The sequence below is a fragment of the Eretmochelys imbricata genome, chromosome 1, assembly GCF_965152235.1.
Source record: "Eretmochelys imbricata isolate rEreImb1 chromosome 1, rEreImb1.hap1, whole genome shotgun sequence".
NCBI lineage: Eukaryota > Metazoa > Chordata > Testudines > Cheloniidae > Eretmochelys > Eretmochelys imbricata.
Window position 1 is genome coordinate 277,071,606 of NC_135572.1, and position 102,925 is coordinate 277,174,530.

Here is a 102,925-nt window from a genome sequence, read left to right on the forward strand (position 1 = left end):
CTGGGAGTGAGCCTAGAGGGGTGTTGGGTGTGAGTTGTACAGATTGGGGGGCAGGGCGGGAGTTCAGGGTGCTGACTGGAGCCACCGGGTCCCTTTTTGAGTGGCCGTTCTGGTCAACAACTAGACCCCTGACAACCCTACAAGTCAGAGGTGGGCAGGACTGACTAATGGCTACCCAGAGCAGCCCCTCTCCCCGCGTCACTAAGGGGCTGTGCCGGGAGGGATGGCCACTGCTCTCTGCCCTGGGTTCCTCAAAGCAAGCGGCGCCCCACAGCCCCGCCCCCTGTTCATGGGGTTTCCCGGCCGCCGGGGACCGCGCCGGGCCCAGCTCTCCCCACCCTCCCGCCTGCAGAACCACACGTGCCGGGGACAGGCCCCGCCCAACGACCGCCCGTGGCTCCCGGGGCCTCGCCCCCTCCACTGGTCTCCTCGCCCCGCCCACTCTGGCCTCTTCCCGCTCCCTCCCACCGGCGTCCCCGCGCTGCGCGCTCCGCACGCGCCCCTCCCAGCGGGCTCGCTGTGTGCGCAGGCGCGAGTCGGGGACAGGCGCAAGGAGGGCGGAGCGCCGCGCGGAGCGGAGGGGCGGGGTCACGAACTCTGACCTCCCGAAGCCGGAGCCGCCACCGACAAATAACCCCCCAGGAGAGGCCGCCAGGAGCTGGGCCCGCCAGGTGAGAGCGGCCGGGCTGGCCTGCAGCCGCTTTCCTCCCCCGGGCTCGGCAGCGGCTCATGCGGGGCCTGGCCTAGAGGCGCTGCGCCGGCTGGGGGCGGCTCTCACCCCTCCCCTCCCCAGCCCGCGCCGCGTCCCGCAGGAGCCGGGGAAGCGGCCCCATCCGTCTGTCCCGGGGCGGGCGGCTCCGTCCTGGCTTTCCCGGGCGGGCGGCGGCTCCGCGCTCTCCTGACCTTTCACCTAACAGGAAAAGCTTGTGTCTCCCCTCCCCGGATCCCGGCCGCGCCCCGGGGCCCGCTCCGACCGACCGACCGCCCGCCCGGCAGTGGGGATGGGGGGCGGCTCCTGTGCCGGGCTCCCCGCGCTGCGGCTTTGGCTCCTCTGCCCGCCCGAGGGAGTGTCTGAGCTTCCCCCTTCCCCGCCGGGCGGGAGCCCCCAGGGGACGCTGGGGAGGGCGGAGGCAGGGAGCGGGTCTGGCCCGTTAGGTTGCGGGGCGTTAGCGCCCGGGTGTCCCCTTCCCCGTGAGCTCACAGGCGCCCGCAGCAGCCATTTTGTGTGGGGCCGAGCGTCCCGTGCGGGTTTGACCGCAGCCGCTCGGGCAGAGGAGGCGGCTGGGCCTTGCCTCGGTCCCCCCGCTCGGTAGGGAACTGTCTAGCTGCAGGCCGGCCCCAAGGGCGCCTCCGACCCGAGCTGCACGGGCCCCGTACTCCGCCCCGGGGTAGAGGCTTGTCTGACGCCACCTTTCAAGTGACAGCAGTAAAGGCCGCGCCAGCCACTTTCCCTACTGGGGTGTGTGTGGGGAGGTGTCAGGCGAAAGCTGTCCCCGCCTCGCCTTTTGTCTCCTTCATCACAGAGAAAAAAGCTACCCGCATGGGTGGGCTGTGAAATGTGCTGGCTGAATATCAACTTTCTAATGGAAATAGAGAACAAGTTCATTCCTGGTAGCAGCCATTTTACTAGAAAGCGGCAGCGACTGCCCAGGTGTATGACTGTGCAACCAAGACTCCTTCAACTTAGAGACCTGTCAGAATGAAGGCAGTGTTTTAAGGCTTACATGGTACACAGGAAAGTTTTTTGTTTTCTCTCCGCCCACGTTCGCCCCCCTCCCCCACGAACTTATTAACCTGGTGTTTGTCTGACAACCCTACAGACTGAAAAGTTCTCTAAGTACAGTATAGGCCATTCACTGGCAATATTCTTCCCTATTTTATCCCATCACTGTATTAAACCTGATTTGAAAGCTCCTCGTGGGTGCTGTGGCAAGTTTCCTCAGTAGACACTCCCACTCAGTGTTTTGGTTGATACAGTCAGGCTGCAAATTGATGCGGACGCTAGTGTGAGCTGGACAGACTATCCACTCACTCCAGCTAAGACACTAGATGTTAAAGCTGGGTTGGTTGATGAAAATTGTTGGTTCAGATCTGTTCCAGACAAAATAGTAACCAAGATTTGGAGGGGGCAAGGCTTCATTCCATTGACAGTCCCCTGACTGTCCACGTTTAGTGAAAATATTGCCTCACTCACTTTGTCTCTGTATGATCCTGAAAGCAACAAGCTACAACTACACTGCATGCAGGTTTAGTGAAGACTGATATTTTTCTTTTTTAATACAGTATGAAGGTAGAATCATAGGACTGGAAGGATCCTTGAGAGGTCATCTAGTCCAGTCCCCTGCATTCATGGCAGGACTAAGTATTATCTAGACCATTCTTGTCAGGTGTTTGTCTAACCGGCTCTTGTCGAATCTAATGATGGAGATTCCACAACCTCCCGAGGCAATTTATTCTGGTGCTTAACCACTCTGATGGTTAGGAAGTTTTTCCTAATGTCCAACCTATACCTTCTGTGCTGCAATTTAAGCCCATTGTTTCTTGTCCTATCCTCAGAAGTTAAGAAAAACAATTTTCCCCCTCCTCCTTGTAGCAATCTTTTACATATTTGAAAACTTTTATCATGACCCCTCTGTCTTCTCTTTTCCAGACTAAACAAACCCAGTTTTTTCAATCTTTCCTCATAGGTCATGTTTTCTAGACCTTTAATCATTTTTGTTGCTTTTCTCTGGAGTCTGTCCAATTTGTCCACATCATTCCTGAAATTGAACACAATACTCCAGTTGAGGTTTAATCATGCAGAGCAGAAGAATTACTTCTCGTGTCTTGCTTACAATACTCCTGCTAATGCATCCCAGAATGATGTTTGCTTTTTTTGCATGGAAATTGCCTTACAAATTCTGACCGGCTGCTATATAATTGATATGGCACACTTACTCGTTTTGCCCTAGTGGTTTTTTTTTTATTATTATGATTAGTTGTCCCCATTAGTGCCCAAAATGTGCTAGGTACTGGTCAAATGCAAAAGGCACAGTCTGTACCCTGTAAAACACATATGTATTTTGTAATAACTGTTTCATTTTTGCCAAAATACATTTGTTGAAGTGGACATTGACTTTAGTACAGGGTAAGGCTAGCCAGACTTCTTGCCAAACACTGAGATACTCATTGACTGCATATTAAATCATGTGTTTGTAACTGGTAGTGGCTACTCTTGAAAGGAGATATGTGTGCTAATATTGTAGGCACTGGCACTATTCTTATTTATTTGTATTATTGAAGCAAGTAGGAGCCCTAGTTCTGGATCTGGACCCCATCATGCTAATGTTTGTTTATTTTAAAAAAATTATAGCTCAACATTTTAGTCAGTTGGAACTGGGCAGTTCTTCCACAGAAAACGTTGTTAAAAATGAAATGTGGAACCACTGCAGAGTCAGAAGAAATGACCTTGTTCTGTGTTGTTTTTCTGTTTACACTTTTCTTTGTAGTTTTTCTGTTTTGGGGAAAATTAATTTGGCCATTCCCTGTTGCTCTTGCCACATCCTATAATTTGAAATGGCTTTCTGGAGGCGGTTTTCCTGTCTGAAAAGAGTTGTTGTGTATAATTCTTAGACTATTGGAAAGAGACATCATCTTAAATAGGCATAGGCATCTGTCACCTTAGTATCTGAATGTCTCGGGGAGAACAAAAATCACTGTAGGCCAATGATCTAACTATCCTCTGTTTTTTCCCAGGACTCCTGGGGCTATCTCTTAACAGATTTATTTCTCTTCCTCCTTTTCTCATTCTTTACTGTTTTTACTTGTAGCTGTGAGAAAGCTAAATCAAATACATATGTTTTATTTTTCATTCTGAAGGCAGTGCGTTTTGTGGGCATTTTTATCTTCTCTAATGAGTTCCATAGCTTTGGTCCTGGTGCCAAAAAAGCTGTTGCCTGCTCTTATAAGCTTCACCCTTGAGGTTGAACATCATGGTTTCTACAGAATAGAGCTTTGATGGATGATTCCAACTCCTCTATCTTCGGTTAACTCTAAATTTTTCTTTAGATTACTGAAAAGGAGCTCTTTTAACTGATGGCTCAATAATAATGGGACTGTAGTTGCTATTGACAAAGTTTCTGTCAGTATTGCTCGGATGTGAAATGTATTTACAGAGTATTTAGATTCAAAGTTATCTGTTTTGTTAATATCGATTTCCCTATGTAACATAAGATTGAAAGTATTTATAGTGACCAAATGTTGAATATTACATTGCTTAAATTTTGTATGTTGATATATGTATTTTTAGTTGTTTTACTTACTAGTTTACTGTGCATGAATTGTATTGGTTAATGTGTAATAAACATACAGTTTCTCCATCTAATAAAGTTGCTGTAGTTTTACCACAGTTTGTGAAGCAAAGTTGTCACATGGGAGAAAAGATAAGCTATGGTCTCTATATTGATTATTTGATTCTGAAAAAGTAAGACCAATTTCCAAATACCGGGGACTCATCTCTGTGTCAAGATTCTAAAATACTGTCAAATATGTGCTTATTCTCCTGGTTTCTGAGCCACAAGTAGTTGAGGTTTTGTCATCTTGATTCTGCAAAGCTGAAAACAAATACTGTAGGATTTCACAGCATCTTGAAAAAGAAAAGGAGGACTTGTGGCACCTTAGAGACTCTAAGTACTCCTTTTCTTTTTGCGAATACAGACTAACAGGGCTGCTACTCTGAAACAGCATCTTGTGTATATTTGGTGAGAAAATGGTGTTGGCTCTCTCATGAGAGAGAATGAAAACTACAGCTAGTAAATGTGAGAAAAAGAACACTTTGTACACTTAGTGTATAGAATATTAGCCTAAGGAAAACTATAAATTGTCACTGTTCTTAGCCATGATACTCCATATATACACCTCTACCCCGATATAACGCTGTCCTTGGGAGCCAAAAAAATCTTACCGTGTTATAGGTGAAACCGCGTTATATTGAACTTTCTTTGATCCACTGGAGCGTGCAGCACACCCCCCCGCCCCTCCCAAAGGAGTGCTGCTTTACTGCGTTATATCTGAATTCATGTTATATTGGGTTGCATTATATCGGGGTAGAGGTGAAGTTTTAGATGTCTTCATTTAATCCTAGAATCCTGTTCCAACATGTTTACAAAGATTATGGGGGCATTCCACTGTCTGCTAAAAATAGTAGTGATAGATGGGAGGGCATGGCTTGGGCAAGTAGAGAGCCATGTATGGTATGTACTCGCACACATACCTCCACCCTTCAGGTGTGTCTACACTATACTTGCCTAAACAGTGCCTCAGTGATTATACTGCTGTTTATACCCATGCTAGGGGCTCTCGGCTGTCAGCCCTGCCTGGGGTGGCCGGGCTGCAGGCTGTCAGACCCGCACTTACATCGCCTGTAGCACTTACGTTGCCCCACGGTGACAGCTTGGGCTTTCAAAGGCAGCAACAGGGGATGTAAGCATAAATAAATAAAAAGATTTTGCAGTCCCTTCAAAAGTGTCTGGCGGTCCGGATTTTGCCTGCAGTCCGCCTGTTGACTACCACATTGTAAAGTATACAAGGACCTCTATTTTGTATCTTCTGCTTTGCATTAGAAATTCAGGTCTAGTCTATGTGGTTGGTTTTTTTTAGCTCCATGGACAGCTAAAGATCTAGTAAACTTGACATTAGACACAAGTGAAACCTGATTGAGGGGGAAATTATTTTTATTCAGTCTGTTTAAATCTTTTTCATTTCCCATTTAACCTGGGAATTACAGGCAAAAATATCTTTTAAACATTAAAAATGCTTGCTCCTTCAATCAAAGGTTGCAAGACCTCAAAATTCAGAGGATAACTGAAAAGATCACATTGTAAGCTCTTTGGGACAAGTTACGTGTCTTCCTTAATTTTTGTGTACTACATTGTGGGCACCACTATAAATACCTACTATTTGTAAGGGAAAGACAAGCAGATTTTTTTTTTTTTTTTAGAAAAATCAAGTTTTTTTTAATGCATAGGAAGCAAAAAAAAAGTATGCCCATCATTAGCAGTATATTTTCAAACTAAAAAGAAATTCCTGTACAAATGGAATTAGTGAAAATCTGTATGGAAGATTTACTTTTTTTACACTGTTTAGAAAGGGGAAGGATGTCACTATGGAATATAGGACTTTGAATGCAGCAGGGAATAAGATATAATAGGTTAGTTCCACTAGCCTGGCAAAATACCATATTTTAATTCAGTGCTTCTAAATTTTTTTTCCAGAGGTGGATTCTTTCATCGATCACCTTTCCTAGCAGTCCTGTTCCCTTATCTTTCCTCCAACTGCAGTGTTTAATACGAAAAATTAATATCAGGGTAGCATTAAAGTTATGAGGAAAAGATGCTTTAATGTGACTGGTGCAGATGTAAGCCTGGTTGCTTCTTCCTCCACATTTTATGCTTACAAGTATCAAATCTCCCCTTATTTGCTTGTAGACTCATCTATTTTAAATTTCCTTGGTTATTGCTGTTGTCTGTCTTTCAGTTTGTCTGACTCTCGTAAATGTTGATGTGTGCAAATACAATCATATAGAAACGATATACAAAAACATGAAGCACCGAAGAGGGGTGTGCGTAGTTGCTTAAGTAATTTTTGTTAGACAAAAAACCCCAATCCTCTGGTACTCTTCAGAGTCCTGGATTGGGCTGCTGCTCATAGGAAATATTACTGTTCAAAGACTCCTTTGCCATTGTGAGAAATGTGGCTCTTTGGACTACAATTTGAGAACTGCTGGTTTAGATTTTTGTGCTGCTTGAACTTCCTAGTATTAAACTACTGAACTAAGTTTTGTAACTTTTTCAAGGAATGCTTCTGAGGCCACTGGTAAAGGAGACCAATTCTGCAGTGCTTTATAAATAATAAAAATGAAGCAAAAAATGTAAAATATATACAGTAAGGTTAAGTTGCATGGAAACACAATCAGGACGATGATACAAGTGGTAAGAGAGGCCACCAGTGAACTGACAAATGCTGAAGAAGTGCTGGAAGGAGCATTCTGACAAAGTGCTGAACTCTGTAGTTCATCCAGATGCAAGCATTCTATGTACGCTGGATGAACAGGGCAGCTTGCAAGGCAGAATAGATATTAGCACTGAATCACCATCAGAAAAAGAAATAGAGCAGTGAAGCAGTTAAAACAATGGGAAAGCTGCGGGCATAGATAATATAATAGTTGAGCAGCTAAAACCTCATGGGACAAGTGCTATCAAAGCATTAGGAGAAATACTTTAAAAGGTTTGGGAGCATGAGGGAGGTACTGGATGACGGGCTGAAGGTAATAGTTGTATCAGTGCTGAAGAAAAGCAGTCCTCCCAATCCAAATAATTATAGATGTACAGGCTTATTATTAGTTCCAGGAAGAATGATGAAAATAATTATTAACGAATTAAGGGTCAGTTTTCGAGGATGTAGCAGGCGAAGAACAGTGCAGCTTTAGACCAGGTCAAAGTTGCATTGTTCAGATATACCCACTCTGACAGTTATTTGGGGGAGGGTAAGAATGGGAATTGAAGATGTTTGTTGTTTTCATTGACTTCACTAAGGCGTTTGCTTTGGAAGGATGCATTATGGAAAGGAGTAAAAACCTATGGAGTTCCACATAGGATAACTGCAGTTATAAAAGTTATGTATGGAAACTCCCAGAGTGCCATAAGAATTGGTGGTAAATTAAGCAGCTGTTTCAAGTCAAAGTTTGGTATAAAATAAGGGGGCCTGAAATCACCATGGCCTTTCATCATGTTCTTAAATTGGATATTAAGAATGGTAGATGAGTTGGAGGGCATGACATTGGGTGATCTAGAGTTAAGCTCTTCAGCTGATGCGGATGACATCCTACAACTGTCAGACACATTTGAATTGATGATGGTACTCTTTCCTACATTGGAAATGGGTGTAGTTGACTTGGACTTACAATTACTTTCTTGTCTTGGCACTTATTGTACCTTGGAAAAGGGACAATATGTAGAAATGCAGCAGTGGTAAAGTCATAGAACAAATAATACCTTATGTGCACTTAGGAAGCTTCATCTGTACTGATGGTTCCAGCAAAAATGAGGTTAAAAGGAGATGTACATTGGCTACAAGTGCTGCTCAGAAGTTGACGAAATTATGCACTGATAAAAATGTGTTTGGTACGAAAGTGAAAAATTATCAAACCAATATAACAATGGTATTGTTTTATGGTCTGGAAGCAGCACCATTAAATGAAACAAACATCAGAAGGCTGGAGACAATAGAGATAAGAGTTTTTTGGAAGATGGCAGGTATAAAGTGGAATGATTTTAAGACACTTGAAGTTAGGAGGAGAGTAGGATGTGAAACTAAGTACGGGATTGGCTGCAGTCAAAAGATTACAGTGGTGGGGATGCTGTACAAGACAAACAGATGATAGGCTCTCACAGAAAATAACGCAAACACAACCAACATCAGTCAGACCTAGAGGCCAACCACCGATTAGATGGCAGGACATTGCGCTCAGGGATTTGACCAGGCTGGGTTTAATGGAGGAACAAACCATGGACAGAAGTGAATTGTGATGCTGTACTGCTTGCTCCCTGTGTCTGCAAAGATGCTTCTGGGGAAGGGGAGAGGAGGAGGAGAAGAAACATGCTGCTTAAAAACAGCTTAGAAAAATAAGTACTTAAATCTCTACTTATCTCTAGTTAGCACATTTAATCATAGAGGATCTTAAAGTTCTTGACAAACTATGATGTCTATTTATATATAATCAGCAAATTCGGAGTAAATTATGCCACCCTTCTAATGAGCACATAGTAACACTGGGCCCTAATTTAGGAATGAAAATGAAGAGCAGTGTTTCCGTTTTCAACTGAATAGGGGATTTAGGCAGAATGATCCATGTTAGAATAGCAAAAAATGTTGGAATTTATACCAGCTAGAAGTTGGAAGCTTTGTTTAACATCTCTCATGAAAGAGGGCAACATCCCATATTGGGCAATTGTTTCATTACTGATTCAGAGGAAAGCAACCATCTACGAATTGTCATCAGTTGCTGTAGTCCCCATGAGTTTTCCTTGGAGGTCTCTCATTTAAAGAATTAGCTCCATCACAGTTGGTTTCTGAGACCTAATGAAGTCTCATTGTGAGGTGTTATGACTGTCCAGGGAAACGAAACAGTCTTTTCACCAAACTTCCCATAATATTAACTTTTTGTTGAGTGGGTGATAAGCTTTTCTACAATGGTTTACAGATGTCTGAGGGATACACAGGAGATTTTTCCAATAATACCTGGAATAGTTATACTGGTATAAACTTATTCCACAGTAAGGGTCATTTTTGTAGCTTAGCTTAAATCACTTCTAATACAACATAAGCTAAACCAGAAAAAGGTACTCTTATAGTGGAATATGAGTGCCCAGACCGGGAGTTACACTGGTATAACTGTAACAGTTTAAATTCACACCCTGCCTTATACCAGTATAACTTCCTGTGCCAGAAGTCCTAGTTGAAGTACAGGTGTACATACAGTAATATGATTATTATGTATTATTTACACATCCTTGTAAGTATGTTCCCAAATATAGTAAAACTTGGGCTGTTGTTTAAAGCTTTTAATGTAAAATGAATAGCTACAGAATGCTACAGATTTCAGGTGACAATCTGACATAATCTGATGAAGTTTTGTGCAGACTTTGATTCCATATAACAAATTAGAATTAAGAAAATATATTAATATAAAAAATTAGGTATAAAGACCCATCTCTATGTGCACGGCTTACATTAGTATAAATAGGAATTGAGGGCTTGGTGTTTAGTTTTCTACGGTGTGTTTCCCCCATGTGGTGGTAAATTTTCATTTACATTGCCTATAATGGAGCATTGTAATGGAAATTATCATTAAACATAAGCATGCATGAGTGTGTGAATTGTTTTTGAGTTTACTGGTGAATCTTATCATTTCTGTCATAATTTTAGAAGTTGGTGTCCGTTGAATGAATAGTTTAAGAAACAAACTCCTGACATACAAGTATCAGCATAAAGAAGGACATGAGAGAATAAGTTTCAGAGTAATAGCTGTGTTAGTCTGTACTCGCAAAAAGAAAAGGAGTACTTGTGGCACCTTAGAGACTAACCAATTTATTTGAGCATAAGCTTTCGTGAGCTACAGCTCACTTCATCGGATGCATACTGTGGAAACTGCAGAAGACATTATATACACAGAGACCATGAAACAATACCTCCTCCCACCCCACTCTCCTGCTGATAATAGCTTATCTAAAGTGATCACTCTTACAATGTGTATGATAATCAAGCTGGCCCATTTCCAGCACAAATCCAGGTTTTCTCACCCCCTGCCCCCCCCGCCACAAACTCACTCTCCCGCTGGTAATAGCCCATCCAAAGTGACCACTCTCTTTACAATGTGTATGATAATCAAGGTGGGCCATTTCCAGCACAAATCCAGGTTTTCTCACCTCCCCCCCCCGCCTTTCAAAAAACCACACACACAAACTCACTCTCTGCTGGTAATAGCTTATCCAAAGTGACCACTCTCCTTACAATGTGTATGAAAATCAAGGTGGGCCATTTCCAGCTTGTGCCACACGCTCTCAAAGAAACTGCGGAATCACCTGATCAACATCCTCTACAGCAAACAGGGAAAGATTAAGAATGAGCTCTCAAAAATGGATACTCTCATAAAAAACCAACCTTCCACACAAACTTCCTCGTGGCTGGAATTTACTAAAACTAGACAAGCCATTTACAACACACACTTTGCTTCTCTACAAAAGAAAAAGGACATTAAACTTTCTAAACTACTACATGCTACAAGGCGCCACAGCAATGGTTCCCTCAACCCACCCAGCAATATTGTTAACCTATCCAACTATGCTGGTGCCCAGCAGAAGCAGCTGTCCTATCTCGGGGCCTCTCCTTCTGCCCCTCCACCCCCACGAACATGATACAGTTCTGTGGTGACCTAGAATCCTATTTTCGATGTCTCCGACTCAAGGAATATTTCCAAAATACCTCTGAACAACATACTAATCCACAGAGGCCTCCCTACCAACATTACAAAAAGAAGGATTCTAGGTGGACTCCTCCTGAAGTTCGAAACAGCAGAGTGGACTTCTACATAGAGTGCTTCCACCGACGTGCACGGGCTGAAATTGTGGAAAAGCGGCATCACTTGCCCCATAATCTCAGTCGTGCAGAACACAATGCCATCCACAGCCTCAGAAACAACTCTGACATCATAATCAAAAAGGCTGACAAAGGAGGTGCTGTTGTCATCATGAATAGGTCGGAATATGAACAAGAGGCTGCTCAGCAGCTCTCCAACACCACTTTCTACAAGCCATTACCCTATGATCCCACTGAGAGTTACCAAAAGCAACTACAGCATTTGGTCAAGAGACTTCCTGAAAAAGCACAAGATAAAATCCGCACAGACACACCCCTGGAACCCAGACCTGGGATATTCTATCTACTACCCAAGATCCATAAACCTGGAAATCCTGGGTGCCCCATCATCTCTGGCATTGGCACCCTGACAGCAGAATTGTCTGGCTGTGTAGACTCCCTCCTCAGGCCCTACGCTACCAGCACTCCCAGCTACCTTCGAGACACCACTGACTTCCTGAGGAAACTACAATCCATCGGTGATCTTCCTGATGACACCATCCTGGCCACTATGGATGTGGAAGCCCTCTACACCAACATTCCACACAAAGATGGACTACAAGCCGTCAAAAACACTATCCCCGATAATGTCACGGCTAACCTGGTGGCTGAACTTGGTGACTTTGTCCTTACCCATAACTATTTTACATTTGGGGACAATGTATACCTTCAGATCAGCGGCACTGCTATGGGTACCCGCATGGCCCCACAGTATGCCAACATTTTTATGGCTGATTTAGAACAATGCTTCCTCAACTCTCGTCCCCTAATGCCCCTACTCTACTTGCGCTATATTGATGACATCTTCATCATCTGGACCCATGGAAAAGAAGCCCTTGAGGAATTCCACCATGATTTCAACAATTTCCATCCACCATCAACCTCAGCCTGGTCCAGTCCACACAAGAGATCCACTTCCTGGACACTACAGTGCTAATAAACAATGGTCACATAAACACCACCCTATACCGGAAACCTACTGACCGCTATTCCTACCTACATGCCTCCAGCTTTCACCCTGACCACACCACACAATCCATCGTCTACAGCCAAGCTCTGCGATACAACTGCATTTGCTCCAACCCCTCAGACAGAGACAAACACCGACAAGATCTCTATCAAGCATTCTTACAACTACAATACCCACCTGCGGAAGTGAAGAAACAGATTGATAGAGCCAGAAGAGTTCCCAGAAGTCACCTACTATAGGACAGGCCTAACAAAGAAAATAACAGAACGCCACTAGCCGTCACCTTCAGCCCCCAACTAAAACCCCTCCAATGCATTATTAAGGATCTACAACCTATCCTGAAGGATGACCCAACACTCTCACAAATCTTGGGAGACAGGCCGGTCCTTGCCTACAGACAGCCCCCCAACCTGAAGCAAATACTCACCAACAACCACATACCACACAACAGAACCACTAACCCAGGAACCTATCCTTGCAACAAAGCTCGTTGCCAACTGTGCCCACATATCTATTCAGGGGACACCATCACAGGGCCTAATAACATCAGCCACGCTATCAGAGGCTCGTTCACCTGCACATCCACCAATGTGATATATGCCATCATGTGCCAGCAATGCCCCTCTGCCATGTACATTGGTCAAACTGGACAATCTCTACGTAAAAGAATAAATGGACACAAATCAGATGTCAAGAATTCTAACATTCATAAACCAGTCGGAGAACACTTCAATCTCTCTGGTCACGCAATCACAGACATGAAGGTCGCTATCTTACAACAAAAAAACTTCAAATCCAGACTCCAGCAAGAAACTGCTGACTTGGAATTCATTTGCAAATTGGATACTATTAATTTAGGCTTAAATAGAGACTGGGAGTGGCTAAGTCATTATGCAAGGTAGCCTATTTCCCCTTGTTTTTTTCTACCCTCCCCCCCCCCCCCCCCCGACGTTCTGGTTAAACTTGGATTTATGCTGGAAATGGCCCAACTTGATTATCATGCACATTGTAAGGAGAGTGGTCAGTTTGGATGAGCTATTGCCAGCAGGAGAGTGAGTTTGTGTGTGTGTGTGTGGGGGTGATAAAACCTGGATTTGTGCTGGAAATGGCCCACCTTGATTATCATACACATTGTAAAGAGAGTGGTCACTTTGGATGGGCTATTACCAGCAGGAGAGTGAGTTTGTGTGTGTGTGTGGTGGGGGGGGGGAGGGGGCGGAGGGTGAGAAAACCTGGATTTGTGCTGGAAATGGGCTACCTTGATTATCATACACATTGTAAGGAGAGTGATCACTTTAGATAAGCTGTTACTAGCAGGAGAGTTGGGTGGGAGGAGATATTGTTTCATGGTCTCTATATATAATGTCTTCTGCAGTTTTCACAGTATGCATCTGATGAAGTGAGCTGTAGCTCACGAAAGCTTATGCTCAAATAAATTGGTTAGTCTCTAAGGTGCCACAAGTACTCCTTTTCTTTATGAGAGAATAAGGATGCTTCTTAGAAAGATAGTTTGCGTTTCAAAAGTCAGACCATCATATAGTAAAAACAAGTGACCATGCTTGTTTCTTTTAAGGTAATAGTTCTTTTTAGGTCCTTGCTATATGGCATCGACTGATTTGTAAAGATAGAGAGCCATTGATTTGAATTTTGCTCTTCAACAGCAGAATAAAGGCCTTGTCTGCTCTGACAAATTACACAATTTTAACTACATTGAGATAGCTAAAGGGGTACAACCCCCCCCCAGTTGTGAATACAGTGGTACTGGTATAAATGTGTTTGTACTGATATAGCTTGTTTGTATAGAGGAAGGGAAACAATCTATAATGGTATAACTGCATCAATACTAGGGGTTGTACCAGTATAACTATATTGGTTTACAAAAAAGAATGATTCCTGAACTAACGTAGAATTCTGTGCCAGACATGAATTCTGCGTGGTCGCAGTGATGCATAATTCGCCCAGGAGTAAGTGCACCAGTGGCCTAACTTCTCAAGTTTTTTGTGGACATCCTTGCAGAGGAGAGTTTTATGGAGGGATTAGAAGGAGGATAAAAAGGAGATATGGGGATGTTTACGGGGAATTCTTTGCAATTGCGAGGTCGGCATGGGAAAAAGTATGAAGGAGCTTGTTTGAAAATGTAATAAATGGACAACGGAAGCTGACATCACTATGTTTATCTGTGGCATTGCTTTAAAAGCAATATGCACATTCTGGAGCAAGAAACAATCAGCTATCACTAAAGTTTTTATTATTAATATAGAAAACAAAATATGTATAAGGTGTGCTCTTCAGAGCAGGAAGTATGCCTTAGAAAGCACTTAGCATGTTGTGGGCATGCCTGGAATTAAATAATAGGAATAGGAATAAGAATATTACTGAAAACAAGGAAATTCAGAGTTTAGGCTGAAACTCCTTAAGGAGTACATTCAAGTATTTAAGCCCAAAATTCAGACTCTGAAATATTCATATTTTGTAATTATTTCCCTTCAAAATCCACTAAATTAATTATTAAAAATATTTCTCTATCATGAAATTAAAATAACTATTGCTTATTCTCATTTCTTGAGTATTTAAAATACTGCTTTCTTACAATGTCAACTGCTTACAGGTGCAGTAGCAAAAAGCACAGATTCTTTGGGGGAGGGAAGGTGGATGAGGGACAAAAATATTTGAATGATCTAGAAATCTGTCTGAGCAACAGGGTTTTACTCCTCAGTGTAGTGAGAACTCTTCAAGAGAGAGGTAGAAAGATTCATTCATGTGAAAGAAAGTGGTGCTTACTGTACCTGCAGGAGTCATAAGGTTAGCAATAAAGCAGAATATATTTTCCAATTATCAGGGTTTATGTAAGAGGCCAGAATCTATAGAAAATGTATGAGATTATGTAAAGTTGCGTGATTTAAATAAGGGGAAAAAGTGGATCACGATACACTTGGTAGGGCACCAAAGCTTTGCTGTTGAAAAGCATTTCTATGTTTGTTAGTTTCTCAGGAGTCTTGGGCTTTGCTGGCTGGCTGTTGCTGCCATTGGTGTTATAGTTCATGTGCTTGTGGGAAAACTTGACATGAGTTCAATAGCTGGATGGCTTCCAAGCTGAAGTAGGGATCTTCCATTAAGTATTGATCCACTATTGGCCTAATGCTCAGATTAGTCTATTATTTTCTGCATCAGTAGAGCAGCTGGCCCAACAGTACATGTGAAGAAAGTAAAATGCTTTGGAGTGGCCTTTCCTATCTCATGTGAAATGTAACACTCAGGCTTTGTCTACATTGTGCAGCTTTTAGCGACACGGCTGTGCTGCTAAAAGGCATGCAGTGTAGCTGCTGTTTGTAGGCAGGAGAGAGCTCTCCCGCCGACAAAAAACTTTCACTCCCAACGAGCGGCGGTAGCTTTTTCGGCAGGAGAGTACTCTTGCTGACAAAGCACTGTTCACACTGGTGCTTTTTGTCGACAAAACTTAACACGTTTGAATGACAAAAGTTTTGTCATTCGGTTGCCAGTGTAGACAAAGCCTCAACGTTTTGAGAACAGTATTTCCCATTTTCAGATAGAAGCTCTTAATTCTAGTTCAGAATTCATTCACATTGAAAAAATATTGAATTATTCATTAAAAAATCAGCATTTTTACCAGTCTAATTCATGGATAAGAGTTTAAAAATGCAAGATTATTATGCTAAATCTGTAAACCTGTATAATAACATCTACAAAACTGAAATGGTGTATCTTTTGTTTAATTCAGCACAGGAGTCTCCACAGAGTGATTATGCATACGAGGTGTGAAGTGTAATCTAGGTACCATAGGTAAGTTAAAGGTGAACTACAACACTTTGTACATATGTATCCCAAATTTTTTTCTTTATTTACTTTCTCAATACTTCATTCAGGTTTCCATGTTTGCTCTGTAAGATCTGGTAGCTTCAAAATTGTCTGAAATATTGCTCAGTGTTGCTTCAGGTGATGTTGATGTCACCAGTTGTTATAGGGTAAATGTGGAACACTGAACTCAAGACTAAGGCTACAAGAAAGGTTTACCAGTTATACTGTTATAACCCTTGTATAGACACTTTTACTTTGGCATAAGGATGGGTTTTTTTTGTTTCGCTTAAGCTCCTTTCCAAGTGACATAAGCTAAACTGAAGAAACTCACTCTAAGGCTATGTCTACACAACAACTTTTGTCGGTCAAAGGTGTGAGCAACATAAGTTTCAGAGACAGAAGCGCTGGTGGGGACAGTGCTATGTTGGTGGGAGATGCTCTCCTGCCAACATAGCTATCTCCACTTGTTGGGGGTCGTTTAATTATGCGAACGGGAGAGCTCTCCCATCGGCATAGAGCAGCTACACTGGAGACCTTAAAACAGCACAGCTGCAGCAGTACAGCTGTGCCACTGTAAGGTCTGCAGTGTAGACATAGTCTTGTACTGAAATAAGAGTCTCTATGTGGGAGATTATACTGGTGTAATTACATTGATTTAAATTTGTATCTTCGGCTATACTGAAATTTTTCCTATGTAGTTAATGCCTAAAGCACCGACCCTGTAAATGCTGACACACATGTATAACTTTATGTACAGCAAGTAGTCCTGTTGATTACGATGATACTATTCACAATGAGTAAAGTTAAACACACGTAAGTCTTTGTTTTATTTGAACCATAGCAGGTGAGTAAACAAGGAATGAGTTTTAATAATTTTTATTTTAGAATATAGTTGAGTTTGTTTCACATCTATATATTTTAGAGGCACTGGAGTCCCATTGGAGTCAATGGAACTAGAGTTATTCAGCATCTTTTGAAAATAAGGCCACTCATTTTTAAACTGTAGTTTTATTTAAATTCATAAAATCTCAAATCTTCACCTTTTTAAGAATAGTGTTTCAGGTTTAACTCTGACTTTACTGATTTTGAGCCACATTGTCATATAATTTACACATAAAATGTACTCACCTTAAAATTGTTTTCATCTATCTGGGAATTTTTTAAGTTAATTTAAAATTTACTGTTTAGTCACAAAACAGTAACAGCCACTTGTGCAATATATGCACAGTACCCTTTGATGCACTTCTGTTGGTTTGTACAGAAGAAGCTGCTAAAATTGACTTGTGAACAAGAATAAAGATAGGCTGGTGTGATTTTTAAAATGTTTTCTTTGATGTATAAAGATGGCCTATGGGTGTGGGGTTTGTTTTGTTTTATTTTTAAAAAGTTCAACTTGTTTTTTACATTAAAAATGCAGGTCTTCTCTGCTTTGTTTTTTCTGGATGGCAGAAGAATTAGTAGGGTTAAGACGTCATTTACCAAGAAGGATTACACTTACACAGCTGAGGCCTTGTCTACACAAGTTCCTGGTTTAAGTTAAATTAGCATAACATCACAACTTTAGTAATATAAATATAACTTTGTAGACTGGGCCTAACTAAAATCAGATTGAAAATGATTTTGTTAAACCAGTGCAAACCTGTTTAAAATTGGCTAAGAGCAGGTTAGTTTTGTGTCGACACTCAGAAATTTAACTGAATGCGTGATGTTGTGCCAGTTTAGTTAAATGAGTGCAATTTTGTGTATAGAAAAGACATACATTTACTTGTAAATGTAAACTAAACCAATTTAAATCAGTTTTCAACTAATGGCTGTACAGGGTTCTAGTATTTAAAACTTCCAGCGCCTGTTTAATTTAGACAGCTGGGAGAACGGATTTTTGTTCAACATTTCATGTCCTCACTCCTTCAGATAAGGGAAAAGAAAGCTTTAATCTTATTCTGTGGTTCGCCAAGGAGAACAAAAAACAAGGAACAACATGACTTGATATTCCTCATATTGTTAAGGATTTTTTTCTAAACAAGTATTAAAAAAACCTTTTTGAAGAAAGGGACAACTTTTCAGACGTTTGTTATGAATCTGAAAATAGCATAAAAAGGGATGGATGGCATGAACAAGCTCTTTTTCCTTAGTTCACATAAATAATGTTGATACACTCACTAATAAGGAAATAAACAAATAAATTTCAATCTGTCAGATAGATGGCCGGGGTTGCGGCTGTAGAAATGTGTCAGTGTTTGCCAACACATGAACAATAACCAGAAGGAAAAGCAATTTTATTTTTAAGCTTCTGAGAGAGTGTATTGAAGTGATAATGAAAACAAAGTATTAAAAGTTTATCAATTCCCATTCCCACCCCCCAAAGTACTTCTGTTTAGGCATGAGACTTTTAATTTTATTTTCACACCTTTTATTTTCCAGCATTGAAGAGAAGCTAATATAGTCTTTTTTTCTTAAGGTCAATTTTTTTTAACCCCATTGAGCTTTGTCAGTAAATGCCACATCTAAAGAGAGGCAGCTAGCTGCTGTATTCTAAAACGTTCATGAAAATGCTGAAGAGCTGACTGTAATCAGACGGTCCTCAATATGTGCCTACATTTCCTCCCTCTTATATGAGACAAAACGGTAAGGGCCCTGAGGGACAATATTGTCCATCATGTTATATAGAAACCCCCAGGCTGGAGCGCATTCCCATTCCTTATGCACAGAGGCCTTAAAAGTATGGATCTGGTGCATAAAACACAACATCAGTATGACAGCAGCATACCTCCTGGGTTGACTGACCATAATGGCAGACACATTAAGCAGACAGTTTTCCCAAGAGCATGAATGGGAACTGAATGGCGAAATAACACATCATATTTTACACATGAGGGGATCTGCACATATAGACCTATTTGTTACGCCCACTCTACGTTCACCTGAAGTGGAGCACCGACGGGGACAGCACTCGAAGAAGAGAAGATTATTCACCTTGTGCAGTAATTGAAGTTCTTCGAGATGTGTGTCCCTGTAGGTATTCCACTACCCACCCTCCTCCCCTCTACTTCGGAGTACGAGCTAAACACTCCACGTTAGAGAAGGAACTGAAGGGATCGGTACGTGCACGTGCTAGATGGGGCGCCAGCGTCACCATAAGACTGCTACTGTGCACGCGCGCACGCAACCAGACGCTGCTACCGAAAATCTCTGATCGATGGCACTGGGACGTACCGACACCTGAAGTGGAGCACCCACAGGGACACGCATCTCAAAGAACCCGAGTTACTGCACAAGGTGAGTTATCTTCTCTTCTTTTTTGTTAGGTGCTCTTCTGGCATTGTCATCTTCAAGTCAGCAGATTTGTCTCCTTGTTTGGGAACCACATGCATTTCTTGAAGTATCCTTTTCTTTCCCTCCATTCCCATAATATTTGTGGGACCTAGCGCCTTATCACTGCAGACCAGTGAGTGCTGGAATTTATAGGTGGGGTACTCCATCCAATTCCAGATGTTCCCCACTCCTTCTCCATCCCTATTTAAGGACTATTCTCATGACAACATGCTGCATCAAGAGGGGAAGTCACTTTTAAGTCTTGGAGCTGTGGAAGAAGTGCCTCAAGGGGGTTTTACTCACATCACTTTCTAATACCCAATTTAAAAGGGGGGGTTGGTGTCCACTTCTCCACTGGAAACAACTGAATACCTTCATTTGCATGTTCAAGTTCAGAATGGTAACCCTGGTCTCTAATTTCCTTCCTGGATCCACAGGTCTGATGTGTAGTTCTCAGCCTTCAGAACATCTACTTTCATATAACTAGTCCTCTTGCCCACAGGAAGTATCTAAAGTTTCAGGTGGGCAATTCCCTTTCCCAATACAGGGTTCTGCCTTTCAGTCTATAAGTAGCACTGAGAGTATTTACCAAATGCCCGGCAGTAGTGGCACCACCTCAGCAAAAGCTGATCTACCTAAGGACAAACTTGGCATTGTAGTAGACGTGGTCGTTCAGCTACCGGTCCAACCTCTGGCTTCAGTAAGAAGCATGTGTCTGACTTCTAGGACACATGACCTCCTGTTTATACATAACTGAGAGTGCCAGACTTCACTTTTGATGCATGCAAGAGTGATTGAAGTCTGTAAATTGGCCCACTGGTCATCATCTGGAGATGAAGATGCAGGTCCCACAGGAGTCCTGTCACCATTAAACTGGTTGAAGGATCCTCTAAAAGTAAGTAAGGAAGTACCCTTCTCTCCACCATGACCATCAGAGACACTGATGTCAAGTGTCTTCACTTTAGGATGGGGAGTTCACCTACACCATCTTGTACACCAAGGTCTCTGGGTGGCTCAGGAAGCTCACTAATGCAAATGTCCTAAACAAGGCTATTCATCAGGCTTGCACAGTATTGCTTCCAGTACTGAAAGGGTTAACTGTTCAGATTATGGCAGACAAAACCACATCAATGTTTCATATAAACAAGGAAGGCAGAGCAAGATCCAACCCACCCCAATATATACATGCACACCTTTGTTGAGAAGCTGAGAATCTGTATAGAATTATGGCATATGACACAATTACTCCAGTAGCTCTTCATCACATACCAGGCTTGCAAAATGTTCTGGCAGACCTTAGCAGGAAGCACACAAGCAATCACAATGACAGGCCCCATCGTACAGGAAATATTCACCACGGTGGGGTCAGTATTCTATCAAGGTGGATTGATTTAAATTAATGCAATTTAAATACCTGATTTTAATAATGATTTAAATCAACAAGCTGGAAACATTGATTTAAATAATTGAGTTTGATCATGTTTTTCATTGGTACATAGTTATTTTCCTAACGAGAAGTTGGTTCTCAGTGGTTGATAACAAGTAAAATGTGTATTTGCAACTAAATATAGCCTTTACACTCTACTTGTACACATTTATTTAAGTAATTACATAGTTTAATTTCCATGTATTCCGATTCCTAATTCTTCCTACTTTATTTATGCAACAAATGGGGAATGATGTGTTTCTTATTTAGTATGGATGGAAATTCACATTCAGTTACAAATGCACAAACAGCATTTTAAGATTGATTTTTACTAGTTAAATAAAACTACCTTAAATGTGCTGGATACATCAGAAAGAAATTAGCAAAACATGTTTTGTATTTAACTGATTTATTAAACGAAAAATAGTCTTATCTATTGTTAGTGAATTGAACTGATTGTTCAGTAATCTGCTTCAGGATTTTAGAACTAGGAGATCTCATCTTCTCACTCCTAATTCTTTTATTCATAGGTTGGAAAAGGAAACCAAGCTTTTCTGCTTTTTCAACTCCCAATCAATTTCTTAATTCTGAATTAACTAATCACTAAACTGAATTAGTTCAATAAATGGAAGTGAAGAAAATAGTCTCTCTGCAGAAGAGGCTAATGCTTTCAAAAGCCGGTTTAGCACTTTAGCAAACTCTGATTCAATATACTTTGTCAGCGACATCCACCAATTCAGTGGGTTGACTTTTTTAAACCTCATCAGCAAGCATTGGCTGCTTAATATTATTTTTGTTTTATTTAAACAATTTTAATATAGTAAGTTTAGGCCTGAACACACATTGTCATTATTTCAGTTTTAGTTTTAAATATTTTTTTTTTATTTTAACTTTTTAAAAACATGTCAGTTTTTATCCGCTCTGGCCTCCATAGACCTGTTTGCAATGAAAGAGAACAAGAAATGTCTCCGCTTTTGCTCCAGAGGCCACCAGTATTAGGGTTCTCTGCCAGATGCATTCCTGATCCCTTCGGTTCTAGAACTCTTTTATGCTTACCTGCCTATTCCACTGATTCCCAGAGTCATCAGGAAACTCCGATAAGACTCAGCCAAGATGATCATTTAGCTCTTCCCGGGCCAATGCAGTTCATTTTTCTCAGACCTAATCAATCTCTCTGTTAGATATCCAGTCCAATTATCTCCCAACACAGATGTAATTTCCCAAAGAGAGGATCCAGCTTCCCTGTCCTTATAAGCATTAATGTTGGCTGGTTAACAGCACTGGAGAGCAGCTGCTCTTCAGAGGTCCAGAATATACTTATACACAGTACAAAAGGACTCCACTAGGCTTACATCATCTTCCAAGTGCAAGAGATCTTCTGTCTGGTACCAAGGACATCACTTATCTCCATACCTGACTAGACTACCTCTTGTCCTTAAAGAATTAATGACTTTCTACAAGCACCTCCTTTTGGTCACTTACAAGGCTACTTTGAGAGAATCTCACCAACATGGTTTAAGGCTCTGTCCAAGCATTGCTGCTGTCATGGGGACTTCAGACATGTTCTTGGTATGCACACCCTCTGTCTTGCACCTTCCCCTGCGAACTACGACGATATGACCCACTGCCCCGCCTCCTGGAATCAGTGCCTACCCCTCAGACTCTTCCAAGGCTTAAATAAACACGCTCCCAGAACTCCATCTGTGTAGGTGTTCCAGGCCCACAGGTTAACTTCCTGGGCATATGGCAGGTGTAACTCATGAAACACACATACGCTTTGTACAGGTTTCTAACATCATTGCTCTGCTTAATTGCATGAGAAATACACAGATCTATACAGAACTAATAAACCGTGCACACATTTCCCTGTCTCAGTTTTTTCACAACTCCAGAGCATTCTTTGGGTTGGGTTCAGAATTCTCTGGGGCTAGCCAGAGTCCTTCTGCTACAGTGCATGGCTTATATTCTGAAATATGGAGCCTTCTCTTAGCTTGGCTGGTTCATCCAATTGCCTTCTTGTACCCAAAGGTTCCTGTGTGGCACTGAGAGTTTTCCCCTCCATAGTTTTTAAAGGTTAACAGCAACACCTTGCTATCTGTCCTGCATCTGGGAATTTTTCGTCCTCCAAATACCGGCCCCTTGTTGCGGGAGGTTGGAGAGAACTGATTTCCCCTAGAATGCAGTTATTCTTTTGTTCTCAGAAAGGAAGACCTATTCAGGTGCATATAGTCCTTACTGGTTAGCTGTTGTTCCTGATCTGGGTGAGACATGCTTAAAGGCTTGTCAGCAATGATGGATACACAGGCCTAGAGGCATTCCCTGATACAGCAGTTTTCATCAAACCAATTTCGTAATATCAACCAGAATTCGTAAGTTGTACAGATAGACTCCCCCAAAAGCTCTCTCACCCATTTCAGCAAACCATCCCTCCCATTCAGGGTCACTCAGTATTCTCACACCCTACAGTAGATAGATTCCTGAAATGGCTTATGTGTGTGTATTGTTGAAACAGGGACCTCGTCCTCTTCCTTGGGATCTCAACCTAGTGCTGATAGAGTTTGAGTTGTCACCCTTGCATATGTCTTCTCTTTTCTACCTATCCATCAAAGCAGCTTTTCTAGTAGCAGTATAATCTGCTAGAAGGGTCAGAGAAATACAAAGCATTCGTGGTGGGACATCCATACACTGCATTTTGTAAGGACCGTATGACCTTGAAGCCTCACCCAAAGTTTTTTTGCCAAAGATCGTCTCTGACTTCCATCTTAACCAAGTAATATACCTTCTTGTTGTCTTTCCCAAGGGGAATCTAAACTTTGCATATTGGATATGCTTAAGGTGCTATCTGTCTGTCTAGTTAGGACTGAGCTTTTTATGGTGGCCACTAGGTTATTTGTAGCTTGTGCAGATAGGGTAAAAAGTCAGTCAATATCGACATAGAGACTATCTAACTGTATTCTGTCAGTATTAAATTATGCTACAAAATAGCTATTTTACAGCCAACTCCACTAGGACTCAAGCAGCTTCTTTGAGAAGTGTTCAATCTTGGAAATTTGTAGGGCAGTAACATGTGGTTTCAGTACATACTCTATCCAACATTACTCTGTAGTGGAAACATCAAGATTTGATGCTAATTTTGGCAGAGTTGTCTTACAATCATTGTTTAGGTAGATTCCAAGCACCCACCTCTAGTCACTTAAGTCATTCCTTCTGAGTCGTCAAGAATGGAATATTTGTAGACAAGAACTGAAAGAAGAAACAAGTTACTTACGTTGAAGAATCAGCTACTGTAAAGTATGTTTACCATATATATTCCATAACCCTTCTTGCTAATATGGAGTCATATAACACCTGGTTTCTGCATTGGTGAAGGAATTGATGGTCACTGGGGGTCGCCCTTCCCTTTATGCCTATGGATGGGAGGCACAAAGTCACTCAGAGTACAGGTGCAGCCCCAAAGGACACTGCTGGCCAAAAGATTCTGAACATGAGCACATGAGCATGTGCACCAAGAGTGGAATATAAATGGACAACACATCTCAAAGAAGCACACTTGCTGTACGAGACAACCGTTTCTTCTAGTGCATAAATACACGTTTTGTTCAATACATCAAGAATGAATACTTGTAACGTGAGTTGGCAGTCATTCTGTAAAAAATTGAGAGGTGCATGAAAAATCAAATGAAGCCTTAAAGAGACTATGTCAGCTTAAACTCGTATTGTTATACATTTATTTACCTGTGTGTTTCTAACAACATTTTAGGTTATTCAAAGGAGGGGTGGAAGGGATTGAAAAAGTAAAAATTTATTTTTCCCCATTTATATGCTGTTCAGTTCTTGGATTTTGCTGAGACACTAAAACCTCATCCAGTTTCATTTGTAAGTGTTGAAACATTGAGGTTATGTCTACACTAGAGAGCTTACAGCGGCACAGCTGTACAGATGCAGCTGCACTGCTGTAATATCTCTGGTGTAGTCACTCTATGCCAACTGGAGAGATCTCTCCCATCAACATAATTAAACTGCCCCCAATGATCGGCAGTAGCTATGTCAGTGGGAGAAGCTCTTCCGCCGACAAAGTGCTGTGCGTACTACCACTTATACCAGCATAATTTATGTCAGTTGGGGTGTATTTTTTCACACCCCTGAGTGACTTAAGTTTGTAGTGTAGACATGGTCTGAGTTGTGATCAGTGCAGGTCAATTTGCATTTGTTTAAAAACTGTTCTTACTATTTTCTTTCCTTTTTAAGAAATCATAAACTTTTTTGATGGTGTTAAGTTTTATAGAAACTTGTTTTTTTAAAAAATTTAACTTTTGGGCCAGTTTTGAATAAACATTATCCTTCTAAGTTGTTAGAGAATTTATGGACTTACTGACTGACTCCATGTATCTGTGACATGAAGTATGCAAACATAAACTGTTTTTCCCCTCAACCAACTGAAACAGTACCCAAGGATATGGAAATAAATGTAAGTGAAGTGTATGAGACGTTTCTGATAGAACTGCATCTGCAAAATAGTAGGGGCAAAAATTGTGTTGTAGTGTCAGGCTACTACTAATCATCTTATGTAGCACCATAAACTTATCTAGAACTTTGCAAAAGAGAGTAAGGCCTGCCCTTAATGTCTTCTTATCTGCATAACATAGATTTAAAAATAATTACTAAATAGGGGGACAAAATTTTAGATTGGGAAGGATGTGGAGTGAGTAGATATGAGGAAACCCTTTTTTTGAAGACGTCTAGAGTGCTCAATATGAGAGGAGGAGCAAAGTTGAAGACAGGTTGTAGATGAACAGAGCAGTGAATTAAAAGCAGAGGAAGGAAGAGCAAAAGTTGAATAAAATGAAAGTAGAACTTTTAAGATGGGGACAAGGAGAACAAATATGATGTGATAAGCTATTTGCGGGAAATTAAGGACGGGGGCACTATAGCTGTAGCAATGGGAGAGGATAACTTGCAAAAAGAGTAAAACAAATAATAGCTACCAAATATGGCTGGGAAATGGTTTGATATTAAAGAACTCCGGTCTGTATACAGCCAAACTGTGAAATATAACATTGAAATTGATTTTATGGAAATTGACAATTCAGTATGCTAAGGAAGTGAAAATCTAACTCCTTTTATGTAGTGCATTGTGAAAGTTAATTGTGGTAAATCTCAGATGCCAATTTATTATGACCTTTTTGATAATGAGACTAACATGTTATTACTGAACTGTGTTATTTTTTGGAACATAATTAGTCTTTTTGCAATCTGTAAACTGTTAAACTATTTTGTATTAATACTAAATTTTGTTAATATACACGAATCAATTTTATATAGAGATGAGCGTGTGGTGAGCTCCTTGAGTACAAATGGTTGATACAGTTGCCATGACTGCTTTATATTTTCCATTTAGATTCACTGTTTTTGAAGAAACAAACCTGAGACATTAGGTGTTACAGTCTTTTGTCTGTGAAGTCCTGAATTAAGAATATGTTAGGTTCAAAATGATGTCATTTTATAGTTTTTACATCACTCATCACACACAGCTTAGAGTGAGAATTCTAAATATGTTCTGGCCGTGCACATTAGTAAGAAATTTTCATTGTATATTTAGAACTATATTTCACAACACCACCAATATATTCATCATTCTCATCTGAAGTCTGCAAGTCAAATAATGTTTAAATAGCAGGGTTTCATTTAGTAATGTAGTTTATTTCAAACTTCACACAAAATTATTTTACATATTTATACTCCAGAAATATAGGACTTATCCAGAGCACTTGAATTTTATGTCATGTGCAAGTTTAGTATTTGACCATAAGCCTTTGCAAAGACAAAAGAAGAACTGTCCACTTCCTTCTCATTGCATTACATTGCTTGAGAGCAAGTGCTGCTGGGTTGATGGAGGGTAATTAGCAATTAGTATTCAGTATTTGCATCAGAATGTGCCAGTACTGCAGGCCAAAACATCAAAAGGTTTGGAAGAGAGCTATAAAATGAAGAAAGTTAGAGCAACTATAGTGTCTGTTTCTAAATAAGACTGATACGATTGTTATCCTGCAGGCTTCACTGTGGAAAGAATGTAGTCTTTCTGATGGAGGAATAATGACCTTGGCTTACTCTAGATTTCTTTAGGAATAAGAATGAGGAAGATGTGATAGCTGGTAACCATGACATGGAAAATGTTGATCACTAAATAAAAAGTTTAGCTTTCAGGAAAAATGTATTCTCCACTTAATTTTACTAGACTAGTTATTATTGATGGGTAAAAATTGCCTGAACTATTCAGTATGAACTTTTCTAGTATGCTGTTTTTTAAACTAGAAACACAGTGGAATAAAACTCTCATTTAAAATTATGTGCAATCTCTTGTTCACATAAACTCTGCCCACTTGATAATATTTATGTAATAGGTATAGCATGCTAAAAAAATGTTTTTCAGATATTTAAAGTGGAACAGTTAATTTGAAAATCATATTTCTTTTAAAATTTTGTGCATTTGTACAAGTAGCACCTGAGACGGTGGATTTTAGTGTGTTTACTCTGCATCTGACAGCAATTTGTGTAAAGTAAGTTTCAGATTTTTCCCTGTATAGTCAGTTTCTCCCTTGAAGAAGATATCCTCAGCCATGAAGAAAAGAGAAGGAAATAAAAGCTATTTTTTTAGGAAGGATTTTTAAAAATCAAGACAAACTGTATAAAAGTGCATTATGGAAGCTTGAATTTTTTGATATTATTCAATTATTTTAAAAAATTCTAGTTGAATTTTTATATCTTCAGATAGGATTTTATCTACATTTTTTGAAAGATTTTCCTCTTGTGCTATGGTTCTAATGTAATGCCATTTATTTAAGGGCAAAAACTTGACTTTAAAATTGCAGTCTTATGGGAGTATTTTTCAGATTCTTAATAATATGTCATTCCTCAGAATATTATATACATACATTATCTATCAGGAAAGATCCAAAAAGATTTACAGATTATGGGTGTGGTTCAGGCACCAGAGCCCTTTATAACAATTCCATTAACTTCAGTGGGAATTCATGCAAAAAAACGTATTCGATTAGGCTCTTCTATATAAAGGACTCACTTTTTACACTGAAGTCTAGCCAAAGATGGGATGGCAAATTTGACTAATTTAAAAAAGAATCCAGTTTCTGATTGCCTTTTTAATAGTATGTTCTAATTTTTTTAAATTAAAATCATAAGGGTTTTCCAGCAGGGAAGAAGCTGACTGAAAAAGTGCAGTCAAATGCACAGTAAACAAACAGAATTTTTGCTAATTTCTGTTATAGTAATTTTAGGTGTTGTAAGTCTAGATACAAAATTCAGACAAATGTGATTTTTAAATTGGTGGTGTCTCAGGACACAACGCTATTAAATTATATTTAAAATGATGAGAATGTCAAGTCTTACCTGAAAAATTGCATCTCCTGCTGAATATAGTTCTCTAATCTCAATCCGGTGCATTGGTTTTTATTTATGGAATCAGTTACAAAACTTCTGGCAGCCCATATGCTATTCCATTATGGAGAATATTTTATTTAAAACAGAAAACGGCGATGTTTATATAAGACCTAACTTGAAAAACACTGAATTTTGTGATCCAGTTTCACTGTGTGTGTAATGTGGATAACATAGTTGTCCTACAGAGGAGTTGAGACAAGCTACTAATGTTTGTAAAGTGAGATTATATTTTTTAAATACACACCTGAAGAAGTTTGGATTAGTCTTTACTCTTCCCTCATTTGTACCTAGTAAATTTGCTGGTGGTTTAGAAGTGCTCTGCAAAGTGAAAACATGTTTCCATTTTCTTTCTTCCTCTCTGTCAGCAGAGCTAGATATGCTACAGTGCGCGCTGGTGGGGGCTGAGGTTCTCTCACTGTTCAAAAAGGAACAGTCTGTTTAACTTCAGGCGTAGAGTTGACTCCAAAATGAATCTTTGGCTAGTAGTTTGGTCATGATACAGTGCCTCTGGGACAGGGGATATGATGTGGTGAGATTGCAGCAAGGATATAGGGGAAGTGAGAAGAAATGGCCTACGTATCTTAAGCTTAGTCTACATTCAGTTTTAGTACTGGTATGATTATTTGGTATGAGGTGTGATTTATTTATCTATTTAAACCAAAATATTAAACCGATACAAATTCCTTGTATGGTTGCAATTATACCAGTATAAAAGTACCTAATACCAGTGGTTCTTAACAAGGGGTATGCTTACCCTTGGGGGTGCACAGAGGTCTTCCAGTTGGGGTACATCAGCTCATCTAGATATTTGCCTAGTTTTACAACAGGCTACCTATAATGCATTAGCGAAGTCAGTCCAAACTAAAATTTCACACAATGACTTGTTTATACTGCTCTATAAGTTATACACTGAAATGTAAGTACAATATTTTTATTCCAATTGATTTATTTTATAATTATGTGGTAAAAATGAGAAAGTAAAGCAATTTTTCAATAATAGGGTGCTGTGACACATTTGTACATTTATATCTGATTTTGTAAGCAAGTAGTTTTTAAATGAGGTGAAACTTGGGGGTACGCAAGACAAATCAGACTCCTGAAAGGGATACCGTAGCCTGGAAAAGTTGAGAGCCACTGCCTTATACTCTGTATGTGCAGCTTATTTACTCTTCCTGTACAGGAATAGCTATAATGGTGTAAAACACCTTGATATCAGGGCAACTGTATCCACACTAGGGAGGTTATAATGTTTAACTATACTAGTATAGTTAAAGCAGTACAACTTTTGAGTGTAGACGAGGCCTCAGTATAAGTGTATTGGCTTGGTATATAAAGCAGATTCAATTTCAAGTGCTCAATCGACTTTAATTTAGGTTTTGACATTAATTTAAACAAGTGGTTGCAATGCTTCACAACTCTTATGCACCGCACCCTTCTTACATATTGGCTAATGTAAAGATGTAGATATGTGACCAAAACCACCCTTACATATGAACATTTAATATTACATAACAGTGGTTTACACCGTGTAATGATCACAGTTTTGTCACTGGGACTACTTCGCACACTTCACACGGATGAGGGAGCAGACTTGAATCTCAACCAATTTTCTGCTTTTTAAAGCATACTGTGGCCACTAAAGTGAATATGATATTGGCATCATCTTGTTCCACAGATCTGTTTTCACGTAAGAAATGTCTTCTTTTAATGACAAATATACATTTTTAATTACTCCTGTTAGTGCTGCTAAACCAGTACAACTTCAGCAGAGCAAGCTGTACAAGTTGACTGGTACAGCAATGGAAACATTGGCTTAGTTCTAACTGAGTAAGTTTTTAATTAGACCTTCAGTGGATCAGAATTGATGGTAATGATGTAAAAGCCAAAGAGAACTCATTAATACTTTGAAAACTTGCTGTGAGTTGTAGTTCTGCTGGAACAAAAAACCAAAAGTAACCTAAGAAACAGCAAAATTGTATGAAAGCCCTTGAAACACAAACATGGATCTATATGATGCCATTTCTACAGAGTCCTGTTTAGAGCATAACCACACTTTAAATTAGTTGCTGGGCTCACTTCAGTAACTGTGGCTATAATTTATTTATGTAAATAATATTTTCTCCCAGATATTTTCATCTTTAAGGTTCTAGATGTTAAGAATCTTCTTCTTTCTTTGACAGGAAATTCTGGTGATTAAAGATCATGGCAACCATAGAGGAACTGGCCCATCAAATTATTGAACAACAAATGGGAGAGGTACATATACATATATCTATATATTTAGTCCTATTTGAGACAAGTTGGACAATAAAGCATAATACTGATATGTAAAGATCAAAGCCACAAGAGAGAATGGTCTCTAGTGGGCCCAAAGCTCCAGAAGACCCTCCCATAGAAGATTAGCAGGAACCCTGTTCTTGCTATCTTCACGTCATGATGCAAAACTTGAATCTTTGTCAAAGCATTCCCCAAAGAAACTGAGCTTAAAAAAAAGTAGCAGTATTTTCAAAGGTAGAAATCATTGACTAAATCAGTGGTTGTCTTCATAGAGCTGTTTAGTCATATGAGGCAAGCTTTCCTCTCTTCTAGCATCAAAATTGCATTCTGGATACAGTGCCTGAATATTACAGTAATAGGTGCTTTTAGAAATGTATGAATAGATAGTAAAAATTAGTGTTGTCAGGATGTGTGTGTGTATAAATATAAAACACTTAAGGATTCATTACTATATGTTCTGTTCAAAATCAGTACAAGTGTGGTTATAAGAAAAATATATAAAAATGGCACCTGTTTACTGGAAATTTCTGCTCTTAGTTAATTTAGATTTGTCTTACTTTACAGTCAAGTTAAGTATTCCAGGTGATTTCAAGTTCAATTCATATCAGTTTTAACGTTGACTAGAAAGGTTTCCCCCTTGGATTGCTAATTTTATATATGTTCTTATGCTACTCTCATAATTAAGTGGCATGACTGACATCTGTCATGTGTGGTTTATCCTTTCTCTCATCCTCTTCCCAGAGGGAGGGGGGTTGGTGTGTGTTTAGGAGATTTTGAGCGGGGTTGGCTTAGTTTTGTTTGAAGGTACACCCTGGGTACATGTTTATGTTAGAAAAGGCAGGTTGAAGAAATACATTGCACTTTGGAGCAGAAGGTGGTGAGGTTTGATCTTAGCAACTGTGGGAGTTTGTTCCACAGTCTTGGACCAGCCCCTGAGAATGCTCTGTCTCCTGAACAAACAGGCTTTATATGGTAGCAAGTTCTCTTGTGTCTGAGGGATGGAGATGTTGACCTAGTCTTCATACAGGAGCTTTAGTCAATCTTTTAGATATCCTGGGCCCAGGCCATTGAGTGCCATGAACTTAAGGACTGAGACTTTGAATTTGACTCCAGAATTCAGTCAGTCTGTGAATTTTTAATATATTTTTTTTAATCTCTCCTCCCTGAATCATCCTTTTCACTGTAGTAATAAAGTTTATATCCAATTCAAAAAGAGCAACAAAAGTCAAACTCATACTCAACAGATGGGGAGAGAGAAAGCCAGCCACGCTGCTTGTCTCTCTCCTTTTCTTCTTCAGTGGAGAGGCCACTTTAATTAGAATAACAGGCCCTATTTGCTCTTCCTGACAGAGACCTGGCCTGCTATTCTATGTCAGTTCTTGTATTTTAGTTTGTTTAGTAAGAGCACACCTGTCTTCCTTTATCCCACAGTTAAAGTAGAGGAAGGGAAGCAATTGAGCTGTTTGCACCACTGCTAGTAACCTCTTTTCTTAAACTTGTGTGCGTTTGATTGCTTTGGTGTGCGAAATAGGTGGAGCTTGTTTTTGACTTCTGACGTATTACCAGTAGGTCCAAACAGGCTTGTACGTTGCTGCTACAGCTTGCTTACTATGCTAGAAGTCTGTCTTTACAAAGGCAAGTGGTGCTGAAAACATTACTCTCTAGAGGATTTCCAGATACTAATAGCTTAACCTTTTATTGTCCAGTTTTTAACTACCACTGTTAGATAAGGTTAGTGAGAAAGTGGTATTGGTGCCAATATAAAAGAGCCTAGATCTATTGAAGAAACTTTCAGTTATGTCTTGATCTTGTAGGTGTATCTTACTAGTCTGGTGTCTGATGTGACTAGTACGGAGACTGTGCTGTTATCTATGGCTGACTACCTATTGATGGAAAGGATATTCTGTGGATTGTTTCTCTGAGCGATCTCAAAGAGTAGCTGAGTATTTGCTTTTCCTCCTTAGGGTCACTTGCATATGAGGCTCTATCTTGTTACCTTTCCTGTTCAATGTGTATTTATGGTGGCTAAGGGAAATAGTGAGACTGTTCATCCTGGTACAGATGACACTTGTATATTTTCCTTTTGTTATATCCAGATGCAGCGATATCTGTTGTTTTTTCCAATGTCTGAAAGAAATGAAGTAAATGGGAACAAACTGGCCTCAGAGTCAGTGCTAACAGGTGGAGGGAAATATCTTGACAAATGAACTGCGTGCCGAGTGCAGATTCTATTTTTGTGTGCACTCACCTTTGCCAATATAGTTTGGAATTTGGGAATTATGTAGAATCCAATGTTGTTCTTGGGTTTTCAGGTAGCAGCCTTTTTCATCTATAGTTTACCTACAGGATGCAGCTATTCTTCTCTCTGGTTATACTCATGCTGGATGCAAGCTTGTGACTTGCCCTTGGAAACCATATTTGAAGCTGCTTAGAAGTTGAGTCAGTATTTCTAATAGCACTTGTAATTCACCTGAACATTAATTTTCACTGAATTCATAAGCAAAATCAAGTTTGGGGTATACGTGCGCAGAGACCTTTTTTCCCTACCTTTTAAGAAAACTGAGGATATTCACATACCTGATGTTTCATTAAGATATCGGAGTCACTAATAGCAGTTAGGGTAGAAACTAGATAGTAACTAGATCAGAGGTGGGCAAACTATGGCCCGCGGGCCACATCCGGCCCGTGGGACCGTCCTGCCCAGTCCTTGAGCTCCCGGCCTTGGAGGCTAGCCCCTGGCCCCTCCTCTGCAGTCCCCCCTCCCCTGCAGCCTCAGCTCGCCATGCCGCCAGCGCTCTGGGCGGCGGGGCTGTGAGCACCTGCTGAGCAGCATGGTGGTGTGGCTGACTCCAACCAAGCCGCGCAGCTGCCAGTCCTGCTGCTCTGAACGGCATGGTAAGGGAGCAGGGGGTGGTTGGATGGGGTGGAGGTTCGGGGGGGCCGGTCAGGGAACGGGGAATAGTGGGGGTTGGATAGGCATGGGTGTCCCGCGCCTGTCAGGGCTCGGGGCAGTCAGGGGACAGGGAGCAGGGGGAGTTGGATCGGGGGGGGGGGGTCCCGGGGGGCAGTTAGGGGCGGGGCTCCCGTTAGGGGGCGGTCAGGGAACAAAGAACTCGGGGGGGGTTGGATGGGTCAGGAGTTCTGAGGGGGGGCAGTCAGGGGGCGGGAAGTGGGAGGGGGCGGAGAGGGGGCAGGGGCCAGGCTGTTTGGGGGGCACAGCCTTCCCTACCCGGCTCTCCATACAGTTTTGGAACCCCAATGTGGCACTCAAGCCAAAAAGTTTGTCCACCCCTGAACTTAATTATTGTTCATAGACCATTTTAGAAATGACAAACCTGTTAAGAGCATGATCTTTGGAATAGATTGCAATGATGTATTTTGCAAAACCTCTTAAATATATGCAGATTAGAAGCAAAAGAAAGTTATTTATTTTTAAAAAAATTCTGAGTTACTATTTAAGATTACCTATATGAAGCATTACATAGAGTACATCGTCTCATAAATCTTTTGCCCGACACTATCCACTTCCTACCAGGAATGGGGTAGTTCTTATTCCCAAAGCATGGTCAGGCATTTCTGCCAGTCAAGAACTTGTAATAACTGTCTCTCATAATTTGTGGAGCTGTAAAGTAATTACATAGTAGTTTATCCATTTCCTCATTTGCTGCCAAATTCCAGTTCACATCTGTGTAAGCAAATAAGTATCCACCACAAATATGTAAAACTTGATATTTAACAAATACACTGGTTACACTGTGACAAATAGTATTGAATGTTTTTGTTAATGTATCCATGAACAATATCAAGTTTCTTTCAAAGGTTTAAAGTCACACTGCTGCATGTCAATAATTAGCAGTTTCATCTTCTGTAAAGTGTATCTTTGAGAGCTTTAAATAAACAACTGTAATTCAGTCCTGGAATAAATAAGTAATTCTGTAGCTACAGTTTAGGAACCATCATTGCCAGTATAAGAGAACATATGAAGAAGGACCACAGAACACTAAAAAGAAAAGTCTAGAGTAAGAAACGTCTATACAAGGTATCAGGAAAGCATCATCTGCCTGTAAATTACCACCAGTACAGGTCATTTGGAGGATATTTCAGAAAATTTTGCCTTAAAGGGGTCTTTTCTTTGCAATTATTATATAAGTCTAAAATATTATGTATTTGTACTCTATTATAATATCAATAATGAATCCTCTCATTTCTGCTTGAAATTTCTTCATTATAATCTTTAGCCAAAAAAGTATTTTGGGAAGCCTGAAATTAGAGAAAGTGTTTAATTTATTAGAGGCTGTAAAGGGGTTTTACTTTTGTAAAGTCTGATTTTTTTTGTAATGCAGTATTGCAAAAATGAGTTGGTTTAGAAACTTAATTTTTTATATATTCAGTAATCCTAGGAGAAATCTAGTGAATAGAGACATTTTTATTAGACGAGTTCAAATCTTGGGCATTGCTATTAACTATAGAAATATGAACATCCGAGAGCTCTTGGCAGAGTTTATAGACCCATTGATCAGTTTTATGGAGTTTACAAGCTCTGCAGACAAACAACAGAATTTGTAAACTGTATAATCAAAATAATTCCAGTATGAAGAGTTTGGAAATCAACAGAGATTGTAAATCCCTTAAGACAAATAGTTGTATGCAGCGGTGTTGTGGTCATGTTAGTTTTAGGATATTAGAGAGACAAGGCAGGTGAGGTGATATCTTTTATTGGACCAACTTCTGTTGGTGAGAGAGACAAGCTTTCAAGCTATACACAGCTTGATTGGTCCCTTAGAATTTGTACTAACTACTTCTGCTAAACTATCTGTGTGTTCTTGTATTTAGCTGTGACACTCTTAGTACCTTTCTCAGACCTGAAGAAGAGTTCTGTGTAGCTCGAAAGCCTCTCTCTCTCACCAACAGAAGTCGGTTCAATGAAAGATGTTACCTCACTCACCTTGTCTCTTTAAGTAAATAGTTCAAGTTTAAGGAACTTGGAAACTCTAGAGACACAAGCTTCCTCTATTCCACTGTAAACTAAAAAGTCCAATCTACCCTGACCATCCTCACTACAGAGATGAGATATAGCACTGTAATTACTAACCTCCTTGATGTGCAGAACGTTAAATAAAACCAAGTAACCAGCTTGATCTGAATTAGACAACTAATGACCTTCTCTATTCCTCAGAAAGGACAGAGAGTTGACATGAATACTATGTTATGTTTCATTGTTTAGAATTTCAAAATTTTTAAAAGTAGTTGAAATACCTACCATAGTTGCATGTGTATGTTATATAGATTAATGGTGATGTGTAGCAAGGTTGTTTGCAGAGATGACCCTTGCCTGCTGATAGTGGGGGCAGGGAGCAGAGTAAGGGCAGCCAGCTTCAGCAGTGTTACTGAGCATGCTCAGTAGAAGCTAAGCAGCAAATCTTGGGGGACATGTGACCCTGCATGCTCCCCCATGTGTTGCCTCTGGTTGTTTGGTAACCTTAATTCATAATTTCTTGATTTAAAAAATAGTTTTTTGTTCTACAGTATTTTAGTTAGATTTTCTTCTCCAAGAAGTAAAAGTGTGTATGTGTTTATAAACTATGTGTGCTGTACAGTTACATGAGCCATGTAATGCATTTTATTTATATTATAAACTGCAGAATAATGTGATAAATTTATAAGTCACCTTTGGCTACTTAACCTGTAAACTGTCCTCCAATTCAGATCTACCAGGTCTACTTTCTCTAGTACAGACCTCTGAGCAGATTCAAATAGCCATTGTTGCTGGATTTTTTCTTTGTTTTTTTCTGAAACAACTTGTGAAAAATGTGTCTTCTCTCTCACCTGAATATGGCATGTATCTTCCCCAAAATTACCCTTACCTGAACGACAGGACGGGGGTATTCAGCTGTAGAGCGGTGACAGGTTTAGGTCTGCCAGCTTGCAATTCTTTAGGGCTAGTTTTAGGAACTTTTATACTTCTGGGAAGAGAAAATTGCCAGTGGAATCCAGCACTTGTTTTGAGCTATAATTTATTTTTAAAACTGTTATTGCCTTTGAATAAAGGTGTATTTTATCTTCCATCCTATCTTTTCTCCCTTTTAATTTTTTGCCAAACTTAATGATTTCTGACCTTCACTTAGAAAACCACTCATAGCTAGGGTCACTAGAGTTTGCAATGGCTCCACTGCATGAAGGCAGGGTATACAATTCCTCTACTGATGACAGTAATGTTGGAGTTTTCAGTTACGGAGATTTACTCCTCCAGTCTTAGAAGTCCTTGTTTCAAATAAAGTGCATACATCTGTTTGAGGATCTTGAGGAAATTTTACGCTGTGAATTCTGTTTTGATGATGATTCTTGGGCATAAAAATGAGAAGATACACTTTAAAAATTTGCTATTTTACTGTATTTTCAGTGATGTGCACGGTCAAAGTTATTGGATACATGATTTGAAGCACTCTAATGCGCATTTAAAAAAAAAAGTCTACATTCATATTCTAAGAAATTGAACAGTGACCAAATCCAAAGGGGAAATGTGTGGTGAGATTTTCTAGTCCAGGGGTCTCCAAACTTTATGAGATGAGAGCCATATTAGATTTTTGAAGGGGCTTCACGGGCCAAAGCAACTATGAAAGAAATTAAATACATGCAAAATATATGCAAAATCGTTAAAAAAATGACACTACTCTACTCTGTGTCAGTGTTGCATTAAATTCTAAATCAGGTATAAAAGTTAATTGAGGTAGGTACTGTGAAATCACACAAAATATTTGTCAATACATTAAAAATCATTTCACATTATTTTTTTATTTCTAAAAACTCACACATTTGTATCCTACAAATACACATATTAAAAAATAAAGAAATATTTTAGAATTAGTGAGAAGTATGGTACTGATGTTTTTCTGACAAAATTCCATTTAGTTGTGGTTCAAAATTAGTGTTCCCTATCATCAAAATTGATTGTAAATGTTCATCAGACAAGGTCGATCTGTAGTTGGATTTCACATATTTCGTCATAGAAAATGTTTTTTCACACACATAAGTAGTGCCAAACACTGACATTAATCCACGGACAAAGTTTTTTACATGAGCATATTGATCACTTGGCAGGCATTTATAGAACTACCAGATTTCCTTCCTTATATTTGTCCTTCAACACGTCATTCGATTGCAGGTCAATTCAGGTGTCAGTTTTTCGAGATCGCATTCAAATGCGTTTTGGAAGATCCGTATTCCTTCTGCATTTCACATCAAGGTCACTTCACTCATCTGCAGCCTGCCTGTTTGCTTCTCCTTGTACTTGCTCGGGTGCACCAGCAACTCTCCACTAAGTTGGCTCCCCTTTTGTGGGGGACACTGGTTCCGGGGGGCGCGCACAGCTCAGCTGAGCTACCCCTTCCCCCGCAAGCTGCTGCCGGCAGCCCCCTGCCTGCTTGGCATGCCTACTCAGCTGCAGCCTGTCTGCTTTGTGCTGATGGGTATCTATGCCTGCCTGTTTGCTTCTCCTGCTCGGCTGCAGCGACTCTCCCCTAAGTTGGCTCCCCTTTTGGGGGGACACTGGCTCCCAGAGGCACTCATCCCTCCGCACAGCTCAGCTATGCTGCCGCCCCGTGTGAGCTGCTGCCGGTGGCCCCTCCCCCTGCCTGCTCGCATGCCTACTTAGCTGTTTGCCGCCTCTCCCCTGTTGGTTGGAGGGCCGGACAAATGGAAACCCCGGGCTGGGTCCGGCCCGCAGGCCGTAGTTTGGAGACCCCTGTTCTAGTCCGTTGCTCATTGACAGCAGTGATGCCACTGACCTTAGCAGGGCATTCAGAAGTCTATTATTTCTTTATGTATTCTGAGACAGCCAAAAAAGACTTCCATTTATTCTCAGTGGATGAGACACCATCTCACTGTTGTTGCTGATGAGAGGCTTTTTTTTTTATGCCTCTCTGCATCATAGTGTCCTGTCTTTGAGAATACGTAGATAAGTAGATGTCTTTTTGCAACAGATAATAGTCATACTTAATCAATGTTAGTTATTATTTTGCTGGAACAAATTATCTAAATTGTGACTAAAATTCTTAAATTCTAGGATTATAAATAATTATTTCTGGCTCAGATTGGCTTGGTAGATTTAGTTATAGATAGATTTCTAGAGGGGCAACTTGCTGCAGTCCTGATTCTTTATTGAGAGCTATATATATATGCAACAATGTAGTTTGCAGTAGGATTTATATTTTAATAGCTCAAATGGATCATAATTAGGGCTGTCGATTAGTCGCAGTTAACTCATGCGATTAACTCAAAAAAATTAATTACAATTAATCGCACTGTTAAACAATAGAATACCAATTGAAATTTATTAAATATTTTTGGATGTTTTTCTACATTTTCAAATACATTGATTTCTATTACAACACAGAATACAAAGTATACAGTGCTCACAAATTGATTACAAATATTTACACTGTAAAAATGATAAAAGAAATAGTATTTTTCATTTCACCTCATACAAGTACTGTAGTGCTATCTCTTTATTGTGAAAGTGTAACTTACAAATGTAGATTTTTTTTGTTACATAACTGCACTCAAAAACAAAACAATGTAAAACTTTAGAGCCTGCAAGTCCACTTAGCCCTACTTCTTGTTCAGCCAATCGCTAAGACTAACAAGTTTGTTTACATTTATGGAAGATACTGCTGACTGCTTCTTATTTACAATGGCACCTAAAAGTGAGAACAGGCGTTCACATGGCACTTTTGTAGTCAGCGTTGCAAGGTATTTATGTGCCAGATGTGCTAAACATTCATATGCCCCTTCATGCTTCGGCCACCATTTCAGAAGACATGCTTCCATGCTGATGATGCTCATTTAAAAAAATACTGTGTTAATTAAATTTGTGACTGAACTCCTTGGGGGAGAATTGTATGTCTCTTGTTCTGTTTTAACTGGATTCTGTCATATATTTCATGTTATAGCAGTCTCAGATGATGACTCGGCACATGTTCATTTTAAAAAACACTTTCACAGCAGATTTGACAAAACGCAAAGAAGGTACCAATGTGAGATTTCTAAAATTAGCTACAGGACACTCAACCTAAGGTTTAAGAATCTGAAGTGCCTTCCAAAATCTGATCAGGACGGGGTGTGGAGCATGCTTTCAGAAGTTTTAAAAGAGCAACACTCCGATGAGGAAATTACAGAACCCAAACCACCAAAAAAAAGAAAATCAACTGCTGGTTGCATCTGATTCAGATGATGAAAATGAACATATGTCGGTCCGCTCTGCTTTGGATCGTGATTGAGCAAAACCCATCATCAGCATGGACACATGTCCTGTGGAATGGTGGCTGAAGCATGAAGGGACATACGAATCTTTAGCACATGTGGCATATAAATATCTTGTGATGCCGGCTACAACAGTGCCATGCAAACTCCTGTTCTCACTTTCAGATGACATTGTAAACAAGAAGCGGGCAATATCTCCGGCAAATTGTAACCAGACTTGTTTGTCTGAGCGATTGGCTGAAGTAGGAGTGAGTGGACTTGTAGGCTCTAAAGTTTTACATTGTTTTACTTTTGAATGCAGTTTTTTTGTAGATTTTTTTCATGTAGTTCTACATTTGTAAGTTCGATTTTCATGATAAAGAGATTTCACTACAGTACCTGTATTAGATGAATTGAAAAATACTATTTCTTTTGTTTTTTACTGTGAAAATATTTGTAATAAAAAATAAATATAAAGTGAACACTGTACACATTGTATTCTGTATTGTAATTGAAATCAATATATTTGAAAATGTAGAAAACATCCACAAGTATTTAAATAAATGGTATTCTATTGTTTAAGAGCACGATTAATCGTGATTAATTTTTTTAATCGCTTGACAGCCCTCATCGTAATTGAATTGTGCCAAATAATTGATTAAACCATCAAAAGTACTAGAAATAGTCAAAGCTCTGTGTTGTGTACATTATACTTGACCTAACGTATGTGGAACTTTCACCGGTCTAGTTAGTATTATGTTTGTTTGTTTTTTACTTTAAATTCAAATAATTTTGCATTGCCTCCAAATTTTAAATTTAATGTGCTGCAGATTTTTATACTAAAACGAGTAAATGACTGGTAGAATTTGTCAGGGGAAAGCTCAGGATTATAACAGCTGAGTAGAGAACAGTTGGCCCCAAGGAGATGTGCGAGGTGGCTTTGATTTTTTTATTTCTGGGAAGCAGTTGAGGAAAATGGTATTGGAGAAGGGATGCATCTCCTCTTTCTCTACTACTTTTGAGCAGAGGCAGGCGATTTAAAATTTTGAGGGGAGGAGCTGAGTTTCCATTTCTTAACTTCTTGAATTTTGGAAGTAAAGAAACAGCAAATCTGGAGACCAACATGATATAGAGTGCACACATGAAGTAGGATATCAAAATTAAGATGGAGAAAGGTAAAATACCATTATTTTTTTCCCCTCTCTCTTTTCTCTTCTTGTGGTGTCTCTCAATATCCTTCTCTTTTGTTCTTTCTTGTTGTTTCTTCTTTTCACTGCTTTAGCTGACAGCTGAACAGAAATGGACTAACACTGTGCTTCTGCACATAAGTGCTTCCATCAGTTCTACTGAGCCCTTAATTTAAAGGTGCTTCCATGCCAAAGCATGTCCCTACTATAAAATCATAGAATCGTAGGACTGGAGGGGACTTTGAGAGGTCATCTAGTCCAGTCCCCTGCACTCACGGCAGGACTAAATATTATTCTATGTCAGGGATGGTCTAGATGAATATAAACAAATAACACAAGTATGGAGGGACAAAATTAGAAAGGCCAAGGCACAAAACAAGATTAAACTAGCTAGAGACATAAATGGTAACAAGAAAACATTCTATAAATACATTAGAAGCAAGAGGAAGACCAAGGACAGGGTAGGCCCGTTACTTAATGAGGGGGAGAAAACAGTAACAGAAAATGTGGAAATGGCAGAAGTGCTAAATGACTATGATTCATTTATATCTGTCCATTCTTGCAGATACAAGCTGGAGCAAACAGGAAAATAAGCAGCTTGATTAAAGTGTATTCTGTATTTGTTGATCAACAATTAATTTCCCCCAGTCATGTTTTGCCATAAATATATTTCTGACCTTTGGATCCAAAATTGTGAAACGGCTTTAAAAGTGTGGAACCAGTAGAGCTTTCTAATGTACAAAAGCTAGCTAGTAAAATTAGGTTTCATGCTGCTACATTCCCAATACAGTACCAGTGTCTCACTTTGAATAATATTTTGCTGACACATCTGAAGCTGGTCAAACCTTAATTAATGTGGTACAGCAGTATTTTCACATAGCTGTCATTCCAATTATTTATTTGTTTGTTTCTAGATTGCGCATTCCCAAGGAACTGTTACTCAAACACTAATGGATGGGACAGCACAAAGAATACAAATTGTCCCAGCGGATTCAGGTCTCTCTTTACCACAACGCATACAAGTATGTTTAAACTAAAATATTTTGAAAGAATCTGTGAACTACTTTACTCTGCCTGTTTTTGTGCACCCTTCCTTTTGTGAACGCTTAATAATCTTTTCTAAAATGTGAAAATTTTACCTTGGAGGCAGAGACTCCTCCTTTGTCTAGTGGAGCTGTAGGACAATAGGGGTGGGGCTTCACATTGTTTCTTGCTTTCTGAGATGAAGACCTGCATAAGAAGCACTTACACAGTGCCTTGTGTGTCACTCATAGTCTCCTTCAGCCAGTAACTGAAATGATATGGTTGGAGTCAAAGCTGGCTACGAGGTCTATTCTGTGTTTTTAAAAAAAAGAAAAAAAGGTACCCAGTTTCTACTCCAAGAGTTTACCTGTTGAACACCAAAGAGGTGGTTCAGGCTGTTACAAGGCATAATGTAGTAACACTGTTAAAAGGCTGAGTTATTTTTACATTTGGTAATTCAGCATATACGTTTGAAAGGCTTTGTGGTGTATCTTTGGAAAATACTTGTAGATCATAGCAAGAAATATATTTTTCTTTATATTATCAGTACACCATGAAAATGTGTTGTTGGCCCACTTGTTAAAGCATATTGGTAGGGAATTTTTTTGTTGGTTACACTGAGAAAAATCCTCCACCCCAGTAGAATACCTGATAGTGTGTCCATATGACATGGTCCCCCCCCGCCAGAATTGAGGCTCCATTCAGGGTTAGCAGGCCACGCTCACCGGCTGCTGCTGGGGCAGTCTCCCCCCACCCCAGCAGCAGGAGTTTTGGCGGGGGCCTTCAAGGCTAGGGATTGGGGTGAGGGGCGGTGCTTACCTGAGTGGGAGGCTCCCCTCCCTCAGCTCCTAGTTGCACGTGCTGCCTCTGCTGGCAGGCACCACCCCCGCAGCTTCCACTGGCTGCGGTTCCCAGCCAATGGGAGCTGCAGAACCGGGGCTTGGGGTAGAGCAGAGGCTGCACGTGTTGCTCAGGAGCCAGGTAGGGAGCCTGCCCCAGCCTCATCAGCCCACCCCCCCTCCCCCCCCCCCGAGCACCCATGGCGCTCACCCCAGCTGTGTCCCTCCCAGCACCTGTGGTGCATCCCCGAGCCACCCCTCCCCTCCCCCCAAGTTTTAGTCAGGGGTGTATAGTAAAAGTCATGGACAGGTCATGGGCTGTGAAGTTTTGTTTACTGCCCGTGACCTGTCTGTGATGTTTACTAAAAATACCCATGTGTAAAACGTAGCCTTAACTAGAGAGGACCGGAGAGCCACACTTTGTAGGAATGAGTTATGCCTCCAATAAATCAGTCAGCCAGTAGAAGCTTGGTTGCGTGTCATGTTGGGGGCTTGCCGGGGTTGGCGGGGGGAGAGGAGGGTTGTGTTTAAAAAAGTTAAGTATTTTCTGGAACCTTCAAATTATATAGTAGCTATCTAGTGTAGCTGGGTGATGTTCTTTTTCTGTCTCCGTCACCGCTTCCTTTCTCTGGTTTGTCACTCTCACTTGTTGCATCTTATCTCTAATTAGACTGTAAACTCTTTGGAGCAAGGACTGTCTCTGCTATATGTTTGTAAAGTACCTAGCATGCTGGAGTCTCTAGGCATTACAGCAGTATAAACAATAATCAGTAATAAATAATTGGAGCTGGTTGAAAGTAGTTTTTTTTCCGTTGAGAAATGAAGTTTTGTTGAAATTGTCATGTTCTGCAGGAAAGTGTCAAATTTTGATAAAATCAACAGGCAAAAGTTCAAATGTTTTGTTTTGACTTTTTCGGTTTGATTTGTTTCGGTTTTACTTTTATATTATATATATTTTATATGAAATAATTTAATACAATATAAAAATCTAAATAATGTTTTTACACCCTGGAAACACTATGGAAATGAAATGTTTTGATTGTCCCAAACTGAAATGTTTCAAAATGTTCATTTTGTGAGAAACTTCAGAAATTTTTTTTTTTAATTGTCAGAATTTCCTGTGGTTCCCAACCAGCTCTGTAAATATTATGTCAAAATAAAATAAATTGTATTGAAATAATCCTTTACATTTGAACACATTATTTCCTAAAACAGGCACGTTGAATGACTGATGTATGTCACTAGTTTTTTCATAGGGCAGTTTCACAGATAGGTTCAATTACTGTCCAAATGGAATCCAAGGTCTCCAAAGAGAAAATATTGTTAAAAAGCAGCTTGAGGATATAAAAAGCAGCCAAGAGAAATTTAGCCTGGAATACCAGAGATGTGTAAATTAAACATTACATGAGAAAACATATATTTTAAACATAAAACAATGAATAATTTCCATATTTAATCAAATAAATACAATGGCAAAGTTCAGTTTCAAATAATTAAGAAATATGTTGTTATTGAACTCTAACAAATTAACGTTAGAGGACTAGTGTGTTAAGGCTTTATTCTGGTTACTAGATGTTCAGGTCATGATACTGCATATTGTTCTGCCAGGATGGTCCCCTGCACCGAAGCAGAGCATCATTGACTTCACTCGAGTTCTATGCAGTTGCAAGGATCCCACATAGAATAAGTTGTGGGAATGGCACTTTTCATTATTAAAATTGTCCTTTTGTATAATGCATTTTTCATTTCAAGGAGTAGGGTTTGCGGAGGGGAGCTTTTTTGTAGACTTAGTGTTCTTGTGTAGACATTAAAGTAACATGGTAGAACTCTATTAAAGTACTGATCATGCAGTGAGATCTGTCTGGGAGCCCTATTGAAGAATTGGGGCCATATTCACAATAAAAAGTAATTTGTGAGTTAGCAAGTTGGTAACAAAAATAGAGGAAAAAAGCAAACATGCATCATAAAATGCACTTCTGTTCGTTTATTTGTCAACTGTAATTCTTTATGATGATGCTTTTATAGGATACTAATAAATGTACTTAGTAGTGTAAAGTGCCTGCCACACTTTTGCGCACTGCAGAAATAATGCTGTAGTATATTTTACAACAATAATAAAATCCTAGCAATATTAAGGCAGCTTTTGTAAATTTTAAGTTGTTTATTACTGTGTAAGAATTGAGGAACATTGCAGATTTTGATAACAAAATGAAAACTTCCCCATTACCTACCACACCCCTTACGCCACCAGACACACTTGCACCTATTAAAAGTATGGAAATAAACTATGAAGGTAAGGTAGGTAAATATTCAAATACACTCAATCTCTTAAATTAACATGATATACATATTTGAAAAACAACGTTAATCCTGCCCAGATTTGCAAATTAGTGTTTTGAATTTAGTGGGTTGTTGAATTAGCTTTTTCTTTAGAATTCAGTGGTATTTTACTGTATCTAAAGTTTTAAAGGTTTACAGTCAAGCTGTATTTAGCTAGCTGTGTCTATGCATAGCCTTCATGTACAAGGCTATAGATCAGGGAGCCCATGTTGTTCTTCTCTACTCCTGTGCACTCTGCTCAATATTACATGGCACAGGTGGATGTCCCCCAGCATCACATAGCCTTGTGGAGAGTGAAAAATGGGGATGTTTAAAAGTGTAAAATTTGTATTTATATATATAAAATGAAGAAAGGGTATTACCAAGTTTGTCAGAAGATGATAAACTATGCAGTTTAGCTAAGGGCAAGTCAGTGAGGCTGTACTACAGTCTTTATTTAAAAATAGGAAAGAAATGTCGTAATGATGCTGTTGATCTGTTCTTGATTGTCAAATGAAGAATAAAGCAAAAGAAGTTGTTTTTGTTTGTCAAACAAAGAAAAAAAGGTGGCAAAGAGAAGGGTTAGTGTTCTGTTCTCCTGCTTCAGTTTAATTTTTCTGTTTGTGGTTGTAAAAGTATTAAACTAATATATTCAATTGAAATAAAATAGTTCCTTGCCCTTATTATTCTAAATTAATAAAGTCAGCACTGAAGTGTACAACCTGGGATTAGGCAATGAAGGTAACTCATTAAGGACCTAAACCTGTGAGGTGCTGAGTATCACTTTGTGGCATGCTGTGTTCTCAGCTCCCATTGAATTAGGAGGGAGCTCAGCACTTCAGAGAACTAGGGATTGAGCCTCAACATTTATATCCATATTTTGAACACTTCATAATTCATAGCTGTTAGGATCTGAGGTTTTTGTTTGGCCCTCTGTAAAAATATGGGCCACTTGCAAAATTTGAATGTGTATTCAGGTTCAGAGTTCAAACACTGTTACAGTTTGGGGTTTTTTAGATTCAGGGTTTTTGCTTGAATTTAACTCATTAAGAGGCCCAGTCCTGCAACCACAGAAGTCAAAGGCAAAACTCCCATTGACTATGATGGTGCAAGAAGGGGTGCTAAAAAAACATGATCTTGAAAGACCATAACAATTTGAGATAAATGTATTATCAGATTGTCACAGATCAGCAGACGGGCCAGAAGATTCAGATTGTTACTGCACTTGATCAGAGCACAGCAGGCAAGCAGTTCATCTTAACAAATCATGATGGCTCTACCCCAAGCAAGGTGATCCTTGCCAGACAAGATTCCACTCCAGGAAAGGTTTTCCTAACAACTCCAGATGCTGCAGGTGTCAACCAACTGTTTTTTGCATCCCCCGATTTATCTGCACAACACATCCAGGTAGAGGATCCACTTTATTTCATAATATTAATTCAGATGGGATAGAAAGAGATGTTTTTCTTTCCAAATATTTTCTGTGCTGGTTCTATATTTTCAGTATTCTTGCTGTTTACATTTCCCTGATAGCAAGACTTGGAGTTGTTGTTTAGAAACAATGAAGAAAATGATTTGTTCCTTGAAAGTTATTATTTTTGAATTTGTATTTCATGAGCCAGGATATAAAAAAATATAAATGCGTAGTTTTATTTGTAATGTTCAAGCCAGAACCTTCTTGTCACAGCTCTTGGGATAGCCTTTTTGTATTTCTGCCTCATTGACTCTCCATCTGTTTTAAAATATCATTTGAATACCATTTTCTCCCTTGCCTTTACTACTTAATATTTCATTCCTCTTGCTTCCATTTTTATTTGCCATTGTAACTATTTTTTAACTGAGTAAATAATTGTTAACTTAGACAACATGTAGACAAAGGAGGTGGGAAGGGTAGGAGAGAGTGTTATTGAGATTATGTGGTGAACTTCAGCGTGTGTTTTGCTGTCATTTTTTGTATTTTTTTTTTTTAAAGTAAACCTCAACAAGGGTAAGTGTCAGTTAGATAAGGTTTAAAGTGATTCCAGCATGAAACAGTTTGAGAAGGGATTTCAGTGGCATAGCTACAGTGGTATAAGTGGTGCAGTCACAGCCAGACCCACGAGGTTATGGGGGTTCAACCAGACAAGTGATGCTCCCACACTTTAGCTGATGCACAGGTTTGCAATGCCACTCACTCAAATTTGGCTATGCCAACCTTCCATCTGATGGAAGGGCAACAAGGCCAAATCTGATTAGCGTTGCAGTGTAATACATGGGGATGCAGCGCGACTCAGGTTTGGTCTGGCCGCCCCTCCTTCATGACAAAGGGGTGGCCAGGCCACATTTGAGTGGCGCTGCTACCCTGTGTACCAGGTCGTAATGTCACTCATTGCTCAAATTTGGCCTATGCCATGTGAATGCAGGGTGGGCAATGGGAGCCAGCAGAGCTAATGGGCGGCTAGGATCGGGAGTAGCCTGGGATGGAAACAGAGCACAGAGCTGGGGGTGGGCAGTGGGTGCTGGTGAGTGGCCAGGAAGGTCACTGGGGTGAGGGGCTGGGGGGGCTTTGGGTGAGTGGGGAGTGTAAAGGGGCTGCAGGGGGAAGGGTTGGGGGTGAGTGGGGATGTTGGTGGTAGTAGGTTGAGTTGTGGGAGGCACTAGAGTAGGTTGAGGGTAAGAAAAATTTCCGATTTTAGAATCTGGAAGGGGGCCCCATTACTATTCTTGCACCAGGGCCTTGCTTTGTTACACCACAGTGGGATTGAAAAGATAAGAAGGTGGAGGAATGTCAGACTGGATTAGGGAACATGATCTAGTTGTATGGGTAGTATGGAAAGGGGACATAAAGATGGGATCTAATTGTGTGGCTTATACAGACCAAAAGAATTGGGGAGGCAGTGGAAAGAATATTTTATAATTTTAATGCTTTCACAAGCAAACATGTAAGGCCTATGGAGTATATGCATTTCTCTGTCATTTTCTGTTAGGGCTGGTCTACACTGTACATTAGTGCATACCAACTGGGGTATAAATTCTAGTGGGCATCAGTGTGTCACACACTGACGGACCCATGTGGACCCTGCTGGCACACATTAGAAGTTCCCTAGTGTGAGCTGATGTGGTTCTGTTTCAAATAATACTGCATTCGTGCACGCTATGGAATTTTTAGTGCATACCAGTAGGGTCCATGTGCGCCAATTACTGTGCGACAAGCTGTGCACAGTATAATTTACATCCCAGCTGGTGCATACTAATGCATCATATAGACAAGCCCTTAGTGAAATGTGCAGTAACTACCTTTTAATGGGAAGCTAGCTTTTAATTTTCCATTCACTGGACATGGGGCTTTCATTTAATTCTAGATACTCGTCATGTTCTCTCATATCTTTTCTAACTGCTCCTCCCGTTTGCAGTTTTGCACAGTTGTTATTTTACACCTTCATTTGAAGCAGGCTTCCATTTCCTGTGCGCACGCACACTGTTCCTCTTTCAAATCCTTCCTTTAAATCCACATATTGTGGAACGCCTTCCTTGATTAATTGTTTCATCAGTAGTGGCTCTGCATCTTCTTGAATGGCAACTCTTGTTCTGAGTGTCATGTTTGTCCAAGGAAAATTTTCAGCTCTTTTGAGCAGGGACTTTCCCTCCTCTTGGGCCAAATTCTGGAGTCCTTTTCGTAATCAAAACTCTTTATGACATCAGTGCAGATTTTGTCTACAGAAGGACTTAAGGAATTTCTTTTATGTTATGTATAATTCCATGCACAATTATAGCTCTAAATAATAATAACAGATGAGGTGAAATGAGAAATTAATAAACCAGTGATGTTTTGTCATTGAGCCAACTTTTTCTTGAAGAATGTTGTTGTTAAATTAAAAGAAACTTCAGTGATGTGTAATAGCAGTAAAAGATTAGAGGTAATATCTTAGATGCTGTTGCTAAATAAACATTTACTTATGGGGAGTCTGAGAGGGAGAGAATTTTCAAAGCACTTTTTAGAAATTCTTTTAACATTTTCATTATTTCTCTTCATAGAATAGGACTATCACCTTCCTCAGTAGAGCTTTTCTTAATTATATTTATCTTCAGAGCCCCTGTTTTGATTATGTGAAGCAGGACTAAAAGAATCAACATTCTTATCAGGAAATGGGAAGTTTCAAAAGTGCTTCTAATTTCCAGTGCTTTTAATGGGAATATCAATTCTTTCATTCCTGCTTTGCATTGTGAGATTGTTAAAATGATTCCTAGTTGTGCAATCATATTGTCCTTTTTAATTGCAAGCAGTGCTTTATTATTATTTATAACTTTTACAATATCTCAGCGCGAAAGATCTTTTAAAGAAGAAATAGAAAGGTATGATTCCTACCCTGAAGTGTTATTGCTATGAGTCTAATTTTAGACGTGATATAGTGAATGAGGGTAACAAATATCAGATGGGGTTGGGGTGAAGCAAGACAAGTTACAGTAATAACATCACAGTTACTCAGTTTAGAGGCATTAGTGCCTCTTGGTAATGAGTAATTCAATTAAATATATTGTGTTTTCAAAATACTTAATCATTGGTTCACTCTTGTGAGCACAGTGAAAGAAAAAAATGCTAAGGAAAGATTGGAATGCCTGTATGACCAGAAGGCTTGACAAATGTAGTTTTCAAAAATATAAGTGCTTTCTTCAAAAATCTTCTCTGGGTAAGATTTGTTTTAATACTTTTAAAAAAGATTTTGATAGTTAAGTTTAGGACCCATCCTGAATAGGGATCTGCATTGGTGCAGCAGGCAATAACATGCAGTCAACTCTTCGGGCCATAAATGGTAATTGAGGGGACTTGGTGCTTCACAGGATTGGGCCCTTAGTTTAGAGAGAGGCATTTTAAGGGAGGGATTGGCTTTTATTTTTCATATTTTTAGGGTAGAGAGAGAAAAGTGAAATAATTTTGTACTTTCTTCCAGATTTTAACTGACAACACTTCCACTGAACAGACCCTAAATAAAGTATTTGATCTCTGTGTCGTATGTGGAGACAAAGCATCAGGTAAATTCTTCAGCAGGACCACTTTTTAAAAGCAGTTTCAAGCTATTCATTCTTCAGAAACAACGTAATTTTTTAAATACACACTTTTTTCACTGGTTAGTTACTTTTAAATAAAAAGTGGATACAGTATAAAGACATACCTAATGTAGTTGGACTGTGTGTAGATGGGATTTATTAATTTTAGCTTTAATAATTTGCATTTGTTTAAACAGTCCACTTAAAGCAATTTTCATATGTAGTTTAAGCCTATCCAGGTCAGTATTATATTTTTATACAACTACAGACACTGACCAATCAAATTACTTGATTGGCTGCAAATGCATTCTTAATTGACTGGCCATTCTGGCATTTTTGTAAAAGAAATGTTGTACAGTGGACTTGTCCATTGTTACTTTTAAGTGAATTTTTATTATTATTCATTTTAAACTTAAGATATCTGTGAAAAACTGTGCTAGCTGTTTATAATACAAAACAGACGCAATCAGGGAAGATCATAAAAACGTATTATAAAGTGCTCTTATGAGTTTTTTGTGCTAAGCAGTTTGAGTCATCATTTTTGGAATTGCCCAAACGCTAAGGACACTTTATAATTCCACTAAGGTAGGGTGTGTGGGTGTTATCAAAATGGAATGTTAAGATAAAAGGGGAAAAGCCAAAAAAATGCCCTTTGAAACGGTATTGGGGACTGAAGAGATGGAAGGGGGTAATGAAAGTAGGGAACCAAATGCCAAGTGTGCATTGGGGGCCAGGGAGTCTGTGGAGAGCTGTGCTGCCTATCCCAATCCTGTGCCAACTCTCTCTTCTCCCTATCCTTGCTTCCCTCTGATTCTCTGGGATGTGTTAAGCCTAGCAGCATGTTTTCCAGGGTTTGTCAGAGTTGGACTGCGCTCAGGCATACCTCCAAAGGCTCACTAAAGGGAGAAGCTTCTCTTTAGTAGAGATGCAAGCCCTGTTTCTCAAGTATGGTTTGACTGCAAATTTCCCCCCTCTCTCTCTCTGCACCCTGGAAGGGGACATGGAAAGGGAAGATTTTAGCCTAACTTCTGTGAGAATTGGCTAGAATTAGCTAGAATTAGCTCCACTAGGGAAGCCATTTCTCCGTCTGGCAGTCTGTCTGATTTGTCAGAGCAGGGGAGGCTAAAGGAGAATTGATAAGGATGCGGCGGGCAGGGGGGTGTCAGAGAGGCAGCTAGAGTTAAGAGGCTGCTCAGGTCCTTAGCTTGGGAACCAGGGAGAGAGCGACAAGGCAGAATGTCTCGAGCAGGGGTGGGCAAACTTTTTGGCCTGAGGGCCACATCGGGTTTCCAAAATTGTACGGAGGGCTGGTTAGGGGAGGCTGTGCCTCCTCAAACAGCCACGCGTGGCCCGGCCCCCAAGCCCAATCCGACCCCCCCCTGCTTCTTGCCCCCTGACATTCCCCCTGGACTCCTACTCCATCCAACCCCCCCGTCCCCTGACGGTTCCTGTCCCCGGAACTCCTGCTGCATCCACCACCCCCTGTCCCCTGACCGCCCCCGGAGCCTCCCCACCCCTGACTGCCCCCCGCCGCCCCATCCAACCCTTCCTCTCATTCCTGATTGCTCCCCCAGGACCCCTGCCCTATCCAGCCACCCCTTCTCCCTGTCCCCGGAACTCCTGCCCCCCGCCGCCTCCCCATCCAACCCCCCCTCTCCTTCCTGACTGCCCCCCCAGGACCCCCACCCACATTCAATCCTCCCTGTTCCCCGCCCTCTGACCACCCCAACCCCTATGCACACCCTCGCCCCCTGACCACCACCCTGAACTCCCCTGCCCTCTATCCAACCCCCCCTGCTCCCTGCCCCCTTACTGCACTGCCTGGAGCACCGATGGCTGGCGGCAGTACAGCCACGTCCCCAAGAGCACCGGGTCAGGCCGCGGCTCTGCAGCTGCGCTGCCCGGCCGCCCAGAGCATTGTGCCAGCGGCGCAGTGAGCTGAGGCTGCGGCAGAGAGGGAACAGCAGGGGAGGGGCCGGGGGCTAGCCTCCTGGGCCAGAAGCTCAGGGGCCAGGCAGGACGGTCGCACAGGCTGGATGTGGCCCGCAGGCTGTAGTTTGCCCACCTCTGGTCTAGAGACTCAGAGAGGCTGTATCAAAGAGTGGAAATACTCTGCAAAAAAACAAAACTGTCACCCTCCAAAATAAAAAATAGAACTAGTATGATAAACCATTTTATTTATAAGTATTTATTTTTAAAACTACCTTATTTGTAGTGTGAAACTCTGTATGAAATGTCATGTGTGTGAGAGACATTTGAGATGGTTATGTTAGAGGGATCTGAAAAAAAGTTAGAATCTCTGGAAATCTCGTCTAGACATCTGAATGGAAGTCTCTAAAGAATGAGTAAAGTACCTATAAAATTAAAGTTTATCCTTGAATTAGTCCACATTTGAAATTGATTTCTGTGAATTGTCCTTCTTAATTAAAGGCGCAGCCATAATACCTTCATAATATGTATTTTTGAACATTTCTGTGTGGCCTTGCTTTTTAGATTTTAGTTCTGGATTATAAAATTAACAGTATGTATAGTAGCTGTGTCTAAATGACCAAGAGTGCCTTAATCTGTAAATGTAGTATTCTTGTTTTTATTTTTTTCAGCTAAGCAGGTTTTAAATAATGATTTTAAAAGAAAAATCTGAATTTTAGGAACAGAATAGCACAATGAGAAAAGCTGTGGAAATGTTGAATTTTTGATTGATTTAGCAAATGTTTTGTTTACTTGCATCACTGAATACTTTCATTATAAAAGAGAATTATGGTTTTATCTTTAACACAATTCAAAAAAACAAAAATCGATAGTTTTGAAATAGTAACAGATATTGTCATCAGATGCTTAAATACATACTGTCTCCTCTTTACATATGCAGTCTTTCTGTCATCTTTAAATCGTGCAATTATGCTGCTAAATTCTATGATAGACAATAAAAGAACTTGATTTGAGGGTCACTGAGAAAAATTAGTAAAGTATGTGTAATTCAAGAAACTAAAGTAGCTCATCCTAATGCTCTTGGGGAGGGGGAAGCCAGTTTTTGGGCTTGTCTGCTATTGCTAGCAACAAAGACACTGGAGTCAAGGAGTTGTTAAACTATCACTGGCCCATTTGGAAATGGTCATCTTGCGTGAGTTGTTTAAACCAGAGATTTGGTTAGTTTGCTTGTCTGTTTTGATTCTCTGGCCACTTGGCAGTATCTTCATATCTGTAACTCATTTAAAAAAGTCAATGTAAAGTCATACATACTCTCTGAGTTGTCTAAATATAATTTCTTTTTAAAAGAGGGAAAATGTTGTTAACACTGTAAAATTAATGTCCTGACTTATGCTGTTCTTCAACTAGGACGTCATTATGGAGCAGTAACATGTGAGGGATGCAAGGGATTCTTTAAAAGAAGCATACGAAAGAATTTAGTTTATTCATGCCGAGGGGCAAAAGACTGTGTCATTAACAAACATCATCGAAACCGATGTCAGTACTGTAGACTGCAGAGATGCATCGCATTTGGAATGAAACAGGACTGTAAGTATAAATTAAGATCTATAAAACTGGTAGGGTATATATCTCAGGCATATAAAATATAGCAGGCATTCATGAAAAGGTTTGTGCTATGGAGAATATACTGTTACTTATGCATGCAAATCGGGCTTTACCTTCATTACTGTTATGAAATATTTAGATCAGCTTCTCCTTAAAGAATTGTAAAAGTCCAGTGTGACTCAAACTCTGAATTTTGGTAGTTTGTCAAAGATTGAAATAACCTTAAAAACACACAGCACAGAGTAAATAAGGATAAAGTGTTGTTCCTAGACAGCAGGCATCCCTGTGATAATTGTCTGGTTATAATTTAACAGCTGAAGAAATTTTTAATAACTCCACCTTCCCGTCAGTTTATCCATCAGTCATGGTAGCAGCAGTTTCTGCACCCTGCCTAGTTTGCCCAGTAGAGGGAGGTATCTCCCAGGCAGAGATTAGCAGGCACATATAATTTAATTCTTGCAGATCTAAGTTCTTTTTTGAAATTTCCTTGTCCTGGCAGATTTTAAACATGTACATGCCCGAAGACAATGTAATTTTAAAAGTTATGGATTAATGTGATCATGTTTATTTTTTAATCCTTCCTTTTTGAGACTTTTATGGTCTCACTACCTTAAAACGACAGGTTTCAGAGTAGCAGCCATGTTAGTCTGTATCCGCAAAAAGAAAAGGAGGACTTGTGGCACCTTAGAGACTAACAAATTTATTTGAGCATAAGCTTTCGTGAGCTACAGCTCACTTCATCGGAATGCAGTCCTTTTCCTTTTACCTTAAAATAGTCCCACAAATGGAATCCCAAACTTGTATTAAACATTACGTACTTATATGTAGCATGTAATGCTGTAGGCCCTAGGGGTAAAAATGGCTTTAACGTGGCCAGGTGCATTTGAGCCTATTTTAATTATGCATTGGGTTAAACCTACAGTTTACTGGTCTCGGTCACCACGCTCTTCCATTGTGTAACTCCATTGAAGTAAATGGAATTGCACCATCTTAAAATTCATGTAACAGAGTGGAGAATAAGACCTTACATATTTTAAGGAGTTCCATCTCGTAAACATTTTTAGTACGTGTTTTGGTTTTACAGTGACAAAACTAAATTTGTTGTAAGTATATAAGTAGTTATTTCCTCATAAGGAGAAGTTCTCCCTTTGAGTTCTTAAAATGAAGTTGTGTAAGTAAGTTTCCAGTTGGCTTTGTTGTTTGGAGTCAGATTTCCCCATGTGGTAGAATATTTTCCAGTTTATTTTAATGATGCCATATTTGTTGGCATGGAACCAAGAAGTTGAGTAGTTGTGGATTAAATTTCCAGAGGGAGCATGAAAAGGAGACACTGTGACCCCTTCCCAAACAGGGAGGGGGCATGTGGGCTTAGCAGACAAAAGGAGATAGACTGCGACAATATGAAGCAAACAAGCCTCCCTATGAGGATCCAGACAGGTGAAAACTCCCGAGGGGGCACTTTTAATTTCTTCATAAATTTAAAATTATTGGCCTTTATATGTTTGATCTTCAGTCTTTGACTCCTTCACCATTTCAGTAACTATAAAAACAAATGTGTTTATCCAGAGTTAGAGCTAATGATTTTTATGCACTTTTGTTGTTCAATATAGCTTCTATATAAAATCACAAATATATAAACTGCAAGCTTTTCCAGCAGTAATTGGAAAAACAGGACACAATTTCTTAAACGCTCTTGTTTGTGATATCTCCATCTGACTGTTCGTGAATTTTGGGTTGTCACCTAATAGTTACACATCATTTTGTTAGCTGTTCAGTGCGAGAGGAAACCAATTGAAGTATCACGAGAAAAATCTTCAAACTGTGCGGCTTCTACAGAAAAGATCTACATCCGAAAAGATCTGCGGAGCCCACTTGCTGCAACTCCAACTTTTGTAACGGACAATGAAACAGCAAGGTATGTAAATAGTGCTCCAGACTAATAGTTTCTTGATTTCAGAAACATCAGAAGACTAAAATTTGTACTTTTTTTCCCCCTTCAGATCAACAGGACTGCTAGAGTCAGGAATGTTTGTAAATATTCATCAGTCCGGAATAAAAAGTGAGCCTACTGTGCTTATGACACCAGATAAGGTATGTGATGACATGAATAAAAGACTACAGCTACATCTACCATACAAGCTAGAGGTGTGATTCCCCAGCTTGCATAGACATATTTCGTACACACGTGTTCTTGGATGGCGTTTCTGAATCATGCATTTTTAATTACATTTCTGCATTCACGTGCTGATTATTTGAAAATATAAATAAGGTTGGGTGACCATACCGAGGTAGCTATGGCTCTATCTGAATGCATTTCAGAAATACCTTTAGTAGTAGTATTCTTCCTGATCCATGTATACTCTCACAAAACTAAGTACTGTTTCAGAATTCACAACATAGTCATTGGGGTGGAAAAAGAAATATCGTTTCTTAAATTCGTCCAGAGATGTTGACAGCACTGGACAATGTTTGGGTCTTGTAGTTAATGTGCCTCTTCAGTGTTGTGTGAAAGGCAGGTGCAGTACCTTTGGACTGGCAAACCGGGGTGGTGGTCCTGAAAGGAAGCCAGAGGGTGTGTTCCAGCTATAGGGGGATCACACTCCTCTGCCTCCCTTGCAAAGCCTATGCCAGGGTGTTGGAGAGGAGATAACACCTGTTAGTTGAACCTCAGATTCAGGAGGAACAATGTGGATTCTGTCCCAGTCGTGAAACAACAGACCAGCTTGTTGCTCTCTCGCAGATATTCGAGGGGTTGTGGTAGTTTGCTAATCCGGTCTATTTTTGTTTTGTAGACGTGGAGAAGGCATATAACTGCGTTCCCCAAGATGTGTTGTGGGAAATGCTGTGGGAGTATGAGGTGCCAATGCTGCTTTTGCATGCTATCCAGTCCCTCTATTCTCAGAGTGAGAGTTGTGATCGTATTCTTGGCATTAAGGCGAGTTTGTTCAAGGGGGGCATTGGACTCCACCAAGGGTGCATCTTGTCCCCACTCCTGTTCATGATTTTCATGGACAGGATGTCAAGGCACAGCTGAGCTGTGGAGTGTATCCACTACAGGTGGCATCTCTGCTGTTTGCAGATGATGTCCTTCTTGCTTCTTCAGACTGTGATTTCCAATGCGCACTCGAACGTTTTGCTGCTGGGTGTGAAACGGTTGGGATGAGAATCAGCACTCTCCAGGTGAGGGGGGAGTAGCTGCCCTTAATGGAACAGTTCAAGTATCTAGGAGTTTTGTTCACGAGTGATGGTAAGCAGGAGCGTGAGATGAACCAGTGGACTGATGTTGCGGCCACAGTGATGCGGACACTATACCAATCTGTGGTGGCACAGCGAGAGCTGAGTTCTTGGACAAAGCTCTCTGTTTACAGGTTGATCTACGTCCCCATCCTCACCTACAGTCAATAACTTTGGGTAATGACTGAAAGGAGGAGATCGCGGGCATAAGCGGCAGAAATTAGGTTTCTCCACAGGGAGGCTGGGCTTACTCTCCGAAACAGGCTGGTGGGATCAGCTATTTGGGAGAGCCTCGGAGTAAAGCCGCTACTTCTCCAGATCAAGAGGAGCTAGCTGAGGCAGTTCAGGCACCTGATAAGGATGCCCTCTGGGAAGCTTCCTTTGGAATTCTACAGGGCATGTCCCACGGGGAGGAGGCTCCGAGGCTGACCCAGGTCACACTGGAGGAATTATATCTCCTGACTGGCCTGGAAACTTCTCGGGAGGAGCTGGAACCTGTTGTAGAGAAAAGGGAGGTCTGGTCTTCCCTACTCTCCATGCCACCGCCATGACCCTCACCAAGAAAAGCAGCATAAAGGAAAAAGAAGAAGTTGTTTCTTAAACTTAAACAAAAGACAGGTCAGGCAGCAATTCAAACCCTTTACTCACTCAGTTAATAAGAGATAACTAAACAACATGCTTATTCCTCATGGATTTTTTCAGGCAGATTTTTACCTGTTCCCACTTTCATCTGAGTTCTGTTGGTTTCTTCATTTACTCTAACACCTTTTTCTTTCTTCAACTGATGTCCAATTTCCTTATTCTGTTCTCATGCACTTTACTCTGCTTGCTGCATCTGGCAAAGGTCTAGTCAAAAGACGTTTCTTCCCTTAACAGACAGATCAGTGAAAATGAGAGTATTAATAAGTAATTAAATAAAACGTGGCATACTTGAGAGGGCAGCTTTGTTGTTGCCTGCAGGTAAGCATGCTCTTTTTCTTAAAGTGATTTTTAATGAGGAAAAGGTTGCTTTCTGGCCGGCTACTGGCTACCTTGTGGGCTATTTAGCAGCAAAATCAAGAAGTGAAAAGAAAGTATACCTTGTTGTAGTGGTATGGCTTCCCTGCATGCCTAGGCTGACATGACTTCTCATCCATTCCCTCTTCATAAACATCCTCCATCTACTTCTGATTGGCTTACAAAACTGCAGAACATACCAGGGAAGTTTTACAAATGAAATGCTGAAAAGATCATATTCAATTACATAGCCCAAGTGCCAATGGGTATTTGAACAGTGACTCATGGTGGTAGAGACAATAATTGTTATTTATTAGCTACACTTTTACAATTAATCTGTAATTTATCTCGAGGATCACAGTGATGGGCACAATACAAACATATTTTATGACACGTGTTCACCCACGGGTGATACGAGGGTTCTTTGCTTTTCTCATTTTTCTGTGTGAGCTCATTTGAGAGCATAGCAATTGTCTCATTCTTCTTCAAGTGATGGTCTCTATTGTATTCCACTGATGATTTACACACGCTCACCATGTATCTGGAGCCGGAGAATTTAAAAGTGGTAGTGTCTATTGGTCCGCGCATGCACCCTTGCCTCACCTTAGGGTTTCGGTTGAGCTGATAAATGGCAGGGATGTGCTGACCACATCTCCAGTTCTTCTCACTGCCTTGTGGTCCAGGTCAGAACTATTCGTGTTCTCTTGCATATGACACACCTTTAAAAAGAGTATAGTTATATATAGTTAAATTTTTTTAGTATTTAGCCATTTTACTGTTTTTGCATAGTTTTTAGTCATTTTAGTAGTTATTTAAAGTTGATTTGGGACTTTTGAGGGAATCTGTTTACTTGTAAACACCTACGCACACACAGGTACTGGACAATGCCAAAGACCCCAATCTTTAAAATCTGCAACTCCTGCCTGTGTTCCTTCTTGATCAGTGATGAATATCAACGCTGCCTCTACTGCTTGGGAGAAGTCCACATTTCATCCAGGTGCAGTGTCTGCCAGTCCTTCCCAAGCCATACCCAAGAAATCCAGGGTGTCTGCCTCAAGAAGCATCTCATGGAAGTCGCTGTGAGACCTCAATCAGACCCAGGCCGGAGAATCCCCCTTGTATGTCGGCCTGAGACATCCAGGAGTGCATCTCCAGCTACAGAGATTGAGTTCAGCTCTGGCGGTACCACCACTGTGGACTCTGTGCCGGGGCCGGGAGGTCAGGAATCATGCACATAAGCATGGCAGTAAGTCTTTTTCTAAACCAAAGAAAGGGGACGCTCCTTCCACGAGTTCCAGCCACAGGGAAGCAGTGTGCTCCAAGATCCATAAATGTGACAAGAAACCGCACAAACTGGCAGATTTGCCGCTACCAGGTACCACGCCCCACACACAGTCAAAGTCTGCCTCCTTTAAGGTATGGACCTGTTGGCCCTGGGAAAGTCCACTGCTCCAGCACCAGTTTCAGCTGTGGAGAGGGTACCATTAATGCCACAGAGGTCAGAGAAAATGCCAGAGCCCCAGGAATTGTTTGCCCTCAAAGAACCAAGATCTCCACGCCTTCTACTGCCTTCCACCTTTAGAGGCCAAATCTCCCACCCAAGACATATCGCATTCAAGGCACCCTTCACCACCTCCTCCAGTGGCCTACACACTTCCACCAGCTCTGACATTAGTGCCAATGGAACCGGGATCCGAGTTTTCAACCTCGGAGGATTCAGTTGAAGCATGGGGGCTCTCCATCCCTTACCGCCGCTATGAATACCCAAAGAGGCCATCTATAGCATGGCAGTATCCTCCTCACCAACTGCAGAGGAGACTGGTTCCCCACACCCTGGTGCTGCCACAGCACCCTCCAGATCTGTCATGCTGGCCTTACTGGGGATCCTGGCCCCAATACCCACCCATTCTGTGTGGGAGACTTCACCTCTCCCTCATCTAGAACACCCTCAAGTAGGTACTCTGAACTGATCATGTAAGAAGACCTGCTCAGTCGGGTTCCCACAGTACTGCTGAAGCAGAAGCACTTTCTGTCTTTCTCCCAAGATACTGCAGTGACTTTGGCTTTCTCCTTGCCCCCAGATGACTTTTGTTAATTCCAAGATCTCCTGTGTAGGATGGCGGGTGAACTTCACATCCCCCTGGAGGAAGTACAGGACACACAACAACAGCTCCTGGACATCCTTCACTCATCAGTACTAGGTAGGGTTGCCCTGCCAATCAACAATGCCATCCTCCAGCCAGCTCAAACAGTTTGGCATATTCTGGCCATGTGCACGCCTACCCCCAAGGGTACTGGCTAAGGAGACTGAGTACTGGCTAATGAGATTGAGTTTCTTTTCTCACACCCCACTCAATTCCCTTGTAATTCAGGCTGGAATGGTCCAGATAGCAACACCCATGCTCCACTCCGGCTGATAAGGAGGGCAAATGGTTGTGACACAAGGTCTTCTCAGCAAGCCTCCAGTTCAGGATTTCAAACTATCAAGCATTGCTTGCCAAATAGGACTTCTTAAACTATAGCAAACTGGAGGATTTTGCTGAGAAACTGTCACAACAAGATCGGGCCTGGTTCCAATCGATCTTGGAGGAAGGGGAACTGGTGGTAAGGAGAGTGCTTCAATCAGCTGTAGAAGCAGCGGGCATAGGTGCCAACTCCGGGGGTGCTCCAGGGCTGGAGCACCCACAGAAAAAAAATGGTGGGTGCTCAGCACCCACTGGCAGCCCCATGGATCAGCGCCGCCCGCCAATCAGATTCTCCCCCTCCCTCCCAGCGCTTCCCACCCACTGAGAATCAGCTGTTCAGTGGCGTTCAGGAGGTGCTGTGGGGGGGTGTGGAGGGGACAGGAAGAGGTGGGGTGGGGGCAGGGCCTTGGGGGGAGCAGAGGTCGAGCACCCCCTGAGATCTGAGTAAGTCGGTGCCTATGGCGGCAGACACTTCCTCCCGCTCAGTGGCTACAAGCATTGTCATGCAAAGAGAATTGTAGCTTCATTCCTCTGACTTCCCCAGGGAGATACAAAATACCACTGAGGACCTCCCTTTCAATGAATTTCACCTTTTTAATCAGAAAACAGACGATTCCCTCCACATCCTCAAAGAGTCAAGAACCACACTTCACTTGCTGATATCTACCCACCAGCACCCAAGCATAAATTCTACTTCCCACCATCCACATCCAGTTTTTCCGCAGGAGGCTGTACAAACCACCGAGAGACCCAACGATCTCTCCCTCCAGGTCCACCTTCACAGCCTTCCTCCTCACACATGCAAATCTCTCAGAAAAGATATTTCTGAGGAACCATCAACCACACCATCCCCTTTGGCAGTTGTCTAGCACTCTTTCTACCAGCTTGGAGTGCAATAACAATGGACAAGTGGATGCTAACTGTCACCCATTATAGTTATATGATCAAATTCATCACTACCTCATACACAACCCCCTCCCCAATTGCTCCTCAAGGACCAATTTCATGACAGCATCATTGCCCTAGAAGTGGACTCCTTACTACAAAGAAGGGCGATAAAGTAGGTTCCTCCAGACTGTCAAGGGACAGGGTTCTATTCAGCTTACTTCCTGATTCCCAAAAAGAAGGGCATGTGGAGGCCAATCCTGGATCTCCATCATCTCGGTCGCTCCATCCATACACCCAAGTTTTGTATGGTCACCTTAGCAGCCATCATCCCATTGTTAGAAAAAGGCATCTGGTTTATGCCTCTCGATATGCAGGATGCCTGTTTTCACATATACATCTATCCGGCCCACAGACGATAACTGAGGTTCATGGTAGGCTATCAGCATTTTCAGTATAGGGTCCTGCCATTTGGACTCTCAATTGCTCCAAGGGTCTTCATCAAAGTTATTTCTGACATGGTGGTCTACCTCAGGCATTATGGGATCCTTATATTCCCCTATATCAACGACTGGCTACTAGCAGCACAATCCAGAGATGAAGCTCGAGTCTCGACCTCCATGTTCTTGAGACTCCTTTCCTTCCTCGGAGTCAGCGTCAATGTTGAAAAATAAACTTTGTTTCCCACACAGTCCCTAGACTTCAGGAGTCCTCCATCAGCTCAATCACAGCACGAACTTACCTACCAAGGGTCAGATTCCGACTCTGCAAGAACTTGTCGCCCAAGAAGTCAACAGTCCGTTGGTCCCAGCCAGGACTTGCCTGTCCCTCCTTGGCCACATGACATAATGCACATATGTCACTGTCTTCACTCACTTTCACCTTCACAGCCTCCAGATGTAGCTCCAAAAGAGTTTATTCACCCATGTGACATACCAGGGACCTTATGCTGACATTTCCCCCTGAGGTACTCTCATCCCTCCAGTGGTGGATGGACCCATGACAGGTCTGTGTGGGGATCCCCTTTTTCCCATCCTCCCTGGATGGGACAGTCATCACCGATGCGTCCCTCGTAGGGTGGGGAGCGCACGAGAGATCACATGACACAAGGAACATGGATTCCTTGGGAATCCAGGATGCACATCAACGTTCTGAAACTCCGGGCTGTAAGGAAGGCATGCCAAACATTTCTCCCATCCATCTGCTCCGATCACATTCTCATCATGTCGGACAACACTATCACTGTTTATTACGTCAACAAAGAAGGGGACAGGAAGTCAACCACTCTGTGTGTGGAGGTAGTCAATCTGTGGAATTGGCACATCACCCACAAGATCCTGCTCTCTGCAGCCCATCTTCTGGGGACTCAGAATGTGATTGCAGACTCTCTCAGCAGCAGATTTGTGTCTGATCATGAGTGGAAACTCCACAACACCGTAGTAAGTGACATCTTGGTTCCTACCAAGTCAAATAGAACCGCTTCACCTCCTGGGCCCAACAGAAACTGCTTTCCCCAGAGGAAGTGGAGATTTCCCTTCTTTTGGATTACCTCCTATCCTTAAAAACATTGAGGCTCACCCTCAAAACCCACCTAGCAGCGATTAGCACCTTCCAGCCCACCCCTCTCCATGGAAGGGCACTGTGTATTTACATACTCATTGACTGCTAGGTATTGAAAAGATCTCATCTGAACTTTCCCACATGCACAACCTATCACTCCCCAGTGGGACCTCAACCTCGTTCTATCAGCACTAATGAAACAACCCTTTGAGCCACTGGGTTTGCTTTATGTCCCTCTTTTCAATCTCAAGTTTGTACCAAAAGTTGTATCCCAGTTTCATCTGAATTAACCCATCCACTTACCTGCTTTCTTTCTGAAGCCTCATGCCTCGGAACAGGAACAATAACATCACTCACTCAACCTCCATCAGGCTTTGACCTTCTAACTGCAGAGGACAAGACTGATCAGGAAATCTCCTAGATTGTTTATCACAGTAATGGAGAGAGTTAAGGGGCATGCAGTCTCTACACAGAGAATTTCCAGTGGATTTTGGGGTGCATTACACTATGTTATGAGTTGTCAGGACTGCCTCCACCCCTGGGGGTGAGGGCCCATTCCACAAGAGCCCCAGGTTCAACCATGGCCACTCTCCATGAAGTGCCGCTTTGAGACATATGTAGAGTGGTCACGTGGAGTTCACCACATACCTTCGCTTCGCATTACACTTTGGTGCAGAACTCTGCGACGGATGCCTCATTTGGTGCGGCTGTCCTGCACTAAACCGTTCCATCCTCCTCTTTGCACCCTCCTCCAGTTTAGGTACTGCAGTGGTTCTCAAACTTTTGTATTGGTGACCCCTTTCACATAGGAAGCCTCTGAGTGTGACACCCCCTAATAAATTACAAACACTTTTAAATATATTTAACACCATTATAAATGCTGGAGGCAAAGCAGGGTTTGGGGTGGAGGCCGACCCCCAGTTTGAGAACCCCTGAGGTACTGTTTGTTAATCACTCTCAGTGGAATACAATAGGGACCATCACTCAAAGAAGAAAAGGAGGTTACTTACCTGTAATTAGAGATTCTTTGTGCAGTCCTTATCTGGATTCCACTTCCCGCCCTCCTTCCCCTCTGCTGCGGATCTCTTGGATTTGCGGTGGAGAAGGAACTGGAGACATGGTCGGTATGCCCCCCCTTTATCACCTCAGATGAAGCCATAAGGTGAGGCAAGGGTGCATGCGCAGAACAACGGACGCTACTACTTTCAAATTCTCTGGCTCGGGTCACATGGTGCTCATGCATAAACCCTCAATGGAATACAGATAGAGACCACCCATCTTGAAGAACCTCCAGTTACAAGTAAGTAACCTCCTCTTTCACCCATATAGTTGTTGTTCAGGTATTTAGTGCACGAGATGAGGGATACCACACACATTGTGATAGGCATATATAGGACCCATGGATCTTGTAAGGAGTGTTGTGGGAAGTATTGATTATCGTAGCAGTGTAGCTATGTGTGGAGGTTTTGCATCTGTTGCTCTGGTGGGGTCTGGTGCCGCTTTGAATGTGTTTGTCCTCGTCTGTTGGGAGCTTGCTTCTGATGAGCTTGGTGACATTTGGGAATTGTTTGAAGGCCAGAAGAGGGGGTTCAAGAAACCATTGAGTTATTGTTTAATGAAATCCTGTATGGGTTCCAGTGTTGGGAGGCAGGTGACAACTAGGGGTGTGTGGTCAGTGGGTGTCCCCCCACCAGCTATTGAAGCAGATTCTCTTGGGGTATCTAATATCCCTAATATCCTAGGACCAACATGGCTGCCACAGCACTGCAAACAAACCAAAAGGCAAGTCTCAACAAAGCTTTCTGCAGTTGTGCTGAAAAATTTGGCCGTAGTGTACACTATGAAAATTGAAATGCTGTTCAAAATGAACGAAGTTTAAACAAAAATTGTGAGAGAAACAAATGGGATTTATAAAGCTGAGAAATCCTAGTCACTGTGCAGTTCAACAGTGTAAAATACCAATAATTTTGCCGAGTGAAGCAAGGTCTTACACTCAACTGGATGTTTGCTGTGTTGCTGTAGCTGCGTTGGTCCCAAGATATACTTTCTCACTCAGCTTGATGGCATTTCTCTGTTTGGGTGCAATGCAGTAACTTTTGAATGTCGCATCCAGTCATTTCAGGGAATGTTCTAGGCATCAATGAACAAAATCCTATTGATTTTGGTGAAAATCGAAAAACTAGAAGAGGGAAATGGGGGAAATGTAGAGCCCCTTGCATCTTGTTAGCAGATGCAGCAGCTTTACCATCCGATGAAGTGAGCTGTAGCTCTCGAAAGCTTATGCTCAAATAAATTGGTTAGTCTCTAAGGTGCCACAAGTACTCCTTTTCTTTTTGCGAATACAGACTAACACGGCTGTTACTCTGAAATTTACCACCTCTGTAATTGTCAAGAGATCAAAGAACCGGTTGATGGCAGCCATTAACACCTTCCAGCATAACAATTCCCGCATCTCAGCTCTGCCAATCCTCCCAATACAGTTTAACATGTTGACACCCTTAATGACTTTTCTCCCAGACAGAAAGAAATTTTATAATAATGGTGGGAGTCATAGGGGGGCGTCCAGAGACCCTGGCCGGGGGCGGGGGAATGGGGGACCCTAGCATACGGGTGGTTGCAGGGACTTCCAGAAATAGGGGGAGATGGGAGGATGGAACACAGGGAGCTTGTGGGGGGAACTGAAGGGATGCAAGGAGCTCCTGATGCATGCAATGAACTTGGCCTACAGAAACTAGTGAGTGTGCATGTCCCCCATCCCCTCCCTGCCACAATTAAGAATAATTTAAAAGCAGCGGGTCTTTCCATAATTGTTGTTGCTTTTTGGAGTACTGTTCCCATAAAAATATGTCAACTACTGGTAAAAGTTCATTTTTGAAAAAATTGTTTCAAAATTAACATGTGCAACCTCTAATTTCTTCATTTTAATTAATCTGTTCCTGAAAGTCACTTACTTTTCATGGGTTCTGTTTGCAATCCCATGTCTTTATTTGTTAGTGTGAAAGCTGAATTTTTTCCTTTACAAAGTCAGGTTCTGTCAGTGTGAAAGGATTAAAGCTATCCTTTTTTTCCCCTAGGTTGAGGCATGTCAGGGGGATTTAAGCACACTGGCAAATGTGGTAACATCATTAGCAAATCTCAGTAAGTCCAAAGACATGTCTCAAAGTAGTGCTGAGCTGTCTATGATTGAAAGTTTAAGCAACGGAGATACATCATTGTCTGAACTTCATCAAGAAGAGCAAGCAAGTAGTGATGTTACCAGGTAAGGCACACTACAATATTTACATTTTTTAAATATAATTATTTTTGGTAATCTCACTCAAAGCTTACACAATCAAACAATGCAGACAGTTCTTCAGTAAAAATCATTACATTAACATACAGAACTTGTGATGAAGAATAACCATACAGAAGACGCTAATTGAGTTCTGAGTAAAATTTTGCAGTGAAAAGTTCCATTTAGAAATAAATATGAGTAAATTATATTTGTGTTTGGAAAGAATTTAAATGTAACCTTGGTGGCTGATTTATATTCCCATGATCATCATCAGTAGTAGGCCTTGGTCCACATATTATATACTGTATACTCTTTTAGTACTTTGTTCCACATAGGAAAATTTATTGTTCATGAGTCCCATCTACACAGGCAGCTGAACACTGACAACTCCATTTCAGTCCCTTGGAATGCACATAAAATACTTTCTGTGCATAGAGAAGTGCTTCATAGATCCTTTCAGTATTATTACAGTGGCATTCACTCATTACATTTTACAAATCCTTTGCTTGCATTGATTTTAATATGAACCTTTTCAGTGCTAGTGTAGGTAGGATAAGCGGGTAGTACAGCAGTGCTGGTCCAGTTAATCCTTCCAGCAGAATCTTGCCAACCCTTCAGCTCAAGCATTTACCCAACAGCAGCCAAGGTAGTAGTAATTCACTACATACTATCCATCCTGTACGCTCAGAGCCAAAAATTACTGTATTACACCAATGTAAATTTGGAGTAAATCCATTGGATAAACTAGTCTAGCTCCAATTAATACAGCTGATGATCTGGCCCCTAGGCTTTAGTTTGCTTTATTCTGTATTGACTCTGTTATTGCAAGCAGAATTTATGTACACCTACCTCTTTCAGTATCTTAATCTAATTCCCATTGAAGTCGGTGTGTCTCTTTCCATTGACATCAATAGGAACCTCATAGAGCCCTCAATCTGTATACCATATGAGACAGGAGTTTGGAGAATATAATAGTTTATGATGATGTGCTTGAAGACTGTAATGTACAAATGCACAAGGGGATAGAAGTAAGATGGCACAGGCAACCTTCACATTTCCTTACACTTTTCAGTGCCTAACTTTGTACCCTTTAGTGTTCTTGTACATATTTTTTTTTTAAATTGCATTCTATATAGTGTATATTAATGAGCAAGATGGGAGAGCTTTGACCTTACTTAATACATCGTCCCTTCTCATAAGTCATCAAAGGGAGTTTCCCTTCAGATAATGCATATTAGAGGAAAAATAGTTTCAAATGTAAAATTGAAACTTTGATCGAAGGCCATGTCTACACTAGAAAGCTTTACTGGTAGCATTTCTGCTGGCATACAGCTGCCAACGTGGCAATTTCAATAGAGCACTTGCGCACATGACTGCCTTTAACGGTGCAGTACATCCTCATGGCGAGAGATTGTATCAGCAAAAGGTGCTTTGCATTGTGGGTTGGCATCTGAGTGTGTCCCATGCTACCATCAGCACACTGCCTTCTGGGATATTTTGGAAGAGTGTTGTGGAATACCAGTACTCTAAAGGAATTGTGGGAGCTCGAGGCCAAGTTTCCACAATTCCTTCTGATCCATCCCATAGTTTTCTTGTTCTGTGCCATTTTAAAAATACTTTCAGTTCCTCATGCTGGTTTTCAGACTTTCTGCCATCTTGCTGGCAGAAGCATGGATGCTGCACAGATCAGTAGAGTTCTCATGTCTATTTTAGTGACAGACGCCTGACTCTTCTGTGATCTTCAACAACTACCACAGCAGCTAGGTGTGCAGCTATAAAATTGAGAAAACTGAGGGGAGGATGATGCAGACAGTGAATGAAAATGTGTTTGCTGAAGGTATTTACTAACCAGCTGCACATGGTGAAGTGATGCTTCTGGGCCCATGAAATGAACACCAAGTGGTGGGATTGGATTGTCATGCAAATCTGGGACAATCCACAGTAGCTGCAGAGCTTTTGGATGCAGAAGGCCACATTCCTGGAGTTGTGTGTCAAGCTCATCCCAGCTTTGCAGCACAGAGACACCAAATGAGAGCTGCTTTAACAGTGGAAAAAACGGGGGCTGTGACGCTATGGAAGCTTGCAACCCCAGATTGCTATCAGTTGGTGGGGCTAGGTGTTTACTGCAGGAAAGTCTGTGGTGGGGGCTGTCATCTTCCAGGTGTATAAGGCCATTAAGCATGTTCTGATGCACAGGATTATGACTATGGGCAATATACTGGAAATAACAGATGGGTTCAGTACAATGGGCTTCTCAAACTGGTGAGGCAGTAATAGACAGGACACACATCCTGATTCTGGGAACCCTGCCCTTACTTCTGAATACATAAACGGAAAGGGATATTTTCCCCTGGTTATAGAAGCACTAGTGGTTCACTGGGAATGTTTTACTGACATTAACATAGGATGGTTAGGGAAGGTGCACAATCCTCACATTTTTAGGAATATAGATAGTCCTTTTTGAAAAAGCTACCTTTTCCTGGACTAGCACATTCATGTTGGTGGGGTTGAAATGTCAACTATGACTCTCAGAGACCTACCCTCCTCTTTGCTTCCCTGGCTCGTGAAGACATATACCGGGAACCTGGACCGCAGCAAGGAAAGATTTAACTGTTGTCTGAGCTGGTGCAGGATGTGCATTTGGTAGATTGACAGGATGCTGGAGATGCCTTATGACTAGATTGCATGTTGTGTTTTTCACAGTATTTGTGAAGCAAAGAGAAACATTATTAGTGGGGTGGAGGAGGGGAAGGTGGAAAGACTGCTGATATTGAACAGCTGGACAATTACAAGAGCCCATCAAGGTCTTGTATGGCTAAGGGAGGTCTTAAAAGCGTATTTTAACTGTGCAACCCATAGTCTGAGTGTGGTGGTTTGTGTTAATTTGTCACTTCATGATTAAAGTGTACTTGACTTATATATTAATTTTAGATTAATTCTGAATGCATTTTATGAATCCAGTGATCGAGGTCACAAAGCTTATTTGCAAGACAACATAAATCTTGATTTTCGCAAAACAAAATTTTGAACAGTAATAAACAACAAAAATGGTTCTAAGAACATTTAAAACCATTTAAAAAGAAAGTGCAAGCTGCTGAACTTCTTGTATGAATCACAGGCCAGCGTACATACAGTCATAGAAATACTGCTTATTTTCCACTGGGGTTGAGAGCAAGGGATTACTGTGACATACTATGCTGACACCTTGATGAGGGACGAATTTATAGGCCAAGCTGTGGAAACAGAATTGTCCATGTAGTGCAGTGGCTGGTGGGGGGTAAGTCTTTATTGCTTAATGCTTTATAGCATCTTCCTTTGCTATCCCAGGAGCTGCATAATGTCTTGGTGGACTTACCTATGCAGCTCCTCATACTTGTGCCTTTCCTCCAGCATGCACTCCTTCCACTTTCTTTCTTGCGGTCCACAGACTCTGAGCTCCTGAGGAGATCTGAGCATGTTCTCCCCTGTCCTTCTGATCAAGGTCAGTCTTTTAGCAGGTGTGAAGGGGGCCCCTCTCAATGATACCCCAGCTGAAGCTGCTGATAAACAAGACACTCAGATATTGTTAGAGTTAAAGGGTTAGCAGGTAGGAAATAACTGAGAAAATTGCCTAAAATGTTGCCATAACAATATTCATGGAAGTATGACATGGGTCAGACTTGCTTTAGGACAGTTTAGCAGCATGGTGAGTATATTGAGGCACTTTTCAAAACCTGTAGCCATGAAGAGTTGTGGGGGGTGGTCTGCCCTATGTCCTGGGTAATACGTTTAGGGATAGTGCAGTAAATATTGCTAAACTTATTACAGGCAGTGGTGATTCTGGCTGATGTATCACTCATGCGGGTACCAAAGGCCCGGAGGAGGCAACTGCTCAAGTTCCATTTGCTGCCATCCTCTTCACACCAACACTGCTGCAGGAGCTTGTTATGGGGTGGCATGGAAAAGTTTCCTATCATGGTGGAAGAAACAAAGCATCCCTCCTGAGAAATGTTCAAGCAAAATTTAAATCCTACAGTATTTGAAAACTTTATTGAGATTGTGCCAAATGATAAAAGAGATTTGTTCCAAGATCAACCAAAAACTTCAAAAGAGGAGAGGGTAGTCGCTGCTGCCTAGCTGTGCAAAGTCAATTCAAAGCCACACCCCCTAAGCTAGAAATAAACCATCTCTCCCTCTTTCTACCCCTGAATTCAAGCACTGCATGCAAATAATTGTTTTTTTATTTGAACTCTTAAGATTGGAAAACTACAGTACTGCATTTTTCATGTTTTATATTATCTGTTAACCATCCAGTTTTAGTCAGAAAAAAAATCATATAGTCGGAATAAATATTTACTGGATTGCTTCTAAGGATTATTTTAAATTTTCTGTGTATTTGAATTGAATGCTCAAGTGTTGGTTTCACTACTTTTTTTTTTTTTTTTCCTGCTTGCAGTGCATCGATTTATATTACTAAAAATTCTATCTGTCCACCCTGGCAAAAGGATACATGTGGGAATGTTTTTGTGTTGCTTATTTTATAGTGTTCTCTTATTTTTTTGCCTGTGACTGCCAGTTCATGTTGTTCAAATAAACTGTTTACTTCAAAAGGTTTCCTTTGTTTTTCGCCCACATATGTTCAGCCACCAGTTTTAGAGGTGGGGATGAAGGAGGAGAGTTCCAAAACCTATGAATAAAGTTTTTTTTAAAAGTGCAGTACACCTACCTGAGGTCTTTGCCCCTTTTTCAATGGGTTCCTCTTCTGGGCAAGTCAGAGTTATGTTTAGCAGGCTCTTGAAGAGCTCCTTGGTCTGTTCAGGGATTGCATCTTCCACATCCCCCTCCACTGTGAACTTTTCATTGCTGTCTATTGCTGGGGTTCTTTCTTCTGGATCTTATGAGGTGTCCACTGTCACTCGCAGGGTTATATGCCCAGTATGGCATCCAGTGCCACATAGTTGCAGCCGGTGTGGGAGGGAGCTCCAGATTTTCTGTTGGCCTCCTTTGCCTATTGGTAGGACTGCTGCAGTTCCTTCTCCTTTGCCCACCATTGCTGCTTTTCCCTGTCATATCCCAGCTTTTGCATCCCTTCTGCAATGTCTGAATAATCTTTATTCCTGCAGCAATTCCACAGTTGGGTTTGCACTGCATTCTCTCTCCATAGGTTGAGGAAGTCCAGAACTTCTTCCTTAGAACAGGCTGCAGTGCAAGCGTGCCTGATTCCCTGCCCCCACGCTCCTGTTAGCTGCAGTTTTACCTCATGCCTTACCTGTGTGTGTGAAGGCAGAAAAGGTGGGCCAGTAGGAAGAGAAGCATTTCCAAAACATGCTGAGGATTTTAAAAGGGGGTGGACTTTGATCACTGTGACCTTCAGGCAGCAGAGTTCAAAATCGGGACCAGAACAGTGACTGGGAAAGGGTCATTGTGGGATTGTTTCTGGAGGATTGTTTGTACTGGTATAGGTAATGCAGCATCCACACGGGCGTTATACCCATAGAACTGTGCTCATACAGGATTTATGTTGTTTTGTGGGACGTGATTTAACTTGACTGACAGAAAGCCAGGGTTTTACTGACTGGACTCAGAATTGCGCATGAATGCACCCAAACTTGAGTTAACATAATGCAACCTTTACTGGTGAAACTTAGTAGTGTAGATCAGACCTAAATCTCACATAACTTCCTCCAAATATTACACAAACTTATTCTAAGAGACTCATAAAAGTATTTGCTAAAGAAAGTGAGGTTGAGGCCTTTCAAGAAGGCGCACTGATTTTCTAGTCATTTTTCTTTCTGTATCTTCTGTTGGGTGTGGTACTCACAGACCCAAAATAAAACCTTTACTTTCCTACAATAAATTTAAGCCACACTTTAAATGGCCTGTGTCTAAGTCCCTTTATGTTGCAATTTAGTCTATTGCTTTTGTTTCCTAGCTGGATAACAGCCTAATTGTACATAATCATTCTTCCCTACTGCTTGATTAGATCTGTATAGCCATCAGTGAGTGAGGGAGATGGAAAGGACCTGAAATTACTCAGAATAAAGGAAATCCATACTATGCGTAAACTACTCAGAACACACCTTGTCTTATTTAATGAGTTATGATTTCATTTTTTTTGTCCACACTAGAAATTTATTCTAGACATTCCTTTCTTTGAAACTTTATCTTGCAATCTTTACTCATGCTAGTAAATGTTGGAGATAATGGGACTTCCTGCATGAACAAGGGCTACAGGACTGGGCCCTTCGGGCAGGGGTTGTCAAACTGGGGGTCATGACTGCTCAGGGGGTTGCAAGGTTATTACATGGGAGAAGGGGGTCACAAGCTGTTAGCCTCCATCCGAAACCATGCTTCACCTCCAGGATTTATAATAGTGTTAAATATTTTTAAAGTGTTTTTAATTTATAAGGGGGGTTGCACTTAGAGGCTTGTTGTGTGAAAAGGGGTCACCAATACAAAAGTTTGAGAACCACTGCCTTAGGGTATGTCTACACTGTGATTAGACACCCTCAGCTGACCTGTGCCAGCTGACTCAGGGTTCAGGGGTGTATAATTGCAGTGTAGACATCCAGGCTCAGGCTGGAGCCTGGCCTCTAGGACCTTGTGAAGTAGGAGGGTCCCAGAGCTCAAGCTGGAACGTCTACACCACAATTAAACAGCCCCACAGCTTGAGCACTGGGATCCTAGTCAGCTGGCATGAGCAGAGTAGACACACCCTTAGGGAGCAAGGTTTGTAAAACTTGGCTTATTGTTGCAGAAGGAGTTGCGGTGTAGAAGGGAAAAGGATTTCCTTGGAGATAAACATTTAATGTTTGAGTATTGAAGCCTTATTTCCTTTCCTAAAGAAGGGATGATGGGTGCACACATTTCACCACTACACGGCCCAAACTGAAGTGGGTAGGAGAGTTGAGGCAGATCAGAGAGCCCCCGGGACTGCTTTGGCTTGCTCTCCCTGACACCATCTCTGGCAGCAGTAGTGTTATTTAGCCCCTCTATATAAACAGATGTTTTGATAGGGCTCTGTCTCTGCCTTAACTCTCCTCTTTGTGACAGCTGCTCCCTTACCTGCTAAGTATTTTGGTGGAGAGATGATGGCTGATTATTGTTGTGTTAGCTGCAAGGAGCCCTGAAAAGGCTCCCAATGATGGCAGCCACTGGGCTACTGTTCCTGGCGGTGCCTCTCTCCCCCGCCCATTGCTGCTAGGAGGAAGCCCCAGGGATCTGCTCCTTAGATGTTATAGCAGGAGGCAAAGCTTACTTCTGCCTTGGGGACAGGGATTCCCAATGATTCTGTGCCACACAACCTTCTCCTCCACCCCCCAATCTTTGTTTTTAAAATAATGCTTGTAGCAGCAAAGTAAGGTGTTGGGATAGAGCAGTGCTTTAGGGATTTTCAAATTATCACACTGGGGAGCAAAATGGAATATATTTGGAAGTACAAGCCTATACAGATTCTGTCTAGACTGAAGCCTACACAGCCAAGATATTACATTTTCCTTGCTTTTGCTGTATAATTTGACTGAACTCATAGATAACAATGTCTTCTGATAGGGCATTTGATACTCTTGCGAAAGCACTAAACCCAGGAGAGAGTGCAGCATGTCAGAGCTCTGCAGAGACTGTTGAAGCCAATGTACATCTGATTGGTGGAGAAACAAGCATGAATATCGTTGAAATAGAGGGGCCGCTTCTCAGCGATGCACATGTCGCTTTCAGGGTATTTTATATGTATTTAATGTTTTTGACTTATCAACATTAAAACTAATTTCTTAGCCATTTTAAAAGTTCAAGAATTTGGTATGTACTTTATTTGTTTAAATTTCTTAAGGAATAACCAGGTGTACTTAAATATTGTCATTCATGTTCTGAGGAATGCACTGCTTTTGTTCAATGGTTAACTAGTTCTTGTTCAGGAAAATTAACATCCCTCCTGAGTGTTTTTGCAGCACGGTTTATTATATAAACAGCACTCTTCACTGCGATCTTCTCTGTAGCTTATTTCCCTCAAAATCAGTCTGTAATCCATGCTACTGGATCTATAGCACTATGTAGTTACAAAAAAACAGAGATTCATAAGTATTACAATGTGCCATATATACAAACTCTTGACATATGAGCCAAGCATGCAGGATTTAGAACTGAGGCTCTGGACCTCATTTGTGTCAGGACTTCTCCTTTGCTTACCTATCTCACTGCTTTAGGATATTAATTGACTTTAACCATTGTGGTTCTCTTGCCATTTTCCACAACCTTTTTTGGGAGAGGAGCCAAATACTTCATATTTTTATTTCCACTTTATGAACCTATGGAATTTCCTCCATCTTTTTCCTCTTCAACTCATAGCTACCACTTGAGCAAATAAAAAGACTGCATATATGAACATTTCAGTACAGAGCATTGCATTGGGCTTTGTCCTCTCCAACCAGCCCACTCTTTGGTCACCCTTGTAAATATAAATCTAATCCTAGAACACAGTTTCTACATTTTAAAATAGTTATCTTAGTCAAAACTATTTTAATTCTATTAATTTTATATATATAGCCAATTATTAATCTCTGGGAATAGAACTACTGTGTCATAATTAAATATCCATTTTGGATCAAATCCTGCTGCCCTTACTCATGCAATAAACCTGTTTGACTTCAATGGAACTGTGTGTGTGAGTCAGTTGGAAGGTTTGGCCATTTATGTTTAATGTGAGCAGTGCTAGGATATCAGGCAGTTTATATATGCTGAATATCAGGTGTAGCATGTTAACATACTAGAATAGTATATTTATTTATGAAATATTAATTTTAAAAACTACAAACCAAAGAATTTTTGTAAATATTTTCCCCCCTAAAACTAATAGTTTTGGCAATTCCACTAATTTTTCAGGCCATTTATTCCACTCCTCTGGGGCAAGCTATGGAAAGGTATGATACCTCCCAATTTGTATTTTTTTTTTTTATATCTATAGCTGTAAGTGTAAGCAGTTGCATCAAAATAATCCCACTGACAGTGTTTCTTCTAAGGTATCAGTCTTCTCAAAATGTCTCAAAGGATTGCAATGTAATTTACTTGGGATGCTCATAGCTAATTTTTTCAAATATATGATCATCTATATAAAGTGTGGAATTCAAATAAATTTGCCCTGTTTCTTCACTGCTCTGTAATTCTATACAAGTTTAACAATTGTGACTAATGAACAAAGGCAGTCATGCAATTTATTTCAAGGCTTTATCTAATTCATGTTATTTTTTAAAATACACTACTTTCCTTTTTTCCTTGCAAGACATTACGTCAAAGACTTTTTTTTGTAATTACAATTTTTAACAAGCAATAAAATAACTAATTTTACAATTCCTTTTTGCATCAGCTCACCATGCCTTCTCCGATGCCTGAATACCTGAATGTTCATTACATCTGTGAATCAGCCTCCAGACTACTCTTTTTGTCCATGCACTGGGCACGCTCCATTCCTTCCTTCCAAGCTCTAGGGTGAGTGTTCAAACATTCTTTGATATAATCAATGGACTAAATAGACCATTTGTCCTGGAATATACTCTTATATCAAGGGAACACTGGAAAACATAATCCCAACTGTACATACAAAATGATGGCGTCTAAATCAGCTGTTACCACGCAAGAAAGAGGTCTTGGATTCATCGTGGCTAGGTCTCTGAAAACATCTACTCAATGTGCAGCAGCAGTCAAAAAAGCGAACAGAATGTTAGGAACCATTAGGAAGGGGATAGATAATAAGATAGAAGATCTCATGCCACTGTATAAATTTGTGGTACACACATACCTAGAATACTACATGCAGTTCCAGTCTCCCCGTCTCAAAAAAGATATACTAGAATTGGAAAAAGTTCAGAGAAGGGCAACAAAACTGATTAGTAGTATGAAACAGTTTTCATAATGAGGAGAAATTAAAAAGACTTATGTCAGAAAAGAAACGACCCGGGCGGGGGAGGCTGGCTATGAAAGTGGTCTATAAAATCATGTGGAGAAAGTGAATAAGGAAGTATTGTTTACCCCTTCACATAACAGAAGAACCCGTGGTCGCTGAATGAAATTAATAGGTAATAGGTTTAAAACAAACAAAAGGAAGTACTTCTTCATATAAAGCACAGTCAACCTGTGGAATTCATTGCTGGGGATGTTGTGAAGGCCAGGGTTCAAAAAAGAATTAGCTAAGTTCATGGATAATAGGTCCATCAATGGCTATTAGCAAACATAGTCAGGGATGCAACATCATGCTCTGGGTGTCCATAACCCTATGACTGCTAGAAGTCGGGACTGGACGACGAGATGGATCACTGGATAAATTGCCCTGTTCTGTTCATTCCCTCTGAAGCATCTGATACTGATCACCTTGTCAGAGGACAAGATACTGGGCTAGATGGACCATTGGTCTGACCCCGTATGGTCATTCTTACGATCTTGAATTAGGTTTGGATTATCGTAAACTTGTACTTTTGAAAAATCACTTTCATATTGCTTTTTAAAAAACATCCCCAACAATACATCTAAACAATTAAATGAATTTGTTAGAATTGCTGAGTACTCTTCATTATAAACATGAAGTGTAAAGTAGGCCTGTCAATGAATCGCAGTTAACTCACGTGATTAACTCAAAAAAATTAATCGCGATTAATCGCAGTTTTAATTGCACTGTTAAACAATAGAATACCAATTGAAATTTATTAAATATTTTGGATGTTTTCCTACATTTTCATATATACTGTATTCTGTGTTGTAATTGAAGTCAAAGTGTATATTATTTTTGATTACAAATACTTGCATTGTAAAAATGATAAACAAAGAAATAGTATTTTTCAATTCACCTCATACAAGTACTGTAGTGCAATCTTTTTGTCGTGAAAGTGCAACTTACAAATGTAGATTTTTTTTTGTTGTTGCATAACTGCACTCAAAAACAAAATAATGTAAAACTTCAGACCCTATAAGTCCACTCAGTCCTACTTCTTGTTCAGCCAATCACTAAGACAAACAAGTTTGTTTACGTTTACAGGAGATAATGCTGCACTCTTCTTATTTACAATGTCACCAGAAAGTGAGAACAGGCATTTGCATGGAACTTTTGTTGCTGGCATTGCAAGGTATTTACGTGCCAGATACGCTGAACATTCTGTATGCCCCTTCGTGCTTTGGCCACCATTCCAGAGGACATGCTGATGATACTCGTTAAAAAATGTGTTAATTAAATTTGTGACTGAACTTCTTGGGGGAGAATTGTATATCCCCTGCTCTGTTTTACCCACATTCTGCCATCTGTTTCATGTTATAGCAGTCTTGGATGATGACCCAACACATGTTGTTCATTTTAAGAAAACTTTTGCTGCAGATTTCACAAAACGCAAAGAAGGTACCAATGTGAGATTTCTAAAGATAGCTATGGCACTTGACCCAAGATTTAAGAATCTGAAGTGCCTTCCAAAATCTGAGAGCGACAAGGTGTGGAGCATGCTTTCAGAAGTCTTAAAAGAGCAACACTCCAATGCAGAAACTACAGAATCTGAACCACCAAAAAAGAAAATCAACCTCCTGCTGATGGCATCTGACTCGGATAATGAAAATGAAAATGCATCGGTCCAAACTGCTTTGGACTGTTATCAAGCAGAACCCATCATCAGCATGAACACATGTCCCCTAGAATGGTGGCTGAAGCATGAAGGGACATATGAATCTTTAGCACAGCTGGCATGTAATATCTTGCGACACTGGCTACAACAGTGCCATGAGAACACCTGTTCTCACCTTCAGATGACATTGTAAACAAGAAGCGGGCAGTATTATCTCCTGCAAATGTAAACAAACTCGTTTGTCTGAACAAGAAGTAGGAGTGAGTGGAATTGCAGGCTCTAAAATTTTACATTTATTTTTGAATGCAGTTTTTTTTTAACATAATTCTACATTTGTAAGTTCAACTTTCACGATAAAGAGATTGCACTACAGTACTTGTATTAGGTGACTTGAAAAATTCTATTTCTTTTGTTTTTTTACAGTCCAAATAGTTGTAATAAAAAATAAATGTAAAATGAGCACTGTACACTTTGTATTCTGTGTTGTAATTGAAATCAATATATTTGAAAATGTAGAAAAAATCAAAAATATTTAAATGTATTCTATTATTGTTTAATTGCACAATTAATCATAATTAATTTTTTTAATTGCGCGATTAATCGCAAATAATTTTTTTAATTGCTTGACAGCCCTAATATAAAGTGAAGATTATTGCATTACATTAGAAAATGAAAACCTATGTTTGGTTGTTGGCAGAGAGCTGAACTTGTCTATGCATACCATCATTTCTTGAATTAGTCATTTTAACCTTTTAACATCTCATGATTTCCTGTGGTACATGAGTTGCAAGTGGTGAGATCGGACTCAGCCTGTATTTGCAACTAGCGTGCGATGGTGATGAAAATCACCAAAGAAAGGTAGAGAGAGGCTGATACACAGCTACCTGTGTGCCTTGGGCATCAGATGTTGTTCTCCTTTTGCAAATCAATTACTGGTAGTCACTGTACCATTATTAACGTATTCTGGAAAATAGTGAGAAGTATTAGTAACCTTTGTCAGACATTGAGAGGTGGGGGGTTTTTTATTGTAGAGCATGCCAGTTACCAGAAATAAATTGCCTCTTGCAGCTAAAACCAGTTTTTATCATTCTCTTTATATTTTCTTAAGAGCTTGCACTCTGTGCAGCAAAATCCATTAGCTCTCTTAAATTTCTTAGCTCTGATATAGTTCATGTAGTTCTGCATGACATGAGGAAGTGCATTTAATTCCAAGACAAAGAGAAACATCTTGTGTGTACTCTGTAACTTTCCTGTCAGGTGTCATTTTATGAGACAGAGTAATTTCAGAACATACTCTTAAAAAAAAAAAATCAAATGGTTAAAAATACTATAGCAACTATGAGAAAAAATGGAGAAAATGCAAGTTAACCTTCATCCATACATAAGTCATATTGGTCTCTGCACACGTCTAAAATGCCTTGGATAAATTTTTTGTGATTATCTTGCATAATGTCTCCATTTCCCCTTTGTGACTAAATCAAATACTGAAACAACTGTTGACTTTCAACTAAATTTATTTAAAAACATAATCCAACAACATGCCAGCTTTACGGTTTTTTTTTAAAAAGGCCTTCAGCCTGCCATTCAGCATCCTCAACACAGGAGCCATCTGAACTTCCGCCACTGCATGTAAATATTGTTTAAAAACTAGTGTAAACCCTGAGCAAATTAATGTGATAGGACATGCATTGAAAATGTAACTAATGATGTCTACCAGCTTGCTTGTGCTAGGGAGGTGTAGAGAGACAAGGTGGGTGAGGTAATATCTTTCATTGGACCAACTGACACCGAGCTTTTCTTCATGTCTGGGAAATATACTCGGAGCATCATAGCTAAATATAAGGTGGAGCAGATTGTTTAGCATAAGTAGTTAAAATACATTTCAAGGTGAAGTGGACTGTTAACACCCTTCCAGTCACAGAGGGAAAAAGAATGAGAGGAGACCTCAGGGGCAGTTGTTAGTGATTTATAGATTGTTGCAATAAGCCATAAATCCAGTGTGTGTATTCAGTAGATGATTTTTAGTGTCTAGCAAAGTTATGAATTTAAGCTCCCAGGCTCATCTTGAAAGTGTTGTGCAGGTTTTCTTTGAGGAGGAGGACCAATAGGTCAGGTATAGTGTGATCACTTTGTGAAAAGTGTTCACCCAAAGGTGATACAATGTTTTTTCTTTTATCATTTTCCTGCATGAGTTCATTCAAGAGTGTAGTGATTGTCTGGTTTCACCCACAGAGTTGTAATTGGAGCATTTAGTGCACTGGTTCAGGTACACCACATGTGATAGGCACGTGTAGGACCCATGGATTTAGAAAGGTGTGTGAGGGTGGGCGTTGATCATTGTTGCAGTGGAGACCACTGGCTTAGCCAGGTGGAAAAAACAGGGGGAGCGGAGATAAAAAAAGGCACCACCGGCTAGTACTCACCCGGCGGCGCTCCGGGTCTTCGGCGGCGGGTCAGGCGGCGCTCCGGGTCTTCAGTGGCACTTCGGCGTCGGGTCCTTCACTCGCTCCGGTCTTCGGCGGCACTGAAGACACCCCCCCCCACACACACACACACACACCACCAAAATGCCGCCGAAGACCGGAGCGAGTGAAGGACCTGACGCCGAAGTGCCACTGAAGACCCGGAGCACCGCGTGACCCGCCGCCGAAGACCCGGAGTGCTGCTGGGTGAGTAAAAATTACAAAGGCACCAAAAAATTAAAAAGGTGCCACTTCTACTCCATGGGAGAGCGACCGCTGCCCCGCTCCCCTCCTAGCTATGCTCCTGGTGGAGACACGTTGGCAGGTTTTGCATCTGTTCTGGCAGGGTCTGGTACTACTTCGAGTTGGTGTGTCCTCTCCTGTCTTTGCTGCTGCTGCTGAGCTTGGAGAGTTGGTGGGTTGTTTGAAGGCCGGAAGAGGGGTTCAGGAAAGATTTCTTTTAGAATGGGGGTCCCCATCGAGTATGGATTGTAGTTGTTTGATGATACCCCTTAAGGGTTCTTGTGTGGGGAGGTGGGTGAGAACTACACAATTGGTGTGCAATTGGAGGATGTTTTATTTCTGTATTGAAGCAAATTCTCTCTATTTGGGTGGCCTGTTCTGTGATTCAGACTATTAATTTTTAGTTCTTTAAAAACAAACCAACTTCTATACAAATGCTACTTTTAACATAAACGTGGGAATTTTAATTCTAACATGCAAATACAAATATTTTTGATCTGGGTCTTGATTTGTTGAAAGTGGTAGTAATGGCTAAACTAGATTAATGGTTACTATTTGTATTGTGCGCTGCAGATGTGAAGCACTCTTTAATTGCAAGTAAACAATTTCATTGACCGAATTTTTTTGTTCCTTTAAATAGGCAAGATAACAGCATATCATTAGTAAAAGCCTGCTGGAATGAACTTTTTACACTTGGTCTTGCACAGTGTTCACAAGTGATGAATGTAGCAACTATATTAACTGCATTTGTTAATCACCTGCATGGTAGCTTACAGCAAGGTAAGATGCATCCTGCTATTTTTCAGGGTGTAGATGGGGAGTTAATTAACAGCATGAGTTAAATGTCAGTGCATAATTTTTATACTGTGCAGAAGTTTATTAGTTGTTTGCAAATTGTTAATGGAAATTTATTGTGTACACAGTTGAATGGCCACTATTGAAATAATAATATAAAGTCCGTGAAAAATGTGGAAAATTTTGTAAATCTACAGAAGTCAGTCACATTTAATAATAATAAAAACTGTATTTTAATGTGTCCCCTTCCTTTTCATTTTCCCTCCCCCTCCCAGAAAATTTATATACAAATAATTGTTCTAATTAAAAATGCAAAGTTCAATAGGACATGCTGAACAACCTCAAGGAAAATATTGCAGTCAAAATTGACTTGCATCCTGCACTCAGTCATCAGTCTCTATAAAATTGTATTGGAAGTCTTGCTGTTTTGTATGGTATAAAGCAAGACTAAATTCTGAGTTTCTCTAGAATTGAGATTTCACAAGCTTAGTGGGCAGCGTGGAGCTTATGTATTTTGAAAGAGTAATAAGTTGCAAGTTTTTAGCAGTGAGGGCAATTAATCATTGGAACAACTTACGAAGGGTTGTGGTTGATTCTCCATCACTGGACATTTTTAAATCAAGATTGGATGTTTTTCTAAAAGATACATACTCTAATTCAAGCGCAGCTACTGTTGGTTTAAAGAAGGAATTAATACAGGGGTGGCCAACCTGTGGCTCCGGAGCCTCATGTGGCTCTTCAGAAGTTAATATGCGGCTCCTTGTCTAGGCGCCGACTCCGGGGCTGGAGCTACAGGCGCCAACTTTCCAGTGTGCTGGGGGGTGCTCACTGCTCAACCCCTGGCTCTGCCCCAGGCCCTGCCTCCCCTCCACCCCTTCCCACCCCCTCCCCTGAGCCTGCAGTGCCCTCGATCCTCCCCGTCCCCTCCCAGAGCCTCCTGCACACCACAAAACAGCTGATCAAGAGGTGTGTGGAGGGAGGGGGAGGCGCTGATGGGCGGGAGGCGCTGGGAGCCGGGCAGGGGGGAAGCTGATGGGGGGCTGCTGACGTATTACTGCAGCTCTTTGGCAATGTACATTGGTAAATTCTGGCTCCTTCTCAGGCTCAGGTTGGCCACCGCTGAATTAATACATGGATATTCTATAATTTGTGTTATGTAGAAGGTCAGACTAGACAATCACAATGGTCCCTTCTGGCCTTAAAATCTATTACTGTACAAGATCCATTATGGCAAATCATGTAAAATATGTTCCTAAAACTAGAAGCAGATTATAGCGTAAGAAACTTTTAGAGTATTATTTTGATTCTCCATGTTCCTGGAGACTTAAGTATTTTTTCTTTAGTTGCTTCTTTTCAGTCCTAACTTTAAAATGTACTTGAATTTGTCTGAAATTTATTATGGAGAAGGGAAAGGTTACAATATTTTTTTCTCCTTCATGAAGTGAGCCTGTAGATTCCAATTGTAGGTATCATGACACAACTCATGATCCATGGAGCTATGCTAGTCAGGGTTCTATTCATAACTGCCACATAATTGTACCTGAGAATTTGTTTTAACACACACACCCTCCAAAAAACGACGACAACAATCGTTGTGCTAGTGAGGGGGGGAAAAAATCCTTCTGAATGTGAACTGGATGCAAACTGATTCAATGATAGCTGCCAGAGGGTACAGTTAACTGTAAGGGTAGTTAAGCACTGGGGCAAATTACCTAGGGAGGTTTGTGGAGGTCTTTAAGAACAGGTTAGACAAACACCTGTTAGGGATGGTCTAGATCAGTGTTTCTCAACGACAGGTCCATGGACCGGTTCCGGTCCCTGAGATTTCCCTGATGCAGTTTAGGAAGCCAGCAAGCTGGTCCCTGGTATCAAAAAGATTTAGAAACACTGGTCTAGGTAATACCTAGTCCTGTCTCAGGGCAGGAGCCTGGACTAGAAGATTTATTAGGGTCCCTTCCAGTCTTACATTTCTATGATTCTGTGGTAATTATGTAACTGCTGATACCTTTAGCAGAAATATCAAGCTAATTGTAATTTTGGGGCACATTAGTAGATATTGGGGTGGTGTGCAATGAGGCTGGTAGTTGCAGTCATGGTTTTCTGGGAGTGGAAAATGAGAAATTCAAAACACTCCTTTCCCCACATTTTAAGTCACTTCTGCCCCTGCCCAAGATAAGATAAATCCATCTCTGCAATACAAAAAGCCTTATCTGTCTCCTAGATATTACAATCAGCTCTCACGTTTTGCAGCGTTCTGAAAACTGTGTCCCCCGTTCAGCTTCCAAAACCTCTAGCTTTCCCAGGACAGCTTCTACAGCATAGTTACTCATTGTCAGTACAGAAATCTCCTATTCCAATGGTTTCTACGCTGGTGCCACCCCCTCTCATCACTTGTAAACTTTTTTTACGCCATCTCGTTCATACTGAGTCCTAGAGTTTTTTTGCTTGACCCAGTTCTTACCTGGATCTGGTTTCCCCCATCCCAGTCAAGAGGTTTGGAGGTTCCTGTTTCTTTTCAAGGCTCTTGCAGCCGTGAACTATTCAGCTGATCCTAGCTGATTTAAAGTTGCAGGTTTAATGTGCAAATCTCAACAACTTTCACAGCCATGTTACCACCTCATCTTACTCCTATCTGATACTGAGTCTTTGAAGAAAAATTGCTTGTTCCTTGGACTACACCTGTTGTTTGGGGTTAACCCTATGATAGCTCATCTCATAGGGCTTGTACAGTGTGTCTAGAGTGACAACAGACCCAGTCCAGCAAACTCACCATTCACCAAGGCATTGTTTACACTGAGAATTTTAGGAAAGTACCTTCCATTGCTTGGATACAGTGGTAAAAATGCCATTGGCCGGTCTACATCAGTGCCCCCACAGTTACTAGCACTAGTGGGGCTGCACTGATGCTAGAGCAATGGTGGAGGATTTCCCTACAATTCTGTTTTTTGATGTGGTTTCATCCCTGTTTGAAGCTGTACGCATACATGGGTGACTGGTGCAGTCTTTTCAAAAGGCAGTTCAAGCCCTGAAAACAGCTGCTTGACTGGGTCTGTCAGTATGGAAAGATCTGTGATGAGACAGTCAGATCTAACATTTAAAAGAGCTACTTTAGACTCTATGAGAAGAAGAGCAATTCTTAAGAACATTTCAGTCTTTTCTTGTTCTGGGAGGTTGGAGGTGACCTTGGGCCTTTAGGTGAGTTGCAGTAACAACAACAACAAAAGAATAAGGTAAAGAAAATGAAACCTGAGTTGACTGAATTATTTAATGAGTGGAGGTCTCTGGAATGAAGCAAAGCACATCCTCTTCATCTTGCTCCATGGAAGATTACAGCAGGAAAAAGGGAAATTCTTAAGGCTAGAGTTTTCAAAAATGAGTGCCTATGGTTAGGGTCCTAAATGAGAGGCCTGACTCTAAAAATTGTTGTGCATCCAGTGGCCTTCATTGATTTCAGGAGGATACTCAGGAATTTTGAAAATCAGGGTTTTTATTCAGAAAACTAAATTTAGACACCAATTTTTGAAAATTTTTCCCCCAAAAAAATTCTTCAAAAGAGATCTGCAAAAATCTTATATCCCTCAGAGCTGGTCGGCACCACACAGGTTGACATAAGGCAGCTTATGTTGGCCTAATTATGTCAGTGTCTACACTGCAGCCTTCCTCCCACCGATGTAAGTGCTGTACTACACCAGCATAACAACTCCACCTCCATGACAGGTGTAAGGCTTATGTCAGTGTAGTTAGGACCAGGCAGTGTCTGTGTAGACACTGCATCCTTTACATCCACTTTCTTGTCAGTTTCAGGGCAGAAGCTATGAAATTGACAAGAAAGCACCTGCTCCCCAGAGAGCTGGGTGGCTGGACCCTACTCCCCGCTGAGAGCTGGGGTGAGAAGCCCAGGGGGCTTCCCCCCGCTCCTGGCTGGGAGCCAGGATGAGAAGCCCAGGTGAGCTGTGAAATTGAGAAGGTTGCCCGGCTGGGGGTGGGGGTGCGGAGACACCAGGGCAGCTGGACTCTGTTCACCGATGGTGAGAAGCCCTGGGCGGCTTTCCCTTGCTCCCAGTGGGGAACAGGGTAGGGAGGGACAAGAAGCTCCAGGCAACTTCCCCCGGCTCCTGACAGGGAACGGGGAGCAACAAGGGGGCTTCCTGCCGGGAGCCTGTGGCTCAGCCAGGTTTATGGCAGGGAGCTCCCAGTGAAGTTGAGAGACCGGGCTCTCAGCTCCCCACACTGCCCCTCTTAGGTTGGTGGAAGTGCTCCTGGTGAGGATGTGCACCACTGACCAAAGGAGGGCAGCGTGGACATGCACCACCGCAGTAATTACATGGTGAGTTTGTAGTGTAGACATAACTTCAGAGGTATCAGGTATAAGCCCCTTATATTGAAACATCTTGTTCCACGATACTTTGTTGTTCAACTCTACTTTAAAAAAAAAAATGAACAGGGCTGTAATTGCTTGTGAGATACACATAGCATCTCAGTCTTTAATACTTTGGCCTTCAGTGCCATTCTATGACTTTTCTCTATCTAAAAAGAAATAGATTTGCTTTAATTGTTTTACAGTTATAATAATTAGATTGGGGCTCAAGTTACTTTAATTGTTCTAGCATGGGCAAGACTCTTGTGGTATTAAATTCATATACCTCTCCAGAGAATTCCCTATATTCCTCCTAGTAGTGTTAGCTCTCATACCCCTAAATGGGGTAAGATTTTCTATCCAGATCTTGAATAGTTTTGTATGTCTTCACCTAGCCGCTCGGTTTGGATTCCTAAAAATTGACTCATCTCACTTTTAAAAAGGGGAAAGTAATCGTGCTGCTATCCAAAAAACCTTTCCCAGTGCAGTCACGTATTTATACTGATAGTTTAGGAATACAGCTAAGACAGGCATGGGGTGGATCCTTTTACAGACTTTGATTCTAGAACATTCAGATCCTAAAATGGAGGGAGTGCTCTTTAATAGATTTGCTGCTGCTAACGCTTCTGTGATGAGTGAGCATGGCACATGACTCTTATGGAGTACATCTGCAGGGGAGTAATACATTCAGGGAATTCCATTTACTGCTATGTAATCTTCTTCCCCCTTCTGGTGATTAATATGTCAGGTGCCAGTCCACCTCTGATCATTGGACTCTTTTGTAGGATTATCAGACTAATCATGAAGTGGGTTTAAATAAATAAATAAACATTCATTCATTCATTGGCCTGTAATTTTTTCCTTCAGAAGAAGAATATGGATTCATATTACCAGCTATATGAATCATTTAGAAATCAGGAGTAAATTTATCCAGAAAATCCATTCTGCAATTTTTTTGTACTAATCTAGATAAGCTGTCTACAGATAGAGGAAAACTAGTGATGGAGCATATCTTCAAACTGCAAGAGTTCTGTAACAGTATGGTTAAGCTTTGCCTAGATGGCTACGAATATGCTTATCTGAAAGCAATCGTCCTCTTCAGTCCTGGTATGTAATTATTTTTAACTTCAAATTTTGTTCTTTTCTGTGACAATTGAGATATGAGTATTTACAGTGTATTAAATCCAAGCTTTCAGTTAAGGTGTGGGGGGGAGAGTGATTTCGTATGTAAGTTCATGCATTTCTGACATTGTAGTTCAATAGCTGCAACAAATCTGTGAACCTGTTTTTATTTTAATTAGGTGCTAATTTAAAATCTAAAAGTCCCCTCTTCTCCCAGTCTACCAAAGGTTCCATCTTCACTGAGAATTTTAGGCATTTCTCCCGAAGTTGCTGTAGCACCAGTGCAGCTCAGCAATTGCTAGCAATGCTAGAAATGGTAAGGCAGACTGACCACCAGTGTTTTTTACCATCATGTTCTCTAATTCTGCTCCTCAAGAATCAGTTGGAGCGGGGAGAGACTGGAAGGAAGGAAGACTTAGGGGCCAGTTTGGCAGTTGGGGGGTGACATTAGATAAGTAGGAGAGGGGGCAGGCAGGACTAGGAGATTGGGACAAAAAGCCTTTGAGGGAGGGAGATTGAGATAGGATTGGGCGACACAGAGATCAGATGAGGAGCCTGGGAGCGAGGGCGAGAAGAGAGGGGTGTGTATTAAAAGAATGTTAAGATTGCGAAGTTAAGCATTCAAAAGTTAGAAAATGCGAGAATCATGGTTGTCTGTGCAACCTTGATTTAGCTGCCTTGTGCATATGATACAGTCTAATTATATGATAGTGTACTATTGTTTCCACAGGACACCTGCCCCATTCAGTGTACAGGGTGGACCTGCTCTGGGGATGATTCAGTGTTGTGTAGTAAAGGATACCGTTGTCTGTAGGACTCCTGCCTCATTTGTTGTGGCAGTTGGAATTGATGTAGTGAATGAGGCAGGGGATAGCAGGAAGGGAAAGGATAGTTTAATGGTTAAGAATGTTGAATGCTGTCCTAGAGAATGGGATTCTGTCCCTGCCTCTGTCGCAGTTACAGTGTGGTGGTAGACCGGTCACTTAAACCAAAGTTTTCACAATTTGTCACTAATTGTGTGTCCTTATTTTCTGGAGGCCCAAAATAAGACCATGGGGCCTGAGTTGTGGAAGTACTGATCATTCTCAGCTGCCACAGAAGAAAGCGGAAGGTGTTCTTTGACTGTATAAACTGTTATATAATGCTCTGAAGAATCAGGTCCTAGATATGTCAAATGGGCATTCAAAATTAGTGGATACTTCTGACCTTAATCATTCTGTTCCTCAGTTCCCCATGTGTAAAATAGGGGGTAACACCACTCCCCCATCTCGCAGGGAGGCTGCGAAATTAAATTAAATTAATGTTTGTGAAATACTCAGATAATATAGTGATTAGCAACATAGAAAACCTCATGAAGAAATAAATAATTCTGTATTCAGAGCCAGGGTTGGAATAGTGTAAAGTAAGTAAGGAGGGGAGGAGATGAAGCGGCACACACTGAAAAATGAGGATGAAATAAAATATTGAGTAGCATGGTCTATCATATTCACTGTTTGAGGCAGAGGTCGTGTGGAAGTAATGTTTGATTAGGTAATTGAACACTGTATCATACTACATACACAGAAGGGAGCCTAATTAACCTTAATTCTGGCTTTTCCTAGCTTTTGAGCGCTTGACTTTGCTACCTTAATGTTCTTTTAATGTAGTCTTTTGTGTGTAATTTGATTTACACCAAGATACTACCTCTTGGCCCCAGGACTTTCATCCATCGTTTACAGATCCAAAGATTTATAATAAAAAAGAAAACAACAAACATTGCTATACAGAAACATAATCTGCCAGGTATTTTTCTGTATTTAGAGCAGTTTTTTACTCTGATACTTGCTGAGCAAGTCTGTTCATTTTTCTCATAAATGTTCTAAACGCAACAATAACAAATATGTCTTCTCATTGCTCTACCTTTCCTGAAGCTGATATCCAACAGAGGTGAATTTTAAAGAGTCACTAAAAATACCAGTATCAGTAGTATCAAATGTCAGTAGTATCATAATTTTAGCATCTATCCTAATAGCATCATAATTTGTATCCTATATTGGCATACTATTTTGGTGACAGTGAGGGCTTTGTTTTATTTCAGTAGATTGTGAGTCTTGAGGAACAGAAGGCAGCTGCTGTGCAGCCTTTACTATGTGAGCCATATCTATGAACATAGACAATAAAGGCAACAGTAAAAATACAGTGGTTATATCTGTCATACAGTACTTCATTATATATTATTTAAACAGCAGGAATTCATTATAGTTAATCATTCATCACTCAGGCTGGAAAACATCCTATTTTCATGTTAAGGTTTTTCCATTGTCTTCAGCCTATCACACCCAACACTACATACACACATGGACAGGCACTGGAGCGCTGAGTTCAGGCAACAGGAACCAGGAAACAAACAGGAACAGGAAGTAATAAACAGGAAGGCCCTCCACTACCTCCTCTCCACACCAATCATCATACTGTGCCTCTACGTTCTTCATGACATTACCTATACAGAGCCCCAGTGTAGGAGTCACATGCCTTATCATGGAAGCTTTTCAGACAGCAGATGGCAGTTATGTGATGCACTCAATTTCCTCAAGCCCAATGTTTCATAGACCGCAGATATAAATATCCTCCCTCTTCAGATTCCACAGTCTGCTACCTGGAGAGTGACAGAGCCAGACTCTTCCTTTTCTCTAATCTTATACATGCAAATCTAGTTGTAAATAGTTGCATTGTTAGAGTTAGGTTTAAGGGTTTTTTTCACTTGTCAATTTTTTTTTATATATATTAAGTCTCCTTTGGCCTTACTCACGATGGGAGGCACATCTAAAAGAATGGGATTTAAAAGAGATTCCTCTTATCTCACAAAAAGTTCTGTACTTAAGATAGGCATGAAAATGTCCCAAAGTACCATAAGACTCTACTCTAGAATCTGCTGCTGCAAGAGGCTTTGGTAATGCAAGAGTCTGATAGACCTTCCCCTGAAAACTTCCTATACACAAGTAATGTGGACAGTCAGCCTTCCTTAGTGCTAATGCCTACCATAAAATCCCAGGCTGATGAAACACATTCCCCCAGGTAAAGACCTGAATTCTTCAGATGGAGCCAAAGAAGACACATCTTCTGGCACTGGTCATTCTAAAAAGCTGTACTGTGAGAGAAAGAGGTCCTCTGGCGAGGATCCCACAATGAATCTGCCCAAGGTTGTCATATGGAGGAGCCATCGTTGGATTCATGGTTCCTGCCTTTTCCAAGATTGGTGCAGTAGTTTTCCTTGAACTGAGAAAACCAGGTACTTTCCCAATCTGCTGCAGCTCCACCTCAAAGGGAACTTGGTTTAGGTACAGGAAAACTTTTGGTACCTCAGTTATCAGCCTGGACAGTTCCAAAATTAAAATTTTATCCAGTTGTCATCCATACATGTACTGGGTACCTTGGGGCTTTTGGTCCTGTGGTTCCCTTCCTCCTTAAGTGGCCTCTGTGATGAGATGATGGAAGACCAACATTGTCTCCTCCCCCATGCAAAGGAAGCTTTCTCCTACAAAAGCAGTAAAGAGTCCTGTGGCACCTTATAGACTAAAAGACGTATTGGAGCATAAGCTTTCGTGGGTGAATACCCACTTGTCGGATGCAGGTGATGGCCTCTTCAGAGGTTCCTGGGATTCCTCTACTTTAAATCTTCAAGAGCGGTAGTTGTACCTGATTTGAAATCAGATGCATTCTCTCTGAGGAGCAGGAACTGGTGAGGTAGTCCTAGGAATTCCTCTTCTGTAAGTTATGCCAAGGTCTTTCAGGATTTGGTGGATAGAATGGCTGTGATATTGGTATTCCACTGGCAGTTTTGTCTAACAGACCACATACATTTTATTGAAATCCTGGCATACAAAGAGAAAAAAACAGTACTCCTCGTCAATGAGCTGGTTAAAGAGGTCTGGAATCACTCTTCCTCTGCTGCTTCTGCCTCAAGGAAGCCTTATACCAGGTTACCAGTGTGGGTTATTTTTCCAATACACCTGTACCCCGATATAACGTGACCCAATATAACACGAATTCGGATATAACACGGTAAAGCAGGGCTCCGGGGGGTGGGGCTGCGCACTCCGGTGGATCAAAGCAAGTTTGATATAACGCGGTAAGATTTTTTGGCTCCCGAGGACAGCGTTATATCGGGGTAGAGGTGTATTTTACTCTGGACCAGTTGTGAATTCTGCTGTAAATGACAAATCTAGAGCTGGGACAGTGTCATCAAAACATGGGCACACAGAGACCAAATTGCTAGAGTTATGGCCTGATAAGATGTTTTGTTCTAGTCCAGAGCTGTTACTTGGACTAGAACAAAACATGTTACCCAGTATGTTCCCCAAACCAAGGAATTTCTGGTGTTATACCAGAAAAGCTAGTTGTCCAAAAATTCTCTGGAGGCATCACTTGATATCATGGACACTACAGCCAGGTCTTTGTCATGTTGAAGAGAGATTTCGGGCTCAGGAATGATGGTACCAGCAAACACAGAGACAATCTGGGAAGCCCTTTTGTTTTCAGAAGAGAGAAAAGGTGTTCTTTTCTGCCTCAGTAGTTTCATCTACTGGTGGCGCTGCATGTAGCAGCAAGTTTGAGGATGTGCCAGAGAGCCCTGGGTGAGTTTCAGGGGACCCAAGTCCTCATCCTTTCTCCTCTTCTACCCCAGTCTTTTAGTATTCTTTGTTCCAGTATTTACAGGAATGACAGGCCATTTCTTCATGTAGCTGAGTCCTAAAGATCATTGAAAGGGGTACTCCTTGGAGTTCATAGCGTGACAAAACTTTATCTACCTTTTATTTCCTTATTTTTTTTTATCCCTCTCCTGAAAAAGTAGTTGGAGAAAAGGACATGTTGGAAATGGACACCACCCTGGAAGAAAGGTACTAGAAAGAAGTTCCAAAAGTAAAGGCCTACCCCTATTTTGAGCTCCTTATATTGAACAAATACAGAAGGAAAGTAAAATTACCTGTTTTCTCAAGGGAGCATAATCCTTGCTCTGGAACTTCAAGGCTGATTTGTGTCCTTGATATTTAATATGTTTGCTTTTACATTCAGATAAGAGCCACAGGAAGCACCTCAGTTTCATGAGAGGTTCAGCAATTGCCCCCATCGTATTCACCAAGTGCTTGATGGTATCTGCAACTCATCTGACTCATCAAAAGTCTTCCTATGAACACAACTGGCTCATAAGAGCCTAATCTTGCAAAGGGGTAGTTCGTGCCTTGTGGTAGACTTGCTTCTCTATCCAAAAATTATTCATTCACCCTCCCTGTGTTGATATATCTTGCTCCAACACAGCGACAAGGTGATGCAAATATGCCTCAAAGGCCTTTACTTGACAGCATGACTGCTAGGTTTTAGGATAGGATGTTTTGTCCTTGTCTGAAGAGATCAAGGCAGTGGGAGTCTAGAAAACATTTCACTAGGAAGTTTTACACTGTCAAGTGGAACAGGTTTTTAAAGTTTGCTCAAATGTCAAAGGCTTGACCTAGTTTCCTGTGTGTTTCCAATTACTGTCTCATGACACTTGTGTTGTCAGAAGTATCCCCAGAAGTCTTTTCTAACTGGAAAGGAATGTTCATCCCGTCAAGTTATGAACTAGCTGCTGTTTCGGTGCCTTCAGTGTCTCAAGGCTAACTGACCTAGTGAGATGGCAGCTTCAGGGGGAATCTATTACAGTATGCCCCTATCTGACATCTGTATGGCTGCTACATGGAGTTCAATTCATATGTTCACAAATGGCTTTTCTTTCTACATGGTATCAAGAATACACGTTAGTATCAGCAGGCCAGTGCTTTAGTCGTTGTTGAACTAGCAGAGTTCCTCAGCCTGCCTTTTTAGGGAGATCATTACTAGCTAACCTCCTATAGTTGGGCTCTGAAAGTAATGTCATGAAGGAGAAAAAATAAGTTACTTCGGTCAGTAACTCTTGTTCTCAAAACACTATTCCTCTATGCAATCACACTTGACCTTCCCTTCTGCTCTTTACTTTGGAACCATGCTTTATAGATGTTTATGGAGTTAAGAAATTGAGGGATCATTAGAAAGGACAGGATGTTTATACCATTGATCTATGAAATATTGGGTTTGAGGGAATTGTAGCACCTTCCAACCCAATCCAAACCTGACGGCACCTGATTACAAATGTCGGGTTCAGACTGGGTATAAAAACAACCTGATGCTCTCTGGGTTGGTCCAGGTCATCTCTGATCTCCTCTTCCTGCCTGTGGGGTTGGTGCAGTGGTGGCTGTGTGCCCTACTCGTGCTGGCTGAGGTCACTTCACTCCACAGCATGCACAGCAGAGTGAGGCAACAGTGGCTGACAGGAGTGGGGCATGCAGCTGCCACTGCAGTGACCTCGTAGGCAGGAGGTAGCTGCAGATGAATCGCAGGCACAGGGCAAGGGAAGCAGGAAGCCCCGAGCATGCCAAGCTCACAGGACAAGGCATCAGCACTGACTCAGGCTCGAGGGGAACTGGCCACCCTTCACATGTGCAGAGCTGAACCAGTGCAGGGAGCAGACAATGGACTGGAAGGAATTGGTCTGCAGGAGGGGGAGATGGACTGCGGGGGTAATTAGCTCCGGCAGTTCCAGGGAAGAAATAAAGTAAAGAAAATGTAGTCTGGGATGGCAGCTAGACTCCATATATTGTTTAAGCGCACAACTGTCCAATGAACTGTCAACATAGCAGAATAATGCTATGTTCAGTTGCAACACAGTAACTGGAGACAAGATCAAATGTGAATGAGATTATGTAAATAGTTTTACACATGGCAAGAACTGCATTTGCTTGGACTCCTAGAGAAGTTTAATAGATTCATCTGAGCACCGTAAATGAAATAGATCTCCGTCATTTAAGAAAATAATCCAATTAAGGCAAGGTACCCAGCATCAAAATTGTCAGAAAACCCCCAGAAGTTGCTACAGTAGCAAAAGAATTAATCGGATGGTTGCCCCAGATGGGCTTTGTTGTTTTTGTTTTGTGCATCTTATCCAGAGCAGGTATAACAATATAAATTGTGTTTCAGATCACCCAGGTCTAGAAAATGTGATACAGATTGAAAAGTTTCAAGAAAAGGCTTACATGGAGTTCCAAGATTATGTAACAAAAGTGTATCCAGATGATACCTACAGGTATGTAAATTATATACATCACATGCTTGATTTTTCTTTCATTTCTTTTCTTCAGCGCTTCAGTTATTTGATTTGAGAAGTATTTCATTTTAAGAAATGTGAGAATCAATTAAGTGAAAAGTGTTGACAAGTCTTAGTCCCACTCTTAGGCCTGGTCTACACTAGAGGGGGGATCGATCTAAGTTATGCAACTTCAGCTACGTGAATAATGTTGTCTTCACTTCGCTGCACTCCCCCGTCGACTCTGCCTGCATCTCTCGCAGCAGTGGAGTACAGGAGTCGACGGGATAGCACTCGGGGGGTCGATTTATCGTGTCTAGATTAGACGCATTAAATCAACCCCCGCTGTATTGATCGCTGCCTGCCGATCCGGCGGGTAGTATAGACATACCCTTAGCCACTTTATGTGTATGACTTCATTGTTACTTCCAATAATTTTCAAAGTAACTTAGTGCATTTTACATTTAAAAGTTAAACTTTATGAAAATGTATTTAAATTTTTTGAATTGTAATTACCTGACTCTTTGAAGCCAGGTCTTCCATTTGTTTTCTTTTGCCTGCTGCAGGCCGTAGCAGGTTGTGCAACTCACATATATTGAAATGCCTATTAAGATCTGTTTGCGCTAATGTCAAAGATGTGACTGGTTATAAATTAAATACTGGAATAATTTAAAACTTGATCTGTCTTCCATACCTACAAAAGCTTACTACTAAACCTCCTAAGAGCTGAGCTTTTATTGAACCATGACCAAAAGTGTAATCCTTTATATTTTTTTTTTATTGATAACTGGATAACATCAAAAGGAAGCCTTGCTTTGCCTGTTAAACTGTAACGCTCTTTTACCAAACCTGTTTTTCAGGCTATCTAGGCTTCTTCTCCGATTGCCTGCCCTCAGACTGATGAGTGCTACCATCACAGAAGAGTTGTTCTTTGCAGGACTGATTGGAAATGTTCAGATTGACAGCATCATCCCATATATCCTAAGAATGGAGACAGCGGACTACAACTCTCAAATTATTGGTCATTCTGTATAAAGGTGGAAAACAAGGATTCTATGCTGTGGTGACGTAAATGTACATCACCATGGCAATCATGGCATACTGTCTCCAAGAGATGGCAAGAAGCCTTCCCTGGCAACATTTAAAAATTTAAAGAAGGCTAAAATTTCTCCTTTCCAGTACATTTGGGAAATGCTGCAGAGTGTTTTGAGGGATACAGGATGACTTCCTTTTTTCATCTGGTTTTCAAGGACTTGTAAATTATCTGGCATTTAATGAAAATCAAAAATTATCCACCATATTTTTGTAGATAGATGAACCTGGAATATTGTTTATGAAGTCCAAAACGAATAGGAAAATCCAGCCTGGTGAAGAAGACTGTTGACTGAATTAAGGTGTCACTACTTAATTTTAGAAAAAAATAAATTAACCTTCTTCTCTGAGTTGTGTTTTCAGTGTTTTGCTATAATTCATTCTCACTGATTCAATGGAACATGATGGTCAGAAATACTAAAAAGGCAAAAATATTTCAATTGAAGTGAGACCTTTGTAATCAACTTCGTTTTCCTTTCAGCTACTTTGAAAAGAGCTGAAGTTCTTGTTTTATACAGCAGTTGGTACCATGAAAAGGGCAGGGAAATCATAGAAAGCACGCAGATTTTTTTTAATATTCTCTTGATACCTCGATGCAGCTGATCATAGTTCACCTCCATTATTGGCAGTAAGATTGATGCTATTCTGGATGTCAAGAATTTAATATGTTCTAGTGGTGTGTATTGGCAGATACTAGCTATTTGTATTATACAGTGGGAAACTGACTAAGAATAAACTATTTTCCAAAATAGTTTATTACTATGTCAGATTTCTGTTGTATTTTTCTAATTAAATAAGTTTCTAGTACTGATTGAGTCTAGAGTACACGTTGTTCTGTGCCTGGTGGGTCGTCATTCTTCTATTTATCATGACCTGAGGCCCCATAATGCAGGTTCTTCTGTTCTCTCCACCACAGTCTCTCCCTCCCCCAAGGTTTGAATAAATTATTTTCACTTCTTGTAATATAAATTCATGCTTCTGATCAGGAGCTGGGGGGAGCTGAGTTTTCTTAGTAGGGGTAATCTTAATAAAACAGATAAATGAATAAAGGGATTGTTTTATTTTTATATTCATTTTGTTCATTTACCAGCATTTATTTTAACCGTTACAGTTATCATTGCACTTTGGTATCTTACTGGCTTTTTTAAGGAATGAAGCTTGCTTTGAAGTTTACTGCTGCTCAGATAAGTTTCAGCTCAAGCCCATAACTTTTTTTGTCTGAATAGACACATTTTTCTGATCAACAGCGTCCACAGATTCTCACATCATTGCCATTCTGATTGTTTTCGGATTCATGCTGTTGAATAGCTTCTGCTCTCTGCAGTTAAATTTTTCCAAGCTATGTTGACGTTGGATAGAAGGCTGGCCAATTTCATTCCCATTTTGTTACAGTCCGGTAACATCAGTTGATCTACTACTGAAAATTAAACTCTGAAAATTACTACATCATGGGCATTAAAGGTATTTTTAAAAATTCTCTAGCTTGACAAGTTTTGGGGGGATGTCCCCCACAACACATACTTTATTTATTTTCAGCATTCAGTCTTCACCAGTCTAACTAGTTTGCATCTAGTCAAGACTTGTCAACTTATGGTCTTTACCAGCCAATAAAGAATGGCCTCTTTGCCAGCTAAAGGATAAAATTATTTGCAACAGGTTTATGATTTTTGATTTAAGGAAAAACTTTGATTTTTAGTATAAACAGTTTGAATGGAAAAGTGAATAGTTTTATACATTTCAATTAAAGATGAGAGCGCTGTTCTAAATAATGAACTGGGTAGTTCAAAAATAATTTTTTCTTAAAAATATTTATTGTACAGTGTGCTAGATTATGTTTCTTACTGGTATATTTCCTGGTACAGCTTATAGTTACATTTTGAATAGTTTCAAAAGAACTTCATTGTAATGTCAACTGCATTACAAACCAGTCCTGTCCTCTTAGTACATTTGTTCTGTGTCCTCTCTCTTCAGTATCATTGGAAGTCATTTGTTTGCTTATTCCATCCCACATCTACATCTTACTGGTAGTTCAGTTTTAATGTAAGCATCAGAATGTCGCAGTGATTGTCTTGCTGTTGTATAAAAGCTACTGTAAATGTCTTGAAACCTGACTAAAATTGTAAATTCTATTTTGGCTGTATTTTTAAAATAAATTGTAACTTTTTATTATAGAATAACAATTGCAATTACCTATCAATTTGTAGTATTTTATATTAATTGATACATAGACTGTGACAGTGTATTCAATTTCTTATAGGTTGTCTGGGTACACGATTGTTGTGCCATGTAATATTGTCAATTATAAGACATTGGGACAATGCTAATAGTTTGGTATTTCTAACTTTGCCATTAACACTTAGTTTCTCTATCACTTAGCTTTTAGCTTATGAGTTTGCATACATAATACAGTACATCTGATAATTTATTGTAAAACTTTGACTAAGCAGTATCCTTTGCTTTTAAAGCACTATACATTGATAATTTATAGAAACATGCCATTATGAGTTCTGGTAATAGTTGTTCATGTCACAAATTATAATTTATATTTCAGGATGTTTATTCAATGCCATCAGAACTAAAAGACTGTTGAATCAATTTTGGATAAGAAGTAGGGCATTGCTGGATTGGAAGGGTTTTTTGTTTTGTTTTGTTTAAGAATGTATTACAAATTACAGCAGGATTTTGATTTTGGTCTTGGTTTTATCTCAGTTTTAAGTGTTCAAGGGACACAATAGTTCTTGGAGAAATCATTAAAACACTTGGAGTCCCATATTTACCATTGTGGAATTGGCCTCAGGATCCCTCTCTTGTTACAGAATTTAGCTTCTCACTGGTAGCTTAAATATTTTAAAAATTAAACATCTATTCCTTTGCAACCAATTAGTCTTCTGAATGTAAACTAATGTGGTGTCCACCAGAATGTGCTGATAACCTGAAACAATAGCCCCAGGGAACGAATTGCCATTTATTTCAAGGACTGTTAAGTCTGAAATATACTTACGACAATGTTAATGTCAAAGCTACCTATATTGCTGCCCATCATCTTTGCAGAAACATCCAGTTAATGTGTTTGTTCATCATTTGTTGGGGACAGTGGTGGATTTTGGTGTTTGAGTGCATTCCCGATTGCCGGAAACAAGGAATCTTCCCTCCCCCCCTCCCCCCCCCAAAAAAATTAAATCTGTGGCTTACTCTGGCCCCAGTGCCCACCTGATCTCAACCCTGCTGCCAAGTCCTGTTCTCCATCTCTGCCAGTCTCTATACCTTATCTTTCATCCCTGCTTCCTAATCCATTTTGCCTCACATAGCTTTGTGCTCACCTAAGAAGGGAAGAAATGAGGCTGGAGAGGAGCTTTAGGGAAAAGAATGATCCTCTGGTGAATCATAGGAAGCTTGTTGGAGTGCAGCTTCTCTCCAGCTTTTTCTCCCCTGGCATCTTTCCTTCCTCAGTGGAAACTCCACAGTTTCTTCCATCAGAGGGTCTGTGTCACACATATACACTCTCCCTCTATATCTCCCCTATTTATTCCTACTCCCCCTATGACTTCCCAAAATATTTTCTACATCCTCCCCATCACATGCACCTTGCTTTCTCCATGGATTCACTCCTGTTTCTCTAATACAATACACACACAACCCACACCAATCCACGAATGCCTCTGGACAGCTCTCGTCCACCCTCCGTGACCTTCCTCATACAGCCCTGCTTATCCTACCCCCAAGCACTCAAATGCAAAGCCCAAGCTTCAACCTCATATTTGTTAATGTACAAATAACACATCATAGACTTTTTCACTACATGCATGTCCATACGAACTATATCGTTATCTGAAGACAGTTACGGTTTTGCGTTTCAATGTAATTGTGAGGTACTGGATATGTGCATTGTGGTGTGATTGTGTGTTGCAATTGAAAAGGAGTCTGTGGTACATCTCTGAAATTTATTGTTATGCTTGAGTATGGTAATGTTGAAGTTGAAGGTACTGTGGCTGTTGATACTGGCTTAACTAGCAATTGTTCTGATTTTTAGTGATTGGGTTGTTAGTAAAGGTTGCTCAAGTTAACTTCCTAAATTAACTAGGTGTGTGGGGATGGGGTGGGAGATAATTAATACAGCTCATTTCATTTATAACAGAACACATGAATTGGGTATGGGGATTCTCCTTGTTAAATATTCTGAAGCCTTCAGATAGTTGGAGTTTTAGATAATTGAGAGAGCCAAACTGCCAGGCCTGGAAGCCTGTATTCACACCAGCTCCCATAATTAGAAATTATTTGATTATATGATTAGATTAGCAAGATAAGGTGGTTGAGGTAATACCTTTTATTGGACTTACATCTGTTGGTGGGAGAGAGAAACTTTCAAGCCAGACAGAGCTCTTCTTCAGGTCTGGAAAAGATACTCTGAGCACAACAGGTAAATGCAAGGTGGAACAGATTGTTTTAGGATTGCCAACTTTCTAATGCCTGAAAACCGGACCCCCTGCACCGCCTCTTCTCCCAAGGCCCTGCCTCCTGCTCTGCCTCTTCCCTGGCTCGCTCCTCTTCCTTCCCTCCTCCCCCTGTCTTTCGCTGTTCTCCCTCCTCTCCCTTCCTCCTTGCTGGATCTTCTCCACCTCCCTCCTCCCCCAGCTGGGCTCCTTCTGCTCTGGTTGCTGCTGCAACCTGACTCAGAGCCTGCTTCCTGCCTGCCCAGGAGATGCAGGTATGAGATGGCCCCAGCTGAGCCGGGATAGTGCTGGTTTATGACCTGTTGCCTTCCCTCCCACCCCAGTAACCGATTTTTTGGTATCCAGCCGGTACATCTGACCGGATACTGCCAGGTTCCCTTTTCAACTGGAGTTTCTTGTGGAAAATTGGATACCTGGCAACCATAGATTGTTTAGCACAAGTAGTTTAGCACATATTCTAAGGGACCGTTCAGGGTAGAGTGGTCCTTAACACCTCCGGAGTCATAGGAAAAAAAGGAGGGGGAGGGTTATAGGTTACAGACATTTGTAATAAGCCCTAAATCCATTGTGTCTGTTCAGTCCATGAATTTTAGTGTCTAGCAGAATTATGAAATTTAGCTCCCAGGCTCGTCTTTTGAAAACCTCAAAGGAAACTGTCACAACACTTTAAAAAATGAGCCGGGGAGAGAGGGGAGGCTGAAGCACAGCGCCCACCCCCAGAATGCTGCAGCTGAAACCCACCCCTGTAGTCCTGCAGCTGAAGATGGGGGGCTAAAGCCCTTCACCAGAGTTCCTGAGGATTGCAGAGAGGGACCACTGCTTTGCCCCTTCCCCCATCTCAGCCCAGGAGGCTGTCGTGGCTACAGAAAAACCTCCTGGTGGCCACATGCAGCCATGGTGGCTGCATTTGAGAAACACATCTGTTCCACTCTGCATTTAGCTGTGGTGCTCGGAGTATCTTTCCCAGACCTGAAGAAGAGCTCTGTGTGGCTTGAAAGTTTCTCTCTCTCTCTAGCAGAAGTTGGGCTATGTCTACAGGGCACTTTTGTCAGTCAGAGGTGTGAAAAAACCACACCCCTGACCGACAAAAGTTTTACCAACGAAAAGTGCCAGTTTGGACAGCACTTTATCGGCAGGAGACACTCTCCCTCCAGCAAAACTACAGCCCCTCATTGGAGTTTTATTTTGTCGGCAGGAGAGAGCTCTCCTGCCGACAAAGACCAGCTACATTACATACCTTACAATGGCACAGCTGTCCCGCTGTAAGGTGTGCAGTATAGACATAGCCTTAGTCCAGTACACCTTGTCTCCTTAATATCCTGGGACCAACACGAAAACAATTACACTGCATAAAACATATTAGATTGGCAGGCAACCCCAAAACTGTTAATTCTGCAGCTTCTATCGTGAAAAGTTTTAGATGCTCCACAGGACTGAAGCTCATTCCCTGTGGAGCTGCTTAGAAGTTGTGCCCTACTGAACTGCACAAGAGCTCTGATCTTGTGACGCTTCATTCATTTTGGAATTTCACCAGGTAACATACAGGATAATCAAGGACTGAAGTTAACTGGGATAGGGCCAATTGAGATCAAACCGTGCAAAACAGTGACGCTATGAGTCTCTTCCATGTTGACGCTAGTGAAGTTCTCGTATTGGAAAGTGAGGGCAATGGGGCAGAGTTCTGTTTTGAACTGGAACCTTAAGAATTTCCAGACTACCTGACATATGATTTTAGAACTATCAGTGAAGTATTAATTTTAATTTTTCAAACATTTATTTTTAACATCAAATCCAAATTTTCTGACTTTCAAACAATTGTGTGTTTAACTACAACATTCTAATTATGTTTCAAATTAATGACTGTATTCAAAAACAACTACCTAAATGCAGTTTTTGGCATGGAAATAGATTTATGTTTAATGATGCCTACATATAAAGGGATTGTGTAGCTTTAATTCATGTTTGTAAAAGTACATGGAGATCTTTGGATTAAAGCTACTATAATTTCAAAGTGTTACTTGTAGAGTTCTTTGAGTTCCTATTGCCCACAGGTGAACCCTTCTTTTAGATCTAATGTGCCAGCACATTTGTATGAAATAGATTTGGAAATACAATAAAAAATTATCTGTTTTTATTTAAATTTGCATATAAATTTGTTTAACCACTGCAACAAGTAAAAGATGCACAGTATATTTCTTTCATGTACTGAGCTCTTCCACCCTATTATTTTTGAGTGTCATTTGCTGAAATTGTTTCTCGCCACCATAGAAACAAGGGGGAAAGTGTTGTGTCTGCTAGCATCTGTGATGATTTTAAAAACACAGTCTTGTCAGTTCCGTTGTTAAACATTTATATAGAAATAAAGGGTCACTTGTAAATATTTCTACAATGACAACTGATTCTTCCTTTCAGAAGCCTCGGATCCAGGTTTATGAATAACACAGGGTTTGGGGAGACTTCTGTCTTTATAGAAAAAAATTATTTTTAGGTTTTTCTATTTATTTTAACTTCTGTGTCACTCAAATACTTAAATGAACATATTTGAAAGGTTTTTTTAGATACTATAAACATTACACTTTAATTTCAATCTTTGAATGAATCCACTTAACTTTTTAAAATAGACACAAATGACAAGAACATCAAGGTGGTTCTTCTGTCTGTTGGGAAACCATGTGAAAGCTACAGAACTGTCTTAAAACCTAAAGGAAAAGTAGAATGGGTGGAGTCATTTGATTGGAGAAATAGCCATGGTTAATGAGTGGAATTAACTGTCACAGGATATTGAAGGGAGAAATGAGGGGAGTTGTGATGTTTATAGGGGACTTGGTTCACTAGCTTCTTGAAAGTTCAAGAGGGTGTGCAGGACATGTGATAATGTCTTATTTTTCAGACTTCAGTGTGTCTGAAGATAGTTGTTTCTCAGTCTAACCAGTAAATATTAAAGCTACTGATTAATACTGCAAAAGAGACTTTAGTGATTGGCAGATTTCACAGTGAGAATTTATCTGATTTAATGTGCCTAAAGTTAGTGGTAGGAAATAAATAGTAGAATGGGTGAAACAATGAAAAGTTGTTTTAAAATAAAATGTAAATGTTATCTAGCATTGGTCCGCAGTGACAGAGAATCTCAAAAAAGTGAAGAAAATTTAATTTACTTATTCTTTTCTAGATCAAATATGCCACTGCATAAAATGTCATTTCAGTGGAAGAGCAGAACACACAGGATCCTGTGTGACTTTTTTCATGGGATTAGTCATAAAGGCATGGTAATAACTTAAATCCATATTCCAGGCTTTCCTGGAGCACATCATCTGTTTCATTCAGAAGTAACTGTTCTTTGAAAAATATTCCTACTTAATGCAATTGATTCTACATCTGAAAACAAAACCACAGGCTATTGTGTCCAGCTTGCTGAAGATACCATTCAAGAATGCTGAGAAAATTATGTCAAGTTCTTTACCATTTGCTCAGACAACAAAAATAAAACAAACCCACCAAAAATGGAATTTAAGTGCAATTATATTAACATTCTGAGGTGTTGGTGTTTGGTATACTCTGTAAACCTTTTTGAAAAAGAGGTAATACCTAACAGTCTTGGAGCACATTGCAGAAGTTCAAAATTTCTTCCAGAACCACCATCAGACTTACAGTTGGTTTACTGACAAGGGAGCATTGATACTCCAGATTTCCAAAGA

General features: G+C 40.8%; 1 protein-coding gene across 8 annotated transcripts; it reads left to right on the plus strand.

Annotated features, from left to right (window-relative positions):
• The first annotated feature begins 555 nt into the window (after window positions 1–555).
• On the plus strand, window positions 556–97,744 carry NR2C1 (nuclear receptor subfamily 2 group C member 1). Of its 8 annotated transcripts, none has more exons than XM_077832144.1 (16): window positions 556–671; window positions 15,882–15,943; window positions 30,332–30,407; window positions 41,767–41,874; window positions 46,210–46,440; window positions 49,962–50,043; window positions 53,395–53,574; window positions 55,360–55,507; window positions 55,593–55,683; window positions 65,807–65,991; window positions 73,537–73,702; window positions 75,344–75,465; window positions 80,922–81,061; window positions 86,403–86,540; window positions 93,582–93,687; window positions 94,548–97,743. In XM_077832144.1, the coding sequence occupies exons 3-16, from the start codon at window positions 30,354–30,356 to the stop codon at window positions 94,720–94,722; spliced, it is 1,926 nt and encodes a 641-aa protein (XP_077688270.1). In that variant the 5' UTR covers window positions 556–671; window positions 15,882–15,943; window positions 30,332–30,353; the 3' UTR covers window positions 94,723–97,743. The 8 variants fall into 8 exon arrangements, with proteins under 8 accessions (XP_077688270.1, XP_077688312.1, XP_077688288.1 ...); XM_077832152.1 differs by having other exon boundaries at window positions 567–671; window positions 15,887–15,943; XM_077832186.1 differs by lacking the exon at window positions 46,210–46,440 and having other exon boundaries at window positions 94,548–97,744.
• Window positions 97,745–102,925: the final 5,181 nt, after the last annotated feature.

Bases quoted from the DNA above. Each gene is read 5' to 3' on its own strand.
- NR2C1 (XM_077832144.1), top strand. From the start codon at position 30,354: ATGGCAACCATAGAGGAACTGGCCCATCAAATTATTGAACAACAAATG. The intron at 75,466-80,921 runs GTGAGTGTTCAA...TCCTTTAAATAG, and splicing joins CCTTCCTTCCAAGCTCTAGG to GCAAGATAACAGCATATCAT. The intron at 86,541-93,581 runs GTATGTAATTAT...ATTGTGTTTCAG, and splicing joins AATCGTCCTCTTCAGTCCTG to ATCACCCAGGTCTAGAAAAT.